The sequence below is a fragment of the Zosterops lateralis genome, assembly GCF_965231275.1.
Source record: "Zosterops lateralis genome assembly, chromosome: W".
Classification (NCBI taxonomy): Eukaryota; Metazoa; Chordata; class Aves; order Passeriformes; family Zosteropidae; genus Zosterops; species Zosterops lateralis.
The window spans coordinates 18,669,125-18,813,303 of record NC_139801.1 but is presented as its reverse complement, the minus strand read 5'-3'; the positions used below and the strand labels follow the sequence as shown (position 1 = coordinate 18,813,303).

General features: G+C 43.5%; 1 protein-coding gene across 1 annotated transcript; it reads left to right on the top strand.

Moving 5' to 3' along the window:
* Positions 1–35,948: 35,948 nt before the first annotated feature.
* On the top strand, positions 35,949–138,558 carry LOC310922089 (rab proteins geranylgeranyltransferase component A 1-like). Its single transcript, XM_083882409.1, is given in 18 exon segments — positions 35,949–36,002; positions 62,283–62,325; positions 62,327–62,347; positions 74,697–74,769; positions 75,893–76,017; positions 79,707–80,154; positions 81,974–82,069; positions 82,073–82,090; positions 83,042–83,162; positions 85,389–85,534; positions 85,538–85,614; positions 100,332–100,409; positions 111,477–111,581; positions 112,462–112,525; positions 113,123–113,219; positions 116,082–116,174; positions 127,560–127,726; positions 138,353–138,558. Coding segments are annotated over 18 exon segments (2,019 nt in total). The 5' UTR covers positions 35,949–35,953; the 3' UTR covers positions 138,551–138,558.
* Positions 138,559–144,179: the final 5,621 nt, after the last annotated feature.

The following is a 144,179-nucleotide window of genomic DNA, read 5'->3' as shown; positions in this document are numbered from 1 at the left end:
GCATGATTGAGGCTGACCACTGCAAGCTGTGACTGGAAGACAAACTAAGATAATGGTAAAAAAGAGAAAGTTGGAATAAAGGTTGTCTGAGAGTTTAGAATAAATTTGGAAAGAAATTGTGATAAATGTGACATTGGGGTAAAAATTCATGATAAAAGAATATAGAAATATATGTTAGATTGGTGTTAATATAAAAATGTGAAAAGGTATAGTCTGTAGAAAATTTCCTCCAAGGCAGGCTGCTGCCGTTTCCTAGCCCGAGACAAAGAACGGGACAGGAGCCATCAGGATGAACAAAGACACTAGTCAACCCAGATAAGAATCGGCATCATACCCAGACAGAGAAATTCCTCCCCGAACGAAAGAGAATTCTCCGCCGAGGAATACACATTGAAATAACCATGGACCGGCAAGCCCCATCCGCATGTGAAAGGAACCTTCCCGGAATACTATTTGCAAAGTTCGACAAATCCGGGAAACCCATCCAAAGATGTATTTGGACTATTTGCTGGACTATTCCATGCACCTGTTTCGCCTCAGGACACGAAACCCCCTTCAAAACCCCGAGCTGCGATCTGCTCCGTGTGGATTTGGGAAAACCGTGCCTTAGAGTACGGACCCCTTGTCCACCCAGCGCTGCGCTGCCCGTTCTATTTGTGGTTTCTCTCTTTATCGGTGATTGGGATTGTTTTTCTAATAAATTGTTTCTTAATTAATCCGATTTTTGACGTTGCATTTATAACAGATTTGGTGCCGTGACTCGGATTCGGAGAAAGCTGGGGGGTCCTGCTGTCCAGGAGGGTACCCCCGCTGATTTCGGCGGCCTGGTGAGTCGGGAAACCCCGCAGCTCCTTCCGAACACTCGAACCAAATTTAGAAATGAGAAACCACAAAAGGACAAAGGAAATGGATCCAAAAGAGCTCGGGAAGGCACGGGGCCTTCAAAAAGCCGCGGCTGATTTCACTCGTAAAACGTCTAAGTGCACGAAGACATCCACGCAGGTAAAGGAGCTGTAAGTACTGCTGGTTGAGTGGGTGATCGGGCAAGTGTGTGAGACGTGATCTGATCACGAAGCGAGTGTGGACTTCAAGGTCGCATTTCCGTCCTCTCGCGAGAGAATCGGTCGGCCGCGAAGGAAGCAATTCTGTGTGAAAGTTCTCTCTCATATCGCTCGTCAAGCCTGAGACTAGGGAAAGTCTCAGGGGACCAATCACAGGTGGCTAAAAGGGGAAGGGTACGTCCTATTGAGCTCGGGAATTGGTAAACCTTTTTAGCCAATGGACCAAGGTAAGGGTCCAGGAGAAAAATCCAGAGGGAGATCGAACGCCAGTTAAGGAACCCCTCGGCACAGCTCGCTGAAGGGGTGAAAAATTGGCAAAAGCCCTGATCCCTCTGGGAAAGTCAAAACACAATGCAAAGGCAGAAACTGACTCAGGAAGGAGTCGAAGATTGGTAAGAAATCACACACACAAAAACATGTGACAGAAAACAGTAAACCACAGAAAAAGACATCAGGGAAACCTCTTGTCCTGGGTTGCAGTGTAGGATGTACACAAAGTATTTATTCTATCACCATCTTCATGAACTGTTGAAACCAGGTGGGCTAGTGTTTTCCCAAGCCCCTGCCTTTGGGGTGTCTTCTGCTAATGGCCCATCAACGCCTTGCCCATGACTCACAGGTAACTCCCTCCAGGAGTTATCTCTGTTTAATGGGCCATCAAGGACCCACTTCACAACTCCTCATCCCATTGTGAGATGCTCTGCCCAGGGGGAGGAGCCAAGCATTCCCACCTGGATATAAGCTGGTATGTGGGACAGTGCAAGCAGCCCTTACCTACTGGATTCCCAGAGGACCAGAGCTACCAGACCTTTCTACAGAATCACTACTTCAGGAAGAGCACTTCACCTGGACTGCTTCCACCATCCTGCTCAGGTTGTATTCTGACTCTGTCAGTGGTCCTTTGTGTTATTGCATTTATTTTATTTTATTTTTACCTTTTTACCTTTCTTCTTCTTAAATTATATCTCTGACTTGGAGCCTCTCATTCGTTTTACTTTCAAACCACAACATTTTTTGGTGCCCAACGTGGGATACGAGGCACTGAGAAAAGTCAGAACTACAGTTCTGTATTGGAGAAGACACCTGTTTGCTACGATGCTCAACATGCTTACATGTGTCTTATACCTATCTCTCTATATTTTTCCACACATGGGGCACTATCTGCCGGTCTTAATGCTCCTGCATAGACCAGGGTATGGTACTAAAATTGCCTTATTGGTCTATTATGTCCATTGCTTGATAAACTCCGAGGCAATGAACAGCATTCAAAATATATACCCAGTTTTGGATTCGTGTCCTGGTCTAGGATGCTACATCTGGGGCCTCAACAATCTTACCCAGCCCCTGTGGGGAGGAGTAAAGAATGATTTTTTCCAGCTTTTCAGGCATAACACAGCAGTTTTTGAAAATATTGAGTACCCTCTTGATACCAAGGACAGTATGATGTTGTTGTTAGTCCTGCTTTGTCTTCCCTGCACAGCCCTTTGTTTTTTCTGCACCATGCTTCGGATCAAAACACTACCTGGTGTGATACAGCGTGCTCTTAAGGAAGAGGAAGAGGGAAAGAGAAGCAAAACAACAGCATCAGCATCTACACAGACCGTCACAAAGAAGAAGAGAACCAAAGGCAAGACAACAGCGTCCTCATCTACACAGACCATTGCAGAGGAGAAAGAAGCCAAAAGTGAGGCAACAGTGTCCACATCTATGCAGACTGTCACAGAGGAGAAAGGAACCAAAGGTGCCGTTAGCATCTCCACACAAACCGTCACTGAACTGGAACAACCTAAACCAGTAGCAGTTGCCACCACTCAGAAGAAGAAGTCAAGGAGCAAATCAGTCCGCGTAGTGACTGACGAGGATGCAGCAGGACCTTCGCAGCCAGCAGAAGAGACAGAGATAGAGATCATCACTCGCTCTCTATTCCTGGGTGAGTTGCGTGACCTGCGAAGGGAATTCACCCGCCAGACCAACGAGTCCATCTTGACCTGGCTGCTCCGCATCTGGGACGCTGCAGCCAATGACACCATTCTGGATGGAATTGAGGCCAGGCAACTGGGATCGCTGTCCCGGGATGTGGTCATTGACCAGGGAATTGGGAAAACCCAAGAACCTCTCAGCCTCTGGCAGCGACTGCTAACAAGTGTGAAAGACAGTTATCTTTGTAAAGAAGACCTCCAAGTGCACCAAGGCAAATGGAGCACAATAGAACAAGGTATCCAACGCCTGAGGGAATTGGCTGTGCTGGAGATCATTTTTTCAGAAGACGAGAGATTTCCTAAAAGCCCAGATGATGTCCAGTGCACATCACAGATGTGGTTGAGATTTGCACGGCTTGGACCAGAGATGTACTCACGTTACCTGGCAACACTGCAATGGAGGGAAGGTGAGGACAAGGTGGGTGTCTTGGCTAATAAATTAAGAATTTACGAGGACACTGTCACCGCCCCAGTTCGCACCCATGTCTCGTCTGTGGAAACACGACTGGCTGAGCAAGTCCGGAGCTTGATTGAAGAAGACCATCAGAAACTGAAAAAAGGACTTAAGGGAGAAATTTACCATATCTCACCAGAGCCGATGAGAGTCTCTGCCATTAGGAGCAGGCGTCCCCCAGCCAGGGAGAGAGGATACACACCATGGGGTAACCTCTGGTCTTTTCTTCGAGAGCATGGAGAAGACATGAAGAAGTGGGATAGAAAACCCACTTCCTCCTTAGCAGCCCGGGTACGTGAACTGAAAACAGGAACATCTACCACAAGAAGCCCATCTAGAATCAAGGTTGCCCCAGTCTCTAAGAATTCCAAACGGTACAGGAATGATGATATGACTGATCCTCTTGAAGGGACCTCAGAAACATATGTACTGGAGGAGAACAATATATGCCATGACCAGGAATAGGGGGGCACTGCCTCTAGCCAGGAAGAGGAAAGGGACAATCGGATCTACTGGACTGTGTGGATCCGATGGCCTGGCACATCTGACCCACTAGAATATACGGCGTTGGTTGACACTGGGGCCCAATGTACCCTGATGCCATCAAGGTATGTAGGAACAGAATCCATCTCTATTTATGGGGTGACAGGAGGGTCCCAGGAACTGACTGTATTAGAGGCTCAAGTGAGTTTAACTGGGAACGAGTGGCAAAAACACCCCATCGCAACTGGCCCAGGGGCCCCATGCATTCTCGGCATAGACTATCTCAGGAATGGATATTTCAAAGACCCGAAAGGATATCATTGGGCTTTTGGGATAGCCGCAGTTGAGAAAGAAAACATCAGACAGTTGAATACTTTGCCTGGTCTCTCAGATGACCCCTCTGCTGTGGGACTGCTGAGAGTCGAAGAACAACAGGTACCAACTGCCACAACAACAGTACACCGCCGCCAATACCGCACTGACAGAGACTCTGTGATTCCCATACATGAGATGATTCCTACACTGGAGAGCCAAGGGGTGGTCAGTAAGACTCATTCACCTTTCAACAGCCCAATATGGCCCGTGCGTAAGTCCAGGGGAGAATGGAGACTGACGGTGGATTACCGTGCTCTGAATGAAGTCACGCCACCACTGAGCGCTGCCGTGACAGACATGTTAGAGCTTCAGTACGAGCTGGAATCCAAGGCAGCAAAGTGGTATGCAACCATTGATATTGCCAATGCCTTCTTCTCCATCCCTTTGGCAGCACAGTGCAGGCCCCAGTTTGCTTTCACCTGGAGGGGCGTGCAGTACACCTGGAACCGACTGCCCCAGGGGTGGAAACACAGCCCCACCATCTGCCATGGGCTGATCCAGGCTGCACTGGAGAAGAGTGAGGCTCCGGAACATCTGCAGTGTAGAAGCATCCGTGACTTACAGGGACAAGGTACTCTGCAAACCTGAGATATTCTAGAATATGTGGGTTTATTGCAAGGGTCGTGGGTAGAAAGAGCCTTCCCTTCAGCCACCAGCCTCGGCTGAAGGGAAGTCCCAGAGAGAGAGAGGGAGAGAGCAGAGCAGAGCAGAGAGGGGGAAAACCAAGAGAGCAGGGACCAGAGCGTGAAGAGAGAGAAGAGAGCAGAGAGCTAGGGAAAACCAAGAGAGCGAGGTCCAGGTTACAATACATTATATCTCCTTTTGTGATGAATATTCTAATTTACAGTGACCAACCAATACAAGACACAAAACCCTATAGAATCTACATACAGCCTATAAGAACTACTACATTACCATGTGTTATATTTTAAACTCTAAAAACTACTCTTTAGACTTTTCTGTTTTGCTACACTGACCTTTGGATCCCTTAGCCAGCAGAAAGGTATTGTTCAATCAAAAGGGATTCTCCTTCAGCTGGCTAGGCTATTGTCTTCAGGTTATACAGCAACTAAGACTTGGTATCCTACAACTCAAAGTACGCTTTCATTTCGATTACAGGTTTCATATTTTCAGAATCTTTTGCTAAGCAATCATATTTATAAGGTTTCCCTGATTCATCTTTCCCAACACTGCGGTACATTGACGACATCATCGTATGGGGGAACGCCCCAGGGGAGGTCTTCGAGAAAGGAGAGAAAATTATCCAAATTCTGTTGAAAGCTGGTTTTGCCATTAAATGAAGTAAGGTTAAGGGACCGGCTCAAGAAATCCAGTTCCTGGGAGTCAAGTGGCAAGATGGATGTCGCCAAATCCCCACAGAGATAATAAACAAGATCACTGCCATGTCCCCACCTACCAACAAGAAGGAAACACAAGCTTTCCTAGGTGCCATAGGCTTCTGGAGGATGCACATTCCTGAGTACAGTCAGATTGTGAGCCCTCTCTATCTGGTTACCCGCAAGAAGAACGATTTCCACTGGGGCCCTGGACAGCAACAAGCCTTTGTTCAGATCAAGCAAGAGATTGCTCACGCAGTAGCCCTTGGCCCAGTCAGGACGGGACCAGATGTGAAGAATGTGCTTTACTCTGCAGCCGGGAACAATGGTCTGTCCTGGAGCCTGTGGCAGAAGGTGCCTGGGGAGACTCGAGGCCGACCATTGGGATTCTGGAGCCGAAGCTACAGAGGCTCCGAAGCCAACTACACTCCCACAGAGAAGGAGATCTTGGCCGCCTATGAAGGAGTTCAAGCTGCCTCAGAAGTGATTGGTACTGAAACACAGCTGCTTCTGGCACCCCGATTACCAGTGCTGGGGTGGATGTTTAAAGGAAAGGTTCCCTCCACGCATCACGCCACTGACACCACATGGAGCAAATGGATTGCTCTCATCACACAGCGCGCCCGTATTGGAAACCCAAATCGCCCTGGGATTCTGGAAGTTATAACAAACTGGCCAGAAGGTGAGAATTTTGGATTATCGTCTGAAGAAGAAGAAAAGCAAGTAACACGTGCCGAGGAAGCCCCACCATATAATGAGCTACCGGAGACTGAAAGACGATATGCTCTCTTCACTGATGGCTCCTGCCGAATTGTAGGCGCTAACCGGAAATGGAAAGCTGCAGTTTGGAGCCCCACACGACAAATTGTACAGGCTACTGAGGGACAAGGTGGGTCGAATCAGGTTGCAGAGCTTAAAGCTGTCCAGCTGGCTTTGGATATTGCTGAATGAGAGGAATGGCCAAGGCTCTATCTCTACACAGACTCATGGATGGTAGCTAATGCTCTGTGGGGATGGCTGAATCACTGGAAAAAGGCCAACTGGCAGCACAGAGGAAAACCCATCTGGGTCGCTGACATTTGGCAGGACATCGCTGCCCAAGTAGAGAGACTGACCGTGAAGGTTCGACATGTGGATGCGCACGTACCCAAGAGCCGGGCTAATGAGGAGCATCGCAACAACGAGCAGGTGGACAAAGCTGCCAAGGTGAAAGTATCACAGGTGGATCTAGACTGGCAGCACAAGGGAGAACTGTTCCTAGCTCGTTGGGCCCATGATGCCTCTGGTCATCAAGGAAGAGATGCGACATACCGATGGGCCCGTGACCGAGGGGTAGACCTTACTATGGACAGCATCTCCCAGGTCATCCACAACTGTGAGACCTGTGCTGCAATCAAACAGGCCAAGCGAGTGAAGCCTCTGTGGTATGGTGGACGATGGCTGAAGTACAGGTATGGGGAAGCCTGGCAAATTGACTACATCACCCTTCCCCAAAGCCGCCAAGGAAAGCGCTACGTGCTGACCATGGTGGAAGCCACCACTGGATGGCTGGAAACCTACCCTGTGCCTCATGCCACTGCCCAGAACACCATCCTGGGCCTGGAAAAAAAAGTCCTGTGGAGACACGGCACCCCGAGAGAATTGAGTCGGACAATGGTACCCATTTCAAAAATAGCCTTATAAACACCTGGGCTAGAGAACACGGTATTGAATGGATATATCACATTTCTTATCACGCACCAGCTGCCGGAAAAGTTGAACGGTGCAATGGACTACTAAAGACTACCCTGAAGGCATTTGACGGGGGGACCTTCAAGAATTGGGAAATTAACTTAGCCAAAGCTACCTGGATGGTCAACACCCGAGGGTCTATCAATCGAGGTGGTCCTGCCCAGTCTGAACCCTTGCACACAGTGGATGGAGATAAAGTCCCTGCAGTGCATATGAAAGGCATTTTAGGGAAGACTGTTTGGATTAATCCCGCCTCAGGAAAAGGCAGACCCATCCATGGGATTGTCTTTGCTCAAGGACCTGGTCACACTTGGTGGGTAATGCAGAAAGATGTGGAAACGCGTTGTGTACCACAGGGAGACTTAAGTGAGAAGAGTGTATAATGTTTTATTCTCTATGTGTATGCATATCTTTGTAAGAATGTATTGATTTGGATATGATGTAGATGGTAATAGAATAAGGGGTGGATTATGTCCTGGGTTGCAGTGTAGGATGTACACAAAGTATTTATTCTATCACCATCTTCATGAACTGTTGAAACCAGGTGGGCTAGTGTTTTCCCAAGCCCCCTGCCTCTTCTGCTAATGGCCTTTGGGGTGTCTTCTGCTAATGGCCCATCAACGCCTGGCCCATGAGTCACAGGTAACTCCCTCCAGGGGTTATCTCTGTTTAATGGGCCATCAAGGGCCCACTTCACAACTCCTCATCCCATTGTGAGATGCTCTGCCCAGGGGGAGGAGCCAAGCATTCCCACCTGGATATAAGCTGGTATGTGGGACAGTGCAAGCAGCCCTTACCTACTGGATTCCCAGAGGACCAGAGCTACCAGACCTTTCTACAGGATCACTACTTCAGGAAGAGCACCTCATCTGGACTGCTTCCACCATCCTGCTCAGGTTGTATTCTGACTCTGTCAGTGGTCCTTCGTGTTATTGCATTTATTTTATTTTATTTTTACCTTTTTATCTTTCTTCTTATTAAATTATATCTCTGACTTGGAGCCTCTCATTCGTTTTACTTTCAAACCACAACACCTCTCTCTGAAAAGGAGGAGGGAACACTCGACATTCCTCGAAATGGCCTTTTGGGCTGGATGTTAGAGCATTGGGGAGGTTGTCCCCAGAGGAGAGAAAAATCCAAAGAAAAGATAATATATTATTGTGTTGTCGTGTGGGGAGGCAAAGAGTTGAGGAGCCACCTTACATGGCCGGTGTTAGGAACATTTGAGAAATGGACATGTAATGAATTAAATTTCTATGTGGAAAATAAAAACCCCTCGGACCCTGAGGAGAGGGAATATGCTCGGCTTTGGCTGAGTACCGGAGCGGGGTTGTTCCCAATAAAGCAGAAAGGGCGGCCTGGAACCGGGACCGAGCCCTGGGACCCTTTAGACCATCTCCCACCCCCTTACAATGGGCCGGCCTCGCTGCCCTTGTTGGACCAAGTGGTGCCTACGGCTCCCTTGGACCCCCAAAACCAACCTACGGGGGCGCAAGTACCCCAAACGGGAAGCTCAATGCCCGTAATGACACAAGCTTCCCGTCCCTTGTCCCCACTGGTGGCTTCCCTGTTGCCACCCCCTCTTCTTCCCCTACCGTCCGGTCTGGGTCTGTCGGCGGACACCATGGCCACGGGAGTCCCCTCTGAGATCCCATCTGTGCAGTGCCGGGAACAACCTTACCCACCCTTGCTGGCATTGCTGCCGCAACCGGGGCCCGCCCGAGCGGAGGAGGGAATCCCCTCTGCCCCACAAACGGCGGTTCCACCCGCGCAGCCCACAAAAGGGAGACAACCCACAGCCATCAGTTCCCCTCCCGCTAGTAGAACACGTTTGAAAGCGAGGCTGATGGGTGATGAATGGGGAGAGAGTGAAAATGAGGGACACAGTTTACTTCCTCTAAGGGAAGTACCTACGGCCCCCGGGGTTATCGGGTTTGTGAATGTACTCCTTAATACAGGGGATGTGAGAGCTTTTAAGAAAGAGATGGGATGTTTGTTGGATGATCCTTTTGGTGTGGCTGAGAGGCTGGATGAGTTTTTGGGAGGCAGTAAGCAGGAACAGGCACAGGGTAAGTTTAAAACATTGCCCAGAAAGCCTCAGGGCTTTCGCAAGGCAGCCCCGGCCCCACCGAGGGAACTCCCAGAATGTTATTATTGTAAAAAGGTGGGGCACATTCGGCGGGACTGCAGAAAAAGGATAAAGGATGAGAAAATTTTTCCAGAGGATTAGGGTTAGGGGCTCTTCAATTTGGGGACCAAAACATCCAGAGGGCCCCTGGTAAAATTAAAAGTGGGCCCCCAACGACAGGAGGTAATTTTTCTGGTGAACACTGGAACGGTAATGAAGCACTTTGCAAAATTTGCCGTGTGGATGTGTGGCTAGTAAGGAGAGAGTGTTGGTGATTAGTGCCAAGGGGGATCCCTTTAAAGTGCCTGTAATAAAGAATGTAGAACTTGAATCTGAGAATAGAATTTGCTTGGGAGACTTGTTGCTGGTAGAAGAAGCTGATTATAATTTATTAGGGAGAGATATACTCATTGCATTAGGAATTAGTGTGATTGCAAAGAATCCAGAATTAATAGTGAAAATGTTTAGGCTCACTGTGAAGGATAAGTAAGGAAATTAATCCGGAGGTTTGGCACTCAAAAAGGGAGGCGGGGAGGTTGGAAATTGAACCCATTCACATTGAGATTGAAAACCCTGAGGACCCCATAAGGGTCAAACAGTATCCCATCCTGATGGAAGGGACAAAGGGGTTGAAACAGGTAATAGATGATCTCCTGAAGGGAGGTACTCTAGAGCCGTGCATGTCTCAGTATAACACCCCCATACTGGCTGTGAGAAAAAACCGATGGAAGCTTTCGACTGGTGCAGGATTTAAGATCTGTGAATGCCAGAACCCGAACTAGGTTCCTGGTGGTGGCAAATTCCTATACCCTGCTGAATAGACTCTCTCCTGAGGATATATGGTACAGTGTGATTGATTTGAAGGATGCTTTTTGGACTTGCCCTTTAGATGAAAGAAGTAGAAATTACTTTGCCTTTCAGTGGGAGGACCCGGATACAAACAGAAAGCAGCAGTTAAGGTGGACAGTCCTCCCCCGGAGGTTTGTGGAATCTCCAAACCTTTTCGGACAAGCGTTAGAACAATTGTTGACCCAATTCATTCCTAGGGAGGGGACAAAGCTTTTGCAGTATGTAGATGACTTGTTAATAGCTGGACCAACTGAGGAAAGTGTGAGAGAATGTACTGTGGCTTTGTTGAATTTTCTAGGAAAGAAGGGTCTGAAAGTCTCAAAATCCAAGCTGCAATTCACGGAGCCCAAAGTAAAATATTTAAGACATTAGTTAACTAGGGGGAAAAAGAAATTGGATCCTGAAAGGGTGGCAGATATCATCGCATTACCTGCACCTAAAAACTAAAAGATAAATTAGGCAGATTCTGGGGCTCCTGGGATATTGCAGGCAGTGGATTGAGGGCTTCAGTGAAAAGGTAAAATTTCTGTATGAGAGGTTAAACACTGACAGAGTGAAATGGACTGAGCAGGATGAATCAGATTTTCAGAAATTAAATGATGTCCTCATGACTGCTCCAGTGCTGACATTACCAGACATAAATAAAGAATTTCAGTTATTTGTGGAGGTGAGTGGACAGACAGCACAAGGAGTCCTGACCCAGGAATGGGCAGGAAAAAGAAAACTTATAGGTTTTGTGTCAAAGATTTTAGATCCTGTCAGTCGAGGGTGGCCTACATGCCTGCAGGCGATTGTGGCAATCGCTCTTTTGGTTGAGGAGGCGAAGAAAACCTTCGGAGCGCCTTTGGTAGTTTATACCCCTCATGATGTGAGAAATATCTTGCAACAGAAAGCAGAGAAGTGGTTAACTGATTCCAGGCTTCTGAAATACGAGGCCATTCTAATCAGCTCTTCGGGTTTGGAATTGAGAACTACCTCTGCACAGAACCCTGCTCAATTTCTATTTGGAGAAGCCTCAGAAAAATTATTACATGATTGTGCTGAGGTTGTGGAGTTTCAGACGAAAGTATGACCTGATTTGGAGGATCAGGAATTGGAAGTGTTATGAACAAAAATGGGCGGAGAAAATATTAATCTCCATAAACGCCTTTATTAATCAGCTCTTATTAATATTTGCTCGAGGGGTTTTTGGCTGCCCGTGGTCGCCGTGGAGGAGGAGGGTCCTTTTCAGCTCTGCTGCAGGCAATTCAACAGAGTTGGAGGACTAACCCTCGCTGGGAACAATCCCAGAGTCCTGACAGTTCTTTGTTTTCTCTTGTGGTCTCATCTCTGGTTTGGTCTTTTTAACTTACGGCTAGTAAGCAAAACCGGAGAAATTAGCTCTTCTGATTCCCCAGGGTCCACACGGCTGAGTATTAGTTCTCATCCGTTTTAATTTTACTTGGTTTTTATTTGATAAGGGTTTTTTTGATGTTAAACTTCATCCCGAGACCCTCTTGGAGTCCTTAATTTGCATGCGGGATCAGCCGGGGCGGGCGCTTGGAGCTCTTGCGGCCACGTGGTAGTTCTGCCGCAGTAATGGCGTCTCGGGGGTCTCACGCTGCTTCACAGCGGCGGCAACGTTGTGGGGGTTTGGGCCGGGGCTTGTGCGGTGGGAGGTGGAACGTGGCGTGCGTGGGTTTTTTTCTCTTGAAACGGGGCAGAGGTCCGGCCGGCTCGGGGACGCGCCATCTGGCCGCGGCGGCTGACCGCATGGCGGCTGCGGGCGGATGGGGCGGCCGGGGCTCTTCTCCGCGCCGAACCGGGGGGGCGCGGCCGGGGTTTCTCCACGCCGAACCGGCGGCGGCTGACTGCGGGCGGGCTGCATGGCGGCTGGACGGCCGGGGCAGGAGGCTTCGCAGACTTTGGGTTTTCCCCCGCCGGCTCCCGGCCGCAGACGGGGCTGGGGAGGGGCTTTTCCGCGGCGAACCGGGGGGGGGACGGGGCGGCCGGCTCTTTCTTTTTCTCTCTGTCGGTGGCAGAGCCGGCGGCTCCGGGGCTGGAACTCTTTGTGCTGAGCCTCGTTGAGGCGGGCGGCTCCCTCGCCCCGTCTCCGACCTGGGGTGGGGGGGGCGCCGTGCCCGACGTCTTTGAAGGGAACGGGTTCCTTTTGTTTTTAAGGTGGTCTGGGAGGAAAGGTGCCACTGAGGTGGCTTTTTACTGTTACATTATCGGATAAACATTTTAAATTTTATTTTTATCAATTCCCTCCTCTTTTCTTTTGATCAGGTTGTTTAACCTGCATCAACTTATTTATGGTAATGATTTTTGATTATTTTTGGGGTTTAACTTTACTTGTTCAAGTTTAGACTTTGCTCATATCAATCACAGCTTGGTTTTGTTTTGTTATTTTTTGCTTAATTTTGGGGCTTTCTTTGAGGTGCTTTTGGTATTAAAAGGAATCTGAATTTGGGCTATATTTCTGACTACTAGGGACTGTTTGTAGCTTATTTTTTTTTTATCAAACTAATAACCAAATTCTTACTGAGAGGTTTGCCTAGTCAAAACCATTCTCTTATAGAGCACTCTCCAGTTAAGCTTTGCTCAAAGGTGGCAGTATTTTTTATGACCAATTGTTTTTTCTCATCCTGACAGGTTGAGAGTTGCGGATTAGCAAAGCAAGTGTGGTTTGGGTTGATATAAACTCTTATTGAGGACTTTGAGTTCTTCTCATCATTGATGAGGGAATGCCTCTCTGAACCAGCTCCTCTCATGGGTTTACTCATCATTCAGACTATCATGAGTCTTTTCAAGAGTCCAGTATGAACTTGTCTCATTTTTTGTCTCACCTGGGCTTGCCTCTTGGTTCTAGGAGCTCTCCGGGTTCAGTTTCTAGAGTTTTTCTCTTGCACTTTCACACTTGGCTGTTAACTTTTAGGTAGCCTTTTTGGGTTGTGCTCTATGAGAGATTTCTAAATTTTTGTAGTAATTTTCCCAATAATTTATACTAATTCAAAACAACAAACAATCCTATAGCTTTTGTGATTGATATGCGCTCCCAGTCACAACATTACAACAATAACAACAACAAACTTTAAACAATATCACAACTACTAATATAAACAGTAAAAAAACTTCTTGTATGCAATACGTAGTCTGGGTGTTTTTTTTTTTTGAAAGTCATTTTTGAAGAGTTTGAATATGAAATAACAGTCTATGGGGGATGATGTTTTGAAAGGTTTGTGCTGGACAGGATGTTTGGAGGTGGTGTTGCTGGTCCTTTCACTTTGGTCTTTTGCAGCACCTGGAAAGGACTTATATTTTGGGGTTAATGGAGTGATATTTGAATTAAGGGGAGGAGTTTGGGGATTTTTGGATTTTGGTTTTTCTTTCTTGGTAACCTCCTGGGTTAGGGGGTTAACAAGAATGGAAGTTTAAACATTTTTTTAAGGGGAAGCTCTTATGTTAAATTTGGGGCCAGGTTTTAATTTACAGAAGAGCAAGAGGCAAACAAACAGCTTAGCCAATTTAGCTGTGTTCCCTCTATTAATTTGGTTTTTACAATTTTGCAAGTCATACATTTTATGACTTTTCAAGTTTCATCATCTTTTTCATTTAATATACTTTTTAATATATCTTTCTCTCTTTTGATTGCCTCATCATATGATACTTTTTGGCAATCTTTTTTGAGGTGTCCTATTCTTTCACAATAAAAACACTTCCGAGTTTCCCCTTGTCTTTTAGGGGTCACCCAAGGTAGTAGATTATTTCTTTGCTCTCTGACTGGCCTCCTATCCTCTCGGTGGGGTGAAATCTGGTTAGATACACTTTCTCTAGCCACAGCTACCATGATTTTTCCCTTCATTATGGTTTTTTCTTCTTCCCTTCTTAAATAGACTTTTAAGGCTTCCCTTAACAAGTCATTTATTCCTCTATCTTGCCAGTCTTCTATCTTTTCTAATTTTCTTCTAATATCTGGCCAGGACTTTGTAACAAACTGTGTTTTAAGTAACACCTGGCCTTTAGGGCTTTCTGGGTTAATATTAGAATATCTTTGGAAATTTTGTTTTATTCTGCTCAGCCAAGTGGCTGGGGTCTCATCTTTTCCTTGCATACTATCAAATGCAAGTTTTGAGTTATTGCTTCTGGGGACTGATTCTTTAATTCCTTTGATTATCAAATTTCGATAATCATCCATATTCCTCCTGTCTTCTTCCCTATTTGGATTCCACTTTGGATCACTTACTGGAAGTTTATGTTCACCTGAGGGCCCTATTCTATTCTCCCTTTCCCAAATCCGTATCCCTGCTGTTCGAATCATCCTTATCTCTTCGGGGCTAAATAAAATTCTGAATATAGAATTTATTTCCCCCCATGTGAAGGTATTGGGACCTAGGAACTGATCTACCTGTTCAGCCACCCCCACTGGATCTTCTACTAAGTTTCTTAGTTCCTTTTTGAAGTTCCTGAGCTCTGAGGCTGTCAGAGGGGCATTTACAAATCCCACCCCTCCAGCAACTCCGCCCATTGGAACCTCTCTCAAGGGAAAAAGCTTAGCTTTAGATCTTGTGTTATAAGAATGTCCCTCTGGATTATTTTCAGGGGGACGCTCTATGCTTGGGGTGGGCAAATTTGGTTCCCAGTTTGCAGGTGGGGCTGGAACCATGGATGGTAAGGGAGAAAAGACATAGCTACTGTTGGGGGAAACTGGGGGTATTTCTGTTGTATAGAAGGGGTTAGTACTGGATGGGGGGAGACTCACCGGAGGGCTGGTTAGGGAGGGGGAAAAGGTATTGGTAGAGGGAGGAATAGGGGAATTAGTTTGAGGGATTTGAGGGTGGCTTGGGGCTGAAGGTAGGGGGGAAACAGGGGTTACAGTTTGGGGAAGTCGGAAGGGGTTTCCAGGGGGAACCTGGGGCATATCTGGATATGCGGGAGGGGGAGGTAAGTAATTAAGTGGATCCCAGATGGGGCCATTCTCTTCTTTATCCCTTTCTTCTTTTTTCCCCTGTAACTTACAAATCCTTATGTTTTCTCTATTTTTGCTTTGTTTTTCCCAACAAGCAGCATACTGCACTTGTTCTGCTTTTTTATCACCTTGGGCTCTCAGATGCTGATTTAACTGAGCACACATCCAAGGGTCTGTTGTTCCGTGCCATGGCCATTCTCCAGGTAAACCCAGAGTAGGCCATACCTCTATACAATAATGGATCATTTTGATCCTATCTAAATTTCTAGTACTTTCCTCCCTGTCCCACTGTTCTAACATCTTTCCTAGTGGACTCTCTGGAGGGATATGTGGTATTTTTTCTTTTTGTACTTCAGCCTCTCTAGGCTTACTTATCCAAGTACCCATTTTTACTTGGTAAAATTTATTCAAAATTTTTTTGAAAGCTCTTTCACTCACACTCACTCACTCACACTCACTCGTGAGCTCTGGAAGCAGTTCGTATGACCCGCCCTTAGGGTCTCGACCACTGCCACAGCCAGCCCCCGGTACCCGTCAATGGCCTCAGCACTCCTGGTGCTTTCGTCACCACCCCAGCCGGTACCCTCTTTTACTCCTGCGCGTCCGGCGTATCCCCGTAAGCAGCTGGTCAACCTGGGCCCAGAGTTCCAGTCACTACTTCTGCCAGGATACACACACACAGTATGCGACTCACTCACTCGCCCTATCGTTAAGTTCCTCGCACGTTGGAACTCCCCTAACTTTCACTCACTGCACCCGGTAGCACCGGCCTTAGATACCCCCGACCAGCTTTACCACTCCGTGTCCGGTAGCATAGAGCTCCTGTCTACCCCCGCCCAACACGACACACTCAAGCCCGGTAGCGTATCTAATCCGACCCCCGCCCAATGCACTCTTCACACCCGGTAGCGTGCTCCCCTTTGAGCACCCCCGTCCAGTGTGACCGTCCTGTACCCTGTCAGTTACCTCTGCCTGGCCACCCCTCCTCTGGGAGCAGCCCCTGGTAACCTCGGCCAGTACCTCTTGCTCTCCCCACACCCCTGCAGGTCCCTGGGAGCAGCCCCTAGCCACCCTTTCTCCTGCGTCGGTGTGGTGCGTGCCTCACACACTTGTCCCTGGCCTCCCCGCACACTTGAGGTGACCTGGGTGGTTTGCCCCTTCAGGTTTAGGGGAAACCCACAGTACCACTTACTCTATGACGTGCCACTCACACTCTATCTAGCCTCCGCACGTCCGGAGGGGGGTCCCCTACACCCCTGGAGACGCCTCTTTCACTCTGTTTCCTCTCGCTTCCTCCTGGTCCTGACCACTCCTCTCGCGAAGATGTGGAAATGCAGTACTGAGGAGTCCTCAATCGCTCCGGGGGTCCCTGCTAACGGCCCCCGTCTCACACACACACACACTCGTCCGCCTCCTGCTCCCGCCACCGAGTTTTATACTTACCCGGTGCTCCTCAACGGCGCCCCCTTGTGGCTGCTGTGTGTCCCTCGAGGCTGGTGTGCGTTGTCCTCGCTGGTTGTCCCTCGAGGCTGGCGTGCGTTGTCCTCTTTGTTCCAGGAGGCCAGCTGTCCAGGAGGTCCAAGGTGGGCGGCGCCTTCCCGTCTCAGTCCTCTTCTGGGTGTGGCCAATCCCGGATGAGCTCCCCCAGTTTTTATGAATAAAAATGGGCGGAGAAAATATTAATCTCCAGAAACGCCTTTATTAATCAGCTCTTATTAATATTTGCTCGAGGGGTTTATCAGAAGGAGGAGAGAAGTGGTTCATAGATAGTTCTGCAAAGGTGGTGGAAGGAAAGAGGAAGTCAGGATATGATGTGGTGGATGGTAAATCAGGAGAGATGGTGGAATCAAGTCCCTTTTGGTCAGCCCAAACCCGTGAGCTTTATGCTCTTTTAAGGGCCCTCCGGCGGCTGAAAGGTAAAAGGGGAACTATCTACACAGACTCCCAGTATGCCTTCGGAGTGGTGCACACTTTTGGGAAAATTTGGGAGGAAAGGCGGCTGATAAATACGAAGGGAAGAGGCTTAAACCATGGAGAAATAATCAGACAAATCTTAGAGGCTATTCGAGAACTAGAAGAAGTCTCAGTGGTTCGTGTAAAGGGGCACCAAACAAGATTACAATTCCAAACCCGTGGTAACAATCTAGCCAACAGGGAAGCAAAAAAGAGCAGCCCTGCTCACAGTGAGTGTCCTTGAGGTGACAATGGAGGAAGCCCCTGAATTCCCTCTGCCCCCTTCTGAAAAGGAAACCGAGGAATTCAAGAAGATCGGTGGGGTCCTAGAAAGGGGGAAGTGGAGGCTGCCCGATGGGAGGGAGCTAGTATCAAGGGGGGCGGTGACAAAAATCGTGCAGAGACTGCACGAACATACTGGGGAACTCGGGCGTTGGCAAAGCAGTTTCTGAAGTTTTTTTGGGTGAAAGGGGATTTTTGAACTTGCCAAGCAAGAGGTACAAGAGTGTGTTGTCTGCCAAAAGGTGAATCAATCCAGATCCAAACAAACTGCCTGGGGAGGTCATCCTCTCTCATACAGGCCGTTTGAAAGGATTCAGGTAGATTTCACTGAATTACCAAAAATTGGGAGGTACAAATTTCTATTGGTGATAGTAGACAAATTAACACATTGGGTAGAGGCTTACCCCAGGGAAAAAGCCACGGCACAGAAAATTTTACTATATTGATTCGGACCAAGGGACACACTTTACTTCAAAAATCATCAAACAAACCTCGGAAGCTTTGGGCATCAGATGGCAGTACCACACCCCTTGACATCCTCAGAGCTCGGGACAAGTGGAAAGAATGAACCAAACTCTAAAATCTCAATTGTCTAAGCTTATGTGAGAAACAAAAATATCTTTGGTCAAATGTTTCCTCTCGCTCTGTTTAACATAAGAACCATGCCGCACTCTGAGACCGGGTTGTCCCCCTCTGAGAAAAAAAAAAACAACAAAAAAAACCAAAAAAAAACTGGACTCATTCATCAAGGGTAAAAAAGGTTGAGGACTCAAATGCCTCGAATTGGAGGGTCACGACCCCTCCGGGAGAACTGAAAATTAAGCTCCAGCGTCACCATAAATGACAAGTGAAGATCAGATAAGTTGTATCACCCCTGATTGTAGTTGCTTTCCTTTTATCCACTTTCAAGGGTGTATACTGTAAACAAGTTTAAGTGACTTATTGTTGGGGAAAGATTATGCACTGATTGTTTAACTAAAAGAGCAGGAGGAGGCTAGCTGTCTCTTAATACTTGCCATATGAGCCAGGCTTTTGGAACTTAACTTTCCTGAGTGGTACCAGATTTACAAAAAGGGGACCAAAAGGAAATTGGATGCCCAAGCTAAAATTTTGGCAATTGGGTGCCAGAAGACAATCAAAGTACCGTGTAAGACTAATACAATTAAACTGTCCCGGTGGGCTACTTCCAAGAGAAAGTAAGCCATTAGGACAACAAGGGCCCCTGAAGCCTACCCCTGCTGCCTAGAAGATGGTCTTCCCTGCCGTATGTTTACATACAGGCGAAGGGCGAGGCAGAGGGGTACATCTGTGGGGAATCCTGACTGTCCTGAGTCTAGCCGTGTGCTTGACCAAGGGGGCAACCCCGAGGTACGTCCGGGGCTGCGTCCCCCGGAGAAGTGTGAGCAGTGTCTGACTGCCACAACTACTGGACAGATAATTGACTGCCCTCTGGGGCAACAGAGAGGTTATTGTTTGTCTAATGGCACTCAATACAATCTTTGTGAATTGGAGGGGGAGGCCTGGTGTCACCACTCAGGGGTAAGTCTTAAGGATGAGCAGTCAAGAATTCCTACTGTGGGAAAAAAAAAAAAAAGCTCCCCATGTCATACGCAAACGTAGAGTCAGGATGCTTCCTCCAGTCCCAGCTTGTGTTCGGTGCAACAAAACTGTATGGGTGAGAGGAAAAAGACAATCAACTTCCTTGATATACTCCACGGTAAACCCTTTTTTGGTGTTCTTCATAGCCTGTTCTGTTGCAGGTATTATTCTCCTTCTTTGCTTGATCCCTTGCTTTATTAGAAACTAGAAGAGAAAGGAAGAAACAGAAGGGCAGCAAAGACCCTGAAAAGATTTGAAGGGAAAATAAATAAAGAAAGTGAGACACTCCAGGGATGCGGTGAGACTTCTCAAGAGGACTGTGATCCCAATTGGTATTAATAGTCTTCTTCACAGGAAACAAACATAATAAAGAAGCATGAATTTTTAATTTAATAAAATTATTAGGTGGGGGACTGTGATAAATGTGACATTGGGGTAAAAATTCGTGATAAAAGAATATAGAAATATATGTTAGATTGGTGTTAATATAAAAACGTGAAAAGGTATAGTCTGTAGAAAATTTCCTCCAAGGCAGGCTGCTGCCGTTTCCTAGCCCGAGACAAAGAACGGGACAGGAGCCATCAAGATGAACAACGACACTAGTCAACCCAGATAAGAATCGGCATCATACCCAGACAGAGAAATTCCTCTCTGAACAAAGGGGAATTCTCTGCCGAGGAATACACATTGAAATAACCATGGACCGGCGAGCCCCATCCACATGTGAAAGGAACGTTCCCAGAATACAATTTGCAAAGTTCGACAAATCCGGGAAACCCATCCAAAGATGTATTTGGACTATTTGCCGGACTATTCCATGCACCTGCCTTGCCTCGGGACACGAAAAACCCTATAAAACCCCGGGCTGCGATCAGCTCCATGTGGATTTGGGAAATCTGTACCTCAGAGTATGGACCCCTTGTCCACCCAGCGCTGCGCTGCCCGTCCTATTTGTGGTTTCTCTCTTTATCGGTGATTTGGATTGTTTTTCTCATAAATTGTTTCTTTATTAATCCGATTTTTGACGTTGCATTTATAACAAAATATTTTTTTCCCAAACACCCCTGACTGTGGCAAGGCTGTTCCCGTGGTTAATGAACAATCAGGGTGGTGCATGCGTGAGTGGGTGCCAGTTGTGGAACTGCAAAACTCCAGAGGAAAACCACACATAACTGCAGCACCACACAAACACTGCCTTGCTGCCTGAACTAATGAGCCACTTCGTTGGGATAAATCAGGTTATTCACTGGATGTTTCAAGAAGCTAATGGGCCCAATCCTGCTGCTGATCCTGATTCAAACTGGTACTCAAGGAGAATTAAAATCTGTATCCATTGAGGGAACAATAAAATGAATAATGAGATTTCACATGTGAAATCAGTGCAGGATAAAGAGGCTACATAACTCAAGAAAATTAAAATTCATCATAGTGAAAATGAAGCATTTGCTGTTTGTTTTTGGAGGAAGAAGTATTTGATCAAATGGTGGAAGACTAGATCTTGAGATAACTAGAAACTCCATAATTCTAGTGCTGATTCTCCCTAATTTTCTTTTGGACTTCAGTGTTCATACCTGGGAAAATAAAAACACTTCCTGTGGCAGTGGGTTGATGAGTGCTAATGGTTATCCTTTGCTGATATGTTATGTGTTAATGTTGCATAGTTCATGCCCTGTTACCCCTTATTCTCCCTATTCTTAGGACCATAAAGCAGTTACCTGTCAATCTTGTTGTTTACATGGCATCTGGCCCTGCCATTCAACCAGAGACCTCTCCCAGTGTCTGGAAACTTCTGGGAAGAGTCCTGGGTGATTGGTTAGAGTCAGAGTTTCCCCCTCCTACAAGTTATATTATGCACCCTGAATCCCTGTCATTGGTCCCCATGCTCTGCCGTCCCACGTGTTCCTTCCCCCCCTTTAAATACTGTAACGCTCAGGTTTTCAAGGTCTCTCCGTCTGTCTCCCTGTTACTCGGAGCCTCGGCCCTGAGGTGGAATAAACCTCAGTTGCTGTCTCAGAGGAGGATCCCGTCTCTCAATTCATCTGCACCTTAGTAGTGACTCTGCTTCACTGGCTCAAAGACCCCTGTGTTGCAGTGGTGCCAGGGCTGGCCAAGCCAGCAACACCTGGGAGGAAGCCACTGTAACTTCCAGAGCTTAAGAGGTTTTGCTCAGATTACTGTACTTCTGAAAAGCATTTTGATAGAGTTAGATATTAACTACACAAACTTTAAAGTAACAAGGGTAGTTCTATGGACATGTGAAAATCCCAAATAAAAGTCAGAAAGTAAAACACCATTTTTTAATGAGAGATGTTTTGATTGAGATCAAAGTTGAAAAAATTGTTCACAGAAAAAGTATTTAGAACTGCTAAAAGTGTGATCTTAAAATTATTTTTGTGTGCCTTTCTGAACTGCTATTGCTAAATATTCTGTATAAATCCTCTACAATATGTAGGTTACATATGTAGAAATTATTTCATAAAACAGGGGAAAGATATTTAATCCAAATGTTTAAAAAAATTACACTCAGTTTTTCAGTATGCATTTTGGCAATCCTAATTGATGAGACCTAGTTTAACAAAATAGAGGGAAATTCAGTAATCAGGGCACAGGATGTGCAGTTTAGTTATGTTGGTGTGGATTTCTATTTGTTTCTATTGCAGAGGATCTATTGGTAAAATGAATACCCATTTTGTGGTCTGTTATGCAGAAAATGTTCAATCCAGCATTTGATTTAGTCTGTTAAATCTTCTTTATTGAATGTGCTTATCCATCCATGCAGAATTGGGTATGCTGCTTTCTGTTAATACGACATTGCAATTAAATAGCTAAAGAGAAAAACATGGCAAGACATTTTCTCAAGGTCCATGAAAATCTCATAAAAATTATTCATGCTTACATATATCACTTCTATATTTGCTGATACTAAAACTGCAAACTACAGAGAATTATTTTGGTGTTGTGTGGGACTGAAAACCTTGCAGTTAAAGATCCTCAATAATAATTTTTGCCAAATAAAAAGTACTAAGGAGGACTTCTGGTCCAATGGATAGTGACTGTCATCATGAAATAGGATTACACTGATTGCATCTTAGGAATGAAGCTAACAGGAACTCACAGCACCAAACAACAGCATTTTGTGGTGGGATAAATACTTAAGCACTTGAGAAACAGTAAGAGATTGACAATGAAATAGCTCTGCTCCAGTGCAGTCCTAGAATTTATATTAAACAGTAACAAAAGGGTTTCGTGATGATGTTAGACTTTCCTGAGTGTGCCTTCCCTCAGTAGGAAAAGGATGTGCAAGGGGAGTTTGTCTTATCTCATCTAACCAATATAGTAATGCTTTGTTCCTCAGCACAAGACATTTAGGTCAGGGATGATCCAGCATTGTGAGAATTCTGCAGCTATATTTCTTTCACATGTGTAGAGGTTTGAAAGCAAAATCAGTGAGAGACTCCAAGTCAGAAATACAGTTTAATAGGAAGGAAAAAAAGAAGTAAAATAAAATAAATGCAATAATACAAAAGACCACTGACAGAATCAGAATACAACCTGAGCAGGATGATGGTAGCAGTCCAGATGAAGTGGTCTTGTCGAAGCAGTGATTCCATAGAAAGGTCTGGTAGCTCTTGTCCTCTGGGAATCCAGTGAGTTAAAGCCCCATGTGCTGTCCAAATCCCAGCTTATATCCAGGTGGGAATGCTTGGCTCCTCCCCCTGGGCAGAGCATCTCACAATGGGCTGATATCATTCTATGAGTCATGAAGTGGGTCCGTGATGGCCCATTAAAGAGAGATAGCTCCTGGCAGGAGTTACCTATGAGTCATGTGGCAAGACATTGATGGGCCATTAACAGAATATAGCCCAGAGGGAGAGGGCAAGGGAAACACTGCCCCACCTGGTTTCAACAGCTCATGAAGATGGTGATAGAATACATACTTTGGGCACATCCTACACTGCAACCCAGGACAACATGTTAAAAACTAGAAATGGAATCCATGTAATTAAATGGGAGCTGCACAATGGAAGTTTTAATCAAAATCTCTATGGGACAGTTGGAAACATAAATATAAGGAACATAAGACTTGATCTTACTCCTTACTCTTACTCCTTTTCTATCTGAATTCATCACTCCTAATTTTCTCTGTTACATATTTATCAGCGCAGTAAACAAGTGCTGATGTTTAAATCTCTATTTTTTGTTCTTGCATGGTTGGATGTTTCCTGCTAGACTGTTTTCTGTGCTGCACTCTGCTCCAGCATGTCTGGTAGTACAACAGGGGTAACGTGGCCTCTGGTTTCCATTAGTCATTTTTACTATTTTCACTATTCTTACTATGTGAACAAGGAGCTTGTAATAAGGTGTTAACAGGCTGCTAGTTGGTTTATTGTTTATTATTATTATATTGTTATTATTGATTTAAAGTGCTAAGACTTTATAATCATACACAATGAATAATATTAAGAGATTAGTTTAAAACCATATAAGCCATTAAATGCAAAATAAAAAGAAAACCTTTCCAGAAATTTCTAGCATATTCTGGAACAGGTGTTCTGTGCTGGATTATTTTGCCTACATTGCAGCATCTGGCTTTTTCAAATCTGTAGTTTTAGTCCTGCTGCTCTTACACTCAGACTGGTGTTATGGGAGGGGCAACTCTGAAGCAGGAGATTCTGGATTTTATCCCTGATTCCACCTTCTTTTCTTTGTAAGGGGAAGGAAGAGGCTGAGCAAGACTAAAGTGTGGCTTTGGGCTTCAGAGGGAAAGAAAGAGTTAATGAATGAGTTCAGAAAAATAGAAAGGGTTTTTTTGCATGCAGAGAATGTAGTACAGTCAAACATCTATCTTTTAATTATCAAGAAAGGACATAAAATTAATGACTGATAAACTTTTTAACACTAATAACTTTCTTTTAAAATCTGTGTTCAACACTCTGGCTAAAGGAAAAATATTGTAATTGGGGTAAGGGAACTTTTTAAAAATAATGGTGAAAATATTTTCTTGGATATATTAGTAAGGAGCAGTGAGCAACAAGATTGAAAAAACAACAGAAATTTTTTTGGAAACAGTGAGTATGCACGGGAAATAACAAAAGTGAAATTTGTTGTTTCTGAGGAAATGATCATTCAAGAAACTTCAGTGTTCACAGAACCACAAGATGGTTTGTGTTGGAAGGGACCTTAAAGCCCACCCAGTGCCACGCTGCCATGGGCAGGGACACCTTCCACTATCCCAAGTTGCTCCAAGCCCCATCTGTTAAAAATGGGCAGGAGACAATATTTTCTCCTTTAAATGCCTTTATTGATCAGCTCTCAAGGGGTAGCTCGAGGGATGGTCTGAGCCATCACTGCTCTTCCTGGTTCACCGTTGAAGAGGAGGGGCAATTCGGCTTTGCAGCTTCGGTCACTGCAGAGCCGGGAGTCCGCCCTCACAGGTGTCCTTGAACTCACCCAGGCTGGCCTGATCCAGGGGTATCCCCCTCTTCTCAGGCACTCTTTAAGTTACAGTGAGATGCAAGAAACTGTCTGCCAACACCTTAGGGCATAACCAGTTTAGTACTGTGTTTTGTGGGTCCGGATCTTGTGTCAGTTTGTCTCGGCTGGGGACTTTCGGTGCCAATTTAGGTCTTGACTCACAGCGAGGCCCCATGGGGGTTTCACTGATTTCCATGGGGTGGTAACTGCAGCAGACGCCAGCAGAAAATGCCGACGGGGGCACACGGCCGGAAATGCAGGAGGGCATGAGAGCGGCCATGCTGGCGGCGGCGGCAGGGCGTGCAGCCCTGGCACGGTGGCAGACCCGCACTGCCAGGGGCGCACGGCCGTGCCGGCGGTGGTGATGTCGGCAGCGGCAGCTGCGACCCCGCGCTGCCGCCGAGAACATGGACTTGTCGTGGTGCCAAAGGGCGAAGAGCAAAGCGGCCACGTCCCGGTCCCCTCCGGGGAGCGCGGGTGCGGAGAACAAGACCCTTCGTCCCCCGAGGCGGCGGCAGTGACTCGGGCGCCGCCGCTGCCGTTTCCCTCTTGCGGGGAGCGGCCGGCAGTGCCCAAAAGAGCGTGTGCGGCCAGCCCTTGTTCAAACTTCCTGCCACTGCCCTGAAGAGAAACCCCGCTCCCCCGCGGTGCCCAAAGAGCAAACGTGCTTTTTGCCTCTGCAGGGAGACCACAGAGGTGGCTCCCCACTGCCACACCACAGCGGAGACTGACTCAAAGGGAGGCGAAGGGTTTTGGAAACGGAGCTTACAATTACAAACCATTCGGAACATTGATACATTTGCTACACAACAATCAAGAGGAAACAATTATTAGTTCTTAACACTTTAAACTTTCAACATGTAACCAGGAGTCTTTTTAACTTTATTCACTTTACCATCCAACCTGGCCTTGGACACTTTCAGGGGCAGCCACAGATTCTGTGGGCACCCTGTGCCAGGGCCTCCCATCCCTCACAGGTGTAATAAATGAGATAGCTGAAAGAAATAAAGTTAAACACCCCCTCCCACCGCCGGAGCCGCTGCCGGGACAGTGCAACACCCCCCCCCCCCCCCCCCACTGCTACCCCAGCTGCCGCCGGGGCCAGAGCAGCCCCCAAGCCGCCAGAGCCGGCCCGCAGCTGCTCCTGCCATGGAGCTGCCGGAGGCCAAAACACACACACACACACCCCGTCAAGACCGCGGGACCCTCGAGCTGCCAACAACCATCCCGGCCCCGCGCCCTCACAGCCGCCACGAGGCAGCCGCTGCCGCTGCTGCGGCGGCCCCGAGCCGGCCCCGCCGCTGCTGCAGCCGGCGGCCCCGTGCCCCCAGGTGCTGCCGCATGCGGCCCACTGGTATGTAAATTAGAAAAGCCCGTTGTAATCTGGGACTGTAAACTGGTTGTAATGTCCCGTTTTAAACTGGGACATTTTTGGCACCAAAAGTCCCCCGCCAAAACAAACCAACGTAAAATCTGGACCCACAAAAGACAGTACTGAACTGGCTATGCCTTATAGTGTTGATAAATAGGTTTTTTTTGTATCTCGCTGTAACTTAAAAAGTGCCCAAGGGGAGGGATACCCCCGAATCAGCCTGGCAAAAGTGAACTCCTAGCACGCCTGCGAGGGCCGGGCTCCCGGCTCTGCAGTGACCTAAGACTGCAAAGCCGAACAGGCCCTCCTCCTCAAGGTGAACCAGGAAGAGCTGACCACCCCTCGAGCCACCCTTTTGAGAGCTGATTAATAAAGGCATTTTAAGGAGGAAAATATTATCTCCTGCCCATTTTTAACAATTGCCAGATTTGAAAAATAAAATAACAAAATTTATTTCATGTAACAGTGAACTCGGAAATGCCACAATAAAAGGACAGCCCTGATCCCGGGATCGGAGCTGGGTGAACCTCAGACTGGCCTCTATCGCACCGGTCCCCCCTCGTTCACAAATCCCTCCACCAAAAGTGCAGTCTATATACAGTTTATTTTCCCTGATGCAGGGTTTCTTTGTCCACTTCTGCTCAGATTGTATATTCATGCATCTTCTTTTGGGACTCCAGTTCTCCTGAATAGTTTTCTGGGCAGAGGAGGGGAATTGATGAGATTTCCGAGAAGCCGATATGGATCCGATCAGTCTTGAGGAGCAGGGGCGTCCTGTCGTTGATGCATATCTGGTATCAATCATCTAGGCGTAACCTGGCTGATCACCCTTGATTGCCCATCTCCGTGGCTGTGACTCCTTTTCTTTTGTAATTTTTGTGGTTCCTCCTCGGAGCCGCCCCTGTCCCCTTACAGATGTAAATCAACTTTCCCGGTAGCCGCTTGTGATTTCTTATTTCTAGATTTCTTAATTCCCAGTGTTATAAATGTGTATTATACAATTGGCTTTTCGCAATATGTGTGCTGTATGATTAATAATATAGTAAGGATATAAGATATAAGTTTATTTCTGCTATTGGTAAAAGAAGATTAGACATAGTGGTAGTAGCTGATATAAGTATGCTTAAACTGTCTGTTTGGTTGGGATAACATCCAGTGAACATGTAAAGAAGACTCTACTACTGATATACCAACTATCAGCATCTACCACCTGCAGAAAGCATTGACCAAGGCCCAAGCTGGAAGTGATAATAAAGACACAGCCACGAAGCACGCATGCTCTAAAAAGGCGGACCCAAAGAGGTGTTAAAAATGGGCGGAGATAATATTTTTCTCCTTAAAATGCCTTTATTAATCAGCTCTTACAAGGGTGTCTCGAGGGGCCATCATCCGGGTTCGCCCTTGAGGAGGAGGGTGCTGGTTAGCTTTGCAGCCGGATGTTCCTGCAGAGCTGGAGAACTCTTCCCTCGTTGGGAGTTTCCAGGAAGTTCTGAGTTCTGTTTGTTTGCTTCGGGGTCTCACCTTTCCTTTAGTATTTTTAGGTTACAGCGAGTTACAAAAATTGGATTAATTAGCTCTATTGATGCTCTAGGGTATATTCAGCTTAGTACTGGTTTTTGTGGGTTTAAATCTTTCTTAGATTTATCTTTATAGGGGGTTTTTGGTGTTAAAAAGGGTCCCAGAATGCATTTGGGATTTCTAATCTGCATGTTCTACAGGGTCGCCCCGGGGGCGCAGGGACTGCAGGGGCTGCAGCAGCCTTATGGTCATTTTGCAACTGGTACCAGCGAGATGGCTGCGCTCCATGGAGAGAGGGTGTCTCGGAGGTCCCACGGGCTCGATGGTGGCGGGGGGGTGGGGCGCCGGTGGCGGCGCTTTAGCGGCGAACCGCCGTGGCTCGGGGAAGCGGGTTCTTTTTGGAGCGGGGCGGGGTGGGGGCCGCCCCACCAGCAAAGCCATGCCGGCAGCGGCGGCGGCGTGCTAGGAGCTGCGGGTTCTCTGCGCCAGGCTCGGGCCAGCTCGGCAGCCCGCGCCATGCGGCGATGGCTCTACGGGCTCTGGGGAGTCGGGCTGGGGTGGGACGGGCCACCCCGTTGGTATGCCACCGCGGCGGCGGCCGCATCTGCGGCTGCCCGGCGGCGGTGGGGGGGGGAAAGGCGCGGGCAGCCGGCATTCCGCGGGGGTTGGGGGCCTCTCCGAAGCGACGGGCGAGCCTGCTCCAGCGTCGGAGGGGGGAAGGTGCAGGCTCTCTCTCTCAAGGCAGCGAGTAGTCCACTCTGGGGTCCGAGGGGGCCTGCGGGCGGCCTCCAGCGACTAAGTAGCCCCCCCTCACTGCCCCCTCCAGGGGGACCACGGAGGTGGCTCTTTACTGTTACATTACAATTTAAGATTATTACATTTAAAATATTAATACACTTATTCTATGACAATCAAGGGTTTCGAATCTTCACATCTTTAACATTTCTAATTTGCATTTTTATCAGAGGGACCATGCAACACAGTTCCTAAAATATAGAAACTAGTTTATGGAATTCATAAACTATTGCGATAAGAAGAGTATTTAAAAAATGTCTCTGAGATAGCACAGTGTGGACTTGGCTGAATGCCAAGTTGATAAAAATGAAATTAGGAATGTTTATCTTGTAAATGTAGCAGTGAGGGGCCACCTCTGTGGCACCTCCCCCCAGACCACCTTAAAAACGAACCTCGAGAGCTCCATTCAGAGAAGCCCGGCACTGCGGCTCCCTCACCCCCGACGCCGGAGCGAGGGGGACCGCCGCCGGAGCAGCCGGCGCTGCCGCCGCCGGAGCCCGGCGCCAAGGACCAAGAGAGAGGGCTTCGAAGAGAGGCGAGGCGCGGGCCTCGCCCTCGGACTCCCCCCCTCCCGTGCGGGTGGCTGTCTGCGAGCTCCCCGCTCCCGGAGCGAGCCGCTGGGGCGGAGCTCATCCCTGCCGGCGCCGTGCTGCGGCGCGGCAGCGGCGGCCTGGGGCGAGAGCGAACAGAACCGGCCGCTTCTCCCTGCCCACAGCGGAGACCCCAGTGAGCGGGGCCGTCCGGCCCCGACCCCCGCTGCCGCCGCGGGGCTGGCTCCCGGTGTCCCCGCCGAGCCGCCTGCCCCGGCGCGGTGACCCCCGCCCGCGGCCAGCGGCCGCCGAGAGGGCCGAGAGCGGGCAGGGCCGCCCCGGCCCGGACCCCCCTGCCGCTGCTGCCGCTGTGAGGTGGAGCGTCCCGGCCCGAGCCCCGGCGCGGAAAACCCCAAAGCCCGCAAAACCACCACGTGGCGCGGCCGCCGGGCGGCCAGCCGCTGCTGCTGGACGGCGCGTCCACAAGCTCCCGAGCCGCCCGCCCTGGCCGACCCCACATGCAAATTAGAAACCCCAGGTGCATCTCGGGACTCTTTTAACACCAAAAACCCCTTATAAAAATAAAACTAAGTGGAGTTGAAACACACAGAAACCAATGCTGGGCCATGTAGACCCTGGAGTATCGGGGGAACTGATTTTTCCAGTTTCTGTGACTCGCTGTGACTTGAAAGTGCCAAGCCAGAAGTGAGACCCCAAAGAAAACAGAGGAAATACAGAACTTTGGGATTACTCCTGACGAGGGAAGAGTTCTCCAGCTCTGTTGAACTTCCTGCTGCAGAGCTGACCTGCACCCTCCTCCTCTACGGCGCATCAGGCTGCCACACCCCTCGAGCAACCAATTAAGAGCTGATTAATAAAAGCATTTTAAGGAGATTAATATTATCTCCGCCCATTTATTTATAACAACCTGGGGCACGTCCAGGATCGGCCACGACCAGAAGAGGACCGAGATGGGAAGGCGCCGCCCATCTTGGACCTCCTGGACAGCTGGCCTCCTGGACCAAAGAGGACAACGCACGCCAGCCTCGAGGGACACATGGCAGCCTCAAGGGGCGCCCTTAAGGAGCACCGGGTAAGTATAAACTCGGTGGCGGGAGCAGGAGACGTGCGGATGTGTGTGTGAGTGAGACGGGGGCCGGCAGCTCGGACCCCCGCCGCGAGTGAGGACTCCTCAGTACTGCATTTCCACATCTTCGCGAGAGGAGTGGTCAGGAACAGGAGGAAGCGAAAGGAAATAGAGTGAGAGAGGCGTCTCCAGGGGTATAGAGGACCCCCTCCGGACGTGCGGAGGCTGAATAGAGTGTGAGTGGCACGTCATAGAGTAAGTGGTACTGTAGGTTTCCCCTAGACCTGTATGGGCAAACCACCCAGGTCACCTCAAGTGTGCGGGGAGGCCAGGGACAAGTGTGTGAGGCACACACCACACCAACGCGGGAGAGGGGTGGCTAGGAGGCTGCTCCCAGGGACTTGCAGGGGTGTGGGGAGAGCAAGAGGTACTGGCCGAGGTTACCAGGGGCTGCTCCCAGAGGAGGGGTGGCCAGGCTGAAGTAACTGACGGGGTACAGGACGGTCACACTGGACAGGGGTGCCCAAAGGGGTGCACGCTACCGGGTGTGAAGAGTGCATTGGGCGGGGGTCGATTTAGATACGCTACCGGGCTTGAGTGTGTCGTGTTGGGCGGGGGTAGACAAGAGCTCTATGCTACCGGGCACGGAGAGGTAAAACTGGGCGGGGGTATCTAAGGCCGGTGCTACCGGGTGCAGTGAGTGAAAGCTAGGGAAGTTCCAATGTGAGAGGAACTTGACGATAGGGCGAGTGAGTGAGTCACATACTGTGTGTGTATCCTGGCTGAAGTAGCAACTGGAACCCTGGGCCCAGGTTGACCGGCTGCTTACGGGGATACGCCGGACGCGCAGGAGTGAAAGAGGGTACCGGCTGGGGTGGTGACTGGAGCACCAGGAGTGCTCAGGCCACTGACGGGTACCCGGGGCTGGCTGTGGCAGTGGTCGGGACCCTAAGTGAGGGTCATACGAACTGCTTCCAGAGCCCATGAGTGAGTGTGAATTGAGTGAATTTGAGTGAAAGAGCTTTAAAGGAATTTTAATAAAGTTACCAAGTAGAATGGGTACCTGGATAAGTAAGCCAGGAGAGGCTAAAAAGCAGAAAGATAGAATACCACATATCCCTCTAGGGAGCCCACTAGGAAGGATGCTAGAACAGTGGGATGGAGGAGAGTACTTGAAATTTAGATAAGATCAAGGTCATCCATTATTGTATAGAGGTATGGCCTACTCTGGGTTTACCTGGAGAATGGCCATGGCACGGAACAACAGACCCTTGGATGTGTGCTCAGTTAAATCAGCATCTGAGAGCCCAAGGTGACAGAAAAGCAGAACAAGTGCATTATGCTGCTTGTTGGAAAGAACAGAGCAGGAACAGAGAGAACATAAGGATTTGTAAATTACAGGGGAAAGAAGAAAAGAGTGATAAAGAAGAAAATGGCCCTATCTGGGATCCACTTTGTTACTTACCTCCCTCTCCAGCATATCCAGATATGCCTCAGGTTCCCCCTGGAAATCCCTTTCGACTTCCCCAAACTGTAACTCCTGTTTCTCCCCTACCTTCAGCCCCAAGCCACCCTCAAGTCCCTCAAATTATTCCCCTATTCCTCCCTCTAATCCTCAAACCGGACCTACCCTTGCCCCCTCCCTAACCAGCCCTCCAGTGAGTCTCCCCCCAACAAGTACTAACCCCTTCTATACAACAGAAATACCCCCAGTTTCCCCCAACAGTAGCTATGTTTTTTCTCCCTTGCCATTCATGGTTCCAACCCCACCTGCAAACTGGAAACTGAATTTGCCCACCCCAAGCATAGAGCATCCCCCTGAAAATAATCCAGAGGGACATTCTTATAACACCAGATCTAAAGCTAAGCTTTTTCCTTTGAGGGAAGTTCCAATGGGCGGAGTTGCCGGAGGGGTGGGATTTGTAAATGCCCCCCTGACAGCCTCAGAGGTCCGGAACTTTAAAAAGGAACTGGGAAACTTAGTAGAAGATCCAGTGGGGGTGGCTGAACAGGTAGATCAGTTCCTGGGTCCCAATACTTTCACGTGTGTGGAAATAAATTCTATCTTTAGAATTTTATTTAGCCCCAAAGAGATAAGGATTATTCGAACAGCAGGGATACGGATTTGGGAAAGGGAGAATAGAATGGGGCCCCCAGGGGAACATAAATTTCTAGTGAATGACCCAAAGTGGAACCCAAATAGGGAAGAGGACAGGAGGAATATGGATGATTATCGAAATTTGATAATCAAAGGAATTAAAGAATCAGTCCCCAGAAGCAATAACTCAAAACTTGCATTTGATAGTATGCAAGGAAAGGATGAGACCCCAGCCACTTGGCTGAGCAGAATTAAGCAAAATTTCCGAGTATATTCTAACATGAACCCGGAAAGCCCTTAAGGCCAAGTGTTACTTAAAACACAGTTTGTTACCAAGTCCTGGCCAGATATTAGAAGAAAATTAAAAAAGATGGAAGACTGGCAAAATAAAGGAATAAATGACTTGTTAAGAGAAGCCTTAAAAGTCTATTTAAGAAGGGAAGAAGAAAAAACCATAACAAAGGGAAAAATCATGGTAGCTGTGTCTAGGGAAAGTGTACCCAACCAGATTTCACCCCACCGAGAGAATGGAAAGCCAGTCAGAGGGCAAAGAAATAATCTACTACCCTGGGTGACCCCTAAAAGACAAGGAGAAACTCGAAAGTGTTTCTACTGTGAAGGAATAGGGCACCTAAAAAGGGATTGCCAAAAGATATCATTTGATGAGGCAATCAAGAGAGAAAGAGATACATTAGAGAGTATATTAAAGGAGGAAGATGATAGAACTTAAAAAAGTCATAAACTGTATGACTTTCAAAATTGTGTGAACCAAATTAGTAGAGGAAACACAGCTAAAATGGCTCAGCTGTTTGTTTGCCTCTTGCTCTTCTGTGAATTAAAACCTGGCCCCAATCTAACAGAAGAGCTTCCCCTTATAAAGTGATGTTTAAACTTCCATTCTTGTTAACCCCCTAACCCAGGAGGTTACCAAGAAAGAAAAAAACCAAAATCCAAAAATCCCCAAACTTCTCCCCTTAATTCAAATATTACTCCATTAACCCCAAAATATAAGTCCTTTCCAGGTGCTGCAAAAGACCAGAGTGAAAGGACCAGCAGTACCACCTCCAAACATCCTGTCCAGCCCAGACCTTTCAAAACATCATCCCCCATGGACTGTTGTCTCATATTCAAACTCTTTAAAAGTAACTTTCAAGAAAAACCCAAAAACTCAGTGAAAAAGAACTACATACTGCATACAGGAGGTTTTTTTTACTGTTTGTATTGGTGGTTATGATATTGTTGTTTAAAATTTGTTGTTGTTATTGTTGTAATGTTGTTACTGAGAGCGCATATCAATCACAGAAGTTGTGGGATTGTTTGTTGTTTTAAATTAGTATAAATTATTGAGAAAATTACTACAAAAATTTAGAAATCTCTCATAGAGCATACCCCAAGAAAGCTACCTAAAGCTAACAGCCAAGTGTGCGAGTGCAAGAGAAAAACTCTAGAAACTGAACCAAGAAAGCTCCTAGAACCAAAAGGCAAGGCCAGGTGAGACCTAAAGATGAGAAAGGTTCATACTGGACTCTTGGGAGGACTAATGATAGTCTGGGTGATGAGTAGACCCATAAGAGGAGCTGGTTCAGAAAGGCATTCCCCCATCAATGATGGGAAGAACTCGAAGTCCTCGATAAAAGTTTGTACCAACACAAACCACACTTGCTTTGCTGACTTCCAACTCTCAACCTGTCAAGGAAGAGAGAAAACCAATTAGTCACAAAAAATACTGCCACCTTTGAGCAAGGCCTAATTAGAGAGTGCTCTATAAGAGAATGGTTTTGGCTAGGCAAACCCTTCAGTAAAAGTCTGTTTGTTAATTTGATAAAAAGAATTGACTACAAAAAGTCCCTAGTAGTCAAAGATGTGGCCCAAATTCGAACTCCTTTCAACACCAAAAGCACCTCAAAGAAAGCCCCAAAAATTAAGCAAAAAAAATGACAAAACAAAACCAAGCTGTGATTGATATGAGCAAAGGTCCAAACTTGAACAAGTAAAGTTTAAACCCCCCCCCCCAAAAAAAAAAAAAAATAAATTATTACCATAAATAAGTTGATGCAGGTTAAAAAACCTGATCAAAAGAAAAGATGAGGGATTGATAAAAATGAAATTTGGAATGTTTATCTTGTAAATGTAGCAGTGAGGAGCCACCTCCATGGCACCTCCCCCCAGACCACCTTAAAAACGAACCTCGAGAGCTCCATTCAGAGAAGCCCGGCACCGCGGCTCCCCACCCCCTACGCCGGAGCGAGGGGGACCGCCGCCGGAGCAGCCGGCGCTGCCGCCGCCAGAGCCCGGCGCCGCGGACCGAGAGAGAGGGCTTCGAAGAGAGGCGAGGCGCGGGCCTCGCCCCCGGACTCCCCCCCTCCCGTGCGGGTGGCTGTCTGCGAGCTCCCCGCTCCCGGAGCGAGCCGCTGGGGCGGAGCTCATCCCCGCTGGCGTTGTGCTGCGGCGCAGCGGCGGCGGCCTGGGGCGAGAGCGAACAGAACCGGCCGCTTCTCCCTGCCCACAGCGGAGACCCCAGTGAGCGGGGCCGTCCGGCCCTGACCCCCGCTGCCGCCGCGGGGCTGGCTCCTGGTGTCCTCGCCGAGCCGCCTGCCCCGGTGCAGCGACCCCCGCCCGCAGCCAGCGGCCGCCGGGAGGGCCGAGAGCGGGCAGGGCCACCCCGGCTCGGACCCCCCTGCCGCTGCTGCCGCTGCTGCGAGGCGGCGCGTCCCGGCCCGAGCCCCGGCGTGGAAAACCCCAAAGCCCGCAAAACTGCCACGTGGTGTGGCCGCCGGGCGGCCAGCCGCTGCTGCTGGACGGCGCGTCCACAAGCTCCCGAGCCGCCCGCCCTGGCCGACCCCACATGCAAATTAGAAACCCCAGGTGCATCTCGGGACTCTTTTAACACCAAAAACCCCTTATAAAAATAAAACTAAGTGGAGTTGAAACACACAGAAACCAATGCTGGGCCATGTAGACCCTGGAGTATCGGGGGAACTGATTTTTCCAGTTTCTGTGACTCGCTGTGACTTGAAAGTGCCAAGCCAGAAGTGAGACCCCAAAGAAAACAGAGGAAATACAGAACTTTGGGATTACTCCTGACGAGGGAAGAGTTCTCCAGCTCTGTTGAACTTCCTGCTGCAGAGCTGACCTGCACCCTCCTCCTCCACGGCGCATCGGGCTGCCACACCCCTCGAGCAACCATTGTAAGAGCTGATTAATAAAAGCATTTTAAGGAGATTAATATTATCTCCGCCCATTTATTTATAACAAAGTCACCCGGGTAGCCGTACTTAGCTTTTTTTATCTGCTAATTGTCCTTATTATTTTATTAAACATATTTCTTAAAATTTACCAAAAAGTAAACCTAATTTTTCACACCAGCATGAATTATTTTATACAGATGTTACCCATAACACAGGGAAGAATTTAATAATTTCTTCCTCAAATCGACCCATAACTCATACAAAAACACGTGTGCTTGCATTGAAGCAATTTGCATTTGGCTCAGTGGGTGGAATGCCACCATGTAACTGTAGTTAAGGAGCTTATTGATGGATGTAGGTGCTTGTATATGTATACATGTTCCCTCATACATTCCTGCATGGCAAATCAGGGCTCATTTTGTGGATGGGCAGGACAGCAGAGGGGTGAGGGATGGTGAAGCGAGGGACTGGCGGGTGGCCTGGGGCAGGACCCGCGACACCACCGGGCCCTCCCCGAACACTCCACTCCCTCAGGCGGGGCAGAGGGGTGAGCGGGGGGTGAGGGATCGTGAGACCCAGGAGCTGGTACGTTGCCAGCAGACGGACCCGCGACACTGCCAGGCTCTCCTTGGGCGACTCCGCGCCTTCGGAACCCCCGCAGCCGCTCCCGCCCTTTCCGCCGGCGGTGCGCGCGTGATGGCGCCTCCCAAGATGGCGGACAACCTGCCCGCAGAGTTCGATGTGGTGGTGGTGGGCACCGGTACGGGGCGGGACGGGCACAGGGGGCAGCGCCGGCCCTGGCAGGGGCCGAAGCTCGAAGGGGCGGTGGGGGGACGCGGGTCCCCGGCTGAGGGGCGGAAGCGGCCTCTGGGGAGGGCGGGCAGAGTGTGTGAGTGGCTGCTGAGGTTCCTGCGGGGACGTCTCCCTGACACTGGCGGAGACATTCCCCTCAGCATTCCGGGCACTCGCAGCCCGCTGTAGGGCTGCTGCTCACACTTAATTGGCCGGATTTGCTTAGAAATGGAGTTGTCATGGAGGGCCATGTGGGGCTGGCTCTGAGAGGGATTTGCCAGGACCCCCGGCCCTGTGTCCGGCCGCAAACCTTCTGCCCTCACACCTGAGATCGGGGGCTCCTTTGGGGCCTTGGAAAACCTTGTCTGACTGACTCTGCCTCCCTTGCCAGCCCTTATTCACGAAATACCATCCTGTTGGTCAGGTTTGCTCTTGTGCAAGGAAAATAGCTCTGAAGAGCTGAACTTCTATCTCGTTGCAGTATATGTGCTATAAACTGATAATATATTTTTTATTGTACCCTGCAATACAAGTAGTTTTAAATCTTCAAAGTCATTTTTCTAACCTCTATGCCTGCTTTATAAATAACGCAAAACTTTTTGAGTCTTTCTCATTAAAACACATTTCTCTGTCTATGAATGACTGCATATACCAGGCCCCTAATTCTAATATTTCTGTAATTTCTGTATCCTGTACAAGTTCATCCTGTTCAGGTGAATAATGATGGAGACCTGGAGTGTCTCACTGTAACTTAACACAATGTAACTACAAGAGAAATTTTTAAATACTCCTTCAGAACTAAGAATCTTGGTGCTTGTGTATCAAAATAATTTTGAAGTATTGGAATAGATTTCTGTTTGTAGAACCCAGTGACAGTGATCTGGTTCAGATTGGTCTTGTTAAGTCTCCCACCTTAAATTCAGCATTGAGCTCTAGTCTTAAAATGCATCACTGTTTATACGTCCCAAATTTACAGTCAGATTTTGTTTGCCTTTGTAAAGAGCTCAGGATGTTGTTTAGAGCACAAATGGGAAGGCACTTCTAAATGTTACTGTTTTCCATGTGAAATTAGTAACTCTGTTGTTGGAGTGTTACCCCAGCCTTTAGAGGGGCAACACGTTGTGACGTGGGAGTGGACTTTCACAGAGGACAGCAGGCAGCAGCTTGGTGAATCATGGAAAGCTCTTTATTATCTGACTCCAAAGGCTTATATACATTTTGTACAGAGGGCCAAGATTGGCCCAAGGAGGTTACAACCTCCTGACTCCATTGGTCAATATGACCATCAGTCAAGTTCTCTCTCAGAGAACAAGAATGCAAAACATAGAGATAATTTCTAAGAATATAATATTGTTTACATGAAGCAGCGTGAGAAGGTGCTGCAAAGACTCAAACACTTGAAACCAAGAAATGCAGGGACGACATCTCACCCTTTTTACCTTAAAAAAAGAAAAAAGGAAAAAAGAAAATTAACTACAGTTCAATTTCTGTTCCCATGGGAGGACCAGTGGTTCCTCCTCTGTTGACCTTCATTTGGTCACGGTTTCTTTCTTTTCACATTGCAGGGTTAGTGAAATTCTGTGGCACCTGTAAGATGCTCCATGGCATGCAAAGCCTTTGCCAATTGAATTTGCGGGGTTTCACCCTGCGTTCCCCGTTTTTGTTTTTGAAGAACCAGGCCTCTGTGGCACAACAAAAGGTTCTTCAGCAAATGGAACAAACAACATTGCTGACTCCCTTTAAATTGAACAACCCATCTGTGTGCCATGTCGACCACAGAAGTTAAATCCGTGACTAAATGAAAAAGTTTCTGGGAAAACTGTGGAAATGCCATGACAGCAGCCCCAAACAACCAAATGGGCTGCCCATCCTCAGGGGCTTCCAAAACTTGCCCTCAAAATCATCCTTCCAGGGAACACTGGCCTATCTCATCCTCCCAAATCGTCTGTAAAGACAGTGGGCCCTTGCACTAAATTTCTGAATATTTTTGGGCCGCAAAAAGAAATCCAAAGGATTCTTGCCACTCGCAACAGCTCATGGCTCCAGAGCATTTGGCAGAAAAACACTGCTTGCAAAGCTCCAATCAAATTCCTCCCATAATACTGAGAGTATGAATTTTACAAAAATCTGCACCCATCAAATTCACAAGCATTGTTGCCTGCATTATCAATCGAGCAATGAGCTCATACAAAAATGATTGATTGCCATTTTTGCGGCTGAAATCGAGCAATAACTAGCTCAAACAAAAAAAATTGATTGTTTGTTTATTTTTTCAAACAATATTTTGCCGCCTTGTGGCAGATGGGGCAAAAATGACCCATTCCAGAACGTGCAAGGAATTGGACATTCATCAGCCAGTGATACCTGCAGGATACAAATGAATCACAGAAAACAATCATTCAGATTCAGAATCGAGGATTGGCTTTTTGGAGGTGTTATAAAAACCTCCAATCCCCAGAGTTCTGTTTCGATGCAGAACACAGGAACATCCCAGGACTGGTTGAAATTTCCAGATGATCCTGGTCCATCAGCTCCCAAACAAGTCACGAAGGGCGATGAATGGATCTTGAAAGACAGTCCATTCCAGCTGCTAAACAGCAAAGGAAAAAATCGCAATGTCCGTTCCAAATTGTTCCAGGACAGTCTCTGATCAGAGCAACAGTCCAGTGAAATCCAGGCAGCTCAGTGACTTCAGAGCAACTGCCTTCTCACCACCGACTCTTTGTCCTGTGAACAGAAACTCAAACACAAATTAAACAATTTTGGTCCCTTCAGGGACACTAACAGGGAGAGGTGGGTGTGGGACTGGACTTTCCCCACAAACCTCCATCGGCTGTGGGGACTGGGAAGACTCTTCTGTCCGAGCACGCTTCCTCTTTGCACCCCACTGCCCTTTTGACAGAGGTTGGCCTTTCACATGGCTTGCCTGGCAAACATCTGCCATGTGATTTGGCCGTCCACACCTTCCACAAAGAAACAAGGGAGTGATTCCTCTTTTTTGCACTCTCTTTCTTTGTTTCTTGTTGGCCTGAGCATTAGTCTTGCTGGCCTGAGCATTAGATGAGGCATCATGCACCTCTGATTCCTGTCTTGTGTGCTTCACAGGGACAGGGGTGAGAGCTTGTCTCACTGCACCTGCAGAACTGGGGAATCCATCCCTGCCCTGCAGGGGGCGCTGTGCTGACCCACGGCCGCCCACAGCATCAGCCTCGGCTGGGACATCACCCGAGACTGGGGGAGATCCGGCATCCCGGGACCCTCTGCAACGGGGGAACAGCCGCTTGTGGCCGCGCTGTTCCTTTAAAATTGACAGATTGGCCGCAGCTGCCTCCACAGGCGCGGGGGGAGTGCCCCGATCGGCAGGGAGGAGCGTGTCCCTCGGCGCCGCTTTCGGACCGGCAGCTGCTGCCCGCCCCGCGCGGCGCGGGGCTGGCACGGGAGGAGATGGCAGCGCTGCAGGAGGCGTGTCCCGCCTGCCAAGCGCTGCCCCCACAGGCGCGGGGGGAGTGCCCTGATCGGCATGGGGAGGAGCGGGGGGGCTGGGAGGCTGTCCCGGCCCTGCATTCACAGCCGCGGCTGTGGCTACGATGCCGGACGGCTTCACTGCCGCTCGGCGCGGGGCTGGCCCGCCCTTTCTCAAGGGCGGCACCAGCCGCTGCGGGGGGGTTTTCTCCCGCCCCAGGGCCGTGCGGGGTGGCCCTGGGCTGGTCCCTTCACTCCTTGGGACCGCCCCGTCCCACAGGGGCTGGGCAGGCTGCATTGCCCGCCCCGGGCCGGCCCCACCGCTTTTCGGGGCTGTCCCGCCCCTCACGGAATACCTTTTTGACATTCCACAGTGCGGACAGTCTGCAAAAACCACCCCGCCCCCCGATCCAAGAGTGCTCTCTGCGCTTCCAAGGCCAGGAAGGCACCGGGGGGAAGGGAAGTGGGGGGGGCGATTTTTCGCCTCTGTCGCCGCTTTTTCAGCTGCGGCTCGGGACTGGGAGGGGGGGCCGATCCCGAGGGGCTTTCAGAAGCCCCGAGTTTTTCCACACTCCATCGCCGATGAGGCGTGGGTATGAAAGGGGTCTGCTCTGCAGAAGACCCCGTGCCCACCTCAGCAGCTGTGCTGAGTGCAGGCAGGCTTCTCGCCATGCTGCTGCGAGGAAGGGGAGTCGGCTGTCCCGCCCGTCTCCGCGGAGCTGGAACAGGAGAAATGACTCCATTGTCTTCCCTGGAACTCAGCCTGATGGGGCTGGAGCTGTCCTCAGAGCTGGAAGGCTGCACTTTAGGCAGCACTTTCTCCAGCCTGCTCCAGGTGGCTATCAGTTTCAAAAGTTTCACACTGCAACTTGCAAAGAAAACCTGGAGCAGATAGTCGCCCAAAGACTTCCACTCTGCTGTAGAAAAAACTTCTTCAAGGCTGCAAAAAACCCCATGAGTTCTAGCATAATAGAACAATTTCTGGAGAGCATCTCCAGGAAAGGAGACTTCTTGTCTCCTCAGGACCTCAAGGCAAAGGTCCACCATGAGGGTTTCCTCATCTGAGGAGGGTTTAGAGATCATTATCTCTTACCACGATACCTCAGGCAGAGCAGCTCAGTCTCTCACTGGGCACAGAGGTCCACCGACGTGCAGTTCTCTCGCAGTCGGAGGTCACCGGTGTGACCTGTTCTCCCACGTCAGGAGTCCGTTCAGACACGGACAGTGTCCAGATGTGCCGTTCAGACACAAAGGGTCAGCAGATGCGACCCAGCTGCAGTCCAGACACGGAGGGGTCACCACTGCGACAGGAGACCCTCTTCCCACACGTCCGGGGTCACCACTGCGACCCAGCTGCAGTCCAGACACGGAGGGGTCACCAGATGTTACCCCAGCCTTTAGAGGGGCAACACGTTGTGACGTGGGAGTGGACTTTCACAGAGGACAGCAGGCAGCAGCTTGGTGAATCATGGAAAGCTCTTTATTATCTGACTCCAAAGGCTTATATACATTTTGTACAGAGGGCCAAGATTGGCCCAAGGAGGTTACAACCTCCTGACTCCATTGGTCAATATGACCATCAGTCAAGTTCTCTCTCAGAGAACAAGAATGCAAAACATAGAGATAATTTCTAAGAATATAATATTGTTTACATGAAGCAGCGTGAGAAGGTGCTGCAAAGACTCAAACACTTGAAACCAAGAAATGCAGGGACGACATTGGAGTTCAGTGATCTGTCAAATTATGTCCATGGGATTTAAGATTTCTAGAAATTTGGAATAGAATGAATGAGTTTCTTAAAGAAATTGCTGATTTCAGTGTTCAGCAGAAAAAATCAATCCCCATACAGTGTATGTATAATTGTTTAAAAGATTTCTGATTTATATCTGGAGTTTTTGAGTAATTATAAAAACATACTGCCCCCATTGTTTTGACCAAAACTCTGCTAAAAATGCAAAATATAAGTTCTTTAGCAAATTAAGAGATCCCTTCTGTGTCTTAACCCTGTTCTATGGAGTGGTATGTAGTAATGAATCTGACATTTTCATATGTGCTCAGATCTGAGAACATTTTGAATGTGTGAGAAGGTTGGTTAGTAATGAGAAGCTGAAGTATCAAACTGTAAGATTGAAATATTAAACATTATGTAACTTCTGTGATTTTTGGGAATGATCCATTCCTTACTGCCATGAGGTAAATAGTGTTCATGCAGCCAATGCAGAAACTCAGAGGTTTATGAAAATGGTATTAATGTTAAAGCTATTTACTATTCTAGCCATAAAGGGAACAAGGACTACCTGTGGCAGAGAGAACAGGTCATGTGCTTCCATCAAACCCAATCTTCCCTGCTTTAGAGTGAGGTGTGATATTGGAGCTTTGATATTGCAGGAGGGAAGTTCTCTGAGCTAAATTCTCTGAAATATTGCTGTATTTGGGGATGTTGATTTATATTCAAGGATGCCTTTTTGCCCACCTCTAGGGAGTAGTGCTATAACTAATTCCAAGATTCTCAGAATTCTGCATTTTAGGAGTTGTTTTGTCTTTGCATACCTTTTTACTAAGAACATACATCCATGGTGATTAACACTGGTGACTGACGGGTTTTTAATCTGTATTAAATTTCTCAGTATGGAAGATTGTTCAGAGTAGGATTTTCATCTGTCTTCTCTTCAAGAAGTGACTCCTGAGGGAATATTTTAGCCTAGTCTTCAAGTCTGGTTTCTGATGCTGTCACCAGTGCTGAGTGTACCTATGAATATTTAATTGGCATACCATAATAACTAGAATGTTTGTGTTTAATGGTATTTTTAATGCATAGTAGTAATTGTATTAATTTCTGTATGTGTGGCCTTTCCCTGGTTTTATAACTTGTGCATCTATTAAATTTAGTAATTAGACTGAGTGGTAACAAGATTTTAATTTGTTTTTATTTCAGGCTCATTTAACTGTTTCCCTGTAGTAAGCTTAGTGCAAATGGAACTTCAACTAAATTTTAGTCATCAATGCTTCAGTTACTGTCTAGGTTCAATTAATTCATCAATATTGCTATGGGAAAAGGAAATTTTCTTTTAGAAGAAATTCCTTTTCCTTAACTCAGATATTTTCTTGCATGAGCAAGTTTAGAGCAAGGTGGATGTGGGTACAGAAATACTTGTTCTGGTGGGTACAGGAGCTGAAGTTTCACTATCATGGAATTTACATCCATAGTTCTAAAGAAAACTGGATTATCTCATGACATAAAACTGGTAAGCATATCTTGAGGTTTTTGATGGCCAACACAATATGAGAATTAAAGCTGTTATGACGTTGTTTTGCTCTATTTCCTTTTTTTGTTGCAGCTTTGAAGTCACTCTTTCCTCCCTGTCTCCTCCAGTCTTTCATATCCCTGCTTTCCTGCTTTTTAAACACAGTGCTGTGCTCGAGTTATCCATGAACCAGGCAGGAGTGGGTTTGTTAGATGGTTCTTGGCCAAAGCAAATATTATCCAAGATCATCAGTCCTCAGAGCAGGTCTGCTATTCGGGAAGGTCTCTTCTTTGTGAAGTGATTTTTATTGGTCTAAAGGCAGAACTGGGGGTTAGTGGCAGGCCTTTTGTCTTTAGGCAGTTGTTAAATAGGAAAATTCATAGGGAAAACATTCAGCAGTGTTGAGTTTAGGGCAGAAACCCCTGTAAGTGCCAAGATTTGCAACTTTGTGGCTGTGCAGAGTGGTGTGGATACAGGTGCAGAGTCATGTTTACCTTGGAATTTCTTCAGTGAATTGGATTGTATTCAGTCTTGACTTCTTGTCTCTGACACTGCCCAAGACCTGTGTTAACTGCTGGGAAAGTTGTAAAGGATATGGCTCTTTGAAAGGTGTTGTATTCACAAGTTTGTCTGCCAGTAATTCTAATTTTTTTCTAAAAAGGAGTTACTCTTTATAAAAGCAGTCACAGTAAATATTCTAGTTCTATGCAATTTTCTTTCCATTCTGGTTTTCAGTGGTCATAAATAACATATTAAGTGACTTTCAAGGTAGAAAGCAGGAATTCATTTTGAAATATTCTATAAAATAAAGAGTGATTTATGGTTTCATATGATTTTGGCTGAAAGCACTCAGGCTTTGCCAGGTCATCAAAGTCCTGTCAGGAGAATCTATTATTTATTGTTCGATATGCTGGGAGTGGTGTAAGTACTTTATGTTTATCTTATGTAATTGTAGTGTGTTAGGAAAAATCACTTCCAGATACTAACAGAATTTTTAAAATATACCTTACAAAACTAACCCAAACGTTACAGATGTGCACTTTAAAGTAAACACTGAAGATTGATATAAAAAAATCATAATGGTTTTATTGCAGGATATTTTTAGAATGTGACAAAAATATTTTCTAATACATCTTTTGGGCTGATATTTTGGTTATCTTATATAACTGCACAGTCTTCAGTTTATATCAGCAGCTATTTAGAGTTGATGAAAGTTTGATGGAAAACTAGCTGAAGATGGATATTTTTTGACATCAGTGGTCATTGTGGACTAACACAGTGGCACTGACTTGTAATGTTGATGTCTGGAAGGAGGAAATACACCTACGTTTTTATAATCATTTGTAGATAAGTCATTGCCTGTTCATTTAAATGTCAAACAAAATGAACACTGACTCACAGTCCTGTCCTGTATCCTCTGTGTGTGTGTCCCCCTTTCATTTTTTCAGTATTCTCCACATGTAAATGTACCTTTATCTTCTTTACTGATTTTTCTTAACCTGACTAAAATGGAGGGGTTGTGTTCTGGCCTGGCTTCCAGTCTGGATTTTGGGGTGTAGCAGAGGTGCTGCGATAGCTGCCTGGGAGGTTTAGGCTCCCGCTGGTACCTTAGGCAGGTTTCTTTCCCAGGCACTGTGCAATGTCCCTGGCTGCTCTTGTGGGAAAACTCATTGTTCTGTGAACCCTTTGTTTTCCTTCTCAGCCTGTTTGTGTTCCGCAGTTTTTCCAGATTATATTGCTGATCATACAGAATCAGAGCCTGTAGGACTCCTGTGACTCTACTGTGAAAAATACAGAGTAGGTCATCTGCATATCAAGGTGAAAAACTCTTTTAGAAAAAAGCTTAGTAAGGTACTTTGAAATGCCAGTCTGAGTGAGGAACAGTGGAACGCCAGGTTTGTGTATCCCAGTACGAAATGTGGTTCCACTGCCTGGAGAATGCCAGAGAGCTGCAGCTTCAGTCCTCCTGCAGGATCTGCTCTCTGGGGCTCTGCCAGAGCACCCTGTGAGAGAGAGCCCCTGCTGGTACCCAGGCAACTACCTGGAACTGCTAATGCAGGAGGAGAAACTTCCTAAATATCCTTTTGTGAAATGTTTGAAAATGTATAAGGAGCAAGCTCTTTTCCCATGGGGAAGCAGAAAAGGAAGTGAAAGTATTAGAAGACTCGAGTGAAAATAAAATTCAGTATGTGTTTTCCTATACAGATCTTTTCATTCAAATGCTTTGCTTTATCTGCTGCTATTGCTCTAAACCAAAGATTAGACTCAGAGCTGTAGGATGTGCTGGAGAACACTGTTCAGAGAACACTGCTTGGTGTGAGTGTAATTTTTAGTAAGAAGTTAAATTTTTATTTCAAGCCTAAGTGCTTTTGTTCCTTTTCTAAATAAAACATTTATACCAACTATGAGACTGAATGGTTTTCATTGCCAAGTTCCTCTGATGAGACACAGATAACTGTATGCAATTAGTGTAGGAGAAGAAACTTTTTACTTGTGACTTCTCTCTTGACCAGTAACATGTTTACTTTTCTTAGTGGGTTGGCATTTCTATGCCTACTTTGTAATGCAGAAGTATTTTCTGATACTGCTCTGCAATGTGAGCAAATATTGAATCAATTTTAGTTAATAATCTTTAACTTAAAATACTATATACAAGAGGTATTTTAATTTGAAATTAAATTATGAAATGCCTTTAAAATTTCACATATACTAAAAACACACCATTTTGTAGTGAGCTCCTCCAGTCAGCTGCTCTTCTCTACTTAGAAGTTCAAATGCAAACAAAATCTATTGCAGCTGGTCAACTGACTGACTCCAGAAGATTGTTTTGAAATTGTCTATGTTCCAACATTTTTATACATTTCCCTTCCACATTTTATATTATGAAAAAGCCACTTGTGTGATACAGTTTAACACATGGCCAGAGTATTATTAGCCACATGTAAATGTATCAATCTCTGAAGGTTCAGCCTTTGCAGATTGGATTAAAATAATTTGAGCGAAACTGCTCTTCAGAGGTGTTTTGTAAAGTAAAAGGCTTAATAAGTGAAAAATATCAAAATAACAAACGTTACAGAAAACAAAAGAAAAGGTCTGACACCCTGCTAGAAACACTTCAAAAAGCCCCTTAGTTCCTTTGTGCTCCTTCCTAAATACTTAATGTTTTAGGAGGGACGATTTGGCTTTTGGCCCAATGAAATTAGCAACAGGCTTTGAGTTACACTTTCAGAGCCCAATCCATGCTCCTGTGCTGTCACTGAGCCAATTACAATGAGAAAAACAGAAGTTTCTAGTTAAATTTTCTAAAATGTCTAAAGGTGAACTGAAACTCTTTCCCTATTCGGAAACACCTGCTGGGGGTGTGGGGAATGCATCACTACATTTCACTCTTTGTTTATTACAAAAAAGGGGAAAAAAAGTTACTTTGAAAAAATTCTCACATTTGTTGATAATTATAATTATATTAATAAGTTATTGTTTAATAATTTGGTTTTATAACTGAATTGTGGTACTATGGATTAAATAATTTTAAATTTGGTACTTTCTCTTCTTTTTTAGTCAATTATTTCACTTATTAATTTTTTCAAGATTAATATTTAGTTTCTAATTAATTATGAATTTTATTTTACTTTTGGGGAGATTTTTTCAAGTGAACTATATTTTTTTGTTTGCACATGTTTTGGGCTAATGAAACTTGTAAAGTTTTTTAACATATAGTTTAAGAACAAGATAATAACATTAATAGGATAGTAATAAATTATAAAACTTTTTTAGTACAAAGAATACTCTATAACTAGTCTAAAGTTTACAAAAACTCAGTCTCTACTTTGAAAATGCTCTAATTCTATACTGCTGGATTGTGTCAAAGGGTAGAATTTTTTTTTGGAGACATGGTTTAGCTGTCAGTGTTTTTCGCATGGTCTTTATTTGGTGTTATCTGCTGTTCTCTCTTCTGTAGTTGTGACGACCTACTTTGTGGGAATTCACTCAGTCTGCACCTGGAGAGATAAACAAAACTCTCCCTGCTATAAAAGGGCAGGCTGTAAAACTGTCGTATTTCTGGATTTTTATGAATATGAGAAATTAAAAACCATATAAATGTTTAACCTTCCTATAGTAGACTGACTCCCCCATATTTATTTTTTATGGAATGTGTTTCTACAATAGCTTGGTCTTTGAATGAAGTATGGTGTTATTTTCAAAAGTGTACATTTAAGAATGAGAAGTACTTATAAGAAATGTTTTAATAGTATGTTTGGTCTTTTTTTATGTGTTGAGGTAGAACTTCCTTTAAAAAGCATGTAGTTAGACAAATGAATTTGTTTGAATATTGTGTTACATCTGTTTGTTTTTAATTTCAGAGGCTAATTTTTGCTGCTACTGATGGCACAGCTAATTTTTGATAGTTTGGGCATGGTTGCTTTTGCTTGATTTAGAGATATGCGAGATACTTTTCACAAGTGTTTATGTATTTTGATGTAAGATGCATGGTTAAAAGTTTGCTATTACATTACTATCTGTTATAAAATTTAGGAATTTAGTATTTGGTTTAATATTTGTGACAAAACACGGCTGCTGTTGAGAAAAAGATTAGTATTTTTTACAATTGATTAGGATTTCTTCTTGAGTAGAGAGGTGTGTGCTTTTTCTATTACCTGTAACATATAAAGAATTTGTTAATAGGAAGTATGAAATTTGAAAAACAGGCAGATAGTTGCTGTTTTGATTTTGAGATATGGCTTTTAGACTTTCTTAAAATCTGATTTTTATATTTTGATATCTGGATTTTGCTATATGACTATGAGGTTTTTAAATTTTCAGGAGCTATTTATAAAAACAAATTATTTTTAGGGGTTTGTGAATTTTAAAAGGTTTTAAAATTAATTTAAAAGATTAATTTAACAATTTATGTTTAAGAAAGTGAATAGAAATTTTTGTTGTAGAATTTATAGGGGTAGTTTGAAAAACCTTTTGAATTTTGAAGTAACTATTTTAATTAAATAAGCAAATTTTTTTTCAAAATCTTTTCCTATAAAGGAGAAATTATTTGGGAATTAGCTTTTATAAATAGTTTGAAATATGGATTTTTGAGCAAGTTACTACAATCTCACTTAATTGACAAAACAAAAAGGCTTATTTTAAAATTATTAGATGGTCTTTTTCTCCAAATTTCACTGAAAGATCAATTTACAAAGTGGGATTTTCTTCTAAAGCTGTAAAAAAAAATTTCAAAGGTTAGGTTAAAGTTTGCAGTATGTTTGAGTTTTTTTTGCGAATTCTTGTGATGATATTAATGTGTGTCTTTTGCCTGGTGCAGGGGTCTGGTGTTGCTCAACTTCTTGCCGCCGCTGCCTTGGAGCCGGGGCCGAGGTTGCTTGAGCTTGTCTTTCTTTTGGAGTATTTGAGGAGATGAGAAATCACTGCTTTTTGTCTTTGCCTTGTTCTGCTCTGCCGCTTGAACTGGGGTTGGTGTAGGGATTTTGGCTGCGTTTTCGGCTGCCGCCGGAGCCGGGCTCTGTTATTTCAGACACAGTTTGGGCTTGGTGTCTGTCTCTTGTCGCTGGGCGCGGCAGGTCACGGGGGAAGGGACCCCCCCCGCTCTTGTGTCGGTTTCTCTTCGAGTACCTCCGGGGCCACTCGGCTCTGCTTGGTTTTGCCGTTCGGTCTCGCTTCTCCCCCCGACTTAGCTTTGGGGAGAAAAGGAAAGGACGCAGCATTCTTGTTTCCTATGGTCACCTGAGCTGGGGGCGTGTCTCCCTGAGCTAAGGGTGGTTTGGTCACAAGGGCTGTGACGAGTTGGAGTGGGCATGCCTTGCAAGGCAGAGGTAACTGCCCACGAAGGTGAAGGAATATGGCTCCGTCACGTGGATTCCTCACAAAGGAAATATTTTTTCGGCACGTTTTTTAAATTTCTGCGTGGCACATTCTTGGACCTGCTTTTCTTTTTTGGATTATTGATAGAAGGGGAATGACAGAAACAGAAGGATAAATGGATATAGGAGACAGAAAGGTCAGTCACATGGCCGGTGTTCATTTGCTTTCTGTGTTGGGGGGCAGGGTGAAGCCCTCCGGAATCGGCTTCACTCTGCCTTTCAGGGTCGGGGTTAGGAACAGGCTGCTTTTCGGGATTACAAATCAAAGCATGCTTTTTTCTTCTACTGCTGCTTGGTTGGAGCTGCGATTTTTTTTTACTTTTTAATTTGCTTGCTTTTAGAGGTATGTTACAACTCCTCTCACCGGTTCCTCTCTTTCTGATGTTACAATGTATATCTTTTTTCTCCAGACTGCACGTCTTTTACTTTACTTCAGCTTAATAGTCCCATTTCTACGTTCAGGGGTTCTTTCTTTATAGACTCATTTTTAAAAGTCTTTTAAGGTGTTTCTTCTTAAATTAAAGTCTTAAATTGCTAAATTACAATTAAAATAAAAATTAATGTCTTGCTCTTTCTAACTGTTATATGTGTGTATTATAAAATTGTCTTTTCGCAAGATGTGTGCTATATGATTAATAACATAGTAAGGATATAGGATATAAGTTTATTTCTGCTATTGGTAAGACTAGATATAAAGGGAGTAGTTGATGTAGCAGCTGCTTAAACTGTCTGTTTGGTTGGGATAACATCCAGTGAACATGTAAAGAAGACTCTGCTACTGATAACACCAACTATCAGCATCTACCACCCGCAGAAAGCATGGACCAAGGCCCAAACTGGAAGCGATAAAAAGGACACAGCCACGAACCACGCATGCTCTAAAAAGGCGGACCCAAGGAGGGGCCATGCAAAACAGTTCCTGGAATATGGAAACTAGTTTATGGAATTTTATGAATATTCATATATCGATATAACGAAAAGGGTATTTAACGAGTATCCCTGAGAAAGCAAGGGGTGGACTTGGCTGAATGCCAAGTCACCCGGCCGGCCGTTCTTGGTTTTTTCTTATCTCCTAATTGTCTTAATTATTTTATTAAACATATTCCTTAAAATTTACTAAAAAGTGAACCTCGTTTTTCACAATTTGGGGGCTCTTGCCGGGATATACCTCGACCCTGAAACCCCAGGAAATCCAGAGCAAGGGAGACGCCCCGCCTGGGTTTTTGGCAGCCCAAAACTTTGTTTTTCCTGGTGAGAATTGGGGATTGCAGGTAAACATCCAAAGAGACAAGCAAGGAGAAAGAAAAAAGCAAGTAAGGAAAAGGGAAAAGGCTCCCTAAAACTGCAGTATTTTTGCTCCATAAAAACCTCGTGCACGAAGAACCTGAGAAAGAAAATGATTGGTAAGTATTTCTCAGGGGAGCGGGTTAAAGGGGGTCTGCGTGGTGTGTGAATGGGACACTGGCTGGGTACCCCAGACTAGTGAAACGAGTGTGGTGTGGCTTCTCATGCTGTTCGTTATCTCGCAAGGGAAATGGCCAGTACAGAGGTGAAGCAAAAGATAAAAAGTGTGAAAGTGACCCCCAGGTGGTTGGGACGGGGTCCCAGAGGAAAGAGGGGTTCTAAAAAACCCCGAGTGGCTGGGACGGTCCCAGGGAGGGGTTGGACCCTCAGGAAGGGAGCCGATAGTTTTCCTATACAATCCACTGGGAAAACGGGATACTGGGGGGGGGAAACGTTTGAACCCCCTGGTCTGGGACGGGGTCCCAGGAAAAGGGGTTCGACCCCTTAAAGGAAGAGAGCAAAGGACACCTAGACTTGCTGCTGAATTAAAAGGGTTACGTAAGACCCAAGAGCATTTAGGGTTTGGCCAAATATAGGTATTTTTGGGTTTTTGCCAGATTGAGGATAGAAACACAAAAAAGGCTTGCAGGTGTAAGGTCCAAGACACCTGAGCTTTGGAAAAGGCTGCCAGGTTGAGGAATACTAAAGGCTTGAAAAGTGTGATAATCTAAGAACATCTGGGGGTTAGTCAAATACCTATGAGTAAAAACTAACAAAAATTTTTTTTTAAAAAAAAAGGGTACTAATCTTTTTGTGTTGTCTTTGTGTAAGTGGAAGTAAGTGCAGCTGAAGAGGTGTGCTTGTTGTGGAGTTTATTTGTGTTAAAGAAGTGAATTGTTGAAAGGGTTAAAATGTCTGAATGGAAAGAGGGGAACTGCAGGCCAGAGTGGAATTCTGAAGAGTTGTGCTCACAAAGAGGGGGAACTGCGAGGGAATTAATGAAGAATTCAGGTTCAAGAAGGCTGTTTGCAATGACAGAAACGCGGGAAGCGGAATGGGAGGGGGAGGAGGAGGATTGGGGTCTCTTTGAAGCGTTGGCCCCTGTGCTGCTGCCTGCCCGCCCCTGCTCCTGCCCCTGCCCGCAACTGGCGCCGCCGCCTGTGCTCCCGTTCCCCTCGGCCCCCGCGCCAGCCCTAAACCCACCGGGAGCTCAGTCTCACCCAGCCTTAGCTGCCCTGACCGCGGCCGCCCCCGCCTGCCACGCCGGGGGTCCCACTGCTCCGACCACTCCATCGCCGTCCACTTTCCCCGCAGCCCTGTCCTCACCTGCTTATGTTATAACACAAGCGGCTCACACCCCCTCGTTCTTGGATGGCTCGGCGTGGAGTCCTGTTTTTCTCCCCTCTGCCTTAGAAGAATTAATCCATGAAACAGATTCTGTTCTTACATCTGTAATGAATGACTTTCTCTTTGAGACAGGAAGTCTAGTTAGAATCCAAAATTGTCTCGATTTGAGTTTTGAAGACAGAAAGAAGGGAGAAAACCAAACTCCGACAGAGATACATCTAAAATAAAAACAAGGAGTTTGGTTTTCAAGGGATGAATATTTTATAAAGCCTTTAGTGACTTTAAAAATAGGTCCTAAAGAGGAGGTATTCCAATTTTTGGTTGATCTTAAAACAGAGAAAACATGTATCATTAAAAGCCCCATAGGATGTAAAGTAAGTAAAGAAATCTCAGAAATGGTGACTGCAGAAGGGAAAAAGTTTGAAGCATCCATTATAAAAAAACATAGTAATTAAAAGGAATACCAACATATGGATGGGAAATATATTATTAATGCCTGAATTGGGTCTTAATGTGTTGGGAAAAGATCTAAGAATATTATTGGAATGAAGGCTATAGCAGAAGAATAATGAAAGTTTGGCAAAAGAAAAAAAAAATCCTCTTAGAAAAAGAGAGAAAATGTATTGATAATTTGTAAGAAAATCTTAAAGAAAAGAATGGGACTTAAAAAAAAAAAAAAAAAAAAAAAAAAGGTGTAAAATGTTTACTGACTGGGGAATAATGCATACCTGGGAAAGATTGGGAGAAGAGGGCTGTTTAAAAAGAGGATTGGTGCAGTTTTGCAGATTAATGGGGAAATTCATTTTGAAGAGTTTTTATTGTTGTTGTTATTGTTGTTCTTGAGTGAATGTATGTGTAATATAGACTGCTGAGGTAAAATAGGAGTTTTTGTTTTGAAAGATGGTGTATGCAGCACATGGTGCTGTGCTGCTGAGCTGCTGAGTTTTCTGTGCCTCGAGGAAAAAAGGGAGGGGGTGGTGTTCGGGCTGTTGGATGGCAGAGAGGAGACCAGGCAGTGACTGGATGGAATCCTGAAGGTGGGACAGAAGCTTGGAGAGTCTTATGTTAGAGGTCTTGAAAGGTTTTTTTGAGAATTTTGGAAATTCTTAGAGGTCTTAGAAGTTGTTTTTGTTTGGTTTGGTTTTTTGTTTTTTGGGAGTGCATTGAAATTGCCTAAAGAGATAGCTATAAGACATCAAATGCTGGGGGGTGACCTCAGAAATAGGAAGGAATAGTTTTAATGGAACAGGAGATTGGAGTCAAAAGAGTTGTGAGAGTTCTGGTGTTTGATAAGAAGGAATTAGAAGAAGAAGGAATTATGGATGAAATTAGATCTTTTGTTATTGGGAAATTTTTAAACAAAATTTATGCTCAAATGCCATGAGTAAAATGTATGTTGGGAATCCAGATGCAACCCAGATTGGAACCTGAAAGTAACACCCTATGAGATAATGTTTAAATTATGAAATAAAGAGAAATTAATGTTAAGAGGGTATAGCTTTACAATTGCAAAAATGGGAGAGGAAGTTCTTTAACCCCACAGTGGGAAGATGCTTTTTCAGGTATTGCAGGCAACTGAAGCTGCGGTATGGCTGAAAAACTAAAGCTGCAAGTTTTGAATCAACGTCAGCAAAATCAAGAGACCGGTGTGAGAACCCAAGAATGAACTGTAGCATCTAAGCCAGGTGATACAAAGTTGAATTTTAAACAGAGCTGAGTGGTCATGAACTGGAAAAGACTCAAGTAAATTTGGAAGTTATGGACAAAGGACTTTCTCCGTTTTACTTCTCTGCATAACACCTAAAAATCAGTCCGGTCTGTCAAATGCTACCTCTGTTTCTTCACAGCTACAAAGGAAATGGACTTTCAAGTAATTCTAGTGTGGGAAGTTGAAATTGAAATATGTAATATTGTTTTAAAAGTGTTTATGTCACTCCACTGTATAATATTGCAGGTACATGAAAATCACAAGAAGAAGACGGGCTCCATATCCCTAACATTTTGGCTAATTTATTTTAGGTTTTATATCTTACAGAACAAACAATATGTTTTTGCCTCCTTTATTTTTCCTATTTTTGTGTGTGTTTAAGGTACTTCTTTCATACTAACTTAAAGACATTTTATTACTTATTAATCTGTTTTGTTTAAAGAAGGAGGGCAGAAGAGCGCCTATGTGAAATATCAAGAGGATATGTTAGTGCTCACAAAATATAGGGTGAACTACTACCCAGCAGAGTGGGAATTAAGGAAAGAGTTTTCAACTAAACTGGTACTGTGTCAAAGTTAATACAGTAGCTGTGATTCCTTTGTGTACACACACAAACATACAGATATTTGTAACCAATACAGGACATTCTTCAGTTACGCTGGCAGCGTTGTCCCCACAAAAAGGTACAGATAATTACTGATAGAAATCTAGTTCTGTCAGGTTTATTCTCAAGAGCAAATTTTTCTTCTACTATTTAGAAGTCATGAGAAGGGATATAAAGATTTGCTCTTCAAGTGGGTAGATCAAAAATAATTTAAGGTACTAATTATATAACTTTATAAGGTGGAAAAACTTTGTCATTCGCCTCTTAGACAGAGGTTGAGATGTAGGTATTGGTTGAGAAGTTTTTTTTTTTGGTTTTTTTCTTTTTCTATGGGCAGTTCTTTGTGTGTCTTTGTTAAGAAACTTTTGAAGGTGTTTTGGTTTTCTTTTTTATATAAGAAGATATCAGATTTTCTTGTGGAGTATAAGGAGAGATAGTATGAATGACAAGATACTTGCTGCTTGGAAATATTATTGTGGTATATGCAAAATTTTTTTAGTAGTTTCATTTATTTCCCTGCTTGATAAGTTACTATAAATTTTGCAGAAACTGTTTTGGAAGCTTTTTTTCTTAGTTTTCCAGCTGGCTGCAGATGAGACCTAGCTCACAAAACTGGTGGTGTTGATTGTCAAAGGGGGTTCTTATCAAAGTTTCGAAGGAGTATCTAATCTTTCAAATCAATGCATGTCAAATTGAGTGAGTGTGTTTGCCTTAGATAGAAATAAATCCTATAGTGTATGTACCTTTCTAAGTTCTCCTAAATAGTGAAGGAAAATCTTCTAGAATAGCAAGAATTCATTGTCTTCCTGCCCTAAGAATAGGCTGAGCAGAGGATTGGCCCAACAGAAACCTTCAATATGATAAAACTCTAACATCAAAAGGGGTAAAAGACATTTCTGTTGTTTTTTTTGTTTCGTTTTGTTTTTTCTTTCTCTCTGTAGTTTAAGTTATTTTTTTAGTAAATTTTTTTTCTCTCTTTAAATTTCTTTTTAACCTGTCCCTCAATCCTAGTTACAGTTAAAAGGTGGAAGCTTTCAAAAATTAAATGGTATCAGAAGTGATTCCCCAGAGAGGAAGATGACACCCTAATTTCAGTAAAATGATCATGCAGAAAAGTCACAGTACATGGAATAGCTGAACTAAAGATGCAGTTTTACTCAAAGTGCAGCTATGGCCAGCATAATTAATTGTCAGTTCTAAAAAGGCTTTGCAGCTGGCCTTTGGATTAAAAGACTTTACTGCCTTTTAGTGATGCATGTGTACATATATCCCAGTAAATGGGGATTACCAGTGCCTGTTGAGTGGGAAATACCTGAGGAACAGTGGAGAGAATTACGGTTAAAAAAAAAAAAAATGTCAAAGGCAATTTGTCTGAAAACTAACAAACAAACAAACAAACAAAAAGAATTGACAAGGAAATAGAGGGCAAGACTGGGTTGGCCGCTGTACTTGCCACCAAGAAGATCATATACTCCTGCTGTGGGTAGCAACCCCATAGGCATGGAGGGTGGAGGTATAAGCCATACCAGACCTCTGTTATTCCTTTTTCTGTCACTTCACTCATTCTTTGTCTTTTGCCTTATAGGATATTGGCAAAATTATGCTACAGATACTATTGAAAGTTCTATATGAAAAGACACCGAGGTTCCTTTCTTATTACACATACCCATATCGACAGTCACTGTTATAACCCATCCAAATTAGATAGTTGTATTCATAATTGGGAAAACATTAAATTGTGGAAAACTTGAGGACCAGTGGTGATTGTTTGGAAAGTAAGTGTCTATAAGAGGAAATAATGGAAGCTAGAAAACAAGGAATATGGCTCAAAGCCAAATGAATTATAAAAAGAAGAAGTGGGGTTTGTTATATGTGTGTATTATAAAATTGTCTTTTCGCAAGATGTGTGCTATATGATTAATAACATAGTAAGGATATAGGATATAAGTTTATTTCTGCTATTGGTAAAAGAAGATTAGATATAATGGGAGTAGTTGATGTAAGTATGCTTAAACTGTCTGTTTGGTTGGGATAACATCCAGTGAACATGTAAAGAAGACTCTGCTACTGATAACACCAACTATCAGCATCTACCACCCGCAGAAAGCATGGACCAAGGCCCAAACTGGAAGCGATAAAAAGGACACAGCCACGAACCACGCATGCTCTAAAAAGGCGGACCCAAGGAGGGGCCATGCAAAACAGTTCCTGGAATATGGAAACTAGTTTATGGAATTTTATGAATATTCATATATCGATATAACGAAAAGGGTATTTAACGAGTATCCCTGAGAAAGCAAGGGGTGGACTTGGCTGAATGCCAAGTCACCCGGCCGGCCGTTCTTGGTTTTTTCTTATCTCCTAATTGTCTTAATTATTTTATTAAACATATTCCTTAAAATTTACTAAAAAGTGAACCTCGTTTTTCACATAACTGCTAGGGATTTCTTTCACTCACCAGAAACACTTTCTGTGACAATTCCCAGCTCCCTTGGTTTGTCTCCTGGTTTCCTTTGATATGCTGTGACTTCTGCCTGCAGATTTGGCTCTGCCATACTCAGGATCCTCTCTTCATAGAGGAAAATAGTCTTTTAGACTTCACTTTGTATTCCAGGATCCAGCTCTGGCAAACAATCCCTCTCACCAGCATGGGAACTTGGGCTGAGAACTCTCTCTTCGGCTCTCAGCCCTACAAGTCCAGGTTTTCTCTAACGACCAAAAAACGCGAAACGGGCCTGCTTTAAAAAAACGAAAACCGAGGGAAAAATCTGGCCTAGCTGACTTGAGGTCTTGTCAGCAAAGAAAAAAACCTGAACAGGTCCACTTAATATAAGGCTCCCTGTTCGCAGAGCACCATTTGATACAGTTTAAGACGTGGCCAGTGTTATAAACCACATGTAAATGTATCAATCTCTGAAGGTTCAGCCTTTGCAGATTGGATTAAAATAATTTGAGCGAAACTGCTCTTCAGAGGTGTTTTGTAAAGTAAAAGGCTTAATAAGTGAAAAATATCAAAATAACAAATGTTACAAAAAACAAAAGAAAAGCTCTGACACCCTGCTAGAAACACTTCAAAAAGCCCCTTAGTTCCTTTGTGCTCCTTCCTAAATACTTAATGTTTTAGGAGGGACGATTTGGCTTTTGGCCCAATGAAATTAGCAACAGGCTTTGAGTTACACTTTCAGAGCCCAATCCATGCTCCTGTGCTGTCACTGAGCCAATTACAGTGAGAAAAACAGAAGTTTCTAGTTAAATTTTCTAAAATGTCTAAAGGTGAACTGAAACTCTTTCCCTATTCGGAAACACCTGCTGGGAGTGTGGGGTGCATTGCTACACTTGTGATTTATTTAGTAGATGGAGTGAAGCAAATTAAACATTTAAGCCTTTTCAAGATGGATCTTGTGTAATTTAGTAAAAACTTATCATCTGGATGACTGCAAAACAGTTTGCAGTGAACAGCTGGGGAACCAAGATGCTTCCACAGATAGGAAGCTGTTCAGTTTAGAAAATGCTTGGGGCAGTGACTGCATCCTTTTTAAGGCACTGCAAGAGGCAGTGCAGCACTAGAGCAGCAAGTACAGCTGCTAAACAGGAAACACAATGTGTAAGCCTAAAATTAATTTTTGATCACACGGAGGTGAATTATTCATTTTTTTGTAAGACTTCAGTAATTAATGGGCTTTTAAAAGTGAAGAAAAAAGTATTCTACCTTAGCAGTTACATCAAACTTTAATTTTGTCATATTGGAACTAAAAATAGAATTGGTTTTTGAATAACTAAATAATGTGTAGCTAATTCCTCTGTTTCTTTTTTATTTCAAAAACACTATTCTTGAAAATGAGAGTATGGCTGATTTCGTTTCATAGGGAAACTCCAAAAATTCATGTAATGGAGATTGTCTTGGTCAGAGGTTACTGGAAACAATCAGATGCAGACTTCGAGGTCAGCTTGCAGCAGCCACCTCTGAGATTTATTGAGATGAATCTGCCTGTCATGTATCCAAGAGGGCTGGGATGGAGACAGTGCTCAGGCAGTGGCAGTGAGAGCGAGTGCTGCTGGAGGGGACTGAGCAGATAAACCTCACTGTTCACCACAGGGCTGTCCTGAGCCCGCTGTTTGTGGTGCCTGCTGGGCACCCTCCTGTTTGCAGCTGCTTCTGAGGCAGCCCTGGAGTCTCTCCCAGGACTCCCCAAGGTGTTGAAAGAAACATTGGTACAAACCTCATTTTCTTCTGAGTGCTGAAGTGGCTGTGCCACCATGTTCGTTAGTTTAATTTGAGCTAATTATTGTTACAATTCATTCTGCTTGCCACTTTGTTTCTTTCCAAGGGGAAGCCAGAGGCAGGAGGACTAGTGTGCAGTCAGCATTGTCCCTGCAGCAACACTAGAAACACTCCCAAGTTGGTTCACTTTGACTTTGCAGAGTGTTCCAGTGAGGCAGTGAATGCATTGCCTGTTGGATGGGTGGGTGCCAAGTACCACCTATGAAATTCTACCTGGAATAACATGTTAGCAATCCAGACATCACTAATGAGTAAAATTGCTAATTTTGTACTTATTCTTATATCTCTGTGCGGATGGAATGTCCTACCTCAGTGAAATTTTAAATTAATGTTTTCTTGAGAGGCCAGAGAGACTGATTTAATACTGCATCTGATAAGTGAAGGGTTAGTAAGTGGAGAAAGAAGGCAATGGCTTTAAGGAATGATGATAAAGATTCCAACTGCTACTAGCCAGTCCTCCTTCAGGAAGGAAAACTCTTTGTCCTTGTTTTTCCTGGTAAGAGAAATTAGGTGCAGGACAATTCAACATAATGCAAATGTTTCATGTGTAAGTGTTCTAAGGGGGGAATATGAAAGGGCCAGGAAGCAGAGAAAATGTTTATATTTCTTGGTAACAGGCTCTGCTATTTCTGAATTGTTTCTGCCTCAAATACAAAGAACAACTGAATCAGCATGTTAAAGTGATACAAGAACTATATGGATTCCTAATTCCTCATAAATCCCTTTTATGCTGCCAGATGTTTATGTATAACACACTGAACTCAGGATCTGTTGCTGCTTTCTTGTGGTTGGATCATGCAATTCCTATTCAGACTTCTTATTTCCTGTTAATACCATTGCAAATCTAAAAATTGTTTGGATTTGGAACCTTACTTGAGAAAATGTTCTTTTGCAGTAGCCTGTGAGGTGAGGGTCCATAGTAACGCCAAATCCCCAGGCAGGTGCAAAAGAGAGCTGCTTTATTGTAAAAAACAGGCCTTTTAGAGCAGTTAGGCCTTCATCAGTTACCTTGAAATCATCACAAACATAATTCAACCAACCACTATACTCCATGACAGGAACATGTAATGGTTATATAACTTGTTTTTCTACCTTTAATTCAGCTGAGTCACTTTCCCATAGTACTTTTCTGCTTAGCCAAAGTAGCAGGTTTGAGCCAGGATTTTACAAGGCCTTCCCTTTGTAAGGTTTTACCTATATGCAACAGTAGCCCTTTTCAGATATTTCAGGTACAATAAATGGAAGTTATCTTTCATAGTAACGAATATGTGTGCTAACTTAGTAGGAAATTATCGGTTATTATTAATTGTACTAGAGGGCAATGATGATTCAGTAATTTGATTGCTGAGTTTGACAGTAGTCTTAGAATTTTTTAACGATAATCTAAAAGGAGGTGTAGATTCTTGTTTCAATTTTGGTGTTCTTGGTGATCTACGTTACTGGATCCAAATCATTACTCAACTGTCTGTTCACAGACATTAAATATCTGGAGTGATACATGTCCTTAATCCTTTAAGCTGGCCAGACCAGCAGCTGACTGATCCCCAAGAGGGATGAGTAGCAGGAAGTGTTGGAATGATCCTTCGTGAGGAAAACAGCCTGGAGATATTCAGGTTTATTTACTCATTAGGCATAGGGGAAACTTTAGAATCCAGAGTGTGCCCTGCCTTGTAGTGAGGATCCAAACACATTTCAAAATCTGAATATAATCCATTTTAGGGCTTTTGAGAAATCAAAGTTCAGAACAGAAAGCTGTTTCCAAGTAAGAACAGTTTCTAAAAAGACATATTTCACTGTTACTGGATTATCTGAAGGGGAACTATTTTGCACACCTCTCTGAGCATCTTCTCGGTGACAGTTCAGCTTTCCATGCTATCATTTCATAAACTACCATTTCTCTAAGCAGGCTTTTCCAAATTAGTTTTTTTTTCCTAGATAGAGAAGGACAATATATAACTATATTGTAATTGTCCAGAACCCTCTTTCTTGGAAAAGGCTTTTGTTCAGTAACGACCATGCAGTACAGGTCACTTGTAGGAGTAACTTGCATTTGACAAAGCTGCCTCTTTTCCCTGTGCCCTTGTTTCTGTTGGAGAAGATAATTCAGAAATTGGTGCCATGGGACAGTTATTTATTTCTTGGATTTTCTGAGGTCTTGTCACCCAAGAACAAAGGCTGTCCTGTTCCCTCAGGTTGTTGGGAGCCTTTCCAAAAGCTGGGATATGCTGGCCTCACCTTGCAGCCATGTTCCCACTCGTACCACTGGGTATCTGGGGGGCCACAGTGTCTTAGAAGCAGAGGGTTGGTGAGGAAAATTGATGCCAACTTTCAAGAGTGAGGAAGCTAATTCAGGGAACAATTTTATCCAAGGTTAATGGAAGAAGAGACCTCCAACACGGTATCAATTGGATCAAGCTTAAAGCAATCAGTTATGCCCTGATAGCTATAACTCGGCCCAGGTCAGCCAGGCAGCACTGGTGATGTTTTACAACACTTTCTCAGTGGCTTTTATCAATAAGGAAGGAGAAACAAGTTTCTCAATTCCATTTCTAGAGTAATACTCTGTGCCCCAATGAGGGAAAGAAAAGCTTTTTCAGGAACTCCAAACAAAGAGTAGTTGTAGATTCTATTCCAGATAGTTTATAGAGGGAGCAAAATGAACCATATATATAAACATGGGGGAACAGCTGAGTGTGGAGCTCTCACATAATGACTGTGTGCAGCCAGGGTCTCATGTCAGTCCTGAAGTGTGTGCTGCACTTATGTATTTTCTCTTTGTCTCCTTGGTCACAATGGTTCGTGTTTTGAGCTCTTATTTCCAAAAATTCAACTTGGAAGACTTTTGGCCTTTCTAGGCTGTGAAGTAAACATCCCAGGGACTACTGCAACTGTTCATCCCTCCTCCTGCCCCTGGCGGTTAGTTCTGTGTTAAACCTTCACTTGGTGTGGAAGGTCAGCAATGCAAAACTATTCTCACTCTTTCTGCTTTATCAATTCAGAAAAGGATTTTTTTAAAATCCATTAAAAAAAAGTAATCATTAAAACCAGGAAATTTGCAGGGAAGTTGTAGCTATTTTCCTGGAAAAATTGTCATGCCTGTCTTAAACTTCCTTCTTTGTATTGATACAAACATTTGTACTTTTGGACATCGCCATGGAACTGCTCTCCCAATACCTGAACATTTATTTCTTTTGGAAGGAGGTCAGGAGGGGCAGATGATGAGGGCAGAGGTTGCACCTCTGTTTTGATGATTGTGTTGGACTTTGCTGGTTTGAAGAGTTGGTGAAGCTGTGGTCTGGTGTATTCAAGCTCCCAGGGGATGTTTTCTAGACTGCAAGGTTTTATTTGTTGGTGAAGGCACTGTTCCATCTAAGGAACAGACAGCGCAGGCCTCAAACTCCACTGGAGATGATGTTTGTCATGGAGTGAGCCAGAGCAGATTGTGCCCTTCCACAGCTGCTTTTTCTCCTTCCAGTTCTGTCTCTGCAGTTGCACCAGTGCAGCTGCTTCTGGTGCTGCTGGAAATCAGATCAGCCAAACACTCCTTTCACTTCCTTTAATCTCACCCCTTAACTGAATACATGACCCAAGTGTCTCCTAATACCAGTCTCTAGAATTTTAATTGCTGTTCCTGAATTACTTGCTTAAACAGCCAACAGATCATTGAAAAAGAGATTTGAGAGAAGCTAGTGCCACAGAGCTTAGCTGGTGAGCTGTCCTGCCTTTCTGAACCTGCTCCAGAATCCAAGGTGTTTAACTGGGCATGTGAAATCTGGTGAGTGGGAGCAGACATTACAGAACAGCCCCATTTATTCATTGAACTCCAGTGAGATCCTGTGCCATTCCAAGCATGTATTGCTGGTAGAGATATCACAGCCTTTTGGTGTGCTTTTTTGCTGTATATTTTTTCTAAATATAGCGAAAGCATACTGATTTGGTAGAGTGTAATTGCATAACGTGAGATTTTGATAGGGATAACACTCTAAGGAAAATCACAGTATTTTTGTTCACTTTGAAGTGAACAAAAATACACAAAAATGCCCTCAGGTAATACCTGTCTGCATTACCAAGGATGTGGTTACAGAGCACCCCACTAAGCTTTGGGTATCATCGTGCTGGCAATTACTCAATCTGGTTATGATAGCAGGGTGTGGAGAGAAGATGCTGGTGCCAAGCTTTAATTCAGTAGTGTTTGCAAGTGGTATGTGCCATACAGTTATTAAAAAAATAAAAACAAAGTTGCATTTAAGAGGGTCAGCAAAATGTTAAAGAGCATAAAATAGTGTTCATTATTTTAGTAGCATGAGACTGTTGAAAATTTCAGTGACTCACATTGTAAAATTTGTTTTGTTTGTTGCCTGCTTCTGACCAAGTTCTACCATTATTGCAATTTTTAATATATCATGGCATGCTAAGTTCTAAAAACTGCACGTGTCATTTCAGGTTTGCCTGAGTCCATTATTGCAGCAGCGTGTGCCAGAAGTGGCCAGAGTTCTTCCTGTGGATTCGTAAGTTACTCCAGTAATTTCCCTTTTTAAGAGCTAAACTGACTGGAAGGGTTTCTGTGTCTCTGTCAGTGTGGGCTGCAGGACTCCTCTCTCTTCATCTGGCACCAAGTAATGTTATGTTTCTGTCTCTGCCTTATTTTGGGAACGTTATTTCCATCAATAGAGCAGACAGTTTTTGGAAGCTAGCTCAGGGATTTGGAACATCAGTGCTGTGGTGAAGGATGCTGTGATGGCTCCTTTTTTGCTACAGGCAGGAATGGCTATAGGTTTAAGGCCATCGATTCTCATTCCTGACAGTAATTATCCCATTCTCTTTGGTGAGAATGACTTGTATTATTTCAATTTTTTGTTTTCATTGGCTATCAAAGTCTGTAATAGTATTGGCCACTGGAACTTTGATTTCTGTTATCCATGCCTTTTTTTAGCTATGATGAATATCACCTTTTAACAATGGAAGGTGTTTAAAGTGAGAGGACCCTTAAAAATAATGGGAAGCTGGACGGGAGCAAACGCAGATCCAATCACTATGATTAATGCTACGTTCTCTGTTTATTTTGTCTAAAATGGCAGGTTATATACTTTTCTAGATAGTTTACAAATACAGATACATTTTCATTGGCACACAACACAGAAAGAATGTAAATAGATATTGTTTCACTTGTTCCTTAAGGTGGCTAAAGGGTTCACACTAATAACTATACCTATTAACACCTAGAAAACCCACTATCTCCCATTAACATCTTAACATCTAATTTCTAGTTGCGCCACAGGCTTTATAGTTGGCCTTGGTGTGGGGCCCAGGCTGGGTAGTTCAAACCTAATTCCAAAATATCTACAGTTGTTCCCTTCATTAATGATCAGAATTATGAATTCAGATTTTTCTCAGTGTATAAAGAAATGAGATTTGGGGTTACTGAAATAACTGTGTTAGATGTGCTACTTTGATTAATCTGTTATTCCCTACAAAGGCCCAAGTTAAGTCAGGCGCCAGGTATTGCAAACATATATGCATAAAGTCTTTGTTTATAGTCTACTTGCTCTCATTACCTTGTGTACCTTATTTTATTACTTTTAATCTCCAGCCGTGTTTGTATTTATCATAATATACTGCATAGGTGATTATGAGAGATAGTTTAGAAGTGGCCTATTATAAAATACTGAGTTCTGAGTTTGATTTATAAACACTGTCCAAGCATTGCCATCAGCAGTAGCTAATCTTATTCAAAATAGTCACTTCACTGCAGTGTTGCCATAAATTGCTGTAGACTGATTTTAAACTGAAGTTAGCTTTTGCCAACTAGTAATTGAAGGAGCTCTATTTCTCTGTGCCTGCTATCTGTCTCAATAAACGTAAAATCTGTGGTTCTTCTCAGAGAGCTACATTTACTGTAGATATTAATGAGCTGTTGATGTGTGAAATTTCAAGGATATTTGTTAAATGATTTAGAAAAGTAATTTGCAATTTAAAATGTGGAGATTGGCACTTAGTTTAAATTTGAAGCTGCTGGAGAAAGGTAGATCAAGACTAACAGTGGATTACTTGAAGTGAACATGCTTCCTGTACTAATTGTGCATATGCAAAGGACTTTCTCGTAACCACTTGCTCAAGTTTCTGCTTTTGGTCCTTTGTTTATTTGCCTCTTTTTATTCTGTATCTGTAGTTATGCACCAGTTTGGGTACTGAGGGTGGGGCAGTTAGGGGTGAGGCATGTTTAGCTACATTTTGTATTTGATATTCAACATCTGGAATACAGCATTTGTAGGCTGCAGTTGTATTATCTACATCCTTCCTCATTGGCTTATTTATCTTTCCACATAGAATTTAATTCAAAGGCAAAGGATGGTCAAGATGGAGAATTTTAACTTCTCTTCTGTGAGAAGTAGAGCAAACTGGGCATGTCTTGCTTCTTGACACGTTACCTTTCTTATTTTTTGACTATACTTTGCCTGTAGAGCACTTGAGTGGTCCTTGTGTCCAAAATTCTTTTATTTGAGCATCCAAAAGTGTGCTGGGCCTTATTTCTGTACTTCCCCAGTTCAAGATCCCTGCTTTTGTAGTTTGTTCCAATTCCTGCTAGACAGTTTGTCCCATATTTTTTTTTTTCAGAACTTGTAAAATATATGTTGTAATAGACCCTGTGTCTTCATACAGCCCTCTTTTGGATCTTTAACTTCTGTGAAGTGAGGGAGCTGTGGGAATACAGCAGCCAGAGAGCAAAACAGAGGTGCTTCTATAAGCAGGTCAATTTCTTGCAAGAAAAAGTCCTGATATAAATCATGACCTCCTGATTTAAGAAAATCAGCAACAAATCCCCCTTTTTCTTTTTGAACTACCCAGACTGAGTTGAAGGCACGACTAACTACCTTTTGCATACACTTTAACAAACAAGGCACTACTACTAATACAATTACAACAATGATGAGTACAATGGTCCCAAGACGGATCAAATCTTTGATCCAACCAGTAAAACTAAATTAACTGATCTACTCGTCGAAAGGAGAATCAACTACTACAATTTGTCTCATGTTACGTCTTAGCTGATCAAGTTGTTGATAGATTGATCGTGAGTGACTTGATAAATTCATGCAGCATATGCCTTCAAACTCCTCACAACCGTGCCCTTGGGCAAGGAGCAAGAAGTCTATGGCGGCTCTGTTTTGGAGCACCGCATGGCGGACTGTTCCGACATCCGCAGCAAGTTCACTCAGAAGTTTAGATGTTATATTAATTTGTTTTGATGTCCAGCATGCTATGGTTCGTAACTGGGTGAGAGCTTGCGCTGATGCAACTCCCGGAGCAAAGATCGAAGCCACTATTACAGTTGGACGTCCTCACAGTGATACTGTGGATTTACATCCAGGATCTAATTCAATGGCTTTGCGTTTGGATCGTCGGGATGTTTTTGAAAATTTCGCGATTTGATGAAAGGAAGGAGCAAACAGGGTTAATTTCCCAAAATAACATGGGCCTCTTGCAGCTCTCTTGGGTACTGCAGACCACGCTCGATCCCCACAGATGAGGAAAATTCCCGGTGGTAATTTTCTTGTAGCATCTTGTAGTGGTGCTACAAGTTGAGTCCAATTGTTGCAGTACTCTGCATAACTAAAATACAATGGAGATTTAGGAAACAACCAAGTGTTGCCATCCTTGGACTGTCTCTCATGTCCAAACATCAGGCAATAGTTGCCTGGTACAGAGCCAAGAAGATCGAATTCCTGCGGCTCCGTACTTACTACTTTTAGATTTTGCGCGATGGCAACAACTTGCGCTCCCAAATCATTTTGGGAAATTTTGTGAACTTTACACCAATTTTTGGAGTGTTTGTGAGTGGACCCGACGGGCTGATTGCACCATGCGTTTCAAGCTTCCGACAAGTTAGAATAGATTTTCGCTTATGTCAGACTTTTGAACTCTGCCATGGAAAGCAATGGAACTCCAATCAAACAGGTGCGAAATGGACTGGACGGTGTTGCCAACGACAAGCAAAATGAATCTTGTCCAGTTCGACTGACCCACGCGACCCACACGTTCTCTCTTTGGTCTACATCGAGCACTCCAATCACTCCTTGCATTAAACCAATGGAAATGACAAGTAGTTCAAACCACATCATTTCACTGGTACCTTTGGTTCTTTTTTTTTAGTTTGTCTTAAAAATTCTTAACTTATAACTTAATTCTTAAATTCTTAACTTATAATAACTTAAAATTTTAACTTATACTAACTTAAAATAACTTAAATTTTACTATATACTTATATAATTATTAAATTCACGCACTCTAAAACTAATTTTTATCAAACTCAGAAGAATCAGAGAGTTCAAAATTGTCCAAAGATGTTTCAGGTGAATCAATGTCCTCTTGATTGTTCTCGTTGATTGATGATATTCTTGTTGGAGGACACGCGCGGATAAATCGACTCGACACTCAGACAGGACCAGCTTCTGTGAATACACACATACATTCTCGACCATTAAACAACACTTGACTTGGTCTCTGCCATTCACCCGTTTACATATTTTTATAATAAACAAAAAGTCCTGGAATTGCCTCTTGACCTTCTACTAAACATAAATGATTTAAAACAAACAAAACTTTAGACAATCTAATAACTACATCAGTGTCATCTGTCTGTTTCTGCTTTGCAAGATACTTTTTGAGGGTGCAATTTGCTCTTTTGACAATAGTTTGACCTGTGGTAAGAGACTCTGGCATAGAAATGGCTACCACTCCCCACTCAGTTTCCCGAACCACCTGAGCTGGCTCGATCTCCAACTCAGCATGAGAAGAAACCAATCCAAACATCACACAAAACCAGCTTAGGTCTAAGCCTGTGGGAGAATGAGGGATCCCTGTGGTATGCTTCACTCCCCATGCTCGTTGACTGACACAGGCTGGACCATTGTCAGTCTTAATTTCCACAAGCACATCCATGACTGCAAAACAAGCAGACAGATGCCTTTCTACATGCAAACCTTTTCCCCTGGCTGTGCTGTTGCTTAAATAAATTTTGAGTATGTATCAACAGTGACATGGACGTATTTCAATCTCCCAAACTCTGGGACATGAGTTACATCCATCTGCCACAACTCTAAAGCTTTCAGTCCCTTTGGGTTTTGTGCCCAGCCTCAGTCCGGATCCGTGATGACTGAGGGCAGGCAGGCACTCAAAAGAATCTGAAATTGTCGGTGCAAGGCTCGTGCATTTTGATGAAATGTCTCTTGATGGAATGTCTCATTGTCTCATGACTGTTGCGAGCCTTTTTAAACTTGTTTTCGGGATTTTTGGGATGAGCATGCACAACACAGCTGACGCCAGCATCAGCTTGTACATTGCCTTCTCCCAAACTCTGTTGCACTGATGATTCTGAATGTGTATCACACAGAAGACATGATGGCGTTGATTCTGTCTTCATCTCTTGTGGGAATGCTGATGTCTGCTGTTTCTTTCCCGTCTATTTCAATAATTCTGTCTCTGCCTTTCCTTATCAAGGCAGCAAAAGCGTCTGTCCTGCGTATGATACGACTCTTTGGCTGCACTGGCAGAAACACCTATTCAATGACAATTTCTGTGGCATTAGATTCAATTTTCCACAGATTCTATTTAATTTTCAAAATCAGACTTTTCAATTTTCAAAATTTTCAAAAATTAAACTTATCATTTTTCATTTTTCTGTTCAGAACAGTTCTCTCCCCCTTTTTCTTTTGCCACTGAAAGACGATGGCAAGAGGAGAAGTTTTAGTATTGGTCTGGAAAAGTGTTGATTGAAGAAGTTCCACACGTTGTGCTGTTCTTGGAGTTTTTTGACTTCTTGCAAGCTTTAGTGGCGTGACTGTCAGCATTGCATGTTGTGCACCACACCACAGGTTTTTGGCATGATTGCCTGATGTGACCTGACTCACCACATCGGGAGCAAATCACTCTGGATGGCTTGTTGTGATGAGAAGACTTTTTCTTTGATCTTTTCTTATCTGGGACCAGCAGCAGAGCTCTGAGAGCTAGTGATTGAGCCAATTGATGCACTTCAACAGGATAGGTGAGCTGCACAGAAGATGAAGCGTACAGTCCATGCCCAGTTAACATGTCGGGCTGGATGTTGTAAAATGGACCGCCCACCTGTCGATGCTTACTGGCTTCTTCCGCAGCCAGGCACTGCCATTGTCGCTCAAAGATGAGAAGCTGCAACGGTGTGAGAAGCAAAGATGCAATACTGGTACAGTCAGCTGGGCAAAGAAGGTTAACTGTGTAGATGTGGTGAATGATGTTTTGCGCTGCCTTGGATCTGAGTCCGTATGTTTTGACAGTCTCTTTGGCTTTCCGGAGCACTTTCCAATTTAAAGGTTTCCACTTGGCAGCATTGTTTTTAATGACAACAGGATCAGCTGCATCCCAAATTTTACGTTCCACAATTGGGTTACTTGAAAATGCAGATGTTGAAGCACCAGGGACTGATGACACTTCTGGCGAAGGAACAGGTGAAAGATTGGAAGGTGTTTGTTGTTCTTGTAGTTTTGGTATTTCGATAAATTTGGACATAATATGTTGCAGTACAGAATTGTACTGTTTAAATAATTTGCGCTGTTCTTGTTGTTCCACAGCGACATGCGGTGGTTGTTCTTGCGATTGTTGTCTGTCACGGGCTGCAAAAGCTGATATTCAATTGTCTTCAGTGTCTGAATCCGAATCGGAATCAGAAGGGAGAGGACGCTGTGATGGTTCTGGACTGCGCGATCGTGCTGAAGTTGTGCGAGCGGCAGTTGCCGGGCGACGCGACGCTGTGTCTCCCCCCGCGGTCGACGGAGACTGCGCCGTGTCAGATGACGCTGCGCGCCGACGGATGACATCACACACATCCTGGTCGCTGTGCGTCTGCGCGCGCTGAGGGCAATTCGGCCCCGCCTGCACTACCACGTCAACTCGATCTCCGCCTCCTGCTCCGCCCTGCAGTCCGCCCCGGCTCGGTGTCACTTGGCTCTGCCCATCCCCGCCCTCGGCTCCGCCTGAGTCTCCGCCCATCTCCCCGCCCATGGAGCGAGGTGATCGAGACACTTCCGGTTTGTTTGCAGTTTGTGCTGACTGCGGAGGAGAGAGGTTCTCTGCTTGGATCACTTGATCAATGACGTCCTGTGGGGTGGGGCTGACAGACGCACGCAAACCGCGAATTGGATGGTTCCCGAAACCGTAAAATTTTGCTGTTTTGGGTCTGAGGGATGGGGGAGGGTCTAGTTTTTCCTGCGCTGCACCCTTGAAAGCCTGTTCTGCCGAGACAAGTCGCAAGGTACGAAGCACTTTTCCCAACACTGTACCAAGCTTCTGCGCGGTTTTCCCTTCCTTTTCACCAACTATTACAGTTTTCCAAAGCAAATCACCAATCTCTGTCCACTCAATGGTACTGAACAGCAGAGAAGGCTGTTGTAAATGTCCTTTTTTCCTGGCCCACAGAGCCAACTGCTCCAACTCATTTTCTTCTACTTTTTCGCCTCTCTTAGAGAGGATATTGAAAAGCAGCCGTGTTGCCACGCCCAAGTCTGAATCTATTCTACAGTCTCTTTCTTTTCTCAACACGGCCTACCTTTGCCCACGGGGTGGCACTGATGCTCTTTCGAAGTCAGACGACCTCCTCACGGCACCAGTCTCCTTTTCGCTCCGTCTGTCCCGTGTCGGTCCGAGCCGAATTCCGGTCCAAGTCAAGCAAGGAGTCTTCAGAGATCCCTCCGCTTTTAACGAGGATCTCGTGGGGTCTCCTCCGCTTTTAACGAGAGTCCCCTCGGAGTCTCCTCCGCTTTTAACGAGAGTCCCCGAGAACCCTTATGCATTTAAGCAAGGGCTCACACGTCCAGACGTTTTCCTTTTTCAAATGTTGTCGCGACACAAAATGCATTTAAGCAAGGGTCCCTGTAGATTCGGGCGCCAAATCTAGTGAGGGCTAGCTAGATAAATAAAAAAGAGACTGGCCAAAGAAACACAGGTTTTAATCAATGTGATTAACACTACGCAACTCCTTTATTTTGAGAGAAATGGCGTCTTTTATACAGTTCTACATAGTTTACAATTCGGATAGCTCAGTCATTGGCACACAGCAAGGGAAAAAATGAAAACACACACCATGTAACTTACAGTTAAGGTGGCCACACATGTGCCTACTAACTACTTTACTCAGTGACCTTCAAATCCCCATTATCTTCCCCAAACACCTTAATATCTATTTCTAGCTGCGCCACACACCTGATGGAATTTTAGCTGCGCAACAGGCTTCAAGGCCTCACCAAGGCCTCAGGTCAGAACTCAGTCACAGTAGTTCAAACTCCTGATATAAATCATGACCTCCTGATTTAAGAAAATCAGCAACAAAAAAGAAATTATTTAATTTCAATAAGGAAAACTAGGCAAAAAATTGTTAATTATGGTATCTTTTGAGCTTTTTTTAGAAAGTCCTTTTTCTGTTTATTTTGGTTTAGGATACAATCTCACAGCAAAGCTATTAGGGAGTAAAAACATGGTCTCAGCTGGGCCATGGTAATTCCCTTTGGTCATGTTCATATCCCAGGATATAATGTGATGTAGCACAAGTGACTGCCACCATCACCCACCCTTTTGTTGGGCTGAAGGATCTCAGGAACTAGGTTAAACCTCTCCTCCTGAAAGCCAGGCAGCTCCTAAATACCATCACTGGGCCAGAATGGGAATCTTGAATACATTTGCCTGCGTACTAATAGGTAGCACAGGAAACTTTATGGGTTTGAAACATAAGTCATTTTGTGTTCAGATCCTTAAAATCGATGTGGCAGTAACTTCCTGTGCAAAAGACAGCTGCTCTGATGAGTCAGGACTTCTTTCTGGAAGATCAGATACAGGACAGACACATTGAGGCAGCTCTTGGGGGAAATGGTGAGGCATCAGCAGCTTCTGTCCAGCCAGCAGCAGCTTTGAGTGTCACCGTGGGGGCTGTGCCAAGGCCCTGGGAAGGGCCAGCTCCCGAACCGGCACTGACCAACAAATGCTTTTGCTGCTCTTATGTTTTCATTGTGAATCTCCTGCTTTCAGAAATGTCCAGTTTCTTAAATTGCAGTCCGTCTGCAGAAGGGCACATTAGATATTTTCTTGGTTCAGATTCAGATTGTTCATCAGTCAGAAACAATTTGTGATTTCAATGTTCCGGATTGGAATTTGCCAATTATTTTGAAAATGGTCTTGGTAACTGAAGAAAAAAGTGAAAAGCTAACATAGGAGAAGAGACAAGGTTTTTGCAGAGATAAAATTGTACTTAAGCTGCATTTCCAAAAGTTTGCAAAACTTTTTTCTGTTGTTTGCTCTGAACTGCAGATTAGAGATTTGAAAAATGTGAAGGAAAAGGAGCAGTGTTGTAATTCAGGTGAATGCCAGGTAACATGGGAGGAGTCTTGAGCAAATATAATTTAGGAAATAATGTATGATAGGGAAGGAAAACATCTGTGCTCTAACTTGGTAGAAAAAGTATTTTCCACCTCTGCTTCAAAATGCTTCCTTTTCTTAGTTAGGGAATAATTGGATTATAACCCTAAAAAAGGGAGAGAATATCCATCTTTGTAGTTTGCTAATATAGCAAGAGAAGAGGGGAGCTTAGGCCTTGAGGTTTTGTAACAATATTTTAGCTTTAATTAGGCTTTGATCTTGACCATTACTTAAAGGAATTCCTCAGTTCATCTTCAGGGCAATTATAAAAAACATATTTGGTTACAAATGAGTCCTAGTTGTAAAACCATTAGTCAGCTCTTCTCAGAATTCCTCTTCAAGACTTGCTATAAACTTTGCTCATTATGTCAGTAATCATGTCTGCTCTGTCTTCCTTCTGTAGTGTTTTCAGATGAGAAAATTAAGCAATCTTGATTCGTCATGTAGTGCTGGGAAACTAATTAAAATTCCAGGATAAAATAAATCTGGAAGTTGCTGCTTGAGAAGAAGATGAATATTTGAGGTGGCATTGCACAACTTGGGAAGGGTGCTCAGACACCAGAGGAAAGGAAGGACAGCTGTGTTTCATTATCCTTTAGAGAAGGGCTGTGCCACCTCAGAATGGATGGAGCTCCACAGCAGGGTCATGCAGTGCGTTGTTGAACACACTGGGTTGCCTCAACACAGGGTAAAACAAATAATTTCAAAGGAAAACCAAGCTGATGAACAGAGGAATGTTCACATGAAAGATGTCTGACAGCTCACAAATAAACTTTTGTAACTTTCTGTGTAAATAATGTTAATTTCTATTGCTGAAAGTTCTAACTTTAAATAGTCTAAATATGCATGACTTAATATTGGTGTAGATTCAAGAAACCCACTCCTAATTTTAGGCAGGTGTTTTCTGGGATTTCTGTGATCATGGCATTGCTTGCTCCAACAGCTATATATTGTATTCCATATTCAAGAAACTTACAACCAGAGCAGCACATTTCCTTAAAAAGAAATCTTCATGGCCATGGTTTTTGGAAATCCCAGAAATGGCAGATAATACATGGATATTTAAGTTTTTATTCTGTAGAATCTGAAGAAACATGGCAAATTACGCTGCACCATTGACAGCTTAAACAAAGCTGGAAGTTATCGTCAATGCAACTGTCAGTGTCTCTTACAGATTGAAATCTCACACTGTCCTAGGGTGACTTTATGACACCTGTATCCCCAATCATCTGTTCTGTGTATGCTGTATGTTGAGTTCTGTGCCTTTAAGACTGGTTCTGAGAGCGAAGCAGGGAAAGAAGAAGCGTGGAGTTTGTTTTGAGAAAACAGCATTCACTCCTCTGCATTTTTTCTCGGGACAGTGGTGTTCGTCTGAGGCACAGACAGCAGCGGGACAGAAATCTTTTTTGCTTTTAGTTAGTTTAGCTAGCTGAGGCAGAGAAGTTCCCTGGACTGGTTTTTTCCTTTTTCTTGGGACTGTTTAAACCTGCTCTGGACTGAAAGATCCAGAGGAAGACCAGGAGCTGCACCTGCGGCCCACTGGGGCCTGGACCTCCGGAGAGACGGATAAGAGACTGAGAGAGAGCTGAGTTATACCCACAGCAAGGACTTTCTCAATTTGCCATCTCACTCCAGAACGAGAGGTTTTATTGTTTCATGTTATTCATTCTTTGTGCTTGTGGGCACTTTGTTAGTTAAATAAATAGTTTTTTCCACTTTCCTCCAAGGAAGTTCTTTTCCCAGACTGGCTGGGGGGAGGGGCCATTTGGGTTTGCTTCCCAGAGGGACCCCATTCAGGGGTTCTCTCACAAATTTTCCCTAAATCAGGACACACAGAATTGGACATTTCATAGATTTAATCCTCACCACTTTGTGTTCTGTGTGATACCAAACAGCAGTAGTTCTGGAGCTCACCATGTCAGTCCCATGAAGCAAGGATGAACTCCTGTTACAGAGGATTGGAATTCCTGCTTGGAAACCATCTGCAGATGGAACTGTGCTGCTCAGTCACCACAGCAGGGTGTACGCCCAGTCCCCCCAGTTAAGGGCCTGTAACACCTTGATCCATTGTTGGAGCCACCTTTTTTCAGTGAATGCTGGATTTTGTTGTCTTTGCAAAAGATGTCCTATTTATGTTCTTCACTATTGCCTTGCAGGAAGTGAAAGACTTTTAGGTCAGTTTGTAGTCAGGAGCAATTAGGCACTGCTCAGCAGACATCTGTCCTTCATATGATAAGCAAGCACTGTGGTCCAGAGTAGCATCCTTTGGTGCTGGAGCGGAGCTGACACTCTTGAAGTCTTTGTCAGTGCAGATAAGCTCTGTCAAAAGCATCCCATCATAAATCTAGTTAGGAGAATCTAACCTGAATTTAGCTTTTCACTGTTATCACACTGATCTCTACAATTTAAAAGTGGAGGAAGTTATAATAAGATTGATTTAACAGCCTTCACATTATTCTTTAAAATGCAAACCCTATCTTCCTGCCTACTTTTTTTTTTTTTTTTTTTTTTTTTTTTTTTTTTTTTTTTTGTGTGTATGCAATAACATTAGCTATCTGTTCAGGAGGGTATTTTTGGTATCTTTGAGCCTTCTGAAGTGCCAGTACACATTGCCAGAAAACAGAGTTAAATCCTGAAATAACTTTTATTTTGCAAGAACTGATGACTTTTAAAAATGTAATTGTTCTATTATTTTTCTTCTCAGAGTTGTTAAGTATTTAAGATGTGCTATGCATGACAACAAAAGCCAACTAATCCAACAGATGTTTAGAGAAGTATTGGTAGAGAAATTTTAAAAAGAGAGAGCAGAGACTTTCTTTGATTAACAGCAGAACTATTAATTTTCTGTGATTTAAAAGCAGTAAATAATATTTTTCAAGCAAGAAGGTCGTAAATAGAAACTGGGAAGTGCTCAGGGATGAATGATCACTTTGTACAAATCAGTTCCTTTGGCTCCACCTGCAGTACATGCAGTTCAATAAGTATTTTGCCAGAGCATCTTCACAGTCTGTAATACGCATAATATGTTGTGTAAGCAGTAGATAAACAATAAACTGCATTTTGCTGTATTTTGCATAATGGATAAGAGAGCCAGTCTTAGCCAAAAAGCAGTATTATCTCTATTTTCCTTTTCTTCACACCATCCCATGTGTTGTTCTCAGCATTATCCATTTACCCTCCAAATAATTTGATTTTGGACTATAGTGTGTTTGGTCAGAGATGCATACAAGGAGGAAAACAGAAATTTTGCACTTGATTAAAAGTTACAGAATACTAGTTTTTATCTATTCCGCATCTGAAAAATCTTGCCATGTAAAATGTTTTGAATGTATCAGACTTGGTTGTTTTTTCTTTAAATCTGGGAAAGCTGTTTTGCCTGTCCAACTCCAACAAGTTTTCCTTTTGTTTTTTTCTTTGCAGGAGAAATTACTATGGTGGAAACTGGGCCAGCTTTAGTTTTTCAGGATTATTGTTCTGGATTAAAGAAAATCAGGTAAAAAAATCCCAACTTGCTTCTTTAGGCCTCCTTAACATTGAATCTCTGTTGTTTGCATGATTTATCACAAGACAAATTACCTCCCTGCTTTTGCTCTTTGGTAATTTGGCAGATCAAAGAGGTTTGTAGTTCCCAGCTTTACTGGTTGAGCCTTACCCATCTGGCCTGACAGTCTGAGGCTCTGATGTGCCTGTCTTGTGAATCTGATTGAGACCAGAGAAGCAACTACACCATTGTTTCAGTTCCTTTATGATAATCTGGTCTTTTCCATTTCCTCTTTGATTATTTTCCACTCTCTGATGTTTCAGCCCTTTTGTTTTTCTCATTTGTATTCAGCTGATTCTTCTTTAGGGGGAGAAAAGTGGGTGCTGGATCCTTCGATTGAAATGTCCTGTAACCAGGAAAAAAAGATGAATGCTGATAGTGTATTTTTCAATGACCAAAGTTTATCTGATTCCTGGCAGTCCACTAGAAATCTTCCAGAGAGGATATTTATTCAGGAGATGGAGCACTTGGGCTGGACTAGCAAATGGCTGCTCTGTTACTTACAGAAATGCTCGTAAGCCTGTTGGGCCATAGAAGATGGAAGTTTCTCAGCTCAGTCTCATGCCTGTTCTTTACACTGTGCTGCCTCCTGGCATAATGAGGGCACTTGCTCAATGCCAGAGCTTCATATTCTGAGCTCTGTTGTATGATTTAGAGATTCCTGCATGCACAGATTAATACAATCCCCCAGATCACCAGGGTTTTCCATATGGTCTCCATTCAAAGAGTTTGTCACAGAATCTGGAACTACCCTGGTTTGGCAAGCCTGTCTTTTAGGAGATTGTATTCCAAGTTACATTCAGCTCTCTACTAAAGCCTGTATTTTATTTAACACTGTATTTCAGATTACTAGAGCCAATGCTGTAGTACAAATGTTGACATAGTATAATAAAGTAACCAGCTCTAACTGTTTTAACTCAAAAAATATAAATAGAAAAAAACAAAAACATTAGGACAGTTAAGAGGGTGGGTTTTTTTATTATTAGATGGTACATATTATTTGTGTCTACAGAGATTTATAGTTAAAGAACAGCTTGCACTGTACAATATGTAATTTTATACTTGTTCTTTTAAGCAAAAGACAAATCTCAGTGATAAATGTGAAGACTGGAGAAAAATGATCCTTGAGGATGAAGAAGCAATTCCTCTTAGCAGCAAGGATAAAACTATTCACCATGTAGAAGATTTCTGTTTTGGCGAGTAAGAAGAAATGTAGAAATTCATGAAAAACTTTGAATGCCCAGGGGTAAATGATCATATTGTGCTTTTGGTTTTAAGGGTTTCACCACACTGCCATATTGCACATTGTCTTAAAAAGTAACCCTGGCCTCTGAAATGTTCCTCATGTCCTTGTGCTTTGTTGAAATCATTTCACTGAAACAGCCTGATCCTTCCTAAATGACCTCTCTGGGTGCAGTGTAATTTGTTGGCCAACTTTGTGACTTTGTGATTTACTTCTGAGTAGAAAACAGAAGTGCTGTGTTTAGATAGTAGTAGTAGTAGGCAGTTGTGCACTGCTATCAATTAAATTTTTCCATTCTTAATTTGCCTACAAGCTGCTGCTCTTGTAGTCAAAAATTAGACCCCTAAATACATGTAAAATGAACCACAAACAAAAGAACAGGAACACAAATGGACAGCAGTACTGTAACCATTAAATACTTCCTCGTGCTAAAATGATAAAGTAATATTTGCCCTTTGTCCTTTTTATATGCAATGAATTTAACTTACTGAAGTTAAATACACTGAATATAAAGTTAATTAACTGAACTGTGTATTTATTTCTTTCTTTATTATTTTTATCTTCTGGATTTTGCACTGAACTGAATTCTGCACTCTCCAGAATTACTGAGAGGAAATTCTTTGAGATAGTTATGTAAGTTTAACCTTGAAACCTTTAGAAAATACCATAGGTAGCTAAATGAAATGCTGACACATACTTGTAGAGAAATACATATTTCTTTTTGTAAACATCATAAGTAGGGGAAAAAAGGTGTGAATTACATAAATACAATCTGAAGGTCACAGACTGAGACTCTTCCAAGGTTCAGTGCTGCACAATAACGGTGCTTGACTGGATTGCAGATAAAATGTAATGCTTATTTTAAAGCAATAGCACTTGGATATTGTAATTGTCATCCTGTTGTCATAATAAATATTGTTCAGAAGCAGGATTAAATCAGATGGAAAGGTTTCATAGTCTTTTAACTTTGTGTATAATTTTTGACTGATAGCTGGCTCCCAAATGAGCCCCCTAGCACTGAGATTTCACACTTAGAAGTGAGATTATACTTGGGTAAAATTATGCTTTTAAGCATTCAACTTAGCTCAGTACAGTGCTGTCTTGGTCATCACCAGAAAAACCCCAACCCCCCAAGGAACAAGGATAAGATTAATAAACCTGGCAAAGAAAAAGTTCTCCAAAAGAACTTCAAACTTTCTGAGAGAGTCAATTACTATGTTTCTGACAATTTACATATTCTGCCTAGATTCTGTTGTTTTTGCTTAACTTTTGTAACTCCTATGAAGTAACCATTAAACATTTATTTTGAAAGAATAAACAGCTGGGTAGCAGTATAATATACACAGTGCAAATCTGAAATGAATGGCCTTAGAACAAAGTGCATCCATCAAAGGGAAAGAATACTGTGTCTACAACAAGCAGGATTGAAAAAAAGCAAATGGCTGAAAAATAAATAGTGAACACCTGTGCTGAATAAATTAACCAGCTGGTTGGCAATTTTTCATTTGACGTATCTGAAGGGGTTGCTGTTACAAGGCATTAATAAGACACATTCATTTTAAGATATTCCTTTGTTAGTGCCATTAATTGATGAATGGTGGAAGATAATATTCTAAATTTAAACAATTTGTCTGCAGATGTATTATTTTTTTCTGAATTAGGAGAAGAAATGTCTGTACAGAAGTTCAATTTGAGTCATTTTTATAGACAGTTCTTACATTTTTCGGGGATATTTGGTCCTATAGGAAGGATGCCATGAATTTAGATTATATACAGTTTTAGGCTCTCATTATAAAAAGTGTGGAGCTGCAAATCATGGAGATTTACCTATTCTTTAATGGGAAGTTAATAGAGATTTAAAATATGTAAATATTTCTGTTACACTGCTTTTCAGAGTGATATAGAAAAATACAGTGTATTATGAATCCAAGTTTATTTTGATTTAAAAAAGTAATAATCAAGTATGTTTAAAATGAGATTAACTGTTCATTGAGATTGGGAAAAGGTAGGAAGAAAACCTTATTCTGAAATTTTGTGTTATAAAGGTTTAGGATGAGTTAAATGAAAGCTTCATTCTTAGTTACTGAATTACTGGCAAGAGCTTTTGCAGTTTTCACAAACACCATGTTCTGAAATCCTAAAAAAAACCCCCAAAATCCAAATAGAACCCCAAAATTTATTTTACTTTCATTTTTATTTGTAGCAGAGATTACTTTTAAAAAAACATTTGACAAAGTACTTATCTTTCTTTGATATTTTATAGTTACTTATTGCTGGCAATCTGAAGCAAAAAGACATAATTAATGTACAGAAACAGCCTTCTCTCATTAGTGCTTCCTTGTAGCAGTTCCTGTATTTCCCAGGGCAATATATTACCCCAGTCATGAATTAAGTGCTTCCTGGTGACTGTGCCCAAGCTGGGAGATCGCTTCCAAACTTTTCATGAGTCCATGTGAGCTCCATGAGTTCAGAAATGAGGAGCAATTTTTAAAAGACACCAGGTTTTTGTTCCTTTTTGAACAGACATCCTACCCCTGCTTCCATCTGTAAGGCTGTAGGTGTGTGAGGGGGCATTTTGGTATCAATGCTGAGTAATTCCTTGCTGTTCTGTGAATTTTAACCATCCTGTTAATACTCTGTGTTTGCAGGTCACCTTTAAAATCATTGTTCATTAGTTTTCCGCCAAGATTAAGTTGATTATTCAGTGCATTAAAGGCTTGTGGTATAAAGATAGTTTGGAATTATTGCTGAACTCCTTTCACTTACAATGACACTGATTTGATTCATCTCAGCTGTTAGTGTAAACTAAACCAAGTTCAAAAGTCCTGCTTTCTAAGGGAGGTGTCACTGAAGTTTAACATAAAACAAGTAGATGAGATTAAAAGTGAAGGGCTGCTTTATAAGGGGAATTTTAAAGAAATGTTGTGGAAAAGAAATTAACTGTGCAGAGTAAATATGTGGGAATGTCCCTCCTGTGACTGACTGCCTTCATCCCCTGTGCATGGATTTGCAGCACTTGTGTAACAGCATTGCTGCATGAACAACTAATTAGAATGCAAGGGCAGAGTTGAAAAAGGAATTTGAAAGTTTTACTTAAGCTTTGGGTCTAAGTGATCTGGTTCTCAATGGTCCCGCTGGGATCACAGCTGCAGAGGAGCTTGGTTGTGTAAAGCTTGTCTGTTTTCTTCAGGACAGTATCTCAGCTTAATGACCTTAACACATACTTGCATTTCAATCTCATGGGTTTTAATCCACAGGGAACACCTAATTAAGTTACTGTTTTTATTTCAAAATGCTCCGTTTCTGTTGTTTATGTAGCTGTGTATTGTTTCACCATGAGGACCTTGATTTTCATTTTGAGATCCTTCTACCTTTTGAGTATACGTAAAGTAAAAACTCAAATTTTTGTTGGCGTTTTTTTCTCCTCTGTAAAAATAGTCCTCTTGAATTATAGCTTTGCAGCCAAAGAGCCAGAGTTTGTTAGTGGGTGGAACACCTGAATGGGCCAGGATAAAGAAATTCTAATGCTTTTCCTAGAAATGCTTGAGGTTTCTGTTCTGGCACCAACTCAAAACTTCAAACAAGTTTTTAAGACTCTTCAAAAATACTTTTCCCCCCTCTTTTTCTCCTCTGTGTTTTTAATCAGTCAGGATTCAGCTGAAGGTGTTGAAGAAGCTGGTGCACTGCCAAAGCTGTCTGTGTTTGGAGCCCCTGCTGCCCAGGGGGTTTTTCCAGGGTCGGAGGAGAGTCCAGCAGCAAAGGGAATTTCTCTGGGATCAGAGAAGAGTCCGGCAGCAGAGGGGGTTTCTCCAGGGTTGGAGAAAGAGAATCCAGCAGTGGAGAGCCCCAGAGAGGAGCCACAGACCCCAGAGCCAACCCTGTGCACTGAGCCAGCCAGGGCAGCTCCAGGGGATGGGACAGGAACAGCCCCTGGCAGTGGAACTGCTCCCAGCATGGCTTCAGGCGAGTCCACTCTGGAACCGGCAAAGACAGAAGCTGCACCCTCTGAAAATGCTGCCCAAGAACCAAAGAAAATCACCTATTCCCAAATTGTTAGAGAAGGCAGAAGGTTTAATATTGATTTAGTTTCTAAGGTAGGAACTGAATGACTCCTTCTGTGTAAGTACATTTACTTTGCTTAAAATGCTGACATTTGTTTTAAAACCCTTCATGTTGAGCCAGCACCTTTGAGGCAAAATAGCCACTCTTGAGAAGAATTGTTGCCCCTAAAACAAACGTGAGCTATTTAATGTGTCCTTAAGTGTTTTATAACCAAAGAGATCAAAAACACAGCTCAGAAATACCGCCATAAAAGTAAATTTCATTAAATATAGCACTTAGGTAGTACTGGCAAAATCTCTCCTTTTAAATAGTACCATCAAAAAATTTTATTTTAAACAAGAAAGCAATCTGCATGCAGATGTTTTATCTTTCTAGAAAGATAAAAAATGTGGTTTGCAGTACAAGTTTTTTCAAAGTTGAGTGCTTCACTTTTTATATTGTGCCTAAAAAGATTTTTCAAACCTCTGGAAATTGAAAAAGAAACTCTCTTCTATAATTCATTCAATTCTTTATGAAGACACTACAAAATGCATTATTGCAAAGTTCATGTTCCAAATATGGATCCCACTTCCAAGCATCCTTGCAATGACATCTTGAACACCAGGGAGTGAGTGGTGGTTAAGCAGATAATGCTATTTTGTATCCTTTTTATACTCTGGCTGTCCCACTGTGAGACATGGTGTTAATTGGAGCAAATCCCAGAAATTCAGACACAAGAGTGGTCAGCAGGGCAAACCCGGGAGTTTGTGCTGCCGTTTCCCCGGCTCAGGAACATTGGCTTCCTTGTAGTGTCCTCGTTGGTGTCCCAGGAAACCTTTATCCAGAAAATTCCTGTGTGATCTTGCAAAGTCTGTTCCTCAGGACCATGAGACTTTTCAATACAGACAGACATTTTCAGTTCATAGTTACATTTCTGGCCTTTCTGTATTTCATCATATATTTGTACCTTATAGAAAGATGATCAAATTATATATGACTAAACCTTAGCTTGAGAGTTCTGGAATTTACCTGTGGAAAAGGTGACTCTTGGTGTCTTGGTATGGGAAGACAGGTATCTGCCAGGGAAAACTGGAGTTTCCCTTGGAGTGGAGAATGTAAATCCCCCCCTTTGAAATTATTATAATTTTGCAATTAAAGGCTTTTCAGGCAAAGATTTGGGAATAGGAATAACAGTTCTTTACTAAAAATATTAAGAATACAAATGTAGTAGTACAAAAAACAAGCAAACAAAACAAACAAAAATCCTAGAAACCCTGACAGAGTCAGAAATACAACCTGACACCCTGTTGGTCAGGGTGTTGGAGACAGTCCAAAGTAAGCCCTCATGGAGTGGCAGATGTGGTTCTGTTGGAGTAAAGATGGTCCTGTAGAAAAGGGTCCAGTAATGGCAAGATGGGTCCGGTCTTCCTTTGGGAATCCAGTGGAAAATCAGAATATCTGTTGTTCCTACGTCTCAGTTTTTATCTAGGGAGGAACAGTTTGGCTCCCCCCGCTGGGTGGAGCATCTCACAATGGGATGATGTAATCTGTCATGTCATTGGTGAGCCTTAATGACCCATTACCAGAAGATATCCCCATGGAGGGTGGAAAGAGATAAGGAACACTGCCCCACTCAGTTTTAACAGCTGGCTTGTTATCAGAAAGGCAGCCGCCCCCTCCCTCCTGGAGTTACAACAGATAAAGAAAAAACACCTCCCCAACCACTTTCAACAGATGGAATAGAATAAACATTTTTTGGTTACATAACCCAAGACACTTGGTTCATGTGATTTAGGGAGCAGCTAGTGAGGATTTTGTTGGGTACTTGACTGATCCTTTTCACCCACCACTTCCTTTCTCCTCCCTGTGCAGTTGCTTTACTACCAGGGCCTGTTAATTGACCTCCTCATTAAGTCCAACGTGAGCAGATACGCTGAGTTCAAAAACGCCACGCGAGTTCTCACCTTCTGAGAAGGGAAAGTAGAACAGGTATCAGAAAATAATGTGCTGCATGTGTTTCATCTCATCTTCCTAAAGTCAAGAAGCTTGAAATTGTTTTTTTGAGAATTTTGTGACAAGAAGCTGGTGTTTTTTCCTTAATTATGATTCTAATTTAATTTCTGGAAGAAAAGATGTTTGTATGTGTTACATATAAATATTAACATAAAATCAAACCAAACTAAAATAAGGTTGTGCAGTCCAGTATATTGTCATAAATCTTTACCTCAGGCTAAATATTTAGGCCATGATTGATTGGCAGTTTGTCGCTAGAGGACACAAAAAGAACGACACTCACGCAGCCAGGTTGTCAGAGCAAAAAGAGAGGTGGTTTATTTTTTACCTGGGTTTATATAGATTCTGGACAATGACCAGAGATTGGAGAGTGAGGTTGCCACCTCTCCGACCCCACTGGTCAAACTAGAAGTCCATCAATTGTCCCTCCTCCAGAGAGGAATGTACGGTTTCCAAAACATCACTTTTGTTTACCTAAAAGTCTGTGAGAAACTCCACTACAAAAATGCAAACATCAGAAGGCTGAAAAAGATCAGGGCGAAGATTCACAGATTTTAGATTTTAACATTCTAGCTTAGACTTGATTTGTCTTTATGTGACATACAAGAGAAGTCAGTGTGATAATGGCAACAGGAGATATTGGCACAGTTAATACAAACTCTAGTGATTACCTCTGCAGTCAGAGATACAAGTGAAATTGAAGGGAAATAAAAAGGGGAAGAGGCTGAAAAAGATTTTTGAATATTCTTATTGTGGAATATTGGTAACTAGTTACAATAGAAAATAGGAGAAAGAAATATGTGGGAAAATAACTATAATTGAAAACAGTAATTTGAAGTATTTGTTATTTAATCAGACTGTTGCTGCTTGATGCTTTTACATTCAGAGTGTGGAAAGTATCTGAAATTATTAAAATGTATTTTGCAGGTGCCTTGTTCTAGAGCAGATGTCTTCAACAGCAGACAGCTCACCATGGTGGAGAAGAGAATGCTCATGAAATTTCTGACATTTTGTTTGGACTATGAACAGCATTCCGAGGAATACCAAGGTAGTGTCTCACTGAACAAGGCACACTCCCTTCCTAGGAGTTCCTCCAGGGAGGCACAATTCTGAGAGCTCTTCTGTGTTTTCACGTGGTTTATTTTTACAGATTCATTTTGAACGTATGCTTTGACCTTTTTGTGACCTTTTCACTTTAGTGTTAAATTCTTCTACTTACGCACTTGCTCTTCTAGTTCCCACATCATTTATTATGTACATTTTTCTTTAACAGCAAAATTATATATTACAGCAAGGTTGCAAAATGCTTTTTGACATTTTTAAGCGTTTCCTCGCCTCCCCCAGGTATTTTTTAAAATAATGTGATATATTTAAATTTTCTGGGATTTTTTTTTTTTGGATACTATGTAAATCTTTACAATGCGTTACCACAAAATCAGAAATTGAGAAAATGGAATTTTTTAACTAGGAAAGTAAATGTAATTTAATGCTCTTTAGTTGTAGAGGCAAGTTCAAAGTGCTTTTATCAACCGTTGGCTTATTTAGATTAGAGGAAATCAGAATAGATTTGAGCTATAATGTTTGAAGAATAACGAGTATTGGGTCAAAGAGGGAAATCAGTTTAACAGGAGGAAGGTGCTTTGGGTTTGTGCACCTCTGGGTACAATGAACGATGTCCTCAGTTCTTGGAATCTAAAAGTAAACTAAGGCAAAGAGAAAAAAATCTGTTAAAAAGAAATAGTGAGGAAAGAGGAGTACAAACATCAGAGAAAATTATTAAACATATGCAAGAGAAAAATTGTCAGTATCAAGATCTGGTAAGATTAAGAAAAGGAGAGTGTAATGAACTCCAGAAAATCCTGAAGTGGTTTATTGATTACAGGTGATTTCAGTTTGCTACTTCTGGAAGAAATGGAGGTGCTCAGAGTGAGGATATTTGTGGTATTTAGAAAATATATTAAGTAAAAAAAGGAGATGCCACATCAATTTTAAATGAATCCATTGATTCATGTACCTAAATTACATTAGATTTATTTTACTTCCAGAGACAGCTAAACAGATTTTGTTCCTACATTTTAAAGTAGCCTGAGAAGTAATTGAGAATATTTTGAGTCAGATTAGGCTAATGTAAAAACTTTGAAATTTAAAATTGCTTTTGATGAGATCACTGTCTTCATGGGAAGGCAGACTTTTAATAGGAAGAGTTCATGAGTGTGAAAAAAATTTTAAAGCTTTTTTTTTTCTGTAAAATATGGAATTATATACGAAGTTTGAAGTGAGGAAAACCTGAGAATTTTTTTAGAATGATAAAACAAAAAAAACCCTGTCATTTTATGACTTTCTGCATGGCTGTGCAAAGAGCAGTAAGATACATTTGTAATAAAGCAGTGGTTGAATTTTGAACAGAAAATATATCTTGATAATACTGGTCTCTGCATTGATGGAAATGTTTCTGAATTAGTTAGGAATTTATCCAGGACTGAAATAAGAGCAGATTTCCAAATAATATGGAAGTATGCTATTGCTTAAATACAATCTTTTCCTGGCAAAACATGTTTCAGTTATGGAGATAACTAAAGTTTTTCAGAGATGTGTCAATGCCAGCATGCTTTAAACATCTCCCAGAAGATTTGTGTTTCTTTGAATTTCAAAATGTGTCAGCAATAATATTATTTTAAATGGAAGAGAGCAGCACCCCTTTCTGGTCTCTGTCTCATCCACATTTGTTTGTTGCCAGCAAGTCATCAAATTGAAATAAATATTGCACCTTCTCATCTTTTGGATTGTGGCACTATGTGAGGGGCTTCTCTGAGCATAAATATCCAGTCTAGCACTGGCAGTGTGGATGCAGCAGTCCTGTTCTGGAGTGGGTGTCATTTGGGGTAATATTTTGGGTAATTTACAGGAAACAGCATCCCAAGGCACTTCAATGGATTTTCGTCCACAGTCTCTCACTTTTTTCTCAGGATTGGGAAATGGAGTTAGATCAAGTCTAACAGAATGAATTGGTGATGCCACTGGAGACCCATAAAGTGGGTTTGTGATATTTTGAAATATTTTAATGGAGTGATAATTCTGTCTTCTGAGAAGACTCACTTTCTAGGAGTAGTTTTTCTAACTTTCATTGACTTGGATGATCCATTTTCAGTGAGGTGTTTGTTGAAAAACTCACTTGCTTTAGTTTACTGAAATCCAAAAGCACTTGTGGGAGCTGAAGCACGGGAGACAGTGCAGGTATTACATGTGCTCAGAGCCTCGTGTGCTTTTCCCTCAGACCATGAGAACAGCACATTTTCTCAGTTCCTGCAGACACAGAAGTTGACCCCCAGCTTGCAGCACTTCATCCTTCACTCCATTGCAATGGTGTCAGAGACTGAGAGCAGCACTCTGCAAGGTCTTCAGGCAACAAGAAAATTCCTGTAGTGCCTTGGCCACTATGGCAACACCCCGTTTTTGTTCCCTCTGTATGGGCAAGGAGAGATCCCACAGTGCTTCTGCGGGTAAGCCTCACTTACCCAGACATATATTCCAAAAAGGAAATTCTTGGTAATGTAAGAGGTATCATTCACTAGGATAATACTTTGCAACATTTTTCACTGTATTACAAATGCAGCTTGTAGTAGCAGCTAGCTGTGATGGCTGCCTGTAAATTAGTAAGTGCTAGGAAATGAGAAAGCCATAATTTAACCCATATGTAGCTGCCCCTTTTTAAATCTGACAGAGGAGACTCAGTGATATTTGTCCAAAAGGGTGACTGTGCATTTGGATAGTTTGAAAAAATTTGTATGTGAGTCTTCCCTGAAGCTGCAGGAACATCCATGTTGTCAATCTGTGTTACTAATTAATGCTGAGAATGCATCCACCATTCATGGGTAGATATTTAATAATGAACTGGATTGTTCTGAAAGAGGAGAATGGTGCCATGTGTCCAGTTTACAGTTAGATTTAAAACAAAACCTTTCTACATCACAGACTTTTATGCAAACAGGGCAATGATGTGAAATCATGTATTGTGCTCTTGGCATCATTTTGTAGCTCTCTCTAGACTACAAGGTTTCAGCTCATATGAACTTAACAGCAGAGGAGAACCTGTGCAGCCCTGTTTCACTGAGCCACTGCTACATTCTGACATCTCAAGCAGCAGCCATATGTTCTCCACTCCTTGAGCCTTAGAAAGCAAGTAAAACAAAAAAGCCCAGTTGATTCCAGGATAAACCAAGATCCATTTCAGCCCCTTGAACTGTGGCAGTGACAGTGCAGTCCTTGCCCTGGCTCCTGAGATGTCCCTGGTTCTGGCACAGAACTGGTGCTTTTGGGGACCATCAAGGATCCGTGTGCAGAGGGTGGATGGTTTTGATTTCAGTTGTTTCCAACAGTTCAACTGCTTTTTAAAAGGCTGAGGGGTTCTTTTTCATCTTTGCTTTTGCTGGCAAGCAGCCTTTCCATCTGCTCAATGTGGGTTTAATGTGGTAGCCTGTAGGTCTGAAGTAAACATTAGCTCTGTTTAAAAAAAGCAGCTTTGCCTGGTGAGGCCAGTTTGTCTGGGTGATATATTTGTACATCAGTCCTTTAAATAGCAGTGCAGTGTCTTACCTGCTTGCTTTGGTGCTGGACAAGTTCTGCTTTTTACATGTGTGCTACTATGAAATTGGAGTTTACAGCACGTTGTTGGGTATTCCTGTTTGTCTCTGTGATAGATTCTGCTTCTCTTCTCCAGAACAATGCTTAAATTACTGCCGGAAGAATGGCCTTAGCAGCTTGAGCCTGCTTGGCTATGTACAGGATGGATGTAGTTATATGTTGATAGAAACATTCTGGAATAATTGTGCTCCATTGAATAGAAATGTTGTCTGCTACCATCTTTTGTCAGTAGCCTTTCATCTGCTCCTTAAGCTGTATTTATATTGTGATTTAAAGTGCAGACCTATGTAATTAGGTGATTGGACAGACAATTTGTGAACAAGAATTGGGGTTAAGTAACTACTCTGGATACAGTAATCTAACAGAACTTGTGTTTCTGGATTTTATGGATGTCTTTGTGTTTTTATAGGACTTCATGTAAGGCCAGGTATCTGTATGTGACCAGCAGATTAATAAATCAGAATATTATCAGAGCCATTGAAGTAGTACAATTTTGGCAGCTCAACCTTCCTTGGCTTCAAATATCTGGGGGAAAAAATAAATTCAATAATTAAAATTAAAATTTTGCTTGCTTTTTTTTCCCCCTGTAGATCCTTATCCATGTAATTTTTCTTGCATTCTCAAAATCCCTTCAGCTTAATTTTTTTATTTAATAACCAGCACACGCAGTTTTCTGATCTGTAACAGCAATATATTTCAAGAGTTAGTAGTAGAAGTGTCTAGAAGTATTATAAATATTCTTATCAGAAAATCATTCTGTGATGACCGGAATTCTTCAGATGGCCTTAACTTTCTATTTAAGATCACTGGTTGCTGCATTGTAGGGTTTTTTTGCTAAAATGTGTAAGTTCTACAACAAAGAGGGTGTTTCAATAGTTGAAGCTGTTGCTTCGCGTATCTGTCTCTCAGGTCAGCTCAGCGTCAGCTGGGCCACCCTGCTAGCTGTGATACGCCCAACAGTACCTTTGCGTGGGTCTTTGGCTCCGCAGCACCTTTGCCTTAGCTGTCTCGGCCGTGGTTCGAAAGAGGGGACACTCCGGAGGCTCAGGGAGAAAGGTTTTATTCGGGTAACTCAGGGGCAGCCCCTGGTTCCAGGCCTGTGCCTCTGGGGAGTGACCCCCAGCCTCGGTTACAGGGGGTTTTTGTTCCCCCAAAATCTCAGGGGTGGATACAAGTTACAAGACCAATCACACAAAGCCAGGTGGGTAAGGTCAAAATGCAATACACAACATTAACAAATCAGGTGAATTTGGGATGTGGTCTTGTGAGACCCACCAATCCCTGTCAGACACCTCTCCTGAAGGTTTTGGGGTCTGGGGTATGCTGGACATGTGGGGGAGAAATACAATGGGATGGGGGAAAATACAATAGGATGATCGAAACCCAGGGCAGAGGATTAGAGTTGTCTTGGCAACTCTTATCAACCTCTGATAAGCACAATCCAAGACAGGAACTTTACCAGGCTAGGGTTAAAGTCCAAATCACATCAAACCTACAACTAAGAAACTTATGATAACATTTCAGCACCCCCACACCTCCCCCTTTTTCTTTTATTTGTGTCACTGGTCTGGAGTGTAGATATCTGAATCACACTCGCTGCTGGAGTCAGAGTCTGGTGGGAATTCGATGGCAGGTGTCACTGAATGCACTGAGGGGGCAGTAGTGGGGAAAATTGCATTCATGATCAGGCTTTTGACTAAACCAGAAGCAATGGCTACAATTAAGATGATGAACAGAAACAACAGTCCGGTTTTGATCCACGAGCTGGCGATGTTAGAGAGTCCAACACCTTTGAAGAGGTTGTCAAACCAGTCCCCTGTTTCTTGCTTGATGGACTCGACCATTCCTCGCAGCTGCTGGATTGATTTTTGATGTTCTCAGCCTTAGATGATAAAACTCAGCAAAAAAAGGTTTTAGTTATACAACCATCGAAAACACTCCTCTGGGGGAAACAGCTCTTCTGCTTCCCCTTCATGACAGAAAACCCAGGAGGGAAGAGTAATTGGGCTAGGAGGACTTGCCTCTGGGCCCGCTCCCTCTTCCTCCTTTTTCCTCCTTCTCCAGGAGGCCACAGTGACCTGTGGTACTTTCATTTCTGAACCCTTGGGAACATAGGGTCTCACATTTCTGGAGGGGATCCACCGCAAACCGGTGGGAGTGGAGACGCAGGCGTACCCACGTCCCCAGGTTACTAAATCATGGGGACCCTGTATTCTCAAAGTTTCTGGATCCTTGACAAGGACCTTTGGCCTTTCCCGGGGCTCCAACTGTGAGCTCCCACGGAAATGCCTTGTCACCGGCGGGTTCATGGTTTCAAAGGAACAGTTAAGAAAATTCAACGTGAACAAGGCACGGGCTAGTCTTACAGATGGTGGCTCAATCTTGAGAATCGGTTGCTGCTGGCTGAGGACTCTTTTGAGGTTCTGATGAGTCCTTTCTACAATCGCCTGGCCTGTCAGAGAGTGGGGGATCCCAGTTTTGTGTTCCACTCCCCATTGTTGCAGAAAACTGCAGAATTCTTTGGACCTGTATGCTGGACCATTGTCTGTTTTCAGGGACTTGGGGATGCCCAGGACAGAGAAAGCCTGGATGAGATGCTTGATAGCATCCCCAGCCTTCTCCCCTGTGTGGGCAGAAGCAAAAACAGCTCCTGAGAACGTGTCCACAGAGACGTGCACGTATTTCTGCCTCCCAAAGGGGGCAAAGTGCGTGACGTCTGTCTGCCACACTTCACAGCTGGACAAACCACGGGGATTCATGCCTGTGGGCATGGATGGGATGGCATACCTGTGACATTGCGGACAGCCAGTCACAATCGCTTTGGCCTGGTCACGGGTTAAGTTAAACTGCCTGACCAAACCTGGTGCGTTTTGATGGTGAAGCTGATGACTGATTCTGGCTTGCTCAAAACGGTTTGGCAGAGGGGCTACCTCCACAGGGGCAGCGAGAGCATCGGCTCTCCTGTTTCCCTCTGCTATGAAACCTGGGAGCTCTGTATGCGACCTGGTGTGCATCACATAAAAGGGTTGCTTCCTGTGGGAAATCAGTTTGACCAGCTTGGAAAGCAACTTAAACAGAGTGACGTTGGAAACCTCCTGCAGCACAGAATGTTCTGCTCTAGAAACTATCCCTGCAACATAACTTGAATCTGTTACCAAATTGAAAGGTCCAGGGAACGTCTCAAATGCTCTAACGACTGCGGCCAGCTCGGCAACCTGAGGTGATCCTTCCACCTCAACCACCTCTGATTCCCACCTCTGGGTGAGAGGGTCCCGCCAAGTCATAACTGATTTGTGGGACTTTCCGGACGCGTCAGTGAAGACGGTTAGAGCCTTAAGAGGCTCCTTGCTTTGGACACTTTTTAATTCCAATCGAAATTGGGCATCCGAATTGAAAATTTTGTGGGCAGGCCGATGAATAGAAATTTGACCAGGGTAGTTATCTAGGGCAAACTGCAGTGCTTCGTTCTCTTGAAGCAGATGCTCTAACATAGCTTTTGTAATTTGACCAGATTTCAATTTGATTGGCATGTGAATGCACTCAAAGTCACAACCAGCCAGTTCCCTAAGGCGCACTCTGGCTTTCCGGATCAGGTCAGCCATCAATTCTTGTGGCTTTGTCATTCTTTTGGTCCTGTGGTGGCTCAGAAAGACCCACTCTATAATAGAGAGAGGATCTTCTTTGCCTTGGACCTCCCTTGATTTTTTGAGGGTTTTGTTGTTCCACTGGAAAATCATCCCATGGAGATGTGGCAGCTTTCCTAAGATGATGAAACGAAAAGGCAGGTCAGGTTTACATCTGTTGGCCTGTCTGGTGGACAATGCGTGTTGAATGTTATCCAGTGCAATTTTTGCCTCTGGGGTGAGGGCCCTGGGTGAACTCAGTTCAGCTCCCCCTTTTAACAAATTGAAAAGGGGGGCCAGGTCTTCGGTAGAAAGACCCAGCCAAGGTCTCACCCAATTCAGAGCTCCACACAGCTGATGGACATCTGCAAGGGTCTGAATTTGGGTTTTGATTTCCAATTTTTGAGGAACAATAGTCCTCTTCCCAATTTCCAGCCCTAGATATTTCCAGGGTGGCATCTTTTGAATTTTGGATTCCTGTAGTTCAAAACCTGCATCAACCAGTGCAGCCACGGTGAGGTCAAGGGCATGTGCCAACAGGTCGTCTGTTGGTGCAGAAATCAACACATCGTTGATGTAATGCTGGATTATCACTTGGGGCACCGCTGCACGCACAGGTGCGAGCAGGGAAGCAACATACCTTTGACAGATCACCGGAGAATTTTTTAAACCCTGCGGAAGAACTTTCCACTGATACCTCTTTCGTGGAGCCTCTCGGTTCAAGGTGGGCACCGAGAATGCAAACCTTGGGGCATCATCAGGATGGAGGGGAATGTGAAAGAAACAGTCCTTTATGTCAATTACAGTCAAACTCCAGTTTTCGGGGAGCATGCTTGGGGCGGGCATCCCTGGTTGCAGGGATCCCATGTCCTCAATCACCTCATTAATTTTGCGGAGGTCATGGAGGAGCCTCCACCTGGTCTTATCTGCTTTCTGAATGACAAACACTGGAGAGTTCCACGGTGAAGTGGTCTCTTCAATGTGGCCCTTTTTCAGCTGTTCTTCCACAAGCTCATTGAGCGCCTTTAACTTTTGTTTAGAAAGTGGCCACTGCTCTATCCAGACTGGTTCATCTGACAGCCAATTCAGTTTCTGTATAGGGCGCTCTTCAGTGACCACTGCCCGAAAAACCTTTGGAGGGTCAGGAATATTAATTGTGACCCCCCATTGGGACATCAAATCTCTTCCCCACAGAGGTTCATCAAAATCCAAAACAAATGGGCGTAGCGTGGCCATTTGCCCGTTTGGCCCTTCAATTGTCACTGCCTTTTTTGACTGCTTGGCTAATTGCAAGCCTCCAATACCATTTACATGTTTGGCAATGTCCTGTAGTTCCCAATGTGATGGCCACATCCTTTCTGGGACGACCGTCACATCAGCGGCTGTGTCCCAAGCTCCTTTAAGGAGTTTGGATTCCCCACCCATAGAAAGCTTACAGAAATCTTTTGGCCTGTTTGAGCCTATCTTTTTTACCACAGCGACAGTGGTGTCTTTGTCGCTTTCTCCTTTGCCACTCTCTGTGGCACTTTCCTCTGGACTAGTTTTTACTACAAGCCCTTGCACTGCAGGGATGGCCTGGGCAATAATTTGCCCTTTTGGTAGGAAGGTGGGTGGGTTTTCACTGCGGAGCCACACAACAAATCGCTCTGGGTCAGTTGTGATTGTCCCAGGGGCGACCTGTATGTCTGAGGGGGTGAACTTACAGTCCCCAATGACCACAAATTTTGTCTCCACCATGTGCCACATGCCGGGTTCCTTTGAGACCATGGCTGTTTGCCACTGACTGTCCCGCAGGTGAAGAGGCTCAGCCAACTGGAGCCTAAAGGGCTCATACCTGTCCTTTGTTGTCAAGGATCCTGATGGCTCAGGCAATACTATGTGCCTCGGTTTCCCTTGTTTTGTCAGGTCCTGTGAAGAGAGAGACAAATCTGATTTAGGTGACCTTTTTTCTTTTTGGGTTATTTGGGCTGCCCGATTGGGGTCGTCACGCTGGGCAGTTCCGCGCTCTCGAATCAGTTTTTTGACACCCTGGTGTTCTTTTTGTTCTCCCTCCCCTCATGTTCCCTTTCCTGTTTTAAGAAATTGTCAAATTGTCCCTTCATTGGACACTGATTGATCCAGTGACCGCTTTTTCCACACAGAAAACACTGGCTGTTAGCTCGTGCAGGAGCGTTCTTTTTGTGTGGTTCTGGCGTTTTAGGTGTTTCCACAGCCGCAGCGGTGATTTTATGGCGCGTTTTCCCCTCTCTAAGGGCTGGTTTTCTGCAGCGTGGGACGACGGCACTGACGGCTTGTAGCATCTCCTTGAGAGGAGGTGTCGAGCCTGGTTCTCTGGGTATCAGATTTATTGCAGCAGTGCACTCCTCGTTCGCATGAGAGAAAGCCAACTGCTGAATCACTTGTTTCTGTCCCTCCTCTCCATCAAATTGCTGTTCCACAGCTGAAGCAAGTCGCTCCACAAATTTGACATAGGGTTCTTGTGGTTCCTGAAAAATGTCTAAGTAATATTGTGAGGGGCCATCTGGCCGCATTTTCAGAAAGGCTTTGCATGCTTGATTAGCTACAAACTCTAGGACATTTTGGGGAATGTTGGTGGCCTGATCTGAGGCTGCTTTCCAATCACCTTCACCTAACAGGTGGTTTAGGGTAATAGGATTGCCTGCATTATCAGTTGCTGTGGTTGGATCCTCCAGCAAACCTGGCAATGCAGCTTTCAGCAGTTTTCTCCAAGTGACCTCCCATAGCTCAAATTCCATTTTGCTTGAGAGGCACTTGAAAATCTGCTTCAAATCAAAAGGTACAACTGTGATTCCACCAAAGGAAGTAAACAACAAGCCTTCGAAGTAAGGGCTATCTCGCCCATACTCCTTTAATGCCTTCATGAGATCTTTAACAAGCGTCTGTGACAACGCTTTCCAGGTGGCTACCGTAGTTCCCTGCCCCCTGCTCCTTCGGTATGTCACCGGAGTAACTGTGGGTACCCCGTCTGTGTTTGCACCCCCGGGCTCCTGCTTCTCTCCCCCTCGGACCCCAGCCGCTGCCTCAGGTTCCCAGTTGTAAGCTGGGGGTGGCTCCCAGCCTGCCTGTGGCACGGGCGGCTGTGGCCGTTGAAAGCTTGGAAAAGCATTCCCCAAAGGAGGTGCAGTCGGGGACACCGTGTTCCCGAGTGGGGGGTAGGGCGGGGGCGGTGCCGGTGGGGCTCCCCCTGTGGGAGGGGGCTGCGGGGTCCATGTCCCCATCGGCATCGGCAGCGTCTGGTGGGGGGGTGGTACCGGGGTAGGGGCAACGCCGCACGGCAGTGAGAGGGGGAGAGAAGCTCCGTCCACGTCACGCGGGGGCTGCGGGGGGGCGGGCTGGGGCAGGGGCGCCCCGGCCGCCGGTGGGTGCCACGAGGGGGGAGGGGGAGGGAGGGCCACGGGGTCCGGTCCGCTCAGCCACTGTCCCGGTAACCCGGCAAAAGCGGCAGCAGCGCCGGCATTCGGTGGGGGGAGGGGAGCGGGCGGCTGCGGCTCCGGGGGGGGAAAAGGCAGCAGCCCAGGCAGTGGGCGGTCCCAGCTCCGGGAAGGGCGCCGGCAGCCCCGGCGGGGGAGGGGGGGCCGGCACCCCCGGGGGCAGCGGCGAGCCCCACGCTGTTGGGGTTGTGCCCTGATCCCCTCCCGGTCCCAGGGTGGGCAGGGGAGGTTGGGGGTGCGGGGCTTCCCCGGGCCCACATGGCTCGGGAAAGCTCGGATCCGGGAAATATGGCTGGGGAAAAAGGGGGTGGAGAGGGTAAGGAGTTTCCCCGGAGGAAGGAACCGCCCACTTCGGGGCCGGGGCGGGCAGGGGGAAGGTTCTGGGCGGAGTCGGGGCGGTGCCCTCACAGTAGGAGTTGGGTAAACCCCACCCCTGGCTCTGCGGGGGCGTGGGAAGGGGCGTGGGAAGGGGCGTGGGAAGGGGCGGGGGAAGGGGCGGGGGCCAGCCTTGTGAGGAAAAAGGGGGCGGGTAGAGGGAAGGGCCAGTAGGAGGGGGCTGAAAGGGATTCTGGGAACAAGACGAAGGGGGAAGGGCACAAAGAGGCTGCACCTCGTGGCTGCCGCCATTATGGGGGCATTTTCCTTTGTTCTCTGGGGAGGGGGGGGTCTCCGTGTCTCCCTTCGGGGGTTTCTCACAGCCGTTTTCGCTGCCGGACCCAACCGGGGTAGTTGGGGACTGGTGGTCTTCCTTGGCGAATGAGAAACGGACTCTGGGTTTGTTGGCTGGGGAAATCGGGGGGGGTCGTGGGGGGGGTTTGGGCGTTCTGGCCAGCCAGACTGCCCCGGGAAGCCCGAGCAGCCCGGCCGTGGCTGCGGGGGGCGGGGGACCCAGGAATTCTCAAAATGCTTGGCGAGGGGGAACCGTGGGGTGCCGGAGCATTTTTTAAAATACCTGGGGGGGTTTTGGGGGTTTTAGGGGACTTAGGGGGCTTGGGTTCTCTGGAGGAGGGGAAAAGGGGAGACCTGGGGGGTTTGGGGGATTTCAGGGAGGCCGGGGAATGGGACCGGGGGGGCTGGGGGGACTCGGGAGAGGCAGGGGGAGGGGTATGGGGGGAAGGGACTGAGGGAATGCTCTGAGAGAATGCAACTTTGTTATCTTGCATTCCTGTGATCTCTTTTAAGGCACTTTTTATTTGCCACGGCCAGAATGCAAATTTTGCAGCTAGGACGTCTCCTGACTTCCCTAATTTTTCCAACTTTTTAGAAGCATTTTCCCAGAACCAAATGCTGTTCACTTGGTCCGAATTAACATTCGGAAAATGCAAAAACAAATACCTAATAAACTTTTTCAGTTCCTTTTTTGAGTATTTAACTTTGGCAACAATTAAAACTCCAATTAAACTTTCAAAAACCTCTTTCTGGGTGGTGTTTAGTCTGTTTCCCATTCTGACTAGCTCTTTCCTTTTTTCTTTTTTTCCCTCTCCAGCTCTGTGGCAATTTCTTACAGTTGCCACAATGCTTTAACCGTAATTTTTAGGCCACTTAAACACATTGCCTGATGGTTTCTCACCTAACCTTCATATAAATCATCTGTTTCTTGAGCTTAGAGTCCCAGAGAATGATTCTTAACCTTGATTCGCTAAGAAGTAGTGTTAATTGCAATATCCTTGAAAATATTAGGTTGATAATGTGGTTCATTTTAAGAAACAGCACTTTTATATTGTGACAAGTGTAGCCCTGGTTTCGTGCTTGAGATGTTTTGGTTTTCTGAAATTCTTTTCCCAGGGAATTTTCTGTAAACAGAAGTGTTTTTGTAAACTGTACCTATGTTATTAATTCCTTTTCCTAGGAGGGACTTCTTGATATCCCTCTGGTCTGACCAATGTGAGTGAAGAGGTTTGTCTTTGTTTCACCAATCAAATTAGTCTGTGTAAAATAGTATATAAGGGAGACACATCCCAAAAACAAGGGAGTCATTTTCAGCCTTCTGAAATTCAGAGTCTGTGTTGTTGTAGTGTAAAACAGCATCAGACAAGAGTCATCAGTAACATGGCACTTTTATCAGCAATAAGCTGCTGGTACTGCAGTTGTTTAAATTACTAACAGTTGAAATGAAAGGACAGATTAAACATGGTCTTATTTCTGTCAACAGAATTTCCTCAGGTTTAGAAACACCCTGAGAAATCTACACTGACACAAAGCAAGGCTGAAGTATAGGAACATAGAAATATATGATGAATTAAGATTTTTATTGCATTATCTTCTAATATTTGAATTTGGGAAATGAAATTGGAATCTTGGGTCTGTAAAAGGAAGCAGTGACTGCCTTCCCAAACCCCAAAACTTGTACATCACATGATAGGAACTCAAATGTTAAAACTCCTGAAATAGTTGCACTTCAGTGCAGTGTGGTCATTCAGAATCCACGAACAGTAAATACCAATCCTTACCAGACTGATGAAATAGACTTAAATTACCCCTATTTCATAATTATGGAGAGAAGTGCACAGAGGGTCTATTTAGGGTCAGTGATAAGTAGATAGAGCTTTGTGCTCTAAACAAAACCAAGCATACCAGTTTTTATCTTGTCTGTTTTACTGGCAGATACTGTATTCACTACTAGAATGTTTCACAGGGTGTGAATGTATATTTATATATATCTACAGGCTAAATTCCATATAATTTTCTATATTTATATATATACAGTCTAAATTCCATATAATAAAAAAGAGCAATTTCTTAGTTTTAAAGTTAAATTTGGTTCTATAATCCCTAGAAAAGCTGTGAAACATGAAACTTCCTAAAACATGACATATGACTGGGCTACTTTCTTTTTTCCTAACCCTTCTCTCATCCTTGGTGGTTTTTCCTAGAGCTATCACCATTGCTGCCAGCTGTGTCTCTCCCCATGAGAAGTTTGCTGGAGCTGAAATGAGCCCAAGTCCTTGTTCTCCCCCTGCCACCCCAGCTCTGCCATTCCAGCTCCTCTTCCTTCAGCATTTCCCAGTCACAGTCTGGTTTTCCAGAAGGGAGGGGAGATCTGGGGAAAGAAATCATCTTACTGTGGACTACAGGCTCAAAATACTCTTTGTGAGTGAACTGAGTGCTGGTGGGTTGTCGTCCTTGCATTTCTCGGTTTCAAGTGTTTGAGTCTTTTCAGCACCTTCTCACGCTGCTTCATGTAAACAATATTGTATTCTTAGAATTTATCTGTATGTTTTGCATTCTTGTTCTCTGAGAGAGAACTTGACTGATGGTCATATTGACCAATGGAGTCAGGAGGTTGTAACCTCTTTAGGCCAATCTTGGCCCTCTGTACAAAATGTATATAAGCCTATTGGAGTCAGATAATAAAGAGCCTTCCATGTTTGACCCTGCTGCTGCCTGCCGTCCTCTGTGAAGGTCTGCACCCACGTCACAACGCGTTGCCCCTCTAAGGGCAGGGGTAACAGTGGGTAACTGCAGGAACTTTGTGACTGGTTTAAATTGTCGTGTTGCTGACTGGATTTAGACCGTAGGCTGATTCTCTAATCTCACAGGACCTTTTTAAATTTCACAGGAATAATGAACACAGCCTGCAGGAAAAACTCAAAATATTTGACTCTTCATCTGCTTCCTTAAGCATTTATATCACATATTTTCCTTTCCATAGCTCTCCAAATGCCAGGACAGTTCAGGATGACATTGATTATTTTCTTCATTAGTTTTTTGGTGCTGTTTTGTTGGAGGGGGGATTTTGGTGTCATCCAGGTGGATGCACACACTGAGTTTTGACTTTGGTATGGGAACCCTTGTGTTGGGAAGATTAACCATCAATTTTTGTAGCTATAACTATTTTATTTGTTTGATTTGTCTGGACTCTACTTGTTAATGTTTTTAGAACACAGCAACATTGGAGGAAAGGCTGATGTTCATGGGGCCTTTCAGGAAACAGAATTTAACATAAGAACCAGGTCACAGCTTGCTCTGTGTGTAAAAATAAATTGAAAGAGGACAATTCATTATTCCAGCACTTGCCATGTTTTTCTTTGCTTTCTCCAAAGCTTGTGCTGCTGTACATGCAGTATTCAGCTTTAAGGAGAGAAGCAACTAGTTTTTACTACAGAAAAAATGCAGTTAAAAAATAGTCAATTTTTAAATTAATCACGATATGCATTTTAGAAAGCAAAAGACAAATTGCATGCCAGAAATAAAAACTAGATTTTGATGAACAATTATTTGCTACAGTTTTAAAATTTTTTTCAGAGTGAGCTAAGGCTAAGTCTGTAATTTGAGTGTGTTTGTGCTATCTCAGTGTTGAAAATCAAGATGTCAAATGGAGAGACATTCTATTTTTGTTAAATTAATATCACGGAGCATTACATCAAAGCAGTAAACTCCTCTTGTATCAACAGATGCAGTAACCCCAAAGCCTATTTTCTCTCTTGTTACATTAGTGTTTAATTAAAGAAAACAACTAGTTGGAGGCAGTTACTTTCTGTGAAATGTAATGAAGATTTATTTTGTAAGTGACCTTCACTGTATTAGCTGAATCAGTAATCAGTAAAATTAATAGAATAATCAAATTATATACAAACTTATAAATCACTGAGAATATGCTGTCAAGATGCAGCTTTTAATATGTTCTATTGTTTCACAGCTGTATTAAAAATTGCAACTGCTGATTTCTGCCTCAGTGGGGCCTGAAATGGCATTTAAAGGCTGCGTATGATGGAGAGCTACCAGGCCAAAAATTTTCACAACTGTTAATTTAGCTGTAATATGATTTGATGTCACTGGGGCAAAGTTGAAGCCGAGTACAGTGTTGTTGCTATCTTTCAGCAAAACTTGAATTATTGGTGGAGGCAGTCACCAGTTAATTAGAGTAATATCTGTTTAAATGTCTGTCATTTAGGGTTAATGGTATCAAAGAGTTGACTTGTAGTTCAAGTGCAGGGAAATCATCTTGAATAGCCCATTGCATGAAAGTAAAGCCAGCACAATGATTTTACTTTGTCATAAATTATTGAGGTGACATTTAGTGTAATATTTCAGTTTCTGTATTTAAATAATTTTGGCAAGTTCTTCCTAACTGTGTCATTTTTCATGCTAGGCTGTTTTAATAGGTGTTTTGGCTGTTTGTGATTGTTAAGCAACACAATCAAAATTCCTTTTCATTTTCATTTAAAAAGAGAAGTTTTCTGCTGGTCTATGAAAACAGGTCATGCCCTTCTCCCCTGGATAGCAGGTTACTCTTAGAAAGAAGTAATTCACATTTTTGTGCAGCCAAGCAGCAAAGTTCTTTCAAAGCACACTAGAAAAATAAAGTGTATATATCAAAACCCTCTGGCTGTAATTGGAGTCGAAAGAAAACTGTAATTATTGTTTTTAACTAAGGAATCTAGCTCTAGTTAACTTAATAGTGCTATTCTTATATGGAAGATATGAAATAAACTCCTCTGAATTGGTTTGAAAGATCCTGATTGCTGCATCAGGCAGGAAGCCGTGGATTGCAGCATTGGAGAGAATAAACCCATAGCTCTAGGTCCTCTAAGAATTCTTCAGTGGATGTTTAACCTTTGTGTCATCTTCAACAATCTCCAAACAGCCAAGGCTGGGAATTTTGGGATGTACCTCTGGTTTTCCATAGGAGCAGGGATGTTTTTAGGGACCTGGTATTCCATTGTGTCCTGTGGTACTTGGTGGTGCTGAGAGCTCCTTGGGCTACTGGCCCAGGAGTGCAGAGATGGGCTTGGTGACACTGTGCCCCTGGCTGGGCTGCACCAGTCCTGCAGGTCAGAAGGGATTGTGGGACTGACTGTCTTTGAACTGGCTCATCTGACATTAGAATGACAAAATAATGCCATTTTTGGAAGTCAGGTTTGCAAAGTGAAAGTTTTCAAGTTTGTAATCTGCGAAGAGATATCAAAATGCTTTCATTTCAAAATCACAGAATCAGAGACTGGTTTGGGTTGGAAGAGACCTTAAAGCTCATCCAGTGCCACCCCTGCCATGGGCAGGGACACCTTCCTCTATCCCAGGTTGCTCCAAGCCCCATCCAACCTGGCCTTGAACACTTCCAGGGATCCAGGGGCAGCCACAGCTTCTCTGGGCACCCTGTGCCAGGGCCTCCCCACCCTCACAGGGAGTGATGTCTGTGCAATCTAAACCTACCCTCCTTCAGTTTAAGGCTGTTCCCCTTGCCCTGTCCCTCCATCCCTTGTCCCAAGTCCCTCTCCAGCTCTCCTGCATCCCCTTTAGGCCCTGGAAGGGGCTCTGAGCTCTGCCTGGAGCTTTCTCTTCTCCTGGTGAACACCCCCAGCTCTCCCAGCCTGGCTCCAACCCTGTGATAACTCAGTGGCATCCTCTGGACTCCAAACAGCTCCACATCTTGCTTATTTTGGGCGGCCCATCCTGTCAGTAAATCAGTGTTACCAACATCTCAGTGCTTTGCCTTGCTGACCACTCACAATGATTGCAATTAGCAGAGCTGGAATAACCCTTGTTTCCCCCGTGTTGCAGGCTCTGTGCTGTGTTTGGGGGGATCTACTGCCTCCGTCACACCGTGCGCTGCCTGGTGCTGGACAGAGCCTCGGGACAGTAAGACTGACATCAGGAACCTTCTGTTTATACACAAAACACAGGTAAAAAATGTCTTAAGTCAATTAAAAAAAAAAAAAATATTCTTCCGAGATCCTCCTTGGTATTAATAATACATCAGCCTTGATTAAAAGTAATTTGTGTATAGGTCCTCCAGAACAAGGGAAGTGGGTCTAGAATATAGACACTAAATTAATTTCCTTGTGATATTACTACAGCTCCTGATCACCCAAGCTTGGAAAACAAATCATTTCAGTTGCTGGGGGGCTGGTGATGAGTGATGTTAGTTTTCCTTGTGGCTTTACCTACTCTAATTGATTTTCATCAGATGACAACAAAGCCCTCTGTTATTGCATTTTTAAAAATGGAGCTCACCTAAAGATTCATCAGATTAATCTTTGCTGATAATGCATGTCACTCCAAGAGAAAAGACTTAAATGAGTTTGTAGGTAGATTGTTGTCATAAACTATGCTGCCCTCTTATTCCAGAATAAATTCTTTTACAACAATACCAGGCCTGTAGGCAGGTTTAAAGTTGAGCTAAGAAAATTCAACCCAGAGTTTTTTCCATAGTGGCATTTTTCACACCTCTATAAATTGTGCTGTTTCTGTTATACACATTTTATCAGATGTTAGTCTAACTGCTGACTTTGGCTGTCTTAAAAACTCTGCTTGCAGCTTAGTTTCTATAATTGAAAAGTTCAAGATGTTTTGTAGAAAATTTGGAAAATTAATTTAGAAATTATGTAGTACCAATTTATTAGGAGAATGAGTAGTTAAATGAGGGGTGGGTGTGTTTATTTCCAAATTACTCTGCAATTCCTTGAGCACAGACCTTGTAGCTGCATTTTTCACAACGTGGTCAAGTAGTAGCTGTTTTCCCTGAAACTGGATAAACTGCAGATTTTACCTTTCTGCCAGTTCCTGAAGATTCTGAAATTCACTGCACAGTTGTAGACTTTGAGATGTAGAGTTTATGTTTCATCAGGTGTGTTGTTTCAAATGTATGATTCATATGCAAATTAAACTGTGCCCCTTTCAGAAACTGTCTGTCCTGGGTTGTAGTGTAGGATGTACACAAAGTATTTATTCTATCACCATCTTCATGAACTGTTGAAACCAAGTGGGGCAGTGCTCTAGTGTTTTCAGGCCCTCTGTCTTTGGGGTGTCTTCTGCTAATGGCCCATCAACGCCTTGCCCATGACTCACAGGTAACCCCTCCAGGGGTTATCTCTGTTTAATGGGCCATCAAGGACCCACTTCACACTCATCATCCCATTGTGAGATGCTCTGCCCAGGGGGAGGAGCCAAGCATTCTCACCTGGATATAAGCTGGTATTTGGGACAGTGCAAGCAGCTCTTACCTACTGGATTCCCAGAGGACCAGAGCTACCAGACCTTTCTACAGGATCACTACTTCAGGAAGAGCACCTCATCTGGACTGCTTCCACCATCCTGCTCAGGTTGTATTCTGACTCTGTCAGTGATCCTTTGTGTTATTGCATTTATTTCATTTTATTTTTACCTTTTTACCTTTCTTCTTATTAAATTGTATTTCTGACTTGGAGTCTCTCACTCGTTTTGCTTTTCAAACCACGACATTTTTTTGGTGCCCAACATGGGGCACGAGGCACTGAGAAAAGTCAGAATTACAGTTTTTTTTATTGACGAAGACACCTGTTTGCTATGATGCTCAACATGCTTACATGTGTCTTATACCTATCTCTCTATATTTTTCCGAACATGGGGCTCTATCTGCCTGTATTAATGCTCCTGTGTAGACCAGGGTATGGTACTAAAATTGCCTTATTGGTCGTTTATGTCCATTGCTTGATAAACTCCAAGGCAATGAACAGCATTCAGAACATATACCCAGTTTTGGATTCCTGTTCTGGTCTAGGATGCTACATCTGGAGCCTCAACAATCTTACCCAGCCCCTGTGGGGAGGAGTAAAGAATGATTTTTTCCAGCTTTTCAGGCATAATACAGCAGTTTTTAAAAATATTGAGTACCCTCTGGATGCCAAGGACAGTATGATGTTGTTGTTAGTCCTGCTTTGTCTTCTCTGCACAGCCCTTTGTTTTTTCTGCACCATGCTTAGGATCAAAACACTACATGGTGTGATGCAGCATGTTCTTAAAGAAGAGGAAGAGGGAAAAAGAAGCAAAGCAACAGCATCAGCATCTACACAGACTGTCACAGAGGAAAAGGGAACCAAAGGCAAGGCAACAGTGTCCTCATCTACACAGACCATCGCAGAGGAGAAAGAAGCCAAAAGTGAGGCAACAGTGTCCACATCTACGCAGACTGTCACAGAGGAGAAAGGAACCAAAGGTGCCATCAGCATCTCCACACAAACCGTCACTGAACTGGAACAACCTAAACCAGTAGCAGTTGCCACCACTCAGAAGAAGAAGTCAAGAAGCAAATCAGTCCGCGTAGTGACTGACGAGGATGCAGCAGGACCTTCGCAGCCAGCAGAGGAGACAGAGATAGAGATCATCACTCGCTCTCTATCCCTGGGTGAGTTGCGTGACCTGCGAAGGGAATTCACCCGCCAGACCAACGAGTCCATCCTGACCTGGCTGCTCCGCATCTGGGACGCTGCAGCCAATGACACCATTCTGGATGGAATTGAGGCCAGGCAACTGGGATCGCTGTCCCGGGATGTGGTCATTGACCAGGGGATCGGGAAAACCCAAGAACCTCTCAGCCTCTGTCAGTGACTGCTAACAAGTGTGAAAGACAGTTATCTTTGTAAAGAAGACCTCCAAGTGCACCAAGGCAAATGGAGCACAATAGAACAAGGTATCCAACGCCTGAGGGAATTGGCTGTGCTGGAGATCATTTTTTCAGAAGACGAGAGATTTCCTAAAAGCCCAGATGATGTCCAGTGCACATCACAGATGTGGTTGAGATTTGCACGGCTTGGACCAGAGATGTACTCACGTTACCTGGCAACACTGCAATGGAGGGAAGGTGAGGACAAGGTGGGTGTCTTGGCTAATAAATTAAGAATTTATGAGGACACTGTCACCGCCCCAGTTCGTACCCATGTCTCGTCTGTGGAAACAAGACTGGCTGAGCAAGTCCGGAGCTTGATTGAAGAAGACCATCAGAAACTGAAAAAAGAACGTAAGGGAGAAATTTACCATATCTCACCAGAGTCAACAAGAGTCTCTGCCATTAGGAGCAGGCGTCCCCCAGCCAGGGAGAGAGGATACACACCATGAGGTAACCTCTGTTTTTTTCTTCAGGAGCATGGAGAAGACATGAAGAAGTGGGATGGAAAACCCACTTCCTCCTTAGCAGCCCGGGTACGTGAACTGAAAAGAGGAACACCTACCACAAGAAGCCCATCTAGAATCAAGGTTGCCCCAGTCTCTCAGAACTCCAGACGGTACAGGAATGATGATATGACTGATCCTCTTAAAGGGACCTCAGAAACATATGTACTGGAGGAGAACAATGTATGCCATGACCAGGAATAGAGGGGCCCTGCCTCTAGCCAGGAAGAGGAAAGGGACAATCGGATCTACTGGACTGTGTGGATCCGATGGCCTGGCACATCTGACCCACTAGAATATACGGCGTTGGTTGACACTGGGGCCCAATGTACCATGATGCCATCAAGATATGTAGGAACAGAATCCATCTCTATTTCTGGGGTGACAGGAGGGTCCCAGGAACTGACTGTATTAGAGGCTGAAGTGAGTTTAACTGGGAACGAGTGGCAAAAACACCCCATCACAACTGGCCCAGAGGCCCCATGCATTCTCGGCATAGACTATCTCAGGAATGGATATTTCAAAGACCCGAAGGGATATCGTTGGGCTTTTGGGATAGCCGCAGTTGAGAAAGAAAACATCAGACAGTTGAATACTTTGCCTGGTCTCTCAGATGACCCCTCTGCTGTGGGACTGCTGAGAGTCGAAGAACAACAGGTACCAACTGCCACAACAACAGTACATCGCCGCCAATACCGCACTGACAGAGACTCTGTGATTCCCATACACGAGATGATCTGTAAACTGGAGACCCAAGGGGTGGTCAGTAAGACTCATTCACCTTTCAACAGCCCAATATGGCCCGTGCGTAAGTCCAGGGGAGAATGGAGACTGACGGTGGATTACCGTGCTCTGAATGAAGTCACACCACCACTGAGCGCTGCCGTACCAGACATGTTAGAGCTTCAATATGAGCTGGAGTCCAAGGCAGCAAAGTGGTATGCAACCATTGACATTGCCAATGCCTTCTTCTCCATTCCTTTGGCAGCACAGTGCAGGCCCCAGTTTGCTTTCACCTGGAGGGGCGTGCAGTACACCTGGAACTGACTGCCCCAGGGGTGGAAACACAGCCCCACCATCTGCCATGGGCTGATCCAGGCTGCACTGGAGAAAGGTGAGGCTCCAGACCATCTGCAGTAGATTGATGACATCATCGTATGGGGGAACACCCCAGGGGAGGTCTTCGAGAAAGGAGAGAAGATTATCCAAATTCTGTTGAAAACTGGTTTTGCCATTAAATGAAGTAAGGTTAAGGGACCGGCTCAAGAAATCCAGTTCCTGGGAGTCAAGTGGCAAGATGGACATCACCAAATCCCCACAGAGATAATAAACAGGATCACTGCAATGTCCCCACCTACCAACAAGAAGGAAACACAAGCTTTCCTAGGTGCCATAGGCTTCTGGAGGATGCACATTCCTGAGTACAGTCAGATTGTGAGCCCTCTCTATCTGGTTACCCGCAAGAAGAACGATTTCCACTGGGGCCCTGAACCGCAACAAGCCTTTGTTCAGATCAAGCAAGAGATTGCTCACGCAGTAGCCCTTGGCCCAGTCAGGACGGGACCAGATGTGAAGAATGTGCTTTATTCTGCAGCCGGGAACAACGGTCTGTCCTGGAGCCTGTGGCAGAAGGTGCCTGGGGAGACTCGAGGCCGACCATTGGGATTCTGGAGCCGAAGTTACAGAGGCTCCGAAGCCAACTACACTCCCACAGAGAAGGAGATCTTGGCCGCCTATGAAGGAGTTCAAGCTGCCTCAGAAGTGATTGGTACTGAAACACAGCTGCTTCTGGCACCCCGATTACCAGTGCTGGGGTGGATGTTTAAAGGAAAGGTTCCCTCCACGCATCACGCCACTGACACCACATGGAGCAAATGGATTGCTCTCATCACACAGCGCGCCCGTATTGGAAACCCAAATCGCCCTGGGATTCTGGAAGTTATAACAAACTGGCCGGAAGGTGAGAATTTTGGATTATCGTCTGAAGAAGAAGAAAAGCAAGTAACACGTGCCGAGGAAGCCCCACCATATAATGAGCTACCGGAGACTGAAAGATGATATGCTCTCTTCACTGATGGCTCCTGCCGAATTGTAGGCGCTAACCGGAAATGGAAGCTGCAGTTTGGAGCCCCACACGACAAGTTGCACAGGCTACCGAGGGACAAGGTGGGTCGAGTCAGGTTGCAGAGCTTAAAGCTGTCCAGCTGGCTTTGGATATTGCTGAACGAGAGGAATGGCCGAGGCTCTATCTCTACACAGACTCATGGATGGTAGCTAATGCTCTGTGAGGATGGCTGAATCACTGGAAAAAGGCCAACTGGCAGCACAGAGGAAAACCCATCTGGGTCGCTGACATTTGGCAGGACATCGCTGCCCAAGTAGAGAGACTGACCGTGAAGGTTCGACATGTGGACGCACACGTACCCAAGAGTCGGGCTAATGAGGAGCATCGCAACAACAAGCAGGTGGACAAAGCTGCCAAGGTGAAAGTATCACAGGTGGATCTAGACTGGCAGCACAAGGGAGAACTGTTCCTAGCTCGTTGGGCCCATGATGCCTCTGGTCATCAAGGAAGAGATGCGACTTACCGATGGGCCCGTGACCAAGGGGTGGACCTTACTATGGACAGCATCTCACAGGTCATCCACAACTGTGAGACCTGCGCTGCAATCAAACAGGCCAAGCGAGTGAAGCCTCTGTGGTATGGTGGATGATGGCTGAAGTACAGGTATGGGGAAGCCTGGCAAATTGACTACATCACCCTTCCCCAAACCCGCCAAGGAAAGCGCTACGTGCGGACCATGGTGGAAGCCACCACCGGATGGCTGGAAACCTACCCTGTGCCTCATGTCACTGCCTGGAACACCATCCTGGGCCTGGAAAAACAAGTCCTGTGGAGACACGGCACCCCTGAGAGAATTGAGTTGGACAATGGGACCCATTTCAAAAACAGCCTGATAAACACCTGGGCCAGAGAACATGGTATTGAATGGATATATCGCATTCCTTATCATGCACCAGCTGCCGGGAAAGTTGAAAGGTGCAATGGACTACTAAAGACTGCCCTGAAGGCATTTGGCGGGGGGACCTTCAAGAATTGGGAAATGAACTTAGCCAAAGCTACCTGGATGGTCAACACCCGAGGGTCTATCAATCGAGGTGGTCCTGCCCAGTCTGAACCCTTGCACACAGTGGATGGAGATAAAGTCCCTGCAGTACATATGAAAGGCATTTTAGGGAAAACTGTTTGGATTAATCCCGCCTCAGGAAAAGGCAGACCCATCCATGGGATTGTCTTTGCTCAAGGACCTGGTCACACTTGGTGGGTAATGCAGAAAGATGGGGAAACGCGTTGTGTACCACAGGGAGACTTAAGTGAGAAGAGTGTGTAATGTTTTATTCTCTATGTGTATGCATATCTTTGTAAGAATGTATTGATTTGGATATGATGTAGATGGTAATAGAATAAGGGGTGGATTATGTCCTGGGTTGCAGTGTAGGATGTACACAAAGTATTTATTCTATCACCATCTTCATGAACTGTTGAAACCAAGTGGGGCAGTGCTCTACTTTTTTCAAGCCCCTGCCTTTGGGGTGTCTTCTGCTAATGGCCCATCAACGCCTTGCCCATGACTCACAGGTAACTCCCTCCAGGAGTTATCTCTGTTTAATGGGCCATCAAGGACCCACTTCACTACTCATCCCATTGTGAGATGCTCTGCCCAGGGGGAGGAGCCAAGCAGTCCTACCTGGATATAATCTGGGATTTGGGACAGTGCAAGCAGCCGTTACCTACTGGATTCCCAGAGGACCAGAGCTACCAGACCTTTCTACAGGATCACCGCTTCAGGAAGATCACCTTATCTGGACTGCTTCCACCATCCTGCTCAGGTTGTATTCTGACTCTGTCAGTGGTCTTTTGTGTTATTGCATTTATCTTATTTTATTTTATTTTTTATCATTTTACCTTTCTTCTTATTAAATTGTATTTCTGACTTGGAGCCTCTCACTCGTTTTGCTTTTCAAACCACGACAGTGTCATCTATTTTAACACTGATGTTTGAACTGTTACTGTCAGAAGCTTTATATTCCAATAATGTTTAAATACTTAAATTGCTCTTGCAGGGGGACAAAGCTTATAGTTGGTAGCAACTTCCAAACCCCACTCTGTGCAGTGGTACTGGTCGCCCTATTTTCCAACTTATTTTGCACATCCTGAAGACCTTTGAAATCAATGTTTTCTTTATAAGGTTATATGTGTTCCAGAAGAGCTGGAGTGCTGCTTTTATGCCTTTATGTTTTGAATATAAGTTACACTGAGTTCAACATAGTGGAAGTGTCTTTTCTTACGCTACTTTTGGGGATCACTTGTGCCATTTTAGAATGATAGATTTTTGAGAAGCAGAATTGTTGAAATACTTCTAAAGATTTTATCAAACTTTCATTATTCCAAAAAAATTCAGCTTTTAATAATGCAGTTATCTGATAGTGAATATGAAGAGGCACAACACATCCACGATATCCATTTCCTTTATCTTCTGTTCATTCTTGCTGTTATCTCCTTCCTCACTGTGTATTCCCTCCCTGCAACAGCTTGTATTTTCTCTTGACTTTGGGCCTCAGTGTTTTGCCTAATAAAAATCAGCTATCAAGTTGTTAATGAGACTATTTATGAGTTACTGAGCTTTTGAGTCAACAGACCATTAATAGTAATTGGTAAGAGGCAAATTCATATCTGGTTGTCAGTGCAGCTGGCTCTGTGCTTGCAGAGGCAGCTTCCCCAAGTTACAAATGGCTCATTCAGTACTGCAGAAATGGATTGTGCAGTGGTCATTACCAGTTTATGGCTCCTTCCACAGCCCTCCAGGCTTCATCCATGCCTTAAGGCAGTGATTTTTTTCTATTTTTAATATTCCTGATTTAATAAACATAAGGAAAATATATACTTCTATCTACAGCCTTGATTTTCTTCTAAAACTTTTAGGATAGAGTTTAATTAATAGTCTCTAAGCATCACCAAAGTTTATTCCAGCTTTTTTCTAGACGTGACTGACATTGCTTTTTCACATTTTCCTACCCATGGCTGTATATAAAGAGAACTGTAGATTTCATACCCAACTCTACAATTATTTTTATCCTTTTTCTATAGTCCTTTTTATAGTTTTTGAAAATAAGATTCAGGCAAGACAGGGTGAAAGAATAAAAATTTTGGACATCCCTATTTTAAGGTTTTAGTAATGCACTTGAAAATATCTGGTTTTTATGTATTGTACTAGATCTGCTGTTTTAGTAAGTTTGTAGAACATCCCGAGTTCTTGGTAGAACTGTGTTGCTCTGTTAGAAAATGAAAACCACATTGTATTTCTGAGGCTGAGAAAAAACCCACATTGAATGTATGATAATGTTGTTGCTTTTCTCTGTGTTTATTGTATGTCCCTTTTTTGGGTACATGTAAAATTTCATCATAATGGTGGGCCTTTTATATTGATCGCACTTCACATATGTTTCCAATTACATAATTCTGTCTCTAAAAGGAAAAGATGTGATAAATGAACATTTATACATCTGTGATAAAAAGATAGAGCAAACAGCCAGTAATTTACATATCTGCTGAAATACTGCAGACTGACTTTGTCAGTGCTGCTGAGTCCATTTCAAGGATGTCGCTCTTAGTCCATTAGTTTGGATAATGAGCTCTATAAAGTACATTTATAACTCGTGGCACTGCAAGGAGATGGATTCTAATTTTCATCCTTTTATCCAGACACATTGAAAGAAGGTCAATGGAGGGTTCGCTGTGATTCATTGTTGCAACACAGATCAGATGACAGAGACCTGATAATGTCAGTGCAGAAGAGTTTGCTGCATGTGGAAGCACTACTTGAAAGAAATTTTCTCAGCATCACTCTTTGAAGTAGGACTGAAATTAAAAGCTCTCATTCTCAGTTTAAAATCTTATCACACATATGACTTGCTGCTATTCCTGAACAAAGGAGAGGAAACAACACTTAGCAGGAAAATAAAATGTGTTGTTGCTTTCGCTGACTTTGAGTGATGCAACATGACATTTAATCAACCTTTCCCCTTCCATGATGTTTGAGGGGTGGCGAGGAAGTTGTTTCATAAACAATAAGAAAGGTTATAATTAGAAATGAGCTGCAGCAGCTTGACTTCCTTGTTTATTTGCAGTATTCAAATGAGAGCTCGAGGATGAAATCACTGGGGTTAACAGTTAGGAAAAACTTGTTCAAGTTGCAAGTGAAACACACGTTGGATAGGATTTGAAACTGAAGAATGTTAGATGTTAAACAGTGCTTGTACTGTTGTCAAGGTACCTGTTGAATTTGAAAATAGTAATATATGTAGGGGCCAGCTACCTGCAAGGTCAGCATTAGAAGTCAGTGTTACAAAAACATGTTTAATAGTCATAAACCTCTTACATTTACAGATGAGGATTGTGTGTGCACCCCTTTTCAATTCTCATCTCAGGTTATAGGAACAACTGGTTTACCAGAGCTGGTGGGAGCTGATTGCTATTAGTTATTTAGATTTGGGTTTGTAGATCATTACAATCACAGAAGCTGACAAATAGCTTTAAGTTACATTCCTAAGATATAACTTGCATGTCAGATATTCCACAGGTAAAGTTGCACTATGATAAAACACAGGTAAATTTGTACGTGATCTCTGGCTCCGCATTGTGTTCCTTTGGATGTTTCCCTGTGCATGCACACACGTGTAACTGTGTGTGAGAAAATTCACTGGTTTAAGTCCTGTGTGTTAAATTGTTGAAACACTGATAAAGTCATTGAGAAGAATTTAATTTTAAGAAAAAGTAATTTTCATTCTCCAAGAAAAAGTTTAGTAAAGCTAATTTGCTTTATTTATTTATGCTGTAAATGTTCTGATAGTGTAGAAGAGAACAGAGATCATGGATGTAGAATCAGCAGTAGAGGTTGCTTTAGTGAATATCTGTGTGTAGCCTCCCTTTTCTTTGTGCCATAAATATGTAGTTTCACATGTCATATATAAGTCTGAAGTTTGTTCTTTCATAGAGAATTTTGCCCCTGAAAATCTGAAATTTGTATTCTCATTTAAGCTCACTGAATGGGTTCATTTCTGTGGTTTGCATTTCTGTCCCACTTCTATTTCTGTCCATGTTCTATGGAGAACATTTGTGTCATGCTTAAAACACCAGGACATAGTTAATCCCTTTGTGTGTAACTTAGAGGTAAAGGGTATATTTAGTCACAAACACAGCAATTCACTCCTGGAACAGTCTGATGCACTCATTTGTCAGGGAGCTTTCCCAAATCTCCTAAGTTAATTTGCTATTTAATTTGTTAAATATTATTGTCAAAATAAACTTGTTTTTGGTAAAGGTGTCTTTCTGAGAAAGAAACCCCGCTGCAAAATAATTCACAGTTCTATTTTTTTTTTTTTTTTATGTATTATGAGGTAAGAAATGTAGAACTAAATACCAGTGTTGTAAGCTTATATTTTCTGTAAAACCTGACCAATTTATTAAAGTTGGGATATCATTATCTGTATTGGTATTGCATGTGGAAAACTGCATATACCAGGTAGAATGTGTCAGTCTAGGATTTGGTGATCAGTTGAATTGGTTTGGAGATTCACATGTTCAAGAAATACGTAGCTAAATTAATTGAAAGATACAAATATTGTGCTGTGTAACTCAATTTTAACAACTTATGCATGCTTTTGTTACCTTACATCGAAATTTCTTACTGTGGTTTGTTTGTTTGTTTTTTTAAACAGGTGCAAAGCTATTGTGGATCATTTTGGACAAAGAATAAGTGCCAACTATTTTATTGTGGAAGACAGTTACCTCTCAGAGAGCACATGCACAAATGTGTGTTACAGGTATGTGGTAAAACAAAAAACACAATTTCTTTAAATAATGGTGTGTAAAGTACCCTGCAAGTTAAACTGAGGAGCCTCTTGTCCACTCCTTTATTTTTGCAGTACAGTTCAGTTCTGTGCAAAGTATTTCTCTTCTATTAACTGAAGGATATACTGTGGACTTTCTGTAGTCAGGTTTTCTTCAGTTAGCATTGAAATCAGATTCCCCCTTTCCATATAAAAAAATCAAGAGCTCTAAATGTGTTAGGAATTTCATATTTGCTAAGATGTGTTTGGAAGGTGAAGGTGCCAGTTGCTGTCCTTGCTTTAAATTTGTTCAGCTTTAGACGAGTACTAAACTTCATTGTTTTCTATGGTTTGTTGTTGCCCGAAGCACTGGGCACGCCCTGCCTCTGGCTCAGAACAGAGCAGGTGAGGGATCAGCAAAGCTGTGGTGGTGAGGGCAGAGCAGGAATAACCCTGGGCACTGCAGGAGCACAAACTGCAGGTGATGGGGGAACTCCACCCTGCTGCATTTCCCCTTCATCCCAAGGCTCCTGTGCTCTCTGGAACATCACTAGGCCTTAATGTGCTGCTGCTAAGCTTGATCAAACAGGCAAAAGAACTTTTTAAAAAGCAGAAGGAGACTGTGTGACACAACTGCACTGACTCATTCATTCATCATCTGTTTTGGTCATTGAAAATACTACATTGGTGTTCCAGGTGTGTTTCTGCTTCAGCACTAGGCAAAATACCCCACTAAGAATCATAGGTTAGTGAAATAGCCCTGGTATTACCAAAACTATGATTCTAAATTGCTATTTTTATGGGTTTGTTTTCATTTTGCATAATTAAATTTATTATATAATTATTTTTACATCATTCTTTTATTTAATTGTAGGCAGATCTCCAGAGCACTGCTCATTACAGATCAGTCTGTATTGAACACAGACTCAGAGCAGCAGGTACACACCAATTCTGTATCATTTGTCTCATGTGTTAATATTTAGTTGTTGGTAGGAATTAAGTAATTCATTCAGTTTTGTTTGTGCTTGAATCAAGATCTTTAGTCAGCTCTCTGTACTGGTAATTGTTTCATTTGTTTTAGTGTCTATAAAACTATTACAAATTTTAGTTTAGTTTAGTTCAGTGACTGGGATTTTCCTGTTTGGCTCACACTATAATTAATAAAGTTTCTAAGCTGCTGTCTTTAATTTTAATTTTGCTTGCTTTTTAATAAACTGTTACCCTTACTATTCTGTTAATTATTTATCTTGTCTAAACTTTGTTCCAAGTTATTTTGTATTTTTTAAACATTCCTTTTTGCTGTTTGAAGTTCTCACTGTACACTTTAAGATGCTTCTTTGGATCTGCTTTGTCAGTCTTTGCAGTCCTTAATTTTAGAGGATATTAATCAGTGTTGCATTTGTTCTGTCCTAGTAAACTAGAAAAAACCATATAGTGTAACTGCAGTTCCTTTTCAGCTGTAGTGAGGATTGCGGTGGCTGCCACATCCTCCAGGACACTCTGCTTTCCCTCCAGCTCTGCTTTCTGCTCCCCAGGTTTCCATTCTGACAGTGCCTCTCCTGGAACTGGGCAGAGCAGCAGTTTGTGTCATCGAGTTGTGCTCCTCCACCATGACATGCATGAAGGACACCTGTAAATAAAGGAGATTTTCCCCTTTGGCTCTGGCAGCTCTGGAGCAGAAACAAAAATCTCTGTGTGTTGTTCCTCTGCTGCACAGAACACAGGGAGCGGTGGCTTCCTGCCATTGTGGAGCTTCATGGACTCATTTTCACTTATACAGGAATAAATCCTCCTTCAGGAGATAAAAATAATATTCCAAAGCACATTAATCTTCCTGGTAGTAATTTGGTTTTTTTGAAAATGGCCCCCCTTAGCTGAACTATTAAATGGAAATACCTGAAATACACTGTATTTGATAGCTTTTTATTTTCTGAAAGGATTCTGTTGTTGGTATTTTATGTGAACTTGAAATAATTGAGCAATAAAATGTTCATTTTGGGTATTTATTAGATTAGAATCAGAGGTTACCTTACCTAATTCTTTTTAACAAGAAAGAAGTAACTGTAATGATAACCAATTTATTTTGCTGTTAAATAGGCTTGAACTAAGTTCTTTGCATATGAAAGAAGAGTAAAGTAAATGATAAGGTCATTCAAAGTCATATTTCCTACTAAGTAATAGTAAAAATAATATAAGCTTGTAATTAATTAATAACTTAGTGCTATAAAGCATATTGTTAATATTTATCATTTAAATAGCTGATTTCTTTTTTATTAAGGGTTCACAAAATATATACAGCGGGAAGTGAAACTAATGAAGGATTGATGTTCCATAGATCTAAAGTATTAGTTTGTCCTGGGTTGCAGTGTAGGATGTACACAAAGTATTTATTCTATCACCATCTTCACGAACTGTTGAAACCAGGTGGGCTAGTGTTTTCCCAAGCCCCTGCCTTTGGTGTGTCTTCTGCTAATGGCCCATCAACGCCTTGCCCATGACTCACAGGTAACTCCCTCCAGGAGTTATCTCTGTTTAATGGGCCATCAAGGACCCACTTCACACTCCTCATCCTATTGTGAGATGCTCTGCCCAGGGGGAGGAGCCAAGCATTCCCACCTGGATATAAGCTGGTATGTGGGACAGTGCAATGGGCACTTACCCACTGGATTCCCAGAGGACCAGAGCTACCAGACCTTTCTACAGGATCACTGCTTCAGGAAGAGCACTTCACCTGGACTGCTTCCACCATCCTGCTCAGGTTGTATTCTGACTCTGTCAGTGATCCTTTGTGTTATTGCATTTATTTTATTTTATTTTTACCTTTTTACCTTTCTTCTTCTTAAATTATATCTCTGACTTGGAGCCTCTCATTCGTTTTGCTTTCAAACCACAACATAGTTTCAGGAGGATTTTTATGGTGCTGAAATATTAAAGTTTCTGATATTTACTTTTCTCCATCAATTCCTTTCATTTCAGAAGAGAAGGTACTGACTTCCTTAATGAAATTTGTCTTCATATATTGAAATAATAAAGTTCTATATTAAGTATAGCTGAGATCCAGTTATGGGACATATTTCATAATTTAAAAAAAACCCTTTTACATCATTATCTGTAAATGGGTTTTAACCTGACTGATTTCTCCTTGGAACAATTATTTAGGATAAGTATACAGATACATCTACTCTTTGATCACACTGCCCAAATGACAGGCACATCATCTGTATTGCCACTTGAGTGCAACCAATCTCCTTCACTTGCCCTAAAAATGGAGACTGTAATGATGAAATCAGGAACTGAACTCATAATTCTTCTTGCTGGGAGAATTGCTTGAAGACAAATGTTGGCAACCACTGTAACTAATGCAGTTATATCTGAGTAAATCAAATGTAATCAAAATATATACTGATGACTGTGACTCATAACCATAACCTTAAAGATAATAAAAAAGACTTAATAGAAAGTAAATCATGTGAACTTTAGTGATTTATGGATTTTTTTTTTGAGGAAAGAATAGATTATATTACAGTATTTGGAATTGGAAGCATCTAGTTAAGATTAGGGAGAGACTTTGATTATCACCACCCTTTTCTTTATTTTAGTACATATTCCTTCAGACAGAAGGTTTGGTCTGGATTGAATTAAAAAATGAATAATAACGTTTGAATAGAATCTGTATGTGTGCAACCTGAAAGCAGAGGAGCATGAAGGGTTAAGTTTCTGTTCCTGATGGAACCAGGGTCAAGATCTGTGTGATGTACTGGAAAATAATGACAACAAATACAGCCAGGCTTCAGAGAGAAGAGGCAAAAATGTCATCTAGATTTAAAATAATACCAGAGCTGTGCATTGCTTTTAAATGGATCAGAAATGTACAGTAATGAAGAAAAAACTAATCAGTTTGAACTTTGTACAATATTAAATTCCTTAATGATTCTCTGATGGACGCTTCTCTGGTGAGAAGTTTCCAGGAACAAATGAGTCCAGTAAGGTGATTTTATGAAAAACTTTAAGGTGAGGCTTTTTAATGAATGGATGGCTGGAAAATCAGGTGTGGTAAAGCAGCTGGTTCTGTATCTGAGCAGAGGCCAATGGGGACAGAAAAGGGTCAAGAGCTGCATCAAGTGATTGTCCAAGGAGGCAGCAACCGCAGAGTCTGCAAAACAGAACAAATAAAGGAATAGTTCAGCAATAATTCCTCCCATCTAAGAATTGGATGAATAAAACGTTGTGCAAAGAATTGCACAGTCACAGTGTACATTATAGAAGTAACTTAGAGAATTCTGAGGTGTTTCCAGAGAATTTCTCTGTGTGCTGTACATACACTGTATGTCCATAGTACAGCACTTCTCTGGCTTAAAGGAAGTGATTTTATGAAGAATTGTGATTTCTAAAAGCCTGCTGTGCCTTATAAAAATTGTAAATGTTGTTTATCTGTCTGTGTGTTGGTAATTGGAATTAATTTGTGAGATTAATTTAATTAATCTCTTTTCCTAGATTTAGTCCATCTAACCTGTCCATCAACTAAAACTGCAAGGGAAGATTTAGAGCCTATTGTACAGAGGTTATTCAATCTAAATACAGAAAAAGGTAAAAATAAATAAATGAGGTATTATGATACTATCTTGCATAAATATAATTTACTAAAGTACCTGTTACTGCCTTCTTCAGCTGTGGTTTAACTTCAGTATCCAAGGACATGACTCTAAGTGTCTGGGACCTTTTTATTTTTCACACTTTCTGTTTTTCCATGAAACATATTTGCTCTTCAGCACATCCTTGAAAGGTGCAGTAGTGAAATGAAATATTTGTGAAATTGTGGAAGCTGCTTGGGTTGTCTTGCCTCTTATTCTCAGGGTGTTGCTCAGTCTCTTGTCTTCAAGTGTTTCATTGTTTGCTGTTTGAATTGAAATTCTCTGGATTCTGCTGTAAGCAGTGGAAGCATAAAGCTGTTCTATATTGTTATCACAAAAATAGATTTCCAATAATGAACTTCTTGGTCCTAAGTTCAAGGAAACCTTGGCTACTTTTTTAAACTTTGGCCTTGAGATGGATAATTCCACACCCCAGAGGAAAGCAGCTGCTGATGGAGCAGTTGCTGCCTAGAAGGAAATTGTTCCTGAAATATTTGGTCTAATTCCACACAAGTTTTTGAAATTCAATTCTGAGATCTTGAATGTGACCATATTTGTGGTAGATGCTCACAGAGTAGGTGATGTGTGTATGGGAGATGCTGCTGTGTTCTAATCCTGGCAAAAGCAGTTTATATACACTGTGCCCATGCTGCAAGGCAGTAAATCACACTTCTGAGAGAAAACAATGCTCAGCTCCCAGTGACAGGGGTTTTGTTGGTATAAATGCAAGTTACTAAGATGTGGGAGTACTTTATAATATTCATAATTGGTTTGCTTGTAATATTTAGAAAACAACTTGGCTTTGTAAATAGAAACCTTTATTAGACTGGAGAGTTGCAAACATTTCTCATTTGTATATGTGTTAACTTAAAGCCTGGTAATTTTCACCTTTTAATATTTAACTTCTACCTTCAATTTTCAAGACAGTGCCATGTGTTTCATAGACCTGGTGAAGAGTAGATCAGCTTAGTGTCTTCTAATCATTTGGGGAGGGATAGCATTAATCTTAATGTTTAAAGTGATCCAGTTTTGAAATGATAGATTGTTTAGAAGCTGACTGAAATTCTTCTGTAGGAACTCTGTGATCATAGGGGTCCTCAGGTGCACTGAGGCACTGAAAAGCCAGTTTTCCCTGATACATAGGCCTTTTTATCATCAGGATGAGGTAGTGGTCGTATTTTAATTAAAATGTCAGAACAAATACTGTTGGAGTTATTGAAAATGAATCACCAGATAAAGTGAGCACTGGGCCATGGCAGGTCAAAGAGGCAAAGTCACCTGGAGAAGAGGACTCCATTCATTTTCCTGCCTAAATGAGGAAAAAAATAACTTTTATGAGCAATGTGAGCTTTTAAATATATTAAAGAGCATCTTGCCCTGTATTAAGGCTCAGACTTTCACAGGTTGATGAATTTAATTTATATTTCAAACTGTTCAGTATGGGTAGCACCTATTTTTTTAACTATTTGACAGTTTAAAAAGATACTGAAGGAATAGCATAGATTTATCTATTTTCTTGTAATTCAACTGCTTTAAAATACTGTTTTGAATGCCAGAGTTATCAAGAAGTTTCTTCCTTGGAAAGAAGTAAATCTCACAAGATCTTTACTGCTGTGGTAACCCGGTGTCGCTGGCTCCAGCCAGCCCTGGCACCACCGCAACTTGGGGGTCTTTGAGTCAGTGAAACAGAGCCACTGCTAAGGCGCAGATGAAATGAGAGACAGGACTCTCCGATGAAACAGCAACTGAGGTTTTATTCCAACCCCAGGGCCGAGGCTCCAAGATGGAAAGCAGGAGAGACGGAGACACGGAGAGACCTCGAGCACCTGAAGGGTTCAGTTTTTAAAGGGGGAAAAAGAACACGTGGGACAGCAGAACATGGGGACCAATGACAGGAATTCAGGGTACATAATTTAACTTGTAGGAGAGGGAAACCCTGGCTCCAGCCAATCACCCAGGACTTTTCTTAGAAGCTTCCAGACACTGGGAGAGGTCTCTGGTTGACTGGCAGGAGCAGGTGCCACAATAAGATTGACAGGTAACTGCCATTTGGTCTTAAGAATAGGAAGAATAAGGGGTAAAAAGGCATGAACTATTCAACTTAAACACATAACATATCGGCAAAGGATAACCATCAGTGCTCATCAACCCACCGCCACAATTCCCCCTTTGAATTTTATTTGAAGAACGGATTTTAGAATGAGTGGAACTGGGCTTGGGGGATGTCACCTTCTGATTCGGGGTAGAGGTCCCTGAATCATTGCTGATCGGAAGGCCATTCTTCAAAGGGAACAGGCCATTGCCCTTCAGCCTCGGGCACAAAGCCCTCAAAGCTCAGTTCTTCCTCATCCTCTTCTTCTGGGGGCAAGTCTTGCATTTCAATCTCCTCAGGAGCAGGAGAAGTTGTACAAACATGGTTCACTCTTAGCTTGGAGGTGGCTTTGGAAACAAGTCTGTTTGTGGAGTTTTTGATGAGTCCAAAGGCTATCCCAACAATTAAAAGCAAAAATAAAATTAACAAACCAGTCTTAACAGCAGACCCTATCCAACCTGTGAGTCCCCAGTTGTCAAAGATGTTATCAAACCAGTCCTTGGTCTCTTCTTTCATGTCGTGCACCATGTTTCAGATCTTTTTGATGGATTGACGGACGTCCTCAGCCCGAGATGATAGATTGAAGCAACAGAGGCCCTTGAACTCCTCGCAGGTGTGATGGTGGAGAAGGAGGAGGTAGTCAATGGCCGCCCAATTTTGAATGGTTGCCTGTCTGGTTATGTCCTCGTCTCGAAGGAGGTCCGATAAGGCATTTGAAGTGAGGTTTGCCTGTTTAGCTACCCAACATTCCAATTGGCCTAATTCCCCCATTGATTTTGCCACTGAGACCCAAGGCAAAAATACTGTTATGGCAGTAGCCTTGGCCTTGGACCAGTGGATAATTTCCAATTCACAGTCTGGGTCGGGATCTGCCAAATCCTCTTTTTTGACTGGTGCATGCATAGATGAATTTTTATCGAACCAATCCATAATTTGTTTTATTTGGGGAGAGCAGGCCCAGTTTGCCTAATGTACATGGACCTCCGGTGAGACGAGAGGGGATGCTGGCAAATGCACGGTCGCCGCAAATTAAGAAGGTGCCTTTGGGGAGGGAAAGGGGAACCGAACTTGGGGTTGAAGCCATTTTCACATGTGTAATGGTATCACACCACATGTTGGCGAGATACTCATCTTTGGTTTGTAGAACTTGGGAAAAGGTCTTTTCCTGGCCCCGTGGTGGGATAAACATGCAGAAGGGGGCGGGGGATGAGCCGAGGAGTTCCAGCTCCGGAGGCTCACTTTCGGCCCGGGGAAGGGAGGTGGAGACCCAATCTCTCCACAGGACCAGGGGGTTGGTAACAGGGAGCTTGATTTTCCTTCGGAGGTGGAACTCCTCCAGAGTTTGGGATTGGCGACCGGGTGTTTTTTTATTGTACTTATCTTTAAAATTGAGGAGAGTAGGGGGATACTTGGCCTCTTTAAATGGGATCCCCACCAGACAGGATGAAATCGGGTCCTCGGCCGAGCCTTGGGACAGGCAAATGTGATCCTGCCCCATGGCCTTTGCGAGGGTCCTCCACACATTTGCCTTCGGCTGAGGAATGATCCACGGGATGGTGCATCCAAAGAGACCAAGGACGACCACGATTTGAAAGACGCGGGACAGCGACGGGGCTCTCAGGTGTAACATTTTGGTTGGACAGGATCTGTAACTAAAAAGCAAAATAAATTAATTAGAAAAGAACCACAGAGGGATTTGGAAGGAGGGAGGAAACCTCTCACTGTCCGGACATGGGACCTTCTTTTTCCTCCTCCAGGACGCTTCAGCCACCTGATGGTTTTTGCCTCCTGAGACCTTGGGAACATAGGGTTTCACCCACTTGGCCGGCACCCATTTAAGCCCTTCGGGTGTTGAGACGCAGGCATAGCCACATCCCCAAGTGATTAAATCGTGAGGACCCTCTGTCCTCATGGTCTCAGGGTCCCTGACAAGAACTGGTGGCCGTTCACGTTCTTTCAAATCCTTGTTTCCGCCGAAGTGGCGGATGATGGGAGGATTCATTGATTCGAAGGAACAGTTTAGAAAATTCAGGGTGAACAAGGCCCTGGCGAGGCGAATTTGGGGCATTTCCAATTTGAGAATTTGGGTCTGCTGGTTGAGGACTCTTTTGATGTTCTGATGAGTTCTCTCCACGATTGCTTGACCCGTTGGGGAGTGTGGGATGCCAGTTTTATGTTCCACTCCCCATTGCTGCAGGAAGCTGCAGAACTCCCTGGATGTGTACCCTGGACCGTTATCGGTTTTAATTGTTTTGGGGATGCCCATGAAAGAGAAGGCCTGGAGCAGGTGTTTGATGACATCTCCAGACTTCTCCCCTGTGTGAGCAGAAGCATAGATTGCACCAGAGAAGGTGTCCACTGAGACGTGAACGTACTTAAGTCTCCCGAATTGAGAGACGTGCGTCACGTCCATCTGCCACACCTCGTTGCTGCACAGCCCACGGCGATTAACCCCAGCATGCAAGGTTGGTACAGCATGCTGCTGGCAGCTGGGACAGGTCGTCACAATGGCCTTGGCCTGGTCTCGGGTCAGGTGAAACCATCTGACCAGTCCTGGCGCATTTTGGTGGAACAACTGATGGCTGATCTTGGCCTGCTGGTAAACATCCGGCAACGGAGCCACTGCAGCAGGGGCAGCAAGAGCATCTGCCCTCCTGTTACCCTCCGCGATGAACCCCGGCAGATCCGTGTGTGACCTTGTATGCATCACGTAGAATGGCTGCTCTCGGTGGGAGATTAGCTTTACTAGCTTCGAGAGCAGCTTGAAAAGTGCTGTGTTGGACACCTCTTGTAGGATCGAATTTTCTGCCCTGGAGACTACTCCGGCGACATATGCCGAATCTGTTACAAGATTTAACGGTTCAGAGAACCTCTCAAAGGCTCTGAGGACAGCGGCCAACTCAGCAACCTGAGGGGATCCTTCCACCTCAGCAACATCTGACTCCCACTGCTGAGTCTGAGGGTCCTTCCAAGTCATCACAGACTTGTGGGATCCTCCGGATGCGTCAGTAAAAACTGTCAGCGCTTCAAGGGGATTTTTGCTCTGAACACTTTCTAATGCCAATTTGAATTAAGCATCTTGATTAAAAATTTTGTGGGCGGGTCGATGAATCGAAATTTGGCCTGAGTAGCTGTCGAGGGCGAATTGAAGAGCTTCATTCTCTTGAAGCAGGTGTTCCAGCATAGCTTTTGCAATTTGGCCCAATTTTATCTGAATTGGTACGTGAATGCATTCAAAGTCACAACCAGCCAGTTCCCTCATCCGGACTCTGGCCTTCTGGATTAGGTCCGCCATCAATTCTTGTGGCTTTGTCATTCTTTTGGACCTGTGGTGGCTGAGAAAGACCCATTCTATGATAAGAAGAGGATCTCTCCCGCCTCGGTCCTTTTTGGGGATGGTGGTAACTCCTTCGTCCCATTGAAAGATGACACCATGAAGATGTGGCAAATTCCCAAGGATGATAAATCGGAAAGGCAAATCCGGGTTGCATCGATTTGCCTGCCTTGTGGACATGATGTTTTGGACCTTTTCTAGGGCTTTCTGCGCCTCTGGGGTGAGTGACCTGGGGGAACTCGGCCCCTCTCCCCCTTTCAATAGATTGAAAAGGGGCGCTAGGTCTTCAGTTGACAAACCTAACCAAGGTCTCACCCAGTTCAATGCTCCACACAGTTGATGGACGTCTGCCAATGTTTCAATTTTGGTTTTAATTGCCATTTTTGCGGAACAATGGTCCGCTTCTCGATTTTGAGTCCTAGGTATTTCCAGGGTGGCATCTTTTGAATTTTTGATTCTTGCAGCTCGAATCCTGCGGCAACCAGTGCAGACACTGTAAGGTCAAGTGCGTGGGCCAGCAGGTCGTCATTGGGGGTGCACACGAGTACATCGTCCACATAATGCTGGATAATGGCCTGGTGTGCGGCTGCATGTACAGGGGACAGCAGGGAAGAGACGTACCACTGACAAATCACAGGGCTCACCTTTAATCCTTGAGGAAGAACCCTCCAGTGGTATCTCTTCCTCGGGGCTTCTCGATTGACACTTGGAATCGAGAAAGCAAACCGAGGAGCATCGTCAGGGTGTAAAGGAATGTGAAAGAAACAATCTTTTATATCAATCACAGCCAAATTCGAGTTTTGGGGCAGCATGGTTGGGGATGGCATCCCTGGCTGGAGAGAACGCATATCTTCTATAACATTAATAATTTGTCGGAGGTCCTGGAGGAGGCGCCACTTGGTCTTATCTGCCTTTTGTATAACAAAAACTGGGGAGTTCCACGGGGACGTGGTCTCCTCAATGTGGCCTTTGCGCAGCTGCTCCTCTACGAGCTCCTCAAGTGCCATTAATTTTTGTTTCGAAAGCGGCCACTGTTCCACCCATACTAGTTCATCTGTTTTCCAGTTCAGTTTCTGGGTAGGGCGCCTCTCAATGGCCGCTGCCCGAAAATTTTGCAGAGGGTCTGGAAAGCCGATTGTGACCCCCCACTGGGCCATGACATCTCTCCCCCACAGGGGTGCACTGTAATTCAAAACAAAGGGACAGATGTTAGCCAATTGTCCCCTGGATCCCTCAATTTGGACCATTCTTTTGGACCTTTTTGTCAATTGCAAACCCCCTACACCTTCGACTTGCTCCACTACGGTCTGCAGAGGCCAATGTGACGGCCACATGTGCTCAGGGACAGTCGTGATGTCCGCCCCTGTGTCTAGGAGACCTGTGATGGTCTTGGTCTCCCCACCCACCTTTAGTTGGCATTCTTCTTCAGGCCTGTTTTCATCAATAACGATGACTGGGTTTGCCTGTGGGCCTGAGTTGTGTTTCCTTGTTCGCCCAGGCTGTGGGTCAGGAATCAATTGTGCCACAATTTGCCCCTTAGCGAGGAAAACCGGCGGGCGCGTGCAGCGCAGCCAGAGAACAAACCACTCCGGGTCAGAGTTCATTTTTCCAGGAGCGATTTCTATCTCTGGTGGGGTGTATTTACAATCCCCCACGACGACATATTTTGTGCCAATTAGGTGCCAGGTACCTCTGCTCCTTGCGACCTTTGCAGTGTGCCACTCGGAATCTCGAATCCACAACGGGGAGACGAGGGCCAGGCGAAAGGGCACCTGCTGATCAATCCTTGTCAGGGATGTATCTGGAGGAGGCAAAAATTGTTTATCAGTCACGTCAGGTGGTGGATCCTGCAATGGGGGATCCTGCGTCTTTTCTGGGAATTTTTCTTCTAGTTCGAGATCCTGTGCTGGACCTTGATCTCCTGCTGGAAGAGGAAAAACCTGGTTTGGTGAGTCATGTCCGGTAATGTTTTGTCCCTCATTTCCCATTTCTTCCCCCCGCCTTCCGGCCACCCAATTTTCATCTTCACGCTGGGTGGCCTCGTGCTCACTCTTTAGTTTTTTTGTTGTTTGTGAGGGTCTTGACCTCTTTGCACTCCTTTATTTGCACTCTCCTTGCCCTCCCTAAAACGCTGGAACTCCTCCCTGAGAGGGCATGATTGCCACCAATGCCCTTTTTGCCCGCACAATGCACAGGGCTTTTCAGCAAACCCCCTAGAGGGTCGTATCATTGGCCCTGGCATGCGAGGGGTTTGTGTTGTAGGTAACGCCTCAATGGTCTCAGTGGCAGCAGCGACCGTCCGGTGATGAGGGTCTTTTCTTCCAGGGCATCCCGGTGTCATCATGGGCACTACCTCCGTCACGACCTGGATGTAGTCCTGCAGGGTGGGCTTTGGCTTTTTGGGCAAGGTCAGCATGGCTCTCTTGCAGACCTCATTCGCATGAGTGAAAGCCAGCGACCTCACCACCGACTTTCTGGCGAGGTAGTCATCCTCCTGTTGCTCCACTGCTGCAGTCAACCTCTCAATGAACTTGAGGTAGTGCTCACTGGGACCCTGAAAAATATCTAAATAATACTGTAACGGCCCAGCAGGCCGCATATCAAGAAAGGCCTTTTCTGCCAGGCATGCTACCTTTTTCAACACTGCTTTTGGGATGTCAGAGGCTTGCTTTTCAGGGGTTTCCCAGTCACCCTCGCCCATTAGGTGTTGCATGCTAATTTTATTTTTGTGGATGTCCTCAGCAGTGTCAGGATTTAATAACAATTCAGGTAACACTTCTGTTAATAAGTCCCTCCAGGTAGCCTCCCAGAGTTGATACTCTGTTCGTGAGTGGAGGCATCTGAATAGATGCTTTAGATCGAATGGGACAACAACTGTCCCGGCTAGCTGGGTACTTAAAAAAAGTCCTTGGAAATATGGACTATCGCATCCATATTCTTTAAATGCTTTCATTAAATCCTTAATGGCCTGCTGTGGCATCGCCTGCCAGGTTATGTTTGTGGCTTGGCCCCTGTTCACACTCCGGTAGGTTACCGGAGCAACAGATGGGATGTGGGGGCTCTCACTCCCAGAGCCTTCTTCCTCCGAATCCCAAGCGTGGGAACCGGCTGTGTGTGGGCGGGGTCTGGGGCGTTCCATGGGAGGGGTCCGATCGGGTGATGTAACTCTGGGGGCACGGCTAGAGGCGGAGCAGCGGGACGGGGTTTGGGAGAGAGACGGGGAGGGGAAAGGTTTTTCGCGGGAGTGGGGAGGATTATGGGATGAAGAAGGAGAAACGGCAGGAAGGGAAGACGCCCGCACCACGCGGCGTCCGCCATCTCTTAAGTGAGGGCTGGGGGAACGCTCCCGATAGCATTCCCCCCCGCAAAACTGAAACGAACTCTCCGGCGCGAACTGGAATAGGAGCGGGGAAGGGAGAGATCTCTCGCAGCCTGGCCAAGGCTGCTCTGAGAACTCGAGACAGACTGCCTTGTCTGATTCGAGCTGGGGAGTTTCGGCATTCTAAAGGGGCCAGGGCTGGCGGGCTGGGGTCTGCCCGCTGCGCCCTTTAGAATGTTTCTGCGGGAGCCGGGGGACCGGGAAGACACTTCTGGGGAACGGGGGAAACGAAAACTTTCTCTCTGGGACGGCTCTTTTTCCACCTCGTATATTTTTTCAACTGCGGATTTAATTTTCTGAGACCAAAATAAATATTTTGCTGCTTTTTCGTCCCCTGAGGTGGCCAAATCCGTAAATTTAGAGATCACTGAATCCCAATATCGGGCTTCAGTCACTAATTCAGGCGCAGTGGCAGGAAAGTGGAAAAAGAGCTTTCTCACAAACTGTTTCAATTGTCCTTTCGAGAATCGAACCTTATTAACTGCTAAAACTCCAACAAAACTTAAATAAACGTCTCTCTGAGTGACTGATAAACGAGCACCCATTATGATGTTAAAATCAGCCACCCCTTCAGAACTACCGTAAAAAAAACCGAACCAAAATGGCGAAAATCGTCGCTTTAAAAACTCGGGTCCGGCTTTTCAGCCTCCTTCCCCAAGACGCCTCAGCAAACCAAAAAATTCCCGTCACTTAACACCACAACCCACCCTAGGGTAGCGGCAGACAGGGTAACACAAAAAACTTAAAGGATAAATTCAACTTAAAATGCAGGAAGCCTTTGTAAACACACTGAGAGGGAGAGCCCCCCCCCTCCCCAGGGACCGCTCGGGTGACTCTTTGAGGCCATGCCGCTCACCGAACAGCCCGAACCCGAACGGGACAAGGGTATATCCCCCGTGGGATATAAACTCACCCTCACCAGGCTCCTGCGAAGGAAACAGACGGTGGCACTGGGGGATCCACGCCGAAGAGGACCTCGTGGATGTGATGAAGCTGCCCTCTTCGTCCCCTGGGAGCGCTCCCAAAGGCTGCCTCCTCCAGGGGCACGAGACAAACGAAAGTCCACAAATCCACAGGAGGAAAGGACTTCTTCACGGAGCTCCTCGAAGGGGCTCCGCGTCGTAAGCCTCGCTGCAGTGGCTGGTGTCTGCTTCAGACTGCCCCACTCCTTGGGCGCCACACTGCTGTGGTTTTCCTGGTGTTGCTGGCTCCGGCCAGCCCTGGCACCACCGCAACTTGGGGGTCTTTGAGTCAGTGAAACAGAGCCACTGCTAAGGCGCAGATGAAATGAGAGACAGGACTCTCCGATGAAACAGCAACTGAGGTTTTATTCCAACCCCAGGGCCGAGGCTCCAAGATGGAAAGCAGGAGAGACGGAGACACGGAGAGACCTCGAGCACCTGAAGGGTTCAGTTTTTAAAGGGGGAAAAGAACACGTGGGACAGCAGAGCATGGGGACCAATGACAGGAATTCAGGGTACATAATTTAACTTGTAGGAGGGGGAAACCCTGGCTCCAGCCAATCACCCAGGACTTTTCTTAGAAGCTTCCAGACACTGGGAGAGGTCTCTGGTTGACTGGCAGGAGCAGGTGCCACAATAAGATTGACAGGTAACTGCCATTTGGTCTTAAGAATAGGAAGAATAAGGGGTAAAAAGGCATGAACTATTCAACTTAAACACATAACATATCGGCAAAGGATAACCATCAGTGCTCATCAACCCACTGCCACACTTTACAAGCTTCATTTACTTTAGAGGAGGTAAAATACAAGAAAGTGGCAGCAAATTTTCCAAACAAATAGTATCTATTAAGCTCAGAATCTGTGCTGTGTATTCCTCCATTGCATTGTGCATTGTTAAAAAGTGACCTTCATCTTTCCAGAGCTTTCTCTGCCTGTGTGCAGAGGGATCTTAGGAATGTACAAAGTACAGCAGGGAGGGACGGATTATGAGCAAGGAGGTTGAATTTGTGATAATTTTGTATTCTTGATGAGTATTGCAGCACAGTACAACCCTCAGGAAGTGCAGATAAATGCAAATTAGTAATTTATTTTCATTTAGCAGTACTGCCACAATTAGAGATTCTACGTACAAAGATAAAATCAGAAACGAGGGGAAGAAATGACACATCAGAAATATCTGTGCAGAGGGAATGCAATTCCTTTGAGCTGGCAGAGGCCAGGGAGGACTTGCTCAGTCGGTCATGTGCTCTGGAGTTTATCCACAGTGAAGGAGATAATGTGAGAGGTGTTAAATTTAAACCAGGCTTCTTGGTAGGGTGCTCATTGTGATAACTGCTGCTGGTGTGGTGCAGGGTGTGCAGAGAGGAGAGTTTGCATAGCTGTGCTTGGAAAGGAAAGGGAAAGAATGATGAAGGAGAATCTCAAAACGTTAAATAATTGGCTTTTTGAAGAACAAAAATACTTCATTACAGTAATTCCATGGTAAAACTTTGATTTCCAGTATGCTAGATTACATGTCTACCTCATCACACAACAACACTGATTACTGCAAACACTCCTTTTCTTTTTCAGAGACTAAAAATGAAGAACTGGAGAAACCCAGAGTCCTCTGGGCAGTCTACTTCAACATGAGAGATTCTTCAGGAGTTGAGAAGAGTTCCTATGCTGGCTTACCTTCCGATGTTTATGTCTGCTCTGGGCCAGACTCTGCTTTAGGAAATGACTGTGCTGTCAAACAGGTTGGGCAGAGCAGATTTTGGCTGCAGAGCTTTAATTTTAAAGAAATAAGTCCAATACAGTCTTGGTTGTTCTGCTGTACAAAAATATACATGATAACTCTGCAAAATTATAATACTAGGTCAATGGAGAGATCTGGAAATAGTCACAGTCTTTCATGTGCAAGGTAAAAGAGGAGGTTCAGTACAAATCAAAGCCAGAAAATCCTGTCTACAGTTCAAGTTGGAAGGATCACCAAAGAAGTTTAATACTTGCAGGACATAGTCCCAAACCAGAAACTTACTGGGGAGAAACCCAACACAATTCCTAATATGGTAGATTAGGCCTCTTGTCTCAGTTTTCCTTCTCTTTGCCTTGGTATCGCTGTAATACAGAATTTTCCTTTCAGAGATCCCCTGGATAAGGAAGGTACAAATTCTTTGGCAGATTGATTTATTAAAAAACTATGGACATTGATCTAATACCAATATCCAACTATGACGGACAAAGACTCTCTAACAGTTTAAAGTTAGAAAGTGTATGTTTATTACGACGCCGGGCAGCGTGCGGGATAGCTCCCAGAAACACACGCGCAATTTACAGATCATCACAGGGCCTTTTATCTACAGAAGTATTGAATACACAAACTACAAATGCATATTCATAGCTCTGATACCTCCCATTCCCCGCTTCGTATGGTAATTAGCCCAAAAAGCCACCAAGCATGCGTAGTTTGTTCTTTGAAATGGGTCGGTGGTCTTTTTAATGGGGTGGGGTCCCAAAATGATGAAGTAAGATTGTCTTCCTCAGCTCTGACTTTTTAACCTTTAGTGTTTCTGACAGCTAAATCCTGTTTTTCCCAGGACTGTTTGATTTATGATTGTATTGTATTCATGGGGTCTATTGATTATTCAGGATGCAGAAGCCCTAGTTTGACAGCTCCTCTGATTGATCGGTTCCTTCCAAGGATTATCAGTTCTTTCAGTCTGGCTTCTGTTAGCAAAGGGGAAGTCCTAGCTACATTATCTCAGCACTATCTATTTTGACTACAGTCTTTAATTCTTCTAAATCTATGCCTCATTTTCCCCACTTCTCCTTTTAAAGTGAGTAAATTCTTTTACTCAAAAGAGTCTTTCTCATCAATCCAATTTGTACAGCTAGTGTCTCTTAAGACCAAGCCATACGCTTTTGATAATGAGGTTAAGGCTGCTATTCGTCGTAGCATCCTCCAGTTCCAAACAAGCATCACAACAGATAAAACTAAACTTATACTAACCAAAATAAGCAACACAACTATAGGGTGGACTAAGGCATGTAGTTAAAACAAAGGCTGTCACTGTACTAGTCACAGGATTATAGGTGAAATACTCTCAACCTTGTTTCTAGCACCCCAGTGAGAGATCTCTAGATGACACCTGGGGATCACAGCCTTTCTATTACAGGTACTCTTTTATTGCACACCCCTCTATTTTGAGTTTAAATGGAGGACATTTCCTTCCCATAACCCTTAGCATCTTATTTAAAGCCTTACGAGAGTAAGCATCATAAGCTTTTCTTTGGCACCTGTTTATCTCAGTCACATTGTACCTATGCAGTATTGCATTGACTTTTGTTATGGTTAAGCTTATTACAGCAATAATTACAACTTTCCACATAGTGTCTATAATAACTATTAGTCCATCTATTTGTGGTTCCGAGTGAGTTTCACGGTGGTCTTTTAGTTCATCTTCGCCTGGTGTGATCTTCCAGATTCCTTTTGGAGCTTTCTTCACTCGGGAGTGATGGATCCAGGCCTTCTGTTCTTTGATCTTGATTGTAGTGAAAGCAGTAAGAAGCATCTGGAATGCTCCTTCTCACTGTGGTTCCAAGAACTTTTCTGCAAAAGACTTAATTTCTAGGTTGTCTAATTTTTTGTTTTGAGCTCCAGTGACATATTTCTTAAATTGTCTATTTAGGGCCACCATATACTTGTGGCTCTCTATCTGGGGATATGGTGGCTGGAACTCTACCCCCAGTACTTTTGCAACCGTGCTTTGGTTACTTCTCAGGCTTTAGCCATTCTAGTAGACAAGGCTTCTGGCCATCCTGAAAAGGTATCAGTTAACACCAATAGGTAACGATATCCCCCCTTCCTGGGCAGCTCTGTAAAATCAACTTGTTATTGTTGCCCAGGTCTACAGCCTTTCCCAATTTGTCTCATTTTAGGCTTTGGTGTATTTTTGGAATTAGTTTGGAGGCAAAGACTACACTGACGGGTTACCTGTATCACTGTACCTTGTAACTTTCTGGCCACAATTCTTTCTTTCAAATAATTATACAAGATGTCTATTCCCCAGTGTGTTTTCCCATGTTCTCTTTACACTAATGGCCATAACAAATAGGATGGTACTACAAGCTTCTTTTTCTCTGTCATGGCCCACCCTTCCTGATTATAATTTGCTTTTTCTGCTTTAATAAGTTTCTTACCCTTTATATTATATACTGGCTTACCTTTCAGCACTATCTATTTTGAAGTGCTGCCTCAATTGTCTCATCGGGTACCTCACCTTTAGCTGCGTCTTTTGCCTCTCTGTCCGCCAGCATATTCTTCCAATTAGAGCTCACTTTTTGATGCGATCTGTGCCATCCTCTCAAGTAGCTGCACAGCATCTAGCAGCTTTAGGATTTTTTTTCCAAATGGCTCCGTGTGCAAGGACTACCTCAAAGGCATACCTTGAGTAAATGTCCAGCCTTCTGTGCAGAGGTGTTGTTGGGCAATGGTCCAGACTCTATTACCTCTCTGCTGATGGTAACTGCATACCCAGCATGCCTCTTTCCACTGACAACGTAGCTGCTTCTGTCAGTAAACCAGGTTTCAGCATTCTCAACCGGAGTGTCCTTCAGATCCAGGTGACTGGAGTAGGTGGTTTCGATGGTCTCCAGGCGGTCGTGGATCACTGGTTCTCCTACACTCTCGCTGAGGAAGGAAGCTGGGTTCACAATGTTAGTTACCACAATCTTAACATCGTCTTGTTCTACCAGTACAGCTTGGTACATTAGGAATCTCTGTGGGGAGATCTAATGTCCTCCTTTTCTTCAAGGACTGCAGACATTGTATGGGACACTAGCACAGGCATCTTCTGGCCTAGAGTGAATTCTGAGGCACTCTGGCCATCCTTTAGGAGCTGTGTACTCACGTTTGGAAGTCTCAGGGCTGGAGCTGACATGACAGCCTTCTTTAGCTGGTCAAAGGACTGAATAGCTTTCTTAACCTAGGTAAATGACTGTTTGCCTCATCAGCTGGGCTTTCTTCTGGGATCTGCAAGCCCAAAAAGTTTAGGAGGCTTACCGTCCGGTCCACTCATGTTCTCTGGATCTGGGTAGTTATTAGGAGGTCTTCTGCATACTGGAGCAACTGTTTGCAAGCTGCTCCCCAAATATCTTCTATCCACTTTGAGGTTCTCTTGTGCAAGGACCACTTTAAAGGACTCAAATGAAAAGATTTTCTGGCTGGCTTTATGGAGAGGGAGGCAAAAGAAAGCATCTGCACATCTAAAACAGTAAATGAGTTAACAAGATATAAGGGTTAGCAACTACTGAATACAAGCCTTCAGTTATCTTGTTAACAGCTAAGTTATGACTTGTCAGGCTTCTTTACTGGCACGATAGGAGTGTTGAAATTCTTTGCCCTGCCGGCATGTCAGGAGCCTACACTCCAGGAAAACCTAATCTATTTTCTTTTTTATTATTATTATTTTTTTTTTTTTCTTTTTTTTTTTTTTTTTTTTTTTTTTTTTACATTAAACTTAACAGTTTTACATTCTTTACCTCCAAAATAATTTTTCTATTTTTAAATATTACTTTTGCCTTTAGCTGCTTTAGCAGATTTCTGCTCAAAAGTGCAGATGGAGCATTAGGCATATAAAAATCGATGGATTCTCTATTGTTTCCCCAGTTTAAACTTCAATGGTTTGTAAATGTAAGCCTTTTTTAGGTTGGCCAGCCGCTTCTTTTATTATTGTTAGGGTTTTATTGCCCCGGTGTCTTATCAAGAATTTTATTTCTTTTTTTTTTTTTTTTTTTTTTTTTTTTGTTATGGCATCAAACAACAATTGGGATCTGGTAAATGCTGCTTGATTACAAACTTCATTTTCTTAGCAACCCTTTTCCCAAATCTCTAAATCACTCTCCATCAGAGGTACTTAAAAGAAAAACCCCATACAATTGCCTAGACACTTAATCCAAATTACTGGTTATTAATTTTTAGGGTTTCTGAAATTCCGTTTCTGGGCAGGGGAACTTTTTGAACCAGCTTTTCAATTCTTGTTCCTTCTATTCTTAAAACAAAAAGTTAGCAATATGTATTCTTTAAAACAAGGCTCGAAGCACCAGCTGTTGAAGAAAGAATTTGTGTTTACATAAAAAAGGAAAATTTTTTTTATTTAAAAGAAAAACCCACGCGATTACCCAGACACATAATTCAAATTACTGGTTATTAATTTTTAGGGTTTCTGAAATTCCATCTCTGGGCAGGGGAACTCTTTGAACCAGCTTTCCAATTCTTGTGCTTAAAACAAAAAGTTAACAATTGAAGAAAATTTGCAATCAACTTCTTATACACTGTCCCCCTTCACCAAAACCTGTTTATGGGATAGCAATTTTTTTAGGCTCACAAAACAATGGGTTCAAAAACACTCCACAAATTTTTGCACTGAGGAAAAAGCGGGGGGGTTTCTCGGTCAGGCAGTTTTGGCTCTTTTTACAATTAAAACTGTATTCCACAAACAAACAATAGTTAAAACAAACACATCAGGCTTTTCAGAATTTCAAAGATACAGCCGGAGGCGACAAATCCTGGCTCCCTGCTGGTTACCGGGACAACCCAGATGCCTGCCTGATCACTGTGATATCTCAGGAGAATGCTTGCAAAGAGCACACAAAAAAAAACCACCTAAAACTTTTTTTTTTTTTCTTAATAAACAATAAACAGTTTATCCACCCACAGATGTTTTTCTATTGAACAGCACACTGATTAAAATCACAGAATCAGTTATGCGGTCAGAAATTACAGCGCTCTCCGTGACACCCTCCAGTCACGGCCCAAGCACATCCCCCCTGAATTCCTCTGCTTTTCAGCAGAGATATCCTTCCGCGGATCGGCGGGGGTTTTAAAATCTCTTAAAAACAAAAACACAACACAAACTTTCACAATTCACACACATACGGTAGAAAACCCAAACAATCACAATTAAAAACAAAAACACTTACAACACAAACTTTCACAATTCATACACATACGGTACACAAATTAAGCACTAAAGAAAACCCAAACAGACACGAATACACACACATCCAGCGTTCGCGACCGCAACTCAAAACGGGACCCTGTTCACCTCAAAAATTCAGGCTAGCCTCTCAGATTATGAATTACCAAAGTGCACCTTTAAACCATGGATGGAGCCACTACGCTCCCGATATCAATAGCTCTGTGCTGCCGCTGCTTTCCTCCTTGAATGCAGCCCACAGTGACCAGCTTTACCTGGACAAACCAAACATGGAGCCACTACGCCCCAATACCAGCATCTCTATGCTGCTGCTGCTTTCCCTCCCTGGAATGCAGCCAACAAGTGACCAGCTTTACCTGGACAAACCAAAGATGGGGCCACTACGCCCCCAATACAGCATCTTTATGCTGCTGCTGCTTTCCCCTCCTGGAATGCAGCCAACAAGTGACCAGCTCTACCTGGAACACAACAACACAACAACAATACTCCTCGGAGATTCCAAAACCCAGGCCTCTGCTTTGCATAAGACGTCTCTTATGACTTATAAGCCGCCTCTATTCAAAGGTACCTTCATTCAATACATTTTTTAAACATACCTTTTGTCCGTAGTTCCAGGAGGTTCCGGTCTTTCCCCGGGTGGACGGTAAGGTCTGAGGAGCCCTCACCCCGAAAACTTCCGGGTGGGCGCCCTGAGGGGTCCTAGACCCCACCGGCCCCACGGCCAGAAAGAGCAGTTCTCCTACCTGGCTCGCCAAAATGATTTATTAAAAAACTATGGACATTGATCTAATACCAATATCCAACTATGACGGACAAAGACTCTCTAACAGTTTAAAGTTAGAAAGTGTATGTTTATTACGACGCCGGGCAGCGTGCGGGATAGCTCCCAGAAACACACGCGCAATTTACAGATCATCACAGGGCCTTTTATCTACAGAAGTATTGAATACACAAACTACAAATGCATATTCATAGCTCTGATACCTCCCATTCCCCGCTTCGTATGGTAATTAGCCCAAAAAGCCACCAAGCATGCGTAGTTTGTTCTTTGAAATGGGTCGGTGGTCTTTTTAATGGGGTGGGGTCCCAAAATGATGAAGTAAGATTGTCTTCCTCAGCTCTGACTTTTTAACCTTTAGTGTTTCTGACAGCTAAATCCTGTTTTTCCCAGGACTGTTTGATTTATGATTGTATTGTATTCATGGGGTCTATTGATTATTCAGGATGCAGAAGCCCTAGTTTGACAGCTCCTCTGATTGATCGGTTCCTTCCAAGGATTATCAGTTCTTTCAGTCTGGCTTCTGTTAGCAAAGGGGAAGTCCTAGCTACATTATCTCAGCACTATCTATTTTGACTACAGTCTTTAATTCTTCTAAATCTATGCCTCAAGAGCTACACCAGCAGTCCCTGTAGTGTCAGGGCACTTTCAGAGACAGGAGAACAGTTCACAGCTGTGGAGGATTAAGTGTCACTAGGCATTTTTAAAGCTATGTTTTTCATGGCCATGTTCGGACAATGTGCATGCCATCTTCTAGCCAGTTGCAGGATTTTTTATGACTAAGTCATAAACCGCTTAAAAATAAGAATTTGAAGTGGAAAGGTTGCCGTAGCCTGAACTGCAGGGTCACAACAGTGTCATTAAGAGCTAATAGTATCCTTAATTTTGCTTTACAAGGCAATAATTTACCTCACAGAGGGATAAAGAACTGTAAAGACATAAAATAAAGCAAGACAATTATTATGACAGCAATTTTAAATTGTAAATGAGTTCCTTTCTAAATTTGATTTTTTCAAACTTGTTTAAAATGGCATATGTTAAAAACTGATTAAATACACTTAAAACCCACCTAATTCTAATTCTAACATTTCTAAATTTGGATTTGTCTTCCCTAAGAACTTTTCTTCTTACCAGTGAACAATGATGGGATAGATCAGGTTCTGTTTAAATATCTTGGTGCTGTAGTTCAGCCTTTGTGTTCAAACTGTTGGCCATCAGTGAGAGAGATGCTAAGCAGATCTCCAAGGAGGAACCATCAAGAGCCTAAATCACTGCCTTTTAGACAAAAATAGAGAGAGGTTGCATTTTTTGAACTTGATTTAAATTTTAAAACAAATAGTCACAAATTAAAGTGGAAAATATTTCAGTGTAAACATGTTTATAATTCGAAGATGTGTGTGAGAGCAAAGGGAACAGGCTGAAGATGAAGCAGCAGTCACACCATGCAGGGACCTTGTAGACAAGTGGAGGAAGGAAATAGCTGTAAGTTGGTGTGTCTTCCACTCCCAAATCACTCTCACCCTCCTAGGAATGGGATGGAAAACTCCAAACAGGAGATATTTGCAAACTCATGGATCAGAACAGCTTAAAAACCCCAGTGTGTGTATTAGTCTTGAAGTAAGCTTGGAAAATTATATCTGATTTCTCTAATAATTTTGGGATTAGTTTTTTAGTGATATTTGCTGTGATTTCTTTCTTCATTACCATCAGTATTACTGAATTCTGATTGTCATGCTGTGTGATTGCACTGCTGATACATTATTGGGAAGGCAAGACCACAGCTCTTAGAAACAACTCTCCATCTACACCTCATATACAAATTACTGCCCTCTTGTTTTATTATAATTCTGTGTTCAGTTCCTGGTGTGATACTGAAATAATGCTGATGGTTGCATTTACTTGCCCTGAGGACAGGCTAAATGAAATGAAGATGCCATTTATGGTCCTTTCAAACTCTCTATGTGTGGATCCAGTAAAGCATCTGGCTTCCAGTTTTCTGTGTTTTCACTCCTGCAACCTGACATAAATTATTATGAGCTGGAGTAATATATTCCCTGACATATTTCAGACTTCTGAGGCATATTCATGGTCATGAGAGGATGTACTAAAACTGTCAGGCCAATATTTGTCCTTTAACCTGTTTATTTTCTATATCTGGAAGGATTTCAGACTTAATCAAGTGTCATTAGTTTTGACATGATCCCTGTAAAAGTTGCTGTGAAAGTCCACACAGTTTATCCACAAGTTGGGATGCAGTAAAACAGGAACAGAATTTAGTTTTATTCAACTCCAACTTACTGGAGTTGCTATGCAAGGGCTTTACATGCCTGTGTCTTAATGCTGGATTCAACTGGACACATTTCTCAGCTGATACTACTAAATATTGAAGGAACTGTTGTCTACCTTAATTACATACATTAAATAGCAAAGTGTTATAATGAAAGAGTTGTTAAATTATTATTGTTTATTCTGTATTGCATCAGCTGGATAAGGTTAACTTAAAACCTTGGGAGACCTGAAAGTGCTCTATACCATTAAATTGTTCAGTTGTAATCAGTGTCATGATGTCCTGCATAACATTCTTCCCATGTTGTTCCCATGAGAATTTCTTCCCATGTTCAGCCTCATAACTGTTTGATCATCTTTGGAGTGGATATTTGCTGACTGATAGGACTGAATAATTGTTGAGAGCTGCATAGGAAATGTTTGTCTGCTCTAATTTGTCATATATTTAGTTCAAAATACATCTTCCCTCAGTATTCTATTAAATACAATAATAGTTGAAATGTATTTTTGGAGTAGCAAGGACAAGTGCAAACTTGAAATTAAAAGTTTTTCTCTTGCCTTCAAAAAGTTAAACCCCAGCTTTTTAGGATGTTGTACCCCCTTGCTACCCAGACTTACTAGGCAAGGCTTTGAAATGACAAAAACATGGTTTTGAAGTAGAGAACAAAATTGTCAAATTTTTTCCTATACTAATATAAAAAAGTTTGAAACAGTTTTGCATGAGTATGGAAGAATAAAATTTAGGAAGGAGAATGAAAAATGAAATTGAACTGAGAGTAAACAGGGTCATTTAAGCAGTTAATAGTGGAGTCCTGCATCCACGTGCTGCTGATGAAAACCCAGGGCTGGTGGGGAGTAGAGTTCATCCCAGAGAGTTCTTGGGTACAGGCTCAGGGATGGATTCATCTGCAAACAATTCCCTCTTGTCCAGGATTCCTCATGGTGTAATGGGCTTTTGCAGGTGGCACTAAGTGAGCCCTGTCAGCTTGGTAGGGCAGGGCCTGGAGCAGGAGGAATATCAGGATTAACAGCATTCCTGCCTGTGTGGGAGCTCTCATCACAGGCTGCCTTTGGGGATGGGTCACAAAGCAGACAAATGCAAAGGGAATATTTCTCTGCCTTCTTAGAAACCCAACTCAGACACATGATCTGCATCAGGTGTCTGCATTCGCCTTGGAAGCTTAAGGACTTGGAAAAGGAAGCCTTGATGGAAATGTGGAGGGCATGAGCATTCAGTAAATAAATTCCCAACATCTCAGGCTTTTTTAATTTTGAATTTATTTATAAGATAACCTTATAGATGGGTTATTTGTACAGGTACATGTAAAAGTTTTTTAACACTAGGTAATAGAGCTTCTTGCATTCTTGTGCAGTGTTAAAGGATTTTTGGCCTCCTTTGTATAAAATGTCTGGTTCTCTGGAATCCTAGGGTTGTATTCCTTTGGTTCTTTTTTCTCCCAGATTTTGTAGTTGTATTGTTCATGTTGTAATAACAACCACACTGGTGTTCCAAGAACACGTTTCTTTTTTTATATCTTCCATTGCAGTGGCCAAAAAAACTTCCTGTGTGTATTTCATTTCTAAATCTTGATGGCATGATGAGCAAGTGCCATTTTAAATTAACTCCTTGAACTAGATCTGTCTTTTTTATCTAAAATACAGTTCTTTTCACACATACAGGTCTGTGTGCACACAGGTCTGTGCATGTAATACCTTGGAATTATAGATAGAATTTTTTAATAAATCACAAATGTATTGGGATGTATTTTCAATTGTAATATTCCATTGGATAAGAGTACTCAGCTGGGCTATGTTTAAGCTGTTCAGAAAGGGAGAAATAGAAATTTTTTTGCAGTTTTTTAATTTAAGAAGGAAACCCACATAGCCATGATATGGACTGTACATATGTACAGTTCCCTGGGTTTCCTTGTTATGTGAAATGGATCCCTCTCCCTGGAAAGAGCCAAGATCTTTCCCATGTTTTGCCTTGGACTGCAGCTAGGGATAGTTTGATAGTGCAAAAGATCAGTTGGCTTCCAAAAAAATCCTCTTTCTTGTTCCCAATACAACACAAAATGACCAGCATTTTTTACAAAGCCCCATGCTGTGACTTCCTAGTAGAACAATGTAAAAAGATAAATTGCTTTTTCTCTTTTGAGGTCTGCAAGAAGGAATGGATTTCCCATGTGTTTACAATACTGTCAAGGTACTAAATCACTACTGATTTGAAAGAAGGGAGGTTAATCTTAAATATCTGTAAAATATTGCCGCAGGATGGTACATTTCAAGGTAAAGTTTATGTTATTCTTTTTCCTGAATAGGCTGAGACTATTTTCCGAGAAATGTTTCCAGCAAAGGAATTTTGCCCCCCATCACCGAATCCAGGAGATATTATTTATGATGAAGATGAGATTGAGCCAGAAGAGTCTGGATTGAATAATTCACCAGAGACAAAGCCTGAATTCTCAGCTGAGGAGAGCAGTAGTGGAGGGGGTGCTGCTGTTACAAAGGAAGAATGAATGAATGAATGAATGAATGAATGAATGAATGAATGAAAGAATGAATGAATGAATGAATGAATGAATGTTCTCTTAGGAGGAGGTTGACCCAAACTAGCACCTAAGGGAGGAACGGTAAGAAAAAGGTTTTAAACCCCCAGAGATGTATTTACCGTTGCCTTACTTTCCTTAGCTTGGATCATCTTTTTAAAGTAGTTTCATTGATAGGTGAGGAACTTTTAAAGTCCACCAGATCCAGTGAGGTTTGTAGCTAAACAAAAAAATACAGAATGAAGCATCTGAATTGAAAGTGCTAAAATAGGATTCATGATTTATTGAGATGATTTGGTTTTGTTTTACATCTTGGAAAGAATCTTCCATCTTTTAAGGAGATAACAAGTCAAAACTAAGCAAAAGAAAAAAGTGCAAGTTTGTTTACCAGTTAGAAGATGATTTCTACTAAAAATCCTCGGCTCTCTGCTAATTAATCAGCTGAAGGTGAGGCTCACCATCTGTCCTTCACAGTGGTCTTATGAATGGAATTTAAAGGCAATAATATTGACAGTTCTGGACTGGCTTTTTGTATAGTTTTGAAACTGATGCCATAACCAAGTAGGAAATATTGTCCAGAAGATATTCCTCACATGGAACTATTTTGCATTCAGTTTTTTTAGTAAGACGTAACAGATGACACATTTTCACTAGTGACTTCATTTACTGGAGTCAGGAAAATGGCAGAATTTAAACTTAATGCCAGATTACCCAGCAAAATTCAAAGTCTTAAATGAAACATTCCTGTTATTAGTCTCCCTGGATTTGTTGCACTATTTGGGCTTTTAGGAAGCCAATAGTTACTTTTTGAAGTTTGAGGTCTGAGAAGTTTAAATGACCATCAACTTGAGGGGGTTTGTGGTGGAGAGAAAGTTCAACTGATAGTTCTAAAGGTTTGTATTGATCCCAGTTAATAGGATTAAAATTAGTGTGATAGCTGTAAACTATGCATTTTGTAATGATAAATCATGAAGCATTTATACAATAAAATTTATTGAACTATTTATAAACCTAGTTTGTATGAAAAGACTACAAAATGAGAAAGCTGTTGTAAATGACCATGTGAAACTTGCACTTCTGAACCATGCTTGAAATCAGATATGAAAAGTATTTATCATGTACCTAAAGATTTACTTTGAAATGCACACCCAGTAGATCAGTAGTATCTCTAGAGTAGATGAGTTGGGGTTTAAACTTCTTCATGAAGGTAGAACCAGTTCCAGCAGTGCTTAAATACTGTAAGTAAATAAAAAATGCCATTGAGTCATGAACACTGAGCTCTGCCTGGCCATGCCACAGCCAGGCTTCTGTATAGTCCCGTGGTGCCTGTCCCTGCCCTGAAGCTGGCTCCAGGCCAGAAAAGGGAAATTATTTATTTTTTTACAGCATAACTGATACTGTTCTCTTTGTCCTGCATCATGTCCACTGTCCAGTTTGCATTTCAGGGTTAGTGTTTGCACCCTTGGTTGGATAGGTGCCAGTATATGTGTGTCTGTGTGTGCATAATCCCAAAGTCCTCAGAAAAACACATGACTGAAATGTTGCCAGTGTTCAACAGCTGTAACCTCTGGATGCCTGTGAGTGAGCAGTTATTTATATATATATATATATTAATAAGCAGGCTGCCTCTTCATTTACTTGTAATTTCTCTGTGTATTGAGAAGCATGAGTGTATGGTGATTTAACATCTGCAGATCTGTAAAAGAACTAAGTGGAGGGACTTATCCCTGTTGTCTCTCAAAAACAGGTATCATAGCTGAATCTCTCATCTATTTTTGCAAGGAAATCGCTTGATGAAAATTAAAGGTTTGCTTGCAAGTGCATTGTCCTGTGTTTCCTTTCAACTTTTTTTTCAAAGAAAAACAGTTCATTTTTAGATGAGATTTCCTGAGAATTCTCTTGGCTGCTTTCAGCACAAGGACACCTGTAATTGCTAGTATGGGTACCTGTGTTATCAAGTTTATATCAATTAATGTCTGAGTGCTCTGTGTCCATATGAAGCCAGGTTTGGAAATAGTGCAAATTTGATTTGGGATCCAATGGAATGATGTACACGTTAGAGGCTATGACTTTACACTATATTGATTGCTTAAAAACTGTTTTCATGTCTCTTTCATAGAGTGACTGGAAACATTAAATGTTTTTCCTATGGTACTTGAGTACCCAATAGTTCACTTGCAGGAGCAGCAGATCAGACTGTTGATGTTGGTATTTTACAGAAATCAAGCTCTGAACTGCATTTTGTTCTTTCTTGTTGTGGTTTGAAAGCAAAACGAATGAGAGGCTCCAAGTTAGAGATACAATTTAATAAGAAGAAAGGTAAAAAGGTAAAAATAAAATAAAATAAAATAAAATTAATGCAATAACACAAAGGATCACTGACAGAGTCAGAATACAACCTGAGCAGGATGGTGGAAGCAGTCCAGATGAGGTGCTCTTCCTGAAGTAGTGATCCTGTAGAAAGGTCTGGTAGCTCTGGTCCTCTGGGAATCCAGTAGGTAAGGGCTGCTTGCACTGTCCCAAATACCAGCTTATATCCAGGTGAGAATGCTTGGCTCCTCCCCCTGGGCAGAGCATCTCACAATGGGATGATGAGTGTGAAGTGGGTCCTTGATGGCCCATTAAACAGAGATAACTCCTGGAGGGAGTTACCTGTGAGTCATGGGCAGGGCGTTAATGGGCCATTAGCAGAAGACACCCCAAAGGTCATTAGCAGAAGACACCCCAAAGGCCATTAGCAGAAGACACCCTTAGGAAAACACTAGCCCACCTGGTTTCAACAGTTCATGAAGATGGTGATAGAATAAATACTTTGTGTACATCCTACACTGCAATCCAGGACATTTCTTTAAATGATTTAAGCATGCAAAGTGAGGGTTAGGCTTCTTTGAAGTAGTTTCTAAGGCTTATCATACAGGATGTATTCAAAAGATAACATGACTTTTTAAAAACTGGCAATTTATCTGTAGGATTATTAATAAATCAAGTTAAAGAAAGATAAGGTTAATTGAATTTTTAAACAAGTAGCTGTATTATCCTTCAAGCACCTTGGAGCTCATACAATATTCACACCTTTTTTTTTCCTTAAGGAGTGCTTTGATATGTTTGAATTCCTTTTTAAATGAGTACTTTCTTTTTAAGTTGGTTAATTAGATTAACCCTTCATATTCAAAGAGTTCATTTTGTGCCATTTTCCCTTCTGTGGCATTGCCTGGGCTGTAGGACTGCAGGTCATTACTGCTCCTTTGGAGGCATTTTCAGCCATGAAGCTGCTTCGTTTGCTTTTTCTGGTGATGATGATGCTTAGGGCCATTTGACAGGTAATCATTAGAACTTGGATCCTTGCAGACTATGGGGTCTTTTCTCCCATCATTGCAGGGAGATTTATGTGGGCAACGCCTATTAATGTTAATGGGACTTGCATGTGTAAATCCTCCTTGCATCAATGGGAAAATTGACCCCTGAAACAAAATATCTGCATGTTAAGACTTGCTGATTCAGAAACATCCAGGCACTGCCAGCTCCTGTGTGGAAATGTGCTGGAGCATGTGCTGTTTCACTGGAATGCTCTGGGGGAGTTTTCAGGATTTTCTCTTTTACATTGTATTTTATATTTTCCATAGACTGAATCTTGTCAGAGTCCTCCCAGTGATTCTTTGTGTAGCGGGGAAATGCAATTTCCCATTCCATACTGAGCAGGTCACACAGCTCCTTGGATTTGATCTCATTTTATTTTAGCCCCCTCTCAATCTTTTTGTTTCAGCAGTGTGAGTTGCAACAGCTTAATTTCAAGAATAATTTGCTAGTGATGTATTGATTAATGACAAGTCAGAAGTATCAATGTAGTATTTTCACATAATAAGAGACTGGGTCACTTGCAATCCATAATCTCTTCTGGAGAAAGGATAAAATAATTTCCTCAACACTCATATATGTGCTTCAATACCTTGACAGTACAAATGAGAATATATTTTATCTGTGGATAAGTTTATTCATTCTATATTGTGTATGATGTTGTTCACTCAGTTGCTTCTGTAGATATTTTATATAAACTCTGCAGTGCATTTTTGGGTTTTACTTATCTGGTGATTTTATATCTGTAGCAAGTCATGCCTTGGATGTGAAAAGTCTAGTGTGGAACTACAATTACCCTAAACTGCTCCAGTGATCTCTCCTGGCTTTTCTGCCATAGTGAGTGCTCTCTTCAGCCATTAATTACTGATAAGCTCTGCAGATTCTGGTGGGTTGTCTTCTATTTGTGTTCCTTTTTAAATTATTTTTGAGGATTTTGTGCCTGCCATTAATGCAGTTGCTGATTTTCCAGCAAGGGGAGCAATTTGCTGAGATCACATCTTGAAACAGTTGATCTATGTGTGTGTGTGTCTACAATTCCTAACAATTTTTCTCTAATGGGTGTCTTTATGAGTATTGTATGACAAAATTATTAATTCACGACAGTATATCACTTAAACTTTTGCAGAAAGAAACCACTATAGAATGTCCAAAAGTTAGAATTACCTGTGTTGCCAGAATTGTCAAAAATGTGGGAGAGTTGTGGTGGCAGAGCAATTGCCTGTGTTCCTTGGGTAAGCAATAATGCCAAGTATCTGTGGTGAGATGTAGAAGTGGTTGTGACACTGGAAGTTTGAGACACTGATATAAAACATTCATTTATTGCAACCCAATTTAATAGTAAGCTTGCTGCAATGAACAGATGGAAATCTTAGCTTAGGTGTATGATTTCATGAACTTTTTTAATGTGATCAAAAGTTGCCGTAGAAGGTCTCTTTGAGCTGCAGAGGTGAGGAGTAGGAAATGGTCAGCCATGTGGAATTCATGTTGTCAGCCTCATCTCCAGCAACAAAACTCGTGGTGGAAATAGAGCTTATTAGCAATTTCACCATTATGTTTATTTACAGGCTGCCAGTTCCTGTTTGCAAGAGTGAATGGTTCTTCAAAATCTGGCTGGGGAGCCCAGCAGGAACGTTGTAAATCTCACTGACATCTGAGATTTAGAAAGTTGACAGTGAAGTATCAGGAAGATGCAGTTGTTGACTGCATGGGAGTTCTGATCAGAGGGGACTTTAATAGAAAATACTCTTCCTGTCACAATTCCAACAGACAATTTATTTTACACTACTTGCATACGTTGACAAAAGAGATGGAAAGTATCAACCTGAGTGTATATCAGACCCAGATGGGTTTGACTAAACAATTCAGAAAGTCTCAGAGCACCCACATTTTTAGATGGAGATTTTCAGGATCTCAAACTTCCTTCTGAAGTGCCACCCTAGAATTCATTGTATATTTGGATCTCTGGAGAAGGCCTTAGTGCTGTTCCTACATTCTGTAGGGTTAAGACTTCAGGAAGTGGGGCAGGCCAAGCCTATGGGCCCTCCATCTGCCCTCTGAAACAGCGCAGGCTTCTCCTCTGTAGTGGCAACAGCTGGTGTCAAACAAATGCACCTTTGTCTTTCAGAGGTGCTTTGGTGCTGCTCCAGCTTCAGGAAGCTTCTCTCATGGGCTCTGTCTCACTCCTTTTGGGGTGAGAATGAAGGTGGTCTGGGAAATGCTGCTCTGTTGGGGGTGGTTGTTGGCT